This window comes from Polypterus senegalus, chromosome 11 (genome assembly GCF_016835505.1).
Source record: "Polypterus senegalus isolate Bchr_013 chromosome 11, ASM1683550v1, whole genome shotgun sequence".
In the NCBI taxonomy this organism is placed as follows: Eukaryota; Metazoa; Chordata; class Cladistia; order Polypteriformes; family Polypteridae; genus Polypterus; species Polypterus senegalus.
The window spans coordinates 67,691,393-67,819,217 of NC_053164.1; the positions used below are offsets into that span (position 1 = coordinate 67,691,393).

The 127,825-nt window shown below is 37.9% G+C and overlaps 2 protein-coding genes across 2 annotated transcripts in view; both read right to left on the minus strand.

Moving 5' to 3' along the window:
* Positions 1–1,049: 1,049 nt before the first annotated feature.
* LOC120538572 (zinc transporter Slc39a7-like) lies at positions 1,050–66,820 on the minus strand. The gene is made up of 9 exons (XM_039767967.1): positions 66,744–66,820; positions 66,541–66,604; positions 27,815–28,180; positions 25,898–26,066; positions 25,559–25,636; positions 23,055–23,183; positions 18,438–18,572; positions 9,753–9,949; positions 1,050–3,968 (listed from the first exon to the last, which is right to left on the minus strand). Exons 1-9 carry the CDS (start codon positions 66,818–66,820, stop codon positions 3,717–3,719), a joined length of 1,467 nt encoding a protein of 488 aa, XP_039623901.1. The 3' UTR covers positions 1,050–3,716.
* Positions 66,821–102,644: 35,824 nt separating this feature from the next.
* Positions 102,645–127,825, minus strand: part of LOC120538573 (major histocompatibility complex class I-related gene protein-like) — a 59,403-nt gene continuing 34,222 nt past the window's right edge. The window contains exons 4-5 of the mRNA XM_039767968.1: positions 108,186–108,262; positions 102,645–102,815 (exon numbers count right to left, since the gene is read on the minus strand). Coding sequence (XP_039623902.1) covers positions 102,645–102,815; positions 108,186–108,262 — 248 coding nt within the window. The remainder of the gene's footprint in view (positions 102,816–108,185; positions 108,263–127,825) is intronic.

A 127,825-nucleotide genomic window follows, 5' to 3' on the forward strand; every position in this document is an offset into this window, starting at 1 on the left:
TTCTCCTAAATAATAAAACCATCATTTAAAAACTGAATTTTGTGTTTACTTGTGTTATATTTGACTAATGGTTAAATGTGTTTGATGATCAGAAACATTTTGTGTGACAAACATGCAAAAGAATAAGAAATCAGGAAGGGGGAAAATAGTTTTTCACACCACTGTATGTGTATATATATATATATATATATATATATATATATATATATAAGCTGTAAACGATTACTACTTTCACAACTGCTGGGAAACTTCTTAGAGTTCCAGAAGTATAGCACTGGAGAATTGAAATTGTTTGATAGGCCACCATAGCACCTACAGAGATGCAACATTCCATATATAAAAAGAAAACATCAAGACAGGTTGATGACTCACAGAAGAGGTGATACATTCAAAACTTGCATAATATCTTTTACTGACTGCATTTTAATTTGAGCAGGCTAAACTGCAGCACTTTTGGACTACAGTCTAGTCACTTTCAGCATTGAGTCCTCTTTTTTAGTTTGGGTTTATTACCTACCAGCCTTTCACACTGAGATAGCCCAAACATGTTGCAATCTGAAGAACACACTCAAATGACAAATTGCTTGAACATAATTGATGATAATGATCATAATTTGGTTTGTACCTGTATATAGCCAATTTACCTCTGCTGCATGTTAGGAACAGTTAACATCAAGGGTGTATCAATGATAACAAAACACTAATCTGTAATATTAGAATAATGAGGGAGAAGGACGAATAGAAAACTCAAAAAAGCTCATCTTTTTTGTACTTAGTTATCCATAACATTCTATTCATCCATTTTCCAAACCTCCTTATCTAGAGCAGGTTCATGGGGAAGAAACAGGAGCCCATTACAGGAAGAACAAGGAGCAAAGCACAAACAATCCCAGTCTCCTTGTTTTGAGGCAGCAGTGCTACCACTATGACACCATAACACCCCTTATTTATTACATCCCGTTTGCAATTTTGAAAACTACAGACAGTGTGAAATTTCATAAGAGGTATCTGGAAATAAATGAAGCAGAGAAAAGAACACGTACAGAAAATACAGTACTAGTTTTATTTATAGTGCACCTTTCCAAAATCCACAAGAACTTATTAAATTGAATAATAAGATATACAGGAGATGACAAATTATTTTATCAGGGAATGTAATCTAAATATGGTAATAAATACAATTAAGGATTTTTGTTTTACTGAGGCTGCATTTAAAAGGATAATTACTTACTGAAGATATAAACAAGTGAGACAAGTGTAACAAGCTAACATATGCAAATTGTGATGTGCAACTTATAAAGAAGGTGGCAAACAGGTAGAGCATGTGAGTGAACAAATCTCTCTCTTTAATTTTAGAATGAAGGCAAGCTGGTTTGCAAGTGTTTAGATAATTATGCCTACCATTTCATCAATACACACTGTCCAATATATGCACTAAAAATCAGTGTTCAGGTTAATGCTTTTAAAATTTCAAATTCATGGTCAAGAATTATCACTCAGCATTGACACTGTCTGTTAAGCAGCTATTCTGTACTTTTGCAATATTTTTAATTTTAGCACAATTACTATTTAAACTATTCTATTGATGTGGTTGATTACCTAAATTATTTTAAATCAGCAGTGAAAAACAAACTAGCCTGAGATCAATAATCATGTTCAACACATTACATTTAAATGTTTTTTGTATTTATATTTGGTCACTTTAAGGATTCACTTAAAGCAAAACAGGGATGCTCTTAGTGCATTTTATAAATCTTTCTAAGAGAAGTGAATTTGAATAATAATGCATCAAATTAGAGGACTCTCCTCTTGGTTTTTCCTATAAACGACGGATGACATTTGTACAGAATGTCTATGCACAATTCCTCAGTGTGCCTATCATTCTTTTTAAAGGCTACCCACCTACTTTTTTTTTTTTTTGTATTTAGCAGATGTCTTTATGCATAATATTCTTTATCCTAAAACAAAAAGAATGTTTCACCATTCATGGTAAACCAAAAAACAAATTTGCTGAATTAGCTTGATCATTACTTTTAATATTTTGGTTAATTATGTACATTGGGAAGTATTAGATTTGCTATTATAATTTAGTTTTTTGATTTCGATTTTAATCCAATGATATGAAAAATATTGTAAAAATATTCATAGGTGACCCTTTCTTGTGTGAATGTGTTGTGTTGTTTAGAACACTGAACAAAAATCCAATTAAGATGAACAACCGAACATGTACCTTTATCAAAAAAAACATGTATTCAATGAACAAATCAGAAAAGCATGTGTCCTTTGCAAGAGATCAAATTACTATGTTACTACTGTAACTCCTTAAGCAGAAACAGAATCAATCAACTATTTTAACCACAAACTATCTTGAATTGCATCTACATAAAGTATCAAAAAGTAGTTCTGAATTTTAACCTTCATGAATTTGTTTATAAAAGTAGAAAGATGCACAACATATGCAAGTTTATATATAATATAAAATCATATAGTACTTTCCATTTATTCCTAATCTGAAATAAGTTACAACCACAACTGAAAAGGCTAACAACTAAAGGATGCAGACACTTTTCCAAAAAAATGTTTTAATTAAAATGTTACATGGGATTGCAGTATTGATGTAAACAATCACAGTTGCCACAAAGCAATGCAAAAAACCCAGCCACATGATATACTGCGAGGTTAAATTGCAACTCATCTTAATTCAGCTTCACCTTCTTTCTCTATTACTACTGAGTTATCATCTCATTCAATTAATTATATTTGCTGTGTTCTACTTATTTAAAAAAAAAACAAAAAAAAACAACAGGAAGCATATCCTTAGTCACCAGAGGCAGGCATCCAGCAAAGAGGAACAGTAAAAGTTTTGTAATATGTTAAAAGCAGTTCTTTTAACTATGCTTTACAGGAAGAAAAAAAAAATGAGAACCAATTTGACAACTCAGCCCTTTTAATGTCCCATTAAGCATGACATCAGTAAAAGTTAAAAAGAAAAAGACAGTAGTGTTTGGGTGTGCTTATCCGGCTGTTTTCATATTGCATTGGGTAGGAGATACAGTCAGGTCCTTAAGTATTTGGACAGTGACATAATTTTCATACTATTTGTTCTGCACACCACCAGAATGGATTTGAAATAAAGAAATCATTATGTGATTGAAGTGTAGACATTTACTTTTAATTCAAGGGTTTACCAAAAATATCATATGAGCCGTTTACGAATTAGTCATTTTTATACACGGTCCAAATACTTAGGGTTAAACTGTAGCTGCTGCAAGGTCTAAAAGATACTGCTTTACTAAAGGGAAAAACAGAAATGGCAACATATGTGTTTGCCCCTCTCTCTCATCCATTAACGTACATAGTTGTGTCCTTGTTACATTAAGCCATTGTGTGCTTATATAATCTGTCATCAGAAAAGATGTCAGTTGGTTAAAGAAAGAAGTCCCCTAAACAAGTCATTATAGTGCCTTAACCAAAAAAAAAAAAAATTTAAAACTTTTAGCTGTTCCATTATCACCTTTTAATGCAGAGGGCAAATAATTTTTTGTTCTTATCTTACGTGTAGAAGGATGATGAAGATTCCAAACTACACAGATTTTATTTCACAAAATGCAGTCAAGAATAACTAGAACAGGCTTCTTCACCCCCACCCCCTCCATTTTTGAAGCTGTACCACCACCAGTATGTTATGACAATGATCTGAGGTTCTCTTCAGAAATTCACTCATACTCTGCAATTAGAATCATCATGACTACTCCAAAGACCATGGCCAGAATTTCCAACAAAGATTGCACTGGTTTAGAGTCATGCAGCAACTCCGGGATGACAGATACTGTAGCAATATAGATAAAACCACCAGCGGTGAAGGGCAGGATCCAAGCAGTGGCAGCCTCACCAATTCCCTCAGCCAAAAGGGAGCAGCAGGTCCCTGCCATAGCACCCACAGCAGTTAAAAGCTGTAATGACATTGCCTATAGATGAAGAAAAAAATAAATTCAGAAACATTCACATCAATAAATCTGACGACGTAAACTGAAACCTAGTCAGTATCTCTGACATGCAGAATGTCATTTAGAAAAGTGACTGTAGAATTTAATTAGGTATACCAGAAATTAAAAAGCAAATTATTTTTATTTGAGTTTATCTAACAAGTTAATTGGCATGAATTATAGAATGATAATTACTAGCAATAAAACAGTTGCTTAAATATATTATAAAAATATCATGCTGTGCAGTAAAGGCATAGCAATTTTTTTCCTTCTGTACTATTTTTATAAATTCTGCAAGACTGTACTACCTTTTAATGAATTAGCATTAAATGTTATAATGTCCTCCTCTTACAAATGCAATGCGTTGCTAGGTGAGACTCATGTAGTATATTAAAAATCATTTTTGCTCAAGCTTTCTGTACTTACATATGCAACTTAGTTTTCTTGAAAGTGATTTATGATAAGTTTGTGGCTACACTAGAAACTAAAAGGTAACAGGTTTATTCACTACCACTGTCACACTATACTTTGAGACTTCGAAATAAAGCACACAGCAGTTAACATTACTGCCTCTTACCACTTTGGATCTCTGCTCCAATTGTGGCTTAAATATCTTCCATATTAAATTTTTGACCATTTTTGTTTCTTCGGGGTGCTCAGAATTCCCTCCACAGCTCAGAAAGTGGCTATCAAATTCAGTGGAGTTGTGACTGTGGGTATATGCAATAGTAAGTGGCCTCTCATCTAGGGCTGATCCTCCCAATTACCTTTAAGTTTCAAATAAGTTCCAACTACCTGCTATACTGTAATGGAAAAAAGGATTCATACAGGAAAAAACAGGAGGTGCTATATGAGAATTTTCATCAAATTTTATATTTAGCTACTATGAGGTAAATTGAATACTTTGTTTATATTAACAAAAAAACAACACACTATTTAGAATTTAAATGAATATTTCATTTATAGTAACAAAATACAAAGCGTATGTGTTAATTAAATTTTACTAAAGAGCTGTTACCATATGTGTTGATCAATCTCTCACAAATCTTCATTTATCGGACTGCGCTCAATGCAGTAAAAATGTGATTTAAAACTGTAGTGAAAAATGATATATAAATTGCATTTGCTTATACTACATGGCTGTGTTGGCTTTGTAATTTCAAGCCAAGACAGCAACAACAAGCTGCTGAATTATTTAAGTTACTTTTAGTTATTAAATTCATAATTATTAAATGCTGTTATTATTCCATTTCACCCCAAGTTAAAAAAAATATATACTGCACAGAGCACTATTATTTACTTACCTGTCTGCATTACTCTTCGCTAGTAAAGCCAGTTCATTTGGGTTAGTGCACAGTCTTTAATGGGGGAAAACTGGATCCAATTGGTCATTATCAGACCAAAAGCCAATTTTACTGGTCCACTGCAGGAGTTAAGACAAGCGATTTTAAACTTCTGAAGGAAGGTTGGGAACCAGCGTATGTTTCATGATTCTGCACAGCTGATGGAGTTATACCATGTAAGTGCTGTAACAATACAGGCTACATTCAAATGCAGGCTACCCTTTTACGCTTTCAAATGTTTTTTTTTTTTTTTTTTTATGGAGAATGCAACATTTCCGCCATAATGTCTACATTTTGAATTACCAAAGTTTAATAAAAGACAGTGTTGTAGTGCTATGGCTAAAATCACATTTGGTAAGAAATCCAGGGTACAACATGCATTCGTTTTTTCTTGCCATATATAGTGGGAAGACTGCTTTAAGGTTTGATCTTCTGCTAACCCAAATACAAACAATGTTGATTCCATTTCATATAACACCCTTCAAAGACTATACTATCACTAGGCTGTTTATCCTGCAGGATATCTCTCACTGTGATAAAGTCACTCAAACAAATTTCTATGTGGAAATATTTTTCACTGTTAACAGAAAAGACGACACCTATAATAAACTTTAGTTAGCTTTCTTAGCACTTCAACTTTTGAAATTAGAACTGGACCTATAAACAGGAGTACTTAAAATATTAGTTCTGTATTTTTCTGGTCAAAGTTACTCATCACAATAAAGGGATAGATCAGTTTGACACATGAAACTGCAATCTAAACTGAAACATAAATAACTAGCTGGCTCTTGCATTTTATAATGGAGTGTATGGGTATACCAGGGTCCCATTGTGAAACACAAAAGTCTTAACATACATATTGCAAAATAGCATATCCAATGTCATTTTAAGAAGGAAAAAGACAAAACATTGTTATGAGATTCAGGCATTTTAAAAGGAGAGAGACTGTGCACTTTACTTTGCCATTTGTCTTCCTCCATGGCACCCATCGGGGCTAGAGATGTGGATTTACCTCTAAAAGTCATTCGTAAACACCATTAATGACATTGAATATTGATGTCCAGATATGAATTGCTGTCCCTGTTCTGTAAACAACTAGGTAATAATAACTGAGGGAAAGAATCAGACTTTCTATTACTTATATTCTTTCATCATACTGAACATTATTTTGCAAAAATATTACCTACTGCTGCCGGATTGACAATGTGCACATGAGCTTCAGTGAGAAAGAATATTGAGCATGCATGTAGCATGCAATCAAGTGACAAGAACTGAATAGACATTACAGGTATCCATCTGCTCATCTTCCTAACCCACTTAAGCCCCTGGGGACACATAAAGTTCTATCTATCTATCAGGAGTGGTCCATGGAGCAGCTGGAGCCTATCCTAGCAAACACCAGTTGCAAGACAGGTTAAATCCCTGGATAGGATGGCAGTCTATCACAGGGTGAACAAACATGAACTCTAACGCAATAGCCAAATTAGCAACTCCAATTCACCCAAGAGTAATCAGGTTGAAGTTCTGTACAAATGTTTTAGCATAGGCAGAGTAGTACAGTAGTGATATCAGTGAAATTGTCTAAGAGTGACAAGCAAGAGTAACTCATCATGTATTATTAAAAAAAAATTGTTTTGCAGCATTTCAATGTGCGGTCTCACAATTTGCCTTTTTTGAATCATGCCACAGAAAGTGTGACATGTATGTGGCTTGGCTCTTTCAAAAATGATAAGGTCTCACTAAAAATTGAATGAAGTGTAATCAGTTAATTTCAGATATATTGCTATCTGTACTAAGTACAGTGATCCCCCTCCTATCATGGTAGTTATGTTCAGCAATAGGTGAATATCCCCGATATAGAAAGACCATATAAATAAACATTTTTACATAGTTTAAGACTTAAAATACCCCTCCCATATGTCTTAAACACATGTAAACTTATTAAAACACACTTTGTAAACACATATGATATATGGATGTTGGGCTAAGGATATGAGTAACATCTCTTTATTATAAAAGACAAATCTTGGCAGGGAGACCAAGCTTGATCTTCTCAAAAGACAATCTGACATCCCACGAGCGACATTTTAACGTCATGCAAGACAGACAAAGCAGTGAGACAGAAGGACAGCTGCTGTACAGGCTTTTAAATGATCGACGTGCAAAACAGGCATCCTGGCAGAAGCAGCACAAAGCCAGTAGTTGATCCATCCCCTTCCCCTTAGTATGCACTCAACACTCAACCCCCGGCCCACCTTCACAATGTGAGTGGGTGAGTTGCGAAGTGGCAGGAGCATAGCACGCCTCCAGGTGGGCTGAGCAAAGTGATCGAGAACAGATCATCTCAGAGAGACACTTTGACGACACGCAAGACTAAACATTACAACCTTATGACCCAAAACCCATGATCCAGTGACTTTTGCACGTCACGCCCTACTTACAATTTAAAACAAGTTCACTGACATCTAACCTAGCAGTTGTTGGCATGCTTTTGGCAGACAAAGTTCAGGTGCTCCCAGTTCTTAAAACAACGACAAGCAGAACACTACAGCAAGCCAACAGATGATCTGAACGCTTCTTCTTAGCGTGCGTTCAGCCCTCAAAAGGTTGCTAGCGGAAGAAGGACAGCTGCTGTACATGCTTTTAAGTGACTGACACAAAGCGTGACAAGTGGAACACACAGCTGGCCAGCAGCAGCAAAACAGCAGCTGAACCGGTCACGTCTCTTTAACGTGCGTTCAGCTACCCCCACCTTCACAACGTGAGAAGCATTATAAGTCCCGCAAGAAAGATTTAACCACACCCGGGGCAGGAAATAAAGGAAATATTTTTTTACAAAAGGTTTTAAAGTAAAAATGAAAATAATGCATATGTAACAATTCCAATGAAAATAAGAATCTCTTTAAATTGTTTATCTGATAAACCAAACCCGGAGGTGGGCAAGCAAAGTGAGGGGGGCCGGAGCCCCCTAGTAATAATAAATCCGTGATGTAGGGGGGGTGCGATAGCTGAACAGCGATATAGCAGGGGATCACTGTACAATAAAGCACATGTTTGCTCTTTTCATTAAAATGCTGCTCAGCATGATCTTGCTGTGTAGTCTATTTAAAATAATAGCACAGAACGTAATAGGCAAAGAAAATACCCCACATAGGGAAAAAAATCTTAAGATTTGTGTGCACATCTGTCCATTATTACAAGTCATGGCAGAACATAACTGCTGGAGAAACAGTAGTATAAGTAGGATACTAGTAGTATAAGTAGGATAAGCAGCAGAATATAGCTTGGCAAAAGGGGGATGTAGTTAGTCATAACTAAACCCATGGCACTCACTGCGAGCAGAGAAACAAGAAACATATCTGTACCTCAAGAAAATAGTAACTGGAATCTGTGATATTTTTTTCCAGTTCACTTTTGTTTTTTCTGAGGCATGCTTGTGACAACTAAAGCACATTTTCTTAAACTGTTCTTACTTTGAAGTGGATGTTTTCTGTATGTTAAGGCTTCTTTAATCACAACAGTGGCCATAAGCTCCATTATAAAACAGAAGAGCAGCCTAGTTATTTTTTAAAACTAGAAATTCTCTTCACCTGAGAATACAATTTCAGGTGGTAAATAAATATATACTGTAATAGATGAGAGCACGTTGCCACATTCACCACACAATGAACCACCTGGATTGGGACCCAAGTACAGCGGGTGACATCTCACTCAGCACCACACTGGAACAGTGCAAGCTTTTTTTTTTTTTACAGTGGCTAGAGTACCAATTCTGTCACCAACCCCCATGTTTTTCCTATAAGTTGAAGGACCTGCTTGCAGGGCTGGATGTAGATTAACGTCACACCCAGGACAAAGCAATTGCAGGTTAAGGGCCTTGCTCAAGGGCTCAACGGAGTAGAGTCACTTCTGGCATTTACGGGATTTGAACAATCTACCGTCCAATTGCTTGCTCAAATCCCAAGCCTCAGAGCCACCAACTCTTCCCCATGAATGTCTTAATATCATGACTTAAAAAATACCAAAACTTACACTTTAAATAACACATTAAATGTTTCTGTTTATTGGGATGGAAGGGCTAACTTAAACATATAAGGATTAAAAAGTAAGCAGGGCTTGTATGTGTGTGGACTGTCTTTTTAAAGAAATCTCTGCTTCTTTTGCAGGAAAATAGGAATGACTAAACTCCCAAGTTTGCAATTATGTCTCCCTTCTGCCAGGTGCTTCGAAAGAATTAGGAGGGTGACTGTGTTGTGTTTTTTTTTTTAGTGTGAAATTTATTACAAATAAAGTATTAAATAATAGGATTTCTCACATTTAAAAACACTCAACTTAAATTATCCAATTATTTTATTTTTTTACCAATACAAAAATAAGTATAATGGTATAGAGAAATAAATTGTAATTTACAGAATTGATTTACCTTCTTCTTGCTACATCCTGACTGCACCAAGATAGCAAAATCTCCGATTTCATGAGGAACTTCATGTAACAATATTGTCACTGTGGTTACTAGACCAACGCTGGGGCTCACTAAGAAAGAGGCTCCAATAGCTAACCCATCAGTAAAGTTGTGAGTGAAGTCAGCTGCCAGGTTCAAATAGCCAGATACTTTTATGTCTGAAACAAAGAGAAAAACCATACAAAATTGTATTTGATCTTTGATTTCTTCTTAGAACTTTTAAGGCAACATGAGTAAGATTACTATACGCATTTTATTTATAAACTTGCAATTCATATGAGCATTATAGTACATTAAGCAGGAAGGCACCCATATACAGTGTAAAACAAATAGCAGCCACTGCCACAATTTTTTTTGCAGGCTGGGCACTAAAAAGTTTCAATTTCACATATACAGTGGGTATGGAAAGTATTCAGACCCTCTTTAATTTTTCACTCTTTGTTATATTGCAGCCATTTGCTAAAATCATTTAAATTAATTTTTTTCCTCATTAATGTACACACAGCACCCCATATTGACAGACAAAAAAAGAATTTTTGAAATTGTTGCAGATTTATTAAAAAAGAAAAACTGAAATATCACATGGTCCTAAGTATTCAGACTCTTTGCTGTGACACTCATATATTTATATTTGTGTGGAGTTTACATGTTCATCCTTGAGATCACCTTCATTTGAGTCCAGCTGTGTTTGATTATATTGATTGGACTTGATTAGGAAAGCCACACACCTGTCTATATAAGACCTTACAGCTCACATTGCATGTCAGAGAATCATGAGGTCAAAGGAACTGCCTGAAGAGCTCAGAGACAAAATTGTGGCAAGGCACAGATCTGGCCAAAGTTACAAAAAATTTTCTGCTGCACTTAAGGTTCCCAAGAGCACAGTGGCCTCCATAATCCTTAAATGGAAGACATTTGGGACGACCAGAACCCTTCCTAGAGCTGGCCGTCCGGCCAAGCTGAGCTACCGGGGGAGAAGAGCCTTGGTGAGAGAGGTAAGGAAGAACCCAAAGATGACTTTGGCTGAGCTCCAGAGATGCAGTCAGGAGATGGGAGAAAGTTGTAGAAAGTCAACCATCACTGCAGGCCTCCACCAGTCAGGGCTTTATGGCAGAGTGGCCTGTCGGAAGCCTCTCCTCAGTGCAAGACACATGACAGCCCGCATGGAGTTTGCTAAAAGACACCTGAAGATTCTCTGGTCTGATAAGACCAAGATAGAACTTTTTGGCCTTAATTCTAAGCGGTATGTGCGGAGACAACCAGGCACTGCTCATCACTTGTCCAATACAGTGTTTTTCAGCTGCTGGGACAGGACAACTGGTTGCAATCGAGGGAAAGATGAATGCGGCCACGTACAGGGATATCCTGGACAAAAACCTTCTCATGAGTGCTAAGGACCTCAGACTGGGCCGAAGGTTTACCTTCCAACAAGACAATGACCCTAAGCACACAGCTAAAATAACGAAGGAGTGGCTTCACAACAACTCTGTGACTGTTCTTGAATGGCCCAGCCAGAGCCCTGACTTAAACCCAATTGAGCATCTCTGGAGAGACCTAAAAATGGCTGTCCACCAACGTTTACCATCCAACCTGACAGAACTGGAGACGACCTGCAAGGTGGAATGGCAGAGGATCCCCAAATCCAGATGTGAAAAACTTGTTGCATCTTTCCCAAGAAGACTCATGGCTGTATTAGCTCAAAATGGTGCTTATACTAAATACTGAGCTAAAGGTCTGAATACTTAGGACCATGTGATATTTCAGTTTTTCTTTTTTAATAGATCTACAACAATTTCAAAAATTCTTTTTTGTCTGTCAATATGGGGTGCTGTGTGTACATTAATGAGGAAAAAAATTAATTTAAATGATTTTAGCAAATGGCTGCAATATAACAAAAAGTGAAAAATTGAAGGGGGTCTGAATACTTTCCGTACCCACTGTACTAATTCAAAGAAACTAATTCTTCTTCTAGCCTTTTAAAAAAATAAACTCCATTTTAATTTTGTAAGTTTTATCTTTTATTTAATGTTACGCAATGTTTGGAACTTCTTTAATAAGTAATATAAAAAGGCCACAATGCTAAAATGTATCCTGATCATTCACATTACCAGTGATAAAATGGTCTACATCTTGTACGCTGCGTACTTTGAGTCATCATAGTAAATATCCTACCATTTGAAATTCTGTGGTCATCCAAAAAAAATCATGTTTTTGAGAGAAATTAATGCCATTTTAACTAGATACCATTAAATTGATTTAGAAATATAGACATTACTAAATTCTATAAATGCAATTACTGCTTGAAATTACTGATTTTTAATTTATTCTTTATATATGACTGCAAAGCCCCATTTTCAGCAGGAATTCCTTCAGTGTCCTAATGGAAAAACCCTTGTAGCTTATCCTTAATTAGTGATATCTGCATACAGCAGAATCACAGAAACCTTTTTAAATGCATTATCACTGTTGAAACTTATTATATTTAGTTGTACTATAAGATACCAGCATTCCTATAGTTTAGTTCTGTCCTTCAGTCCGTCCATCCATCCATCCATCCATCCATCCATCCTCTTCCGCTTATCTGAGGTCGGGGGGGCAGCAGCTTGAGCAGAGATACCCAGACTTCCCTCTCCCCGGCCACTTCTTCTAGCTCTTCCAGGGGAATCCCGAAGCATTCCCAGGCCAGCTGAGAGACATAATCCCTCCAGCGTGTCCTGGGTCTTTCCCGGGGCCTCCTCCCGGTTAGACATGGCCGGAACACCTCACCAGGGAGGCGTCCAGGAAGCATCCTCATCAGATGCCCGAGCCATCTCATCTGACTCCTCTCAATGCAGAGGAGCAGTGGCTCTACTCTGAGCCCCTCACCTTATCTTTAAGGGAAAGCTCAGACACCCTGCGGAGAAAACTCATTTCGGCTGCTTGTATTCATGATCTCGTTCTTTCGGTCACTACCCATAGCTCATGACCATAGGTGAGGGTAGGAACATAGATCGACTAGTAAATTGAGAGCTTTGCCTTACGACTCAGCTCCTTTTTCACCACGACAGGCCAATGCAGAGCCCGCATCACTGCAGACTCTGAACTGATCTGCCTGTCGATCTCACACTCCATTCTTCCCTCACTCGTGAACAAGACCCAGATACTTGAAGTCCTCCACTTGGGGCAGGATCTCGCTCCCAACCCTGAGAGGGCACTCCACCTTTTTCAGGTTGAGCACCATGGTCTCGGATTTGGAGGTGCCGATTCCCATCCCAGCCGCTTCACACTCAGCTGCGAACCGATCCAGAGAGAGTTGAAGATCACGGCATGATGAAACAAACAGGACAACATCATCTGCAAAAAGCAGTGACCCAATCCCGAGTCCACCAAATCGTACCCCCTCAACGCCCTGGCTGCGCCTATAAATTCTGTCCATAAAAGTTATGAACAGAATCAGTGACAAAGGGCAGCCCTGACGGAGTCCAACTCTCACTGGAAACGAGTTTGACTTACTGCTGGCAATGTGGACCAAGCTCCGACACCGATCATACAGGGACAGAACAGCCCTTATCAGGGAGTCCGGTACCCCACACTCTTGGAGTACCTCCCACAGGATTCCCCGAGGGACACGGTCGAACTCCTTTTCCAAGTCCACAAAACACATGTAGACTGGTTGGGCAAACTCCCATGCATCCTCTATGACCCTGCTAAGGATGTAGAGCTGGTCCACTGTTCCATGATTAGGAAGAAAAGCACACTGTTCCTCCTGAATCCGAGGTTCGACTATCTGATGGACCCTCCTCCCCAGGACTCCCGAATAGACTTTTCCAGGGAGGCTGACGAGTGTGATCCCTCTGTAGTTGGAACACACTCTCTGGTCCCCCTTCTTAAAGAGGGGGACCACCACCCCGGTCTGCCAATCCAGAGGCACTGTCCCTGATGTTCATGCGATGTTGCGGAGGTGTGTCAACCAAGACAGTCCTACAACATCCAGAGCCTTGAGGAACTCCGGGCGTATCTCATCCACCCCCAGGGCGCTTCCACCAAGGACTTTTTTGACCACCTCAGTGACCTCAGTCACCAGGCTCTGCTTCCTCATTGGAAGGCATGTTAGTGGGATTGAGGAGGTCTTCAAAGTACTACCCACCGACCCACAACGTCCCGAGTCGAGGTCAGCAGCGCACCATCCCCACTATATACAGTGTTGACACTGCATTGCTTCCCCCTCCTGAGACGCCGGATGGTGGACCAGCATCTCCTCGAAGCCGTCCGAAAGTCGTTCTCCATGACCTCCCCAAACTCCTCCCATGCCCTAGTTTCTGCCTCGGCAACCACCGAAGCAGCATTCCGCTTGGCCTGCTGGTACCTATCAGCTGCCTCCAGAGTCCCACAGGACAAAAAGGTCCTGTAGGACTCCTTCTTCAGCTTGACAGCATCCCTCACCGCTGGTGTCCACCAACGGGTTCAGGGATTGCCGCGACGACAGGTACCGACCAACTTACGGCCACAGCTCTGGTCAGCCGCCTCAACAATAGAGGCACAGAACATGGCCCATTCAGACTCAGTGTCCCCCACCTCCCTCAGGATATGATCGAAGTTCTGACCGGAGGTGGGAGTTTAAGCTACTTCTGACAGGGGACTCTGCCAGATGTTCCCAGCAGACCCTCATAACACATTTGGGCCTACCAGGCCTGACCGGCATCCTCCCCCACCATCAGGTGGTGATCAGTTGACAGTTCCGCCCCTCTCTTCATCGGAGTGTCCAAGACATATGGCCGGAGGTCCGACAACACGAGCACAAATCGATCATCAAACTGAGGCCTAGGGTGTCCTGGTGCCAAGTGCACATATGAACACCCCTATGCTTGAACATGGTGTTCATTATGGACAATCCATGACGAGCACAGAAGACCAATAACAAAACACCACTCGGGTTCAGATTGGGGGGGCCATTCCTCCCAATCACGCCCTTCCAGGTCTCACTGTCACTGCCCAAGTTAGCACTGAAGTCTCCCAGTAGAACAAGGGAGTCCCCAGAATGTATGCCCTCAAGCACCTCCTCCAGGGACTCCAAAAAGGGTGGGTACGCTAAAACTGCTGTTCGGCGCATACGTGCAAACAACAGTTAGGACCCATCCCCCCACCTGAAGGCAGAGGGAGGCTACCCTTTCGTCCACTGGGGTAAACCCCAATGAACAGGTTCCAAGTCAGGGGGCAATAAGTATGCCAACACCCGCTTGGCGCCTCTCAACGGGGGCAACTCCAGAGTGGTACAGAGTCCAGCCCCTCTCAAGGAGATTGGTTCCAGAGTCCAAGCTGTGTGTCAAGGTGAGCCCGACTATACCTAGCCAGAACCTCTCAACCTATTGCACTAGCTCAGGCTAATTCCTCTACAGAGAGGTGACATTCCAAGTCCCAAAAGCCAGCTTCTGTAGCCGAGGATCGGACTGCCAAGGTCCCCGCCTTCGGCCACCACCCAACTCACACTTCACCCGACCTCCTTGGCCCCTCGCATAGGTGGTGAGCCCATGGGAAGGGGGACCCATATTGCCTCTTCGGGCTGTGCCCAGGCTCCAGAGGTGGGCCTCGGTGACCCACGTCCGGGCGAGGGAAAACGTCATCCAAAGTTTTCATTCATCATGGAAGGTTTGCTGAACTGCTCTTTGTCTCATCCCTCACCTAGGACCAGTTCTCCTTGGGTGACCATACCAGGGGCATAAAGCCCCAGACAACAGAGCACTTAGTATCATTGGGACACGCAAACCCATCCACGACGGAATCAGCTTTATCATTAAATCGGTCAGTCTATTGTTTTTTTGCCAAATGTAGGATGGCTATTCCATGTGACAGATCAAAAACTGAAGATTTCACTCAAAGGTGCCCAAATACTGAATTTTGAAAAGAGGATGAGCTGGATCTAGCCTGTATAGAAAAGGAAGGGGAAGGCCAAGATGGACAACTGCAGAAGAGTATAAGGACATTAGAACATGCAGTTTGAGAATTCACCTTACTGGTCATCAGTTGCCTTCTTAGAATTCATGGCAAATACTAGTGTCATCTGAAGCAGTGAAAATACAATTCTGTGAGGCTTCCTTTTGAGGCAGTTTCAAAGAAAATGCTATATGTGAAACTGGCAAATACAAACAAAAAGTTAAAATGGGCCAAAGAACAAAAATTACTGGAAAAGTGAATTATGTTCAGCATCGTGGAGTTGCCTAATCCAGCATGTCATCTAATTCAGTAATCCAACTCCATCATGGTGGCGTGCCTGTGTTACTAACAGATGGAACGGTAGGGCAGAGAGGAAAAAAGTGGAAGGAGTACGATTCCATGCTCATTTGGTGGAAAGTGTCGGAAAGCTATTGACAGAGAGAAAAAGAATTTGCAGGACTACAATACTGACACAGCAGGAGCAAAACAGTGCGGTGTGCAAGAGTAGCTTGTGTGACAGAGCACGATGGAGTGGTGTACTTTAGGGCCATGAAACTGAAACAGGAGACAGACTCTTTGTCTGGTCATGAAGCAACTAAAAAGCAAAACGTGTCCCTCCCGGCCTTACTTTAGGGAGTTTGGACATCAAGCGATAGTAATGGGATTGGTGGGTTGGTACCTCTCAGTGCTCCGTAAGGCATCTCACCATGTCTCACCAGTGATTTCAAGCCCCATCACGTGTACCTGTGCTGCTCTTCTCTATCTGGTTGTTACATATTTAAAATATATTAAATCCACTGCTATTCTGTTACTACAGTCAGAGTTCAGTTTTGCCAGTTTGGATAGGGGGTGATAGATTAGCATTCTAATTTGTAAAAAAATTGTTTTGGTACCATACTGGGGTGCAAAAGCTGGTAATCAATACAGAGTCAAAATTTTATTATCAATCCAACATTACTCCAGACCCATGTAGAATTACCGGTACTTGTTTGTGACAGATTGTGATTGGGTACATGTTAACTTTGTTTTCTTTCACTGGTTCAACCGCTTGTTTACAAATAAAAGTGATGGGCATCATTCTCAAATATGTCAAATTTGACTTCAGCCTATTGGCTTTCAAAACAAGCCAAATGAATGTACTGTGCAAATATGACATTTTCTCTCTAACTGGAAATCTGGGATGTAAGTAGATCAGGGGGTTCCCGCATTACTAAGCAGATACGCTGAATTTTTACATTCAGCTGTAATGGAAAAAAAGTAATAATTTTTTTTAGTTACAAACACATCTACACACCTTCTCCACTTTATAAATGTACCCCCAGCATGTGTTTAGTGCTGTGAAAAATCTGGTCAGACACAGTTTAAGCCATCAGTTGACGTTTCTTTAGGTTAAAGAAGTCATACAATATTTAGAGGTTGGGGAAGCAGTTAAGCTCCGTTTACATGTTATGGGAAATTTCAGAGTTCTTTTGTAAATATTTGAAAGGTAACAGCACACAACCTGGAAAAAGCCTGAACTTCCATTTGGATTTTTTAAAGAAAGCTCAAACATTTAAGAATCATCAAAAGGCTGTTTTTCCATGTAAATTGTCCTAATATATGTATATGCTTGTTATAGCATTTAAACTGGAAGAATGAAACAAATGGAAGGAAATATCTAGACTCAACAGATATCCACAAACTAAATTACAGCATTGTCAGCGTATTTACAATATTATAACAACACACAGCATGCAGTTAGCAATAGCTCATGTTATGTTTTTCAATACTGCATTGTGTTGTGATGGTACCCTAATTTGGTGTTAAAAAAGTCAATGGATTTTTGTATAAAGTCAAATTCTCCTAAACCACTGACACTTTCTGTTGGGACCCTTTTCCATATTTTTTTTGTGATTACTCATAAAGAAGAAAATTTTAACAGAGTTAATCAAGTTACCAGATTACCCTTATGTCACCAATAATTTGAATAAGTAGTTAGGCTGCCTTCGGGTATCTCCCACAGGAGGTGTTACCAGGCAGAGCCCAACTGGAGAAGACCTGGGACAGAACTAGCATAAAGTAAAATATGTTTCTATCCGTTTCTATTCTCTGTCTCTTGGCTGCTTTAGAAATCCTTGAGAGCTACTGAGAGGTAGCTGGAAATGAAGCTCCCTAGTCTATTTTGCCTCTACAATTTTCTCCAGTAAAAACAGATGTAACCCAAGCTTTTACGGTCAGTTATAAACATATATACTTGTCATTCAAATATCATTACTATTATAGAGATGTCTTATAATATTTAGGAAATTACCGAAAAATGCTCATTTATGCTTTTGTACATTAAAAAATGCAATGTTGCTTATTTACAGGAACTTACAGGTTTTTACTTTTCATGTATTTTTTAAAAATATTTTTCCTTTCATATTATTCACCATAACCAATGCACTGAGTACTACCGAGTAATAGTTTTACCAACATTACTCTCATACAAATCATGTTCAGTGTTCACAAGTCCAAAATACCTCCATACATGTTTTGTGTCTGATCACGTCATTTTTCTCAGCTTTTTATTCTTAGCATTTACAGTAAGAATTTTGCAACTAATTTCCACATTGCACATCCACACATCCTAAGTGTATATTATGGTGGCAGTGCAACTCCTTACAATATTTATACAATTTTGAGTTACAGGGACATTCTGATGGTTATTTATCAGTACAACTGAATGTATTGTCAACAAAAATATTACTCTCTCACCATTAGTTTTTTCATCTTTTTTCTGGCATGGTGTGCTCTCTTTCTTCTTTATATTTTTATCAGTTTTGGATTGAATACCACTCTCTTTTTTTTCTTCTTCTTCTTCTGAGCTGTCTTTTGCTTTGTTACCTTTACCTAAGCACAACAAAAACATATAATGTGAAACATGTTTAAAAATAATAAAGTGCTGTTAAGAGCTAAATACTATTTTCTTAATGCAGTGACCTATATTAATTACAGTGCATCCGGAAAGTATTCACAGCGCATCACTTTTTCCACATTTTGTTATGTTATAGCCTTATTCTAAAATGGATTAAATTCATTTTTTCCTCAGAATTCTACACACAACACCCCATAATGACAAAGTGAAAAAAGTATACTTTTTACAAATTTATTAAAAATGAAATTGAGAAAGCACTTGTACATAAGTATTCACAGCCTTTTCCATGAAGCTCAAAATTGAGCTCAGGTGCATCCTGTTTCCCATGATCATCCTTGAGATGTTTCTGCAGCTTAATTGGAGTCCATCTGTGGTAAGTTCACTTGATTGGACATGATTTGGAAAGGCACACACCTGTCTATATAAGGTCCCACAGTTGACATTTCATGTCAGAGCACAACCAAGCATGAAGTCAAAGGAATTGTCTGTAGACCTCCGAGACAGGATTGTCTCGAGGCACAAATCTGGGGAAGGTTACAGAAAAATTTCTGCTGCTTTGAAGGTCATAATGAGCACAGTGGCCTCCATCATTCGTAAGTGGAAGAAGTTCGAAACCACCACGACTGTTCTTAGAGCTAGCCGGCCATCTAAACTGAGCGATCGGGGGAGAAGGGCCTTAGTCAGGGAGGTGACCAAGAACCCGATGGTCCTCTGTGGAGAAAGGAGAACCTTCCAGAAGGACAACCATCTCTGCACCGATCAGGCCTGTATGGAAGAGTGGCCAGACGGAAGCCACTCCTTAGTAAAAGGCACATGGCAGCCCGCCTGGAGTTTGCCAAAAGACACCTGAAGGACTCTCAGTCCATGAGAAACAAAATTCTCTGGTCTGATGAGACAAAGATTTAATTCTTTGGTGTGAATGCCAGGCATCACGTTTGGAGGAAACCAGGCACCGCTCGTCACTAGGCCAATACCATCCCTACAGTGAAGCATGGTGGTGGTGGCAGCATCATGCTGTAGGGATGTTATTCAGCGGCAGGTACTGGGAGACTAGTCAGGATAAAGGGAAAGATGACTGCAGCAATGTACAGAGACATCCTGGATGAAAACCTGCTCCAGAGCACTCTTGACCTCAGACTGGGGCGACGGTTCATCTTTCAGCAGGACAACGACCCTAAGCACACAGCCAAGATATCAAAGGAGTGGCTTCAGGACAACTCTGGGAATGCGCTGTGAATACTTTCCGGATGCACTGTAGATATAAACATTCTTGAAAAATATGCAAAGCTCACTAACTAAATGCAAAGTTCACTCATTCATCAAGAAAAACACTATTTTCATTTCAGGTAAAAAGATTAAATTTGTCAGGGTGGTTGGTATCAGAAACACTCAGAATATGATTGACATTTGATGACATTATAGAAAAAAGGAAAATAGCCTAATCATTTTTTTTCTCAATATTTGCCAGTAATACACTTGTAGCTAGTGGATTACTCTTCGGCACTATGTCCTTTCTTTTTTGCTAAAATACATGTAATATTGCAGAGAACTAAGGAGTCCCCTTGAAGGTCAGACCGTAATGTGCTGCTACAATCCAATTCACAGTGTACCCCATGTAAACCACTTGCCAGGAGCAATGGCATACCCTGGTCAGTTTAAAATTCTAACACAGCTCACTAAAGGGGCTCCCTGCAGACAGAATATAGAGTCGGGATGGACATTGTACATAGTTCACATTATCATCTCTTTTCACCTGTTCTAATCTGTAAAGTGCGTAAAACATTGAGTTCATTACATGAGACACGTTAATGTGCAGCCTGTAAATATCAATTCTGTATGTAATAAGCTAAAAGAAACCACAATTCAGTGTATATTGCTTTTCATCCAAACCTTTGTAATGCTATTGCACTGAAATTTGTCTGAAGCTACCATTTTTACATTTTACAGTTATTTACTGACTGATGGGATCTGAACCCAATCTGTACTGCTTTGAAAGGTCTGTATTTAAAGCAAATATAAAATACTTAGAGGTGAGTTTAGTAAAGTTTAGACACTGCTAAAGGTACTTTTGTTTGTTTAAGCTCAAAGGGGTATGAGCTTACTTGAATTGTATTTCATGTAAGGTGGTTCATTTGGTGGTTGGGGGAGATCAACAAGCTTTTCCAGTGCATGCTCCCAACCCCTCTCAAAAAAAAAAACCTCTTAATGATGTGACTTATATTTGGGGAATTTGGTCAGTAGTTGTGGTTACTCAGGTTACAGACTTGGCTCATGGAGCCAGGTCTGTGAATGTATGAGTGTGTGTGTGTAAACGTATAAAATTATATTAAAACCCAACTATTGGATTGTGCAGCACCTTTGCTTTCCTTCATATTATATTCTCTAGCACACCTATACCCACTTATATAAAGCAAATTTAAAGTAACCTATTACTTAACACATACATATTTGGCATGAGGAAATCATGCATATGTGGATAGAATGTGCAAACTCTGCCTTGGCAGTGTTTAGTTCAGGTTTGAACACAATTTCCAGAAAGTATTTGTCAGCAGTGGAAACCATTGTAATATGGCATCACCAGAAATTGGGGGAAATTTTCACCACAAACAGCAAAAGCAGTTCAGTGATGAACATTTACTCTTTAAATACAAACAACTGCATCCTGTGTCTCTAATACAAAATAACTAATGGTAACATGCCCAGAACTAACTAAGGAAATTTCATGAGCTCTCCACAGGCCCCAGAATTATTTATAAATAATTCTTCTATAAAGTAGAAATAACTTAATAAATTGTTTTTATTAGAAATTAATCATCAGTGGACTATGCATATTAAATTATTTCAGTTCATTTATTAAACAGTTGTGTAACAGAAAACCCACAATGACCACAGAATAGAACCCCCCAGAGGTTGCTTTAATATTTGGCAAAACCAATACAAATGGCTTGGACTGCTAGGTTGCAGCCTAGCAAAAGCACTAACAATTACATAAACAAATAAATATTAAAAGGTAGAAACATAAAATAATTGGTTCAGCTTTTGTGCACAATCAGCACGGTTATGGTTCAGATTTTGCTTAACTGAGTGATACACATGAGTCTACTCTACAGCTGTTACCTAGAGGAGGAGTCATTAATTACATTGAAAATGTGTACAGATTAGGGTTTTAAATAGCAAAAGATAGACTGAAAATAACTTCTAAATACGTATCTGATGGGGTTATTTATTTAGATGTTTCAAATTGCACATTAATTCTTAACATTTATATAGTGCGTTTCTCACTTTCCTAGAGAATGTATCATTTATTAATTATAAAATAAATCTAACTATCTCCACTTTCAGACCAAATGGATGGAAATGTTAGCATGATTATTTTGCACTGATTATTGCCTAGTTGTATTGGCTCCAGTATAGTATAAGCTAATGTAGGTTAATAGCTCTGTGTCATCTGCTCTTCAGCTGCTTAGACATTGGTAGCACCTGCACTATACTGTTTCAGGTCAGACATCCCACTCCATGGCAAACATATTCGTGAACTAAGACAGGGCTGACAAACTGACTTTCTGTTTTGCATACCTCAACAGCTTATCATGTCTGATGGGTAGACTTGCATTAGCAGATATCACTGTGTATAGCATCTTGTTCTGGATGATCCACTATACTGCAATTAAATGCCAAGGACAGCTCCTACATGCGATCTCATTCAGCACACATGATTGTTCATTGACAACAATTAGCAAAAAGTGAATGAGTTTATGTTCCAAAATGGGGCAATCAAGTATTACAAGTTAGAAGTCGTGGCTCTCTTGGTTTGTGTGTGAATGAAGACCACAATCAAGAAACAACACTGGAAATGATCAAGTGCTATTAATTAACTTGGATTAATTTGGTGCCATTTCATTAAGTGTGAAGCGCAGATAAATCGAGTGAATTAAATTAATGACGATTAATCAGCAGTTCTAATGGTTACCAGTTCACAAACAGCTCCATGAATGCACTCAGGAATGCTTTATAGCACTTCAAGCTGGTACCAGAAGGTGACTTTGTTCCACAGATCAAAGTTAATCCCCTGATTCGATAAATCTGAGCTAGACAATTACCCGATTCTTGATTATATCATCACCATCTATCATATAACTGGTTATAAACCAATCTGAATATTTTTCAAATGAATCCTTTATTCCTAAAGAAATTAGCACTTCTGGAAATTTTCTGTTTATTCTTACAGATATTTATAAACACTATATTAAAAGTTTTCTTGATACATGCAAATGAACACATCCAATGTTAAAAGCTGGTATAATCTTAAAATTCAGTCTTTTCCTTATTTCAGTCATACAATGCTTAGCTCATACAGCACTTTTCATTATGGTGTGACACAAATGGATCTTTAACAGGTTATAACTTGCTATCCTTACTCCCATTAATATACACTGTTTTTTGACCAAAATACTTACCATGTGAATGTCCATGACCATGTGAATGACCACCCTTTATATGACGAACAAACTTCTCTACTACCAGAAAAACCATGATTCCAGCAAGTACCCATAGCCCCACTGACATGAGGTGGCTGTGATCTCCACCTGAGATTGGGAAAGGAAATAGCTTAAATATAACAAAAAATAACACTTAAAACTCATAATACTGACACATTTTAAGACATTCTTAAATTATCTACTGAATGTCATTTTTTTACAGATAGAAATACAGTAGTTCTTTCACAAAATTAGAATAATTCACAAATTTAAGTAAACTGAATACCAGATGAACTACTTTCACTGTGGGGAAAAAATACAGCTAAAGAAGAATGAGGACAGAATATGATAATAAAATTAGGGAGTTTTTTTTTTTTAACTGCGACATGTTCAAAAAAAAAAAAAAGGTGGGATTTACATTTCTGTGTTCTCTGACAAGTCAGAGAAACTGAACTGCTAGTTTATTCACTGTAAAACTGTAGGATTATAAAGTACATTTATATTTGTTAAAAGCTGCCCAGTGTTTGATAAAGACTTAATTGTATGACAAAACTATTTTATAATCTCTATTAATTACAAATACTTGAATTTTACTTTTACTTTAGCAACAGTGTTTATTTAAATGAGCAAGACGAATAAGAGTTGGAATTTACACTTCATTAATCATGAAAATAAATTAACAATATCACTATATTGAATTAAGATTAAATAAAATGTTGGAGGTATTTCTGCATCTTAAAGCTCTATTCACATTCAGGAGAACTTAATTCTAAGTGAATCTTAATTATTTGTGAATTGTATGGCAAATTAATTTCTATCAAAAACTGATTAATTCTGTAACAAAAACAATGCCATCATTCTCTGCCATTTTAACTGCTACATGGATGTGTTGTCCAGTATGTAGTAAGCTTTTTTTGGTAACAGTTACTAAAAATCAAATATTGAAAGTTTAAAAAATGTTGTTAAACACAAAAGCTGATCAATCCAAATCAAGTCTACATAAAATTCTGAAGACCCATAACTTTTTAAATTACTTCATTTGGAACATTTTCAAACCCAACTGGATAAAGTGACTTTTAAAATTATTTAACTTCATTTCCTTGAACAGTAATTGTTACTGAGGCTATTTTTCCATAGGAAAATTCACTATCAGTGTAATAGTTTCAGATAATAAACAGCACAATTGAAATTCCATTATCCAACCCGCTATATCCTAACTACAGGGTCACGGGGGTCTGCTGGAGCCAATCCCAGTTGAAATTAATTGTACCATTTAATGCTTATATAACGACATTGCCAAATGCTAAAGGGTGCAATAGGAGATACATTTAAGTGTATGTGAAATCTAGTATCGCACACTTGTTGCATGCATCTTTAACAATGTGCTGTCTGTATAGAATGTATTGTATTTTCTCAAGTGCTTCTAAGGCAACATGTTCAAGCTTGAAATGCATCTGAAATAACTGAGCCAGTTGCCTTTATATGCTTTGATGGTTCACTTAACAGAAAGACAAATCTCCAGGCTCTATGAAAATCTAATTTAAAATTTGTCTTCAGATTATGCTAATTAAATACAATATAAATAAAAGTAAAGATATATGAGCCTGAACTCTTATTGAATATACAGAAAATCCTACAAAAAAGACCTCTTGAACATTCAAAAGGTTATCAGAGCTCAGATTTTTAGTAAAAATAAAGTAGTTATTTATTTGTAAAGGTAAATTAATTATTTTCAATAAATAAGTTGTGATATCTTCTTTAGCAGCATTTACTTTGCTTGGTCACCACCTATAACCAATTATAAGCCTCTGACAAGAAGCTTTTTCCTGGCAACTCTTATATAAATGTAATTTCTGCTCAAGGTTCTTATCTGTTGATCTATACACCTCTACTCTAGAGGGAGCTTTGGGCATCTTAATTTCTGGACGTTATTTAAGAATTACCTCTTAATTTTTTTACTATTATCCTTGTAACCTCACCTGAGATTTTTGGAGGACATCCACTTCCTGGCAGGGTTTGCAGTTGTTTAAATGACCTCCAAAGAGCAGTTTTTGGAAATAGCTTTATAACATTGTGCTGGCTCATGAGCATTCACAATTTTTGTCTTGAGTCCTGATGAGTTTCTTTAGATGCTAGAATACTATGAAGAACAACTCATCTGCTTCCTTGCAATAATTTTATCTTATCTAATTCATCATTTCAAATGACCCCTTCATTGGTCAGCTCAGTTAAATGGTTAACCCTCTGTGACTGACCCATCTGACCCAGCTTTAACTTGGAGAAAATCAAAGAGCTAAGAGACCACTTGCATGAGCAACTAACAGTTTGTGTAATGTGTGAAGCTTTTCTGCTCGTACATTTTTTTTTCTTCAAAATAATGAACCTGTTAAATACTTTAATTCAAATTGGAAAAACCAGTTCAGTTTAAACTACTTAAGATTATACAATTGGTTCACAAACTTTCATGCACGTTTTACTCATACCTGAATGCGAGTGCCCATGTCCGTGAGATGCCTGATGCGAGTGCCCATGTCCTTCTTTGTCGTGATGACTATGTGGCTCTTAATACACAGTCAAGTACAGGAGGAAAGAAGAAGAAAATTGTCCATCAATTTATACTTAATAGGACTAGAACATCTTAGAGGAGGTTCAGGATATGCACTGCATCTGCATTTTTCATTTTAAATATTGATCATAGTGCTTACTTCACCACTGCATTATAAGTTAACATTTTGTGCACGAGCAGAGTAAATTGCTGATTTAAACGGAAGAAACTGATCACAAAATATGCCCTCCTAAGAACAGATACTGAAAATACTCACCCAGTGCATGGGGGATCAAATGCAAAAATGCATCCCCAAGTAGGCCGCCCGAGGCAAAACTCAGCAACACTTTCAGCAAGCTCTGGTGCTTAGAAGTATTAGACTCAACTGGGATGAGAAATAGGATGAGGAATGGTGCAGCACTTATTAAGAGGGTAGCACCAATGGCCTGTGGAAATAAATATCTATTAAATAATGCAATACTGTTATGTCTGGTGCACTATTCTTTCATGTTATGACTTAACTCCTCAGTGCTATTTGATAACTTCAAATTCAGAAAAAAAATATTTTAATATACAAAAAATGAAGTTTTACATCGATTATTGCATGTCTTGAGATTATGTAGCAGATATCTATTTTTTTCTTACCGATAAACAAATGGTGCTTCAAAAATATTAGCAGTGTCTCACAAATTTTTGTGTCAAATGCTTTGTCTACACTAAAGTCACTTGTTTCAATTTACTTTAGGCATTTACAAGGTTACAGAAAATGTGAGCTTAATAAGAAATTTGCAATCATTTTTTAAATAAAACCAAGTATGTCAGCATACTACACACCAAGACCAGCTCTTTATGGTTAATGAACATGAAGATTTTATCAGTATTTGACAACAGAATAATGTTAAAAATGTTTTACTTTTGTATGAAACTTTAATATCGGCGACATTTGTACATAAGGATATGACTTTAACTTTAACTACAGACAAATAAAAAAGGTACACAATACTAAATTGCAATATTTGATATTGAAAATATTTAATTTTGTAATATTATTGTATCATGACCCAAGTATTATTTTGCTGGACCCCTGGAAATTCCCACCTTAAGCTGTTAGCACTGCAGTCACCTAGATTCAAAGTCTTCAGATTGAATTCTATACATGGTCACTGTCTACATGGAGTTTTCATATTTCTCCAAGTGCTCTGGTTTTCCTTCCTTACTGTAAAAACGTACATGCTAAGATAACTGGGGGGTAACTCCTGTTTGACAGCAAAGGGTCAGAGAATGCCAAAAGTCTCTTTAAAGTCTTTCACAATATAAAACAATTTATATATTCCGTTTTTGACTTATGTTTAATTGCACGATTTACATATTTTTTTTAAATTTGATGGAGAAACTTTTTTTTTACCTTTGACAGTTTTATGAAATGTTTGAAAGCATCACACGTTATGAAAATCTTGTGCAGATATTTTTGCATGTTATACATTATTAAAATAACAGATACAGCATAAGACAATCTTGGCATTTTCTTCTCTTATTTACCACATACATCTCTAAACTAAATTCCTACCACTTCCCACTCAGCTCTGGAAAAGCTGCAAGCCTATACTGTATCTTGATTTTGCAGCAACACAAGTGATCTATGCTCTGGTTCAGAGGACAAAAACGGCATTTTCCAGGGTTGGCAGAAATGCAGATAACAACAAGAGACAAAAGATGTAGGAAGCCTAGAATTAAGTTAGTGAGTAGTTCGTACAACCATATTAATAAATTCTGAAAATTGTAAACTAAACTGCTCTGGAGTTCAGGTGCAGTGGTAGTGCTAGCAAACACTTGGATTCAAATCCTGGAATTGTGCAGCTTTCTGATTTCCGTCATGTTAAGAGTGTGTGTGTGTTCAAATTGTTAACAAACTTAAAATGTTACATGAACAAACTTGCACAGTTAAACTTTTTGCAAGCTCTCTTTGCACAAATAATATGCAATAGCTATGGTTAAAAGAAACAAGTCCATTGTTCCTATACAAACAATAATGGATGCACTTCTTTAAACAATACAAGAGTAGGAGAGTAATTAGTTGCACAGTATATTAATTATTTCCTTTTGGTAAATTAAAATACATTAATACAACTGATGTGCATTTCCCATATACAGTACAAAATAAATTTCAAAAATATATTATTTTAAAAATAAATACCTGAGTCCAGAGTTCTACAGGGTCAGTCTTCTCTCTTCCTTTAGGAGCATCAGCTTGTACTTTTTGTGCATTGCTGACATGTGAGTGGCCATGTTCTACAGCCTCATCTTGCAAATGCATATTAGCACTAGCATGCCATTTGCTGGCACCTTCATGGAGGGAATGACCATGTCCACCATGTGAGTGAGAGTGGCCGTGGTCGCCATGCGAGTGAGAGTGGCCGTGGTCGCCATGCGAGTGAGAGTGGCCGTGGTCGCCGTGAGAATGTGAGTGGCCGTGGTCACCGTGAGAGTGAGTGGCCGTGGTCACCGTGAGAATGAGAGTGGCCGTGGTCACCGTGAGAATGAGAGTGGCCGTGAGCAAACACTAGATGTATCAACATCACACAAACAAGAACTGTAGCGATGCCCCAGCTGGAAAAATTCCAGTTTCGATGTTTATATAAATTCATGATAGTTTTTCTTCCTAAAAGAAAAAGATGACAAAGTAAAATTTAATAATACAAAATTGAAGGCACTGTTTTTTTTTATTTTCAATATTTAGCTTTAAATATACTGTATATGCTAAAATATTCTAATGTAATAAAATATACCCAGCAGCTTCATTTTCACTTTTTAATAATGTTTTAGCATATTCTGGCAGTAATCCTCTCCAGAAAACCTACTATGGATTAATGCACAAGGTATAAAAATATATATTTATATACATGGTTAGATGTGTTATTTTAAATGTCATCTTCCATTACAAATAAATCATATCTGTAAATTAACATCCTAAAAAAAAATGTAATTTTTTAGTTAGTTTGAGGTAGATATTTGTATTGGATAATTATTACTTCAAAAGTCAACAAAATATGCCATTTAGCTATGCACATCTAAACGTTTGTATGGAAATGTAGGGGTTTTGTTTATGTATATCACATATTAGTCACACATGCACCAGAAGATCACCTTCCTGCATTACAACTGATAAGCAATACATCTCTAGGATGAGAGGGGGTGTTGTCACTAACAGTATAATCTCTTTCTGTCCACAGTAACAAGAAGACACCCAGTAAGGGCAAGTGACTTTGCCCCTTCTGGTCGGAGGTCTACAAATTTGAGGGTCTCCCTGAAGGTGGAGTATCCTTTGGACAAAAGTTCAGCCCTGAATGGCGCTTTACTCCAGACCTGACACACTGTTTGAGAAGGCACTGCAGCTCTTTGTTTGTGCCATTAAATGATATTTCTGTTGCACTCAATTCCTTTATTAAACAGGGAGACCCAGCTGATAGCCTAAGATTTATTTTGGATCCCATGTCATACCCTGTATGACCACAATATATTCAATATAAATTTAGCTTAAAAATAGTTTTGCTGTATGAGGTTGAGTACAGGTAAAGGTAAGAAGATATTAACATACGCTCAAGTTCTGTCATTTCTGGAAAAAAAATACAGTGAGATCCCCATGTGGAGTGGATTAACATATGAAAATAGTACCACAGGAGAGGGAACCTGTAAATATCATGGATATACAAGTTAAATAATTTTGCATTCCAGCATACTAAAATTATTTACAATGGATATCTAACCCTTTAGACAAAGCAAGAAACTTTATAAGGGAAGGAGGCTTTTAAATCTGAGTCGGGTTGGTAGATGCCACCATTCCCCAGTTTATCTGAGTATGAGGAGATAAAGATGTCCTGTTTTCTCAAAGTAAAGAATTCTATAGACATACAATCAATAGCAAATGTCCTTCTTCAGGGGAAGTTTAATTAAATGAATAATAAAGCAATCATTTAACATGTGGAAATGTTATATTTTTCAAATAGTGTAACCAAGTTAACGGGTGACTTTTTAATAATTTACTGAGCACTTTTCAATAATTAGTTTTAATATGACATGATGTTTCATAAAAGACTGAGACTTTTGAGATTTCTGGGTTGGAATGTATAGTGTGGGGTTAAAAAGATCTCAAATTTGCCAGATTTCCTCCAGCAGAGGTCTCCATCATTATTTTTGTTCCCTTGTGCACACTGAGAAACCAGCAGTCAGTCTAGAATGGCAGTGAGACTTCACCTTGTTTTAATAGCTGCTAAACTTGGCAGTTATTCAAAGAGCAGATAAACTCTTTACTTACAGATTTTGTTACTTTTTATAATTACTTCTGTTTACATATGACTGCAGAATTATTTTATATTTGATTTAGTTTGTGATATGTCGTAAGCATAAAAATCTGATGCATGGAATAGTACAAGTGTCTGTATTTTTAGTCCAGTTCAAAAAATAGGCAAAATTACACTTTGTGATGACTTTCAAATTATCAGCTTAATCTTGTATGCATCTAAAACACTGCCTAACCCAATGAATAACTGTATACAACAAAACAAAATCAGAGAATCAAGTTAGTTTTAAAAAGTAAAAAATGAACAACTGATGCAATTTTCCAATTAAGAATGTTCTGTGAAAGAGAATTAGAAAGAAGTGAAACCTTGTATTTCTGCAATATTGAATACAAAAAGCATCTGTTGTAATAAATAGGCCGGTATACCAAACAGGGACCAAGAAATAATCGAAGCCGTATATTGGAATGAGTAGAACTAGAAATTAAAACTCAAGATACTTTTCAATGAAAAGGATTAATGAAGGAGGATAAAGGAAGAAATATTTGGGGATCCATACTAAGCAATAAAGGATATGCATTATGCAGATGACAGAGTACTGATTAGAATGAATTAGACCTACAGAAACAAAAAAATGGTAATATAAATTAAGGGAATATGAAATGGAATTAAATGTAGACAAGACCTATGTAATGATAATCTCTAAAACTGTAGGGAAAAACATGCGAGATATGTCCAAAGGAATGTACTTGGGGCAGATAACAAGGATAATTGAAAATGGGACAGGTAAAAAAAAAAACCCAAGAATACAAATATGATTGGCCAAAAGCCATTTTTTTGAATCATAAACAATTAAAAAGGAGGTTTAAAACCTGATGAGAAACTAAAATTGCTAAAGTTGTATATTTTCTCAATTTTATGCAATGTGAAATATGGACTCTAAATAATTCTACGAGCAAGATGGATAAACAAAGTAACTAATTTAGAGCTGTTATACAAAATGAAAAGTAGATGCATGACAAAGAAAGATGACGTATGCTAGGCATATGATGAGGGGATCGCCTAGAAGTGTGGTCTTGCTTATCTTATTGGCAATGGTGGGCAATAAAACGACGAGGAGAACGAGACTAAATGAAATCAGTGAAAGACGAGGAGTAAAAAAAAAAAAAAAATCCCTATGGAGAAAATAAAGAAGCTAGCTGAAAACTAAATATGGAGAGGGGAACCATGCCAATCAAACCTCCCATTAAGGGAGATACCTGATGGTGACGACCCCAGTACTCTCAAGAATGGTTGTTTCGCGCAAACTGTCACCAAATAAGGAAAGAGTCTTCCACGTGAATAATACAGGCGAATGAAAGATTTCTAAATTTTACCATGTCTGAGATTTGAATGTGACGCATACAAAGCCTACGAGTAATTACAATTCTCGTCAACTCCCAACAAGTTTCAAAAGAACCAGAATACAAATTTTTGCTTTACCTCTGGATTTTTTTCGCATCACATAAATATCATGCAAGTTATTTTCTTAAACTAACCGATCGCTTCGTGTGTCCAGTTTATAACATCCTGGTGGAAACGCCAAAGCAAATACAAGTTCCTCTCTTTGTCAAACACGGGGGAAAAAGAACAAGCACAATCCAGCAAAGGAAGGGTTTCCTGTTGTGATCATATGAGCATGTGAGAGAGGCAACATTTAAAGCTGTGGGGGAAAAAACTGCGGCTGCATTTTACAGTATAATTTTATTACGTAAAACTCTAGTTTAGTGTTACGTTTTACAATATGCCGTAGAAATTCCAAAAAGTGCATACCTCTCCGAGACACTAACCAATATTCAAAATATCTGACACTTACCAGCCCCAAAAAATGAGAACATCATGTGTTAGTAATTTACATTGCTTCAATGGCCGGTCTATCATGCTTTTGGATTGCTGGGTATTTTAAAAATCTTAACCCTTCTCGGGTTATTTTTTACTGATGAATAATGACAATATTATTGCTCTATTACAAAACTAAGACATTTAACAGAACGAAGAGAAAAGCAAACACCGGTAAATTAAAAACATGCAATACAAAGCTGATAAAGCCAAATAATATTTAGCTTTCAGAACTGCTATTTATTCTTAAAGTCATTCATTCATTTAACTTTGCAGCATCAATAAGTACAAGCATCTTTAAAATCATCTAAAATAAAATAAAGTGCAGCTTCAACGAGAAGTAAACACCTCACCTACAGATGCAGACAATGGTTATGTATGTAGTTATTACCCTTTGGGGGGGGTTTGATTGATATCCTTATTGAATCGTTAAACGGCACTAACTGCAAAAGCCCACCACTAGAAACAAGACGTGGCACAATTACAAAGAAGCTCTTGCGAGATTTAGACAGGCCGGCAGAACTACTTTCCGCGAAAGAAGCAGATATCGCGAGAGCACGGGAACGTCGACAGAGGATAAAAAAATGCATATAATGAAAGATGGCGTTTTAGAAAAACTAGCAAATGTTAATGTAGCAATTGCACGATTTGTCCATTTGATGTCGCCAACTACCAGCTTCATTTTTCAAGAATTGTGTGAGCCAGTTTTCTGTGCGGTAGATTATTCTTGTCAAAATTAAATGCAATCCAAAATGTTAACTGAATTGCAATTCAATGTATATCTACCTGATGTAGTGAATTTTGGAATTGGTTTTATCCAGTGTTTGTAGTGCGGGGCACTGGGGTGCCAATCCCCAGCCCAATCCCCACCAATATTTTAAAAACTTTACTTAATTAGGTAATGTGAAATAATCATGAAATAAATTTGTTTATTTGCACAACATGCCTGGTGTTAGCACATGTCTTCCATTAAAATTGGTTCCAACTTGTATTTGTTTAATTTCTGTGTGGAAAAAGAAAATAAAATTCTGTGTGAATACCTATATTTCTGGAGTGAAGGACACCAGCCAAATGAGAGTCTATGTAAGTCTTTGATCTTTTGGTAAACAGGTAACATGAGGCTTCCGTTTAATTGCTTTTCCCCAGGACGCAGCTCACCATGCCCGTACATTCCCACATTCATTGGCAGCAAATTACTATTGTTTTAGGCTTTTTTAATCTAATGTACTTGGACAATCGTCAACATGGCATAGTGTTGGTTCACAGTTCACACCCACCTTTAACATTACGTAACTACTGATGAGCGAGCGTGACTTTAAGAAGATGGCAACTTCAAGAAGAACTTTAAGAATCAAATAAATCTGGTTATTTCTATAAAGAAATACCACTTCATGAATTGTTCATTTCAAGAAAAAATCAGGAGTGTTCTCCCCTAGATATTCTCGTACACTCAGATATGGGGATGGATATTTAAGGAGTAAACCGCAAGACAATGATTTTTTTATATTATGTACATTAAAGAACCATCAACAACAAATCAAATCAAATTAATAATATATTGAACAATTATTCAAAAAGTAAAGTTGAATAAATCGGAATCTGCAGCTCCATGAATAAGAGGTAAAGTATCACTTCAGGTTAACAGAAACAGCCCAAAAGTTGATAGAAAGCTACGTTTTTTTACCTAATACTTGTATGCAAAATTTTGTTGGCCTAAGTGAAAGCATACTCACATAATTCAAACAAAAATGGTATTTTCGGACTCAGGGAAGTCTAAAATGTCAAGATTCATCAAAATCTTGAAATATAATTTTTGGAAGATTCCAATACTTTCTCTATACCTCACATACGAGAAAGTCAGGGAGGTCTAAAATGATTCATCTAAACCCCATCATCGAATCTTTGGATGATTACCATACTTTCCCTATACTTTGTATATGAAAAAGTAAAAAAGAAGATAAAGGACTTTTGGCCAGACCGACTTGACTTAAGAATTCAGCAGAAAGCAAGTGATTGAGGACTAGCCTACACACTGACTTTTTCCAGCTCTTGTTAGGTCTTTGTGTGTGTATTATTTGCAAGGAGATCAGTTCCTGAGATTTTTAAGTTGAGTTTTTAATGCTGATTTTAGGGTTATTTTATGTAAGTGATCACTTCTCCAAACCATGCATTAAAAGGGTTGAGAACACTGTGGTGCCTAAACCTGTAATGTAACAACAGTTGCCTCAATAACAAAGGGCCTTCTTGTACTAGACATTCTACAGCTCCTGCAACTATAAGCATTCAAAATATCCATGATGAGAAATAACAAAAGCAATTCGATGTTGAGCTAAGTAATGTTATTTATTTCATAAAATAGAAACTAAATATAAATAAATACAAACAAGCAAAATTATTTGCATACAATCTGACAATAGAATTGGGTTAACTCAGGTTTTTTTTATTCTTATGAGCATTTCAAAACCACTTTTTGATGCTCTTCTTTCATGCTGCATTATGTAGCTGCCTTTAAAAAAAATTCATGTTGTATACAAAAAGAAATCTACACTGGCATCTGAAAATGTGAACAAACTTGTATGCCTTAGCAACTCGTGCTAGTTAATTTTTTTTTGCATCTTTGTAAAACATTACTTTTAGTTTTCTTCTTATAATAGCCAAGAAATATATATTTTTATTTTTAACAGCATGTATTACTGAGCAGAGTTTTATTAGAGGATCCCCCTCGTTCGGCTGCTGATGGTGAAATTCTATAAACCATCATATCTGGGTAATATTTTATTTCCAATCTAGTTTTATATATGCCCACTCACCAATACATTTCTGACTATGCTACTACAACTACTAATAATAATTCTTTACGTTTATATAGCGCTTTCCTCACTACTCAAAGTGCTCTATGTAGGCAACATTACAGTTTGTGCATGTGCTTTTTTTTTCTCCTGAACTAAGAAGAGCTGCTTCAGTTTGTCCCCTCAAAAAACTGCATCCGTGCCCAAATTTTTTTCACCAGCCGCCATTGGTTTTATTGCATCATAATTATAAACATATCAACCAAATGACTGATTGATTTCTACTGCAGTGCATAATTTTCATGTCAGTTTAAAATCCAATGCAAATGCATATTGACTATTAGTTCATATCTATAGATCGCATAACTAAAAGCAAAGCAAATGTTTTCTATTAAACTTAGTGGCTCCTCCGAGTGTATTGCACTTCAGTTCAAGATAATACTTACTGAATGTAATGACAAGACCAATCAGCATCAAAAAGTGAGGCAAGGGACGTCAACAGGTGGGGTACGAGGCGTTCCAATCAAAAGTGTGTTCACCCAATGCTAAGGATGGCTAAAGGGCACTTTATAAGGCAGGGGATGTGCCTTATTGGACAGGTGGAAGCTGATGATTTCATTCTCATTCTGTATCAAGAGATTGCACAAAAGGGCTGGCCTAATACAAGCAGCAACAAGAGAAAAAGTTCCAAATGCTACAGTAACATCCTTAGAACGAATTCGAAAGCTGATGTCATGAAGAGCTGCAGCATACTATTATACAGATCATCATGTGGACATGCAACAATATCCCCCTAAATATAGTTTGTAAATACGTGTAGATAGGAATAGCAGTACTGACTGTTGTTCATGTTCTTGACATATTGATCAAGACAATCAGAAGAACAGTGAAACAATCTATATATATAATTCACTAAGGCAAGACAACCATGGAAAGCACGCCGGAAGGGGCGTGGATTCACTAAGCCGCCGACAAGTGAGACACCTATGGCGCACGCCGGAAGGAGCCACACCCACCAACTCCAAGACCATTGGATACGATGACAACTCGCAGTGCCACGCCCACCAACACAGAAAAAATGGCGTAATTTATATTCGTCTGTCATAGAGGCCACATGCAGTGCAGGTTAGGTTAATGTTATGTGCTTGTCATGCACCTCCGAGCTACGTTGACTGTTCATAGAGACATGTTTCTCGCGGAGGTGAATTGCCATATGCAGCGTATGAAACGGTTTGCGAGGGGTATCTCTAAATGGGATTCTTAAAACAATCCTTTACAACTGAGGTTAAAGCACAATGAAGTAAGCAGTCTTTAAAAAACGACTTTTTGGTTACGACGCACGACCACGTGCACCATAGCAAACTGTTTTACACGCCACATACAGCTATTCACATCCACGACAAACATGCGTCTTCTTAGATGCTTCTGCAGGAACACGGAAGACGTTTTCCTGCCCACCGGCCGGCGTTTACCCTCGCTCTCTAGGCATTCACACTGCCTGCCCATTTGCCCGGACGCAAAAACTCACCGACCACCCAGTTAGTCCCTTTCGTCTGTGGTAAGATTCCACATGCACGTCTGGCGTTTGTTATGCCGCGGGTTCACTATTGTGTTGTATTTTGCTCTCTCCAGAGTTCCATCTTTTCATTCGCTTACTGTTGTATTCTCACACCAACCCCCTTTAGACAACCGTGTCTTTCCAGAAGTGTTTAGCATTCAACAAATAATTATCCATGAGATTAAGCGTGTGTCTACCCGGCGTGGGTAAGCCGTTGAACCCCATTCGGGCTGCAAACCATGGAATTCCCACTAAGTGCGATTCATACGCTCCCACTGGTTGCGTCCCAACCCTTTGTACACACCCCCCTCCCACCTCGCTACTACTGTGGTTGGGTGTCTTGGTGGATTATAGATAGAAAAGCAGCCAAAACCGCACAGAGCAATGAAAAGTCTACGTCAGTCACAGGTACATCTGGACTGTGTAAAGACGACGACTCAAGTGACGAGTTGGAGGTGGGCACATGAGCGGGCAGTGCATACTGAACGAGAAATCAGCAGACTCGCATGATGGAGGGAGCTGAATGGACGTCCTTCTCCTCTCCTCCCGTTCCACACTCCGCGCCGTGCACCCCCATCCCTCCGTCTGGCAGGTGAAGGCGAGATTGCGGTCCGCCAGTTTTCTGTCACGGACGATTGTGTGATGGTTCGTTCCGTGCATTGTTACAATGTTGCTTTTCTTGCGGATTTATTACATTACCGATTTTCCAATGTTAATTTTCTCCCTGTGCTTAAAAATCATTAAAAAAACGGCCTGATTTTGCAGCGTATGGTGTGCCGCGGGTTGGCTAGTATGAAATAAAGCAGCATTACACTTATTTAGACAACTTAACATAACAGTAAACATTTTTAGCAAGACATAAAAAATACTTTTCACCGTTTTGTTTAATCACCCCTAATTGACAAAATTTATCCTTGCCTCTAGAACATAACAGTGTTTAGAATTAGAATGCCTGTTGCCCCCTCCTTGGTAATTTAATTATATTCAGTTCTGGCTGATTTATGCATGGTCTTGAATTGAAATACAATATGCTCAGAGCAGCAGCTAAACGAAATGCAATCGGTTTACTTTGCTTATGTATCACATTTTAAACTGACATGAAAATTGCATACCATAGCAAAAAAGTAATGAATTATTTTTTTGATATGTTTTTATTTATGACACGATAAACCTGTGCCCAAATTAAATGACTATGTGCATTGGTATTGCATTGTGATGTGGTTAACATGTTGGATTGCATTTCATTTGGGATCAAATAGTCTTCCATACATTTCTTGGCGAGAAGATGAGCAAATGTAAAAATTGAATCCGGTGAAATGGAATGAATACTGAGGGAAATCAAGTGACTCTTCTGTGCTGATTGAGATGGATTATATACAGCGCCCTTAAATGATATTAATAGAAATTATAAAAAAGCCAAATCTGTATTATAACAAGCACCAAGATAATAATGATAAAATTTATCATTCTTTACAGTTATATAGCACTTTAATCACTACTCAAAGCACTTTACATGGAGAGTGGGCAGCCACTTCAGCCACCACCAATGTGCAGCATCCACCTGGAGGATGTGAAGGCAGCCATTTTGTGCCATTATGCTCACCACACTTCAGCTGTAATGTGGTGAAGGGATAAGAGAGCGACTGTTAGCCAATTAGAAACAAGGGATGGTTAGGGGGCCAGAATGTCTAGGCCATTAAGGGCAGTTTAGCTTGAACATCAGGATACATCCTGTTCTTTATGAGGGATGCCCAGGGATCCGAATTACTGCAGAGAGACAGGACCATGTTTTTATATTTCATCTGAAGGATGGCACCATTTTTACAGTACAGTGTCAACATCACTGCACTGGGGCATTGGGATTCACATACAGACCTTAGGGTAAGTATCCCTGCTGACCTCATCAACACCTCTTCCAGCAGCAACCAAAGCTTTTCCTAGATGGTCTGCCTTTAATGTACTGGTTGGCCCGAACAAAGCTTCAGATGGAGGACATGTTCTGAAGTGTATGTAGTATAGCTACTAGCTGTTGGAGATGGTTGATTATTATGACATTGTTTAGTTGTGGGAAATCTTTTAGTCAGAAACATGGAAACAAGTAAGAAGAAGTATGCCCCAAAACTGAAGGTTTGGTTGTTGAAGAAAGAGATTGTGAGAAGTAAATTTGCTGAAACATTGGTAGCTGGAGTGAATGAGGTCTCAGATTTCTCAGGTGTGACTGTCAAGTGGAAATCGATGAAGAATGTCTGATTGAAAACAATAGCAGAAGTCTGCAGTTGATCAGAAGCAAAGTCTACACAAGCAAATCTGATGACTGAATCTTGAGACAGAGATGGCAATTGAGGACAATACAAAATGTAATTTATAGTAAAGTAAAGTAATAGACAATGAGGATACTGAAGACAGGGTAAGTTAAAAGATTTCAGGTGAAGGAAGGGCTGAATCGTTGAATCTTTTGTATTCTGTTGCTATATGTGATAATCAGCACTTGAAGTGGGATGGTTTTGCTCTTTGGACTACCAGGAGTAGTTCTTGCATACCAGAAGTGTTTGAAGTCAGCTTGTACTTACCAGTATGCACTACCGGCACATCTAATTTTGCTGTACAGAGTATTGTCCCTTTTTTGTTTCATACCAGCACTTCAGACAACCCCTTAGTACTATCATACTCTTTCACTGTCTGTGAGGAATATGTGTTGGAAGTGTAGTCCTCGATAAACTTTGTTGTTATCCAGGATATACTAAGTTATGCTAGTGGGCTTTTGTTTCATTTTTGTGTTTTTCCTGTTACTCTGCTATCCGGCTGATGGCAAGGAGGTAAAAACATCTGTAATAATTTTCAGTCTTGTTACAAAAGGGCAACAAGAGAATAAAACATGAGACAGGAAAAAAATCAAAGTGACTCAAAACTCACTAAAACATATATTGGTAGTCCACGGCCTTAGCAGTCTCAGCAAGTGAGTACCTCTTCTATCAGCGCTATTAGCAAAGAGCCTGTTGATTTAGCTAATGATAACAGCACTGTCAGTGTTGATTAAAAGGCCAGACTGATGGTCAAAGGACCAAAAGCTGTATTCTTGCTCACAGAACCAATCGTTAATCATTAAAGAAAAAAAGCTGGGATGCAATCAGTTTTGATGCCATCATACACAAAGTAGCAGACTGATTTTAATTTTAATAATTGTGATTTGTGCACCTTCATTACAGAAAGATATGCTCTGAGCATTTGAAGTATCTCCTATTATAATTTATCCATAGTAAAAAATTCAAAAGGTGGAGGGGATGAGCCAAAAAAGTATAAATTTGATTTGATGTAGGCATGGTAGTGAAAGTCAGGATGAGACGTACATAGAAGAAATTCCTTGAGCTCTCCCCCATTCTGACTGTAAGGATTCTCTCTGGCATTGACTGCAAAGTTTATGAAAGTTGTGTAAGGAGTAGTGTGCTCTATGGGAGTGAAATATGGCTGACAAAAGTTGAAAATGAAGCAAAGCAGGAAAGACCAGAGGTGAAAATCATCATGTGGATATGCAAAGTGTCCTGGAGTAAGAGTATGACCATTATTCAGTTAAGAGAAAGAATTGGTGGGAAGGTGATATGTGTAGTATTGGGGAGAAGTAGACTAAGGTCATTTGGACATGTAAAGTGAAAAAGGGTGAGAACAATTGGGTTCAAAATTGCACCAAGATAAAGATGAAGAAGATGGGAGCCAAGAGGACGGCCAAAGCAGATGTAGTTTAAGGTGGTATCTATCAAATGACATAAAAAGAAAGGGCCTCATCCCAGAGGATATCCAGGACTTTGAAGAGTGATGAAAAAAGAAGTAGGGGTATCCGGCTAACCTTAGTAAACTCAGAAAATAGATAACTTAAGTTTCACTGAATCAATTATATTTCCTCTATAGGTAAATTGCAGTGTTTAGTATTTTTTGTTTCTATTATTTTAATCCTGTTTTGTTTTTTAAATAAAAACTGCTCAAATTGAACACTAACATCTGAAACTAGCGCAGTAGTAAATTGTGTGTTCAACTATGCATTATATTTTTTAATCATTTAGTGTCTCCTCCAAAAGTTAATAAACAGTGTCATTTATTCAAAAAAACTTTCTTAATAAGATAGACATTAGAATGAAAAATCTTAATTTTCATTTTATTCCAAAGTTAAATGTAATGTCAGATTTTTTCAGATATAAGACATTTTAAAGCTTGAAATTAATGCAGATTTAAGGCTTTTAAACATTGATGGTGTTCCTGTCAAGGTTATGAAATATATATTATAATGGTCCTTGTTATGTACTGCAGATTGATAACTGTTATTTCAGAGCCAAATGGTTTTATATTTCACTTGTGGGGCCTACAAAAACTGTTTTCATCTTCTTGCCGGCTTTCACATTTTATTATTCTACATTTAATAACGGTGAATTAATTTGTCTTTTTTGACACTGATCAATAGAAAAAGGCTCTAATGTCAAAGTGAAAATAAAACTCTCAAAGGTGGTCTAAATTAATTATAAATATAAAGGGCAAAATAATTTATTGCATAAGTATTCACTCCATTCAAGATAATGTTTAGTAGATGTGCTTTTGCCAGTCATGACAGCCTTAAGTCTGTCTGCACATGTCTCTATAAGTTTTGAACATCTTGGCATTGCAATTATTCACCATATTTCTTTGCAGAACTACTCAAGCTCTGTCAGGTTGCATGGGGCTTATGAGTGAGCAGCCTTTGTCAAGCCACAAATTCTCTCCCGGATTGTGATCCAGACTCTGACATAGTTACTTTAGGATATTAATAGTGTTATTTTTTAGGCCATTCTAGTGTAGGTTTGGTTTTCCACTTGGGGTTGTTGCCTTGCTGGAAACAAATCTGGGTGGGTTTCTTGACTGCATCAGGCGTTCCTCCAGGATTTCCCTGTAATTTTCTGAATTCATTTTAACCTCACAAGACTTCCAGAGCCTGCTTCGGTGAAGAATCTCCACAGCATGATGCTGTCATCCCCATGATGTGTGTAGGTTTGGCTTACACAAAACATGGCATTTTCTGCAATGATAAAAAGCTCAATTTTTGTCTCACCAGACTACAGAACCTTCTTTTAGTTGACTTTAGACTTACTCAACTGCCTTCTGACAAATTCTCCATGCATTTTTGAGAATGATTTTCTCTTTGCCACTATCTCATAAAGCTGCAAGTGGTAAAACACACAGGAAACACTTGTTGTCTGTACAACCTCTCCAGTCCCATCAACTGTAGCAGGTATCTCCTTTAGAGTTCTCACAAGTCACTTGGTGACCTTCCTCACTAGTCTTCTTCTTATGCAATCACTCAGTTTTTGTGGACTGTTCTGCCATACTCATTGCTTTTCTTAATGATCAATTTAACTGGACTCCAGGGGATATTCAGTGACTTCGATATTTTTTGTCTCCATCCCCTGACTTGTGCCTTTCAATCACCTTTTCACAGAGTTGCTTGGAGTGCTATTTTGTCTTGATTGTTTAGGTTAAGCCACAATACTGGTTCAACATAAATTGGACCTTCCTGATGCAGGTGTATTTATATCACAATAAACTGAACCCCTTTGATTACAGACCTGTGATCTCCATTAACTAATTATGTGACTTTAAATCCAAATGGCTGCACCAGTAATGATTTATGTGAGTCATAGTAAAGGGGGGAAGTACTTAGGTGATCAATTATTTAACTTTTTTAATTTATGATTAATTTAGAAAACTTTGCAAAGATCTGTTTTCACTTTGACATTAAAGTCATTTTCTATTGACCAGTGTCAACAAAACTAAATCAAATGGACTGCGATTCAATGTTTTATAACTGTAAAATGTAACAATATTTATTTGGAGAGGAAATTCCATGCTGTCTATGGTATAATTTCACTTAGATTTCAGTATAAAGAAACCTTACCTTCACTTTCTAGATGTAGATAAGGAATTGTCTGCTTAAGCAACACAGCTTTAGATAGCCTAGATATTTTTAGAAATATACATTGGATGTGTCGTCAGGATTGTCTCTGACAGCTGCAGACACATCCAGGTTGTATGATGATTTGTCACATCTACATTCTTTTTTGTTTTGCTTTTAGAACATTAAGAATATTAAAGACTATAATGACAATAAAAGCATATATTGACTCCCATTACTTCCTTTACTACTCAGTCTTGCCACCCGGAGAACAGAGAATAGGAAGAAATGTTCTCCAATAGGGAAATTCAAGCACAATAGTAGTCAGCTCTGGATAAATTCAGACTGTAGTCCCAGTTGCAAGTGTATTGCAGCTGTGGGCAATGTCTTCTTTTCAGGTAGGTTGAGTGCAAGAGCAAGAGAAGAAGAGCTGAGCAATAGAAACCAAGTTACCCAAACTATTCTATAACATTTCAGTAATTATTTACCACTCTGATGCTGATTTTTCTGATCCTAAAATAGGTCATTACGATAGCAACTGATGAGAAGAATTCATAATTAATTGCAGAATTAGGGTATTTGAGGGTTCCACTAGAGTGCCTCCTTCTCTTGTATGATTTGGCTCAAAAACTAATCAGCACAGTGTCATCTTTTAACAGGCTTAAGTTTCGAGTTTGGTATTTTTTCCGCCCAGCTGTTTTATCTGTAGACCAACCTCAAGAAACTGTGACACACAGCCACACACACAGACACACACACATCGATCATTGAGATATCGATATTTTCAGTATTAGGAGATCCTAAAACATCAAGATCGAAGTTTTTGATGAATCTAAAGCTTTTGCTTCTTCCCCATAGACAATAGGTTATGGTGGGGGAGGGCGCAAAGCAAAAAATGACTTGCTAAACATTTGAGTGACCTATGAATGACATGCTAAGATTTTTAAATATAAAGTCACATTAATTAATCATTATTACATACACATAATATACAACATTCAATTAAAAAACTTTTTAATAGTGGGTTTTGCCACTATTGTTATATGGATACGTTGCTCCATCTGTGTATGTACAACTATTTGTAAGAACCGCTCATTTACATTGATGAGGGTGAGTCTAATGCAAGCTACCTTACACCCTGCCATCTCTAAGCCACTAGCTAAACAAAAATGGTTGAAGGAGTACACATTCTTTATCTCATTTTGAATTGTCTTTTGCATTTTATTTTCTTCAAAACAAAACAAAAATGAAACATTCATGTTGAGCACAATAAAATACTAATTAATCCATCATATTACAACAGTAAAACAAGAAAAACTGTTTATATATCTAAAAATGAATATATACATATTGTTAGGTTACTGTTAATGAACATATATTGTTAGGTTCTATTTATGTTAATAAGTTTGAAACTGCTTTGTTTTACTGCATGCTTAAACAGATCTGTATTTTTGCATGTATTCATTATGTAATTAATAATTTGTAAAATGGTAATTGCATTTTACCTCTGAATTTGCCTGCACACAGTGAAGAGTGTAATACAAAATAAATTGAATAAGCGAAGCTGAATTATTTTCTGTACAAATATTCTGGTGTAGTATGGCAATAAATTGTTTTCTTTTAGCAGAATTTTTTCATAATTAATTGCACACCTATGAAGGTTCATATATAGGGTAAAACTGCTATACATAAATAAAAAGCTCCCTCTGGAAGTGTAAAGGCAAATGCAGGTTAAGATCAAAAACTGAGGAATGGAACATTGGGCATGATTTGAGTGAAACTCTCCAAGACTTGGAATAGCTTTTTATTACTTCATATACAAATGAAGATACCACACAACAACAACTTTGGATATCAGATTCCAGTATGAAATAATATAATGACAGTACACGCACTATTTTTAACAGAAACTTTATAATCTGACAGATAAAATATTTTATAGAGACCAGCTTAAAAGGTCATTACACATGAGACAAAACAGAAATGATTCTGTTTGCCAAAGGTATATCTTAAAATTGTTCTTTTTAAAATGTTTAATCAGATACTGCCAGATTTTAGTAATGATTTAGTAAATAGTAATAAGCACTCTCCATTTTGATCATACCTAGTAAAAGTCACACAGTTGCTCTCTTGTTCAGTGAATCTTCCTTAAGCTGCCCTTTCCAGCTAAGGTCATTCACTAAAGCTATCTTTTTTATTCTTTTATTTTTGAATTAACATTTTCTTTCTGTGAATTTGCAAAGGCTGTTTGTTAATCATCTACTGAAACATGTAAATAATAGCAATCTGTCTGACTCTTTGCAGTCTGATTTTTGACCACAACACAGCAAGGGGACCGTTCTAGTCTGGACTGTTAATGACCACCTACTGAGACATGACCTCTGTGTTTGTCTTTCTGACCTGGCTGCTGCTTTTCACTGATCATCAAATTCTCTACTTCTTTCCCTGGATGAGCTCCAACTTTTCTGAGCGCATGCAATATGTCCCGCAACCACCAAATATAGCATCAGAAGTCCTGGCCATTATTTTACATGGAATTCATCTGTTGTGAAAGACCCCCACCAACACTACCCTGGCTATGGTGAGTTTGATTAAGTTTAATCACAGTTGTTTCACTCTTTAGTATGATTTTTTCTTGACAAACATTTACACTTTGGAATTATATGGTAATATCCAGCTGAATATGTACCTTGTAAATATGCCTGCGGTATTTATAAAAACATGTAGAATTACCAAATTCCTGAAACATTACAATGATATTTTTGTTAGTAAATTATTTTTTTATTTTGATTGAATAACATTAATACTTCACCTTTTGGAATTTCATTACATGTCTTTGAGATATTTCAAATGTTGAAACCTCTACTGCCTGGAATTTTGATTTAAGGCATATAAAAATCTACAGTAACCCTCACTTGACATCTGATCTTATTCTAGGAGGACAGTCAGTCAGTCATTTGCCAACCTCCTATATCCAAACACAGGGTCACGGGGGTCTGCTGGAGCCAATCCCAGCCAACACAGGGCGCAAGGCAGGAACAAATCCCTGGGCAGTGCACACACACACACACACACACACCAAGCGCACACTAGGGACAATCGTCAATGAACCTAACCTGCATGTCTTTAGACTGTGGGAGGAAACCAGAGCACCCGGAGGAAACCCAGGCAGACACAGGGAGAACATGCAAACTCCACTCAAGGAGGACCTGGGAAGTGAACCCATGTCTCCTTACTTCGATGAAGCAGCGATACCATTGCGCCACTGCAGGAGGACAGTCCCCAATTTAAAGATTAGTAAACTGACTGGACACAACATATGCATTTAACTTGAGTTCAGTGTTTTGAATTATCATTCTTTACTGTTTCAATAGGGTAGTATGGAAGCACACTAATTACACTGCTGCATCAGAGATCCTGAGTTTGAATTCAATGCAGTTTGCACATTCTTCCTGTGTCTACTAACTTGTCCCTTGTGAGCATGAGAGTGTGCATGTGAAAGAACTCTGCAATAGAGTGCTGCCTGTTTAGGACTATTTCCTGTCCAATGCTTGATTCTGCCAAAACAGGCTCTGCCCTCCCTAAATTTGAATGAATAGGATTATATTATATTATTATTTCAGTAATCATAACAGTCACAGGCAGGATGATTTCTTTCTGACACAATAATTCAACAAATCTACCCATGTCTCAAATTTGTCAGTTTGTGGTTGTGGCCAAGATTTTGCTCTTTATACCACAAAGTAGCTTGTTCATTCCTACTTGTGACTCACTACATAACCTAAGTAAGTCACTCACACTAAATTTTCTGTGTTCCTAAAATATATATATCTCTCTATTATAATAAAAAAATCATGGGATGAGGCAAGACTTTTTTAGCCTGATATAAGACGTGACTTTTTCAGAGTGATACATTCATGTCCTGCGAGACAAGACTTTCTGCCAAGAGATTTAACCATGCCCAGGACCAGAAATAAAAGACAAAGAGTAGATGACAAAGTAGAACATCGTAAAGAATTCAAAAACGTTGGCGCAATACACATGCAGAGCAGGTTAGAGATAATGGAAGTACTAAAATTCGAAAATCTCAAAAAAATGATAGTAAAGATTGCATTAGCGCAAACAAATGAAAATTATTACTGGGTAAAATAAGGGAAGAGTGAAAAGAGATTAAATATATTGTTTAGATTTAAACGTTAAGTTGGAGACTTGTAGATCGTCTAATTCATGTTGCCATCAGGGGAAAAAAAGTAGTGTTTCTTCCCAATGAAGAGGCTTATCCACGAATTAAAAGATTTGTCGTTTGGTGAAAGTGAAATCCACATATGCAAGTGGAAGAGACACGAAGTTGCTGGTGTGTAGCGCTGGCCGGGGGGGTTGGCAAGCAAAGTGAGTACGGGACAAAGCCCCCTTGCATATATATATGACACTGGAAAAACTGCATAGCAAATGAAGATGACTATGTAGAAAAGTGATGTAATTTGTTTTTGAAATTTGTAATAAATAGAATTAAAAAAAAGTGTGGACACTTTTTCATTGTCCCTTGTATATATATAAGCAATACATATAAACAATTGTAATGAATACCAATCTTGTAAGTCTTGTTGGTTAAAGATTTATGTCAAATATATTATAATACATTTACCATTATTGCATTCTAAACACCACATATTGTAAAATGATTCTGTATGACTAGGTAGTGCCATAGTTTGCTCCTTCTCTTTTCCGCTGTGATGTCTTAGTCTGGAACACAGGAAACACTGTAGGGAAACAGAGCATGTTTTTGTCTCTTTTCAGGGGAAGCACAGAAGCAGACCAATAGGGACATGTGTAGTGAGGAAGCCACAAGTACCACAAGTTAAGGATATACACCTATGACATCAGCTTTCAACAGTGTAGTCCTGCACTTTCTGGGGCTAAGTGTTTTGTATAAAAAAAAGCAACAGGACGGAGAGACAAGACAGTTTACTTCCAGAATCTTATGTTGAAACACCTGTGCCATTCAGCAAGCACAAATATGTAAAGAGGACCAGCTCTGATTACTTGAGATATGTTCTGCATTGAAAGAAGGGGGATGAATCAGAGACTCCATGTAAGCCAAATGGGTTGCAAAACTCTATTGAACCTTGGACTGGGTGGCTGGAAAAGACATTCAGACTCAGTAAACCACAGGTGAACTGTAATTGCTAATTTTGTTTGGGGGTTGTTATATTTCTGTTATTTAATAATAAAAAAGCAGCTTATACTTCAGGATTTAAAAAATTATCAAGATTTTTGTGGGTTACTTGTCTTAGCACCCGTCGTATTCAGGCGAGTTGTATGTGAACATAACAGCAAGGCCAGATAACTTCCAAAAAAAGTTAACTATCCATCCATCTAGAGAACCTGTTCAATTCAGCTTAAAAGATGGGTGGGTAGATTATGGAGATCCAGGCAGCGCCCAACTCTGGACATGGCACCAAACCATCACAGGGCACACTCACACATAAATCCATGCATACTACCACAGGGCCAATTTGGAGAAATCAAATAATATAATACAAGTATAATTTACTGCATCAGTGAAATAGTACTCATGGTAGGCTGTGTTATTCTGGTAATAACCAACAATGTGACTTATTTTAAATAAACAAAAATATATGCAATTCTTTATTACAATCTGTACAAATTCATCCTATTTTGACACTTGGGAAGTGAATTGTTTTACTGATAGTTTTAATCATTTAATTGTTCTTTTGAAGCAGTGAATATGTCTTGAAAATGTTGACAACACGGCTATTTTGATATTTTTTCTAGATGACCAGGCAGACAGCAGAGATATGTGGGGTAGTTTCCCATATAATAGGGATTAAGAGATACATTAGCTACAGTGGATCCACTAATTTTTCCCAAGTATTCTTTGAAGCATGGCAAAGTGAAAAAAATAATACTATGGTACAGCCACTCCACATTTTTCTTTATCTTTTTTAAGCAATTATTTTTTAGAGAAGTACACTTAAAGGATAAGAAAGGAATACGCCAAACAAAAATGATCATTTTTTATCTTATTTATTTACCCCACATTTTTGTAGGGATGGCCGAGATAATTTTTTATGGAGAAGGAAGATACCAATCAATCAAAATCAAAATTAATTATATAGCACATTTAAAAACAGCAATAGCTGACCAAAGTGCCGTACAACCAAGAATAATACAATATAAAAGACAATAAACAATAAGACAATAAAATAGACAAACACAGCTCTTATACTTAATTAAAAGCCAAGGAAAAGAAATGTGCCTTAAGAAGTGATTTAGAGAATAGGCAATGTAGGGGCCAGCCTAACGTGAAGTGGCAGCCTGTTCCAGAGTCTGGGGGCTACAACTGCAAAGGTTTGATTACTCCTACACTTTAATCTTGATTTAGGCACCACCAGAGGCAACAGAGGCTGCAGTATTTTGGACAAACTATAAATGTTAGATAGAAGACTGATTGACACCAACATAAAACACATTACAGTAGGCAAGTCAGGAAGAAATAAAACCACGTGTAACCCTTTCTCAATTGTGAAACAATAAGAAGGGCCTCACTTCAGATAAACGATAACTTCCTGATACATTGAGCTTCAATAGGGACAATCAGAAGCCACCGTTGACAGGGAGAAGATGGGACTTCAATTTAAAATTCCTGAATTCACTTGAACCCACTTCACTTTCTTGCCCTACTATCGTTTTCCAGAAGTATTTATTAAACAATATTTTAGCAAAATACATGTGTTTCGGACATTGTGAGTAAACAACTGGGTAATTTGCAGGGATTATGTCCAGTGTTGTCTTGTGAAAAAAATTTGGGTGGGGGCACAGTTTTTGGGGGTACAAAATGACACAGCACTTTGAAGCTTGGGAGAAAAGAAAAGAAATAACACACACATAGACTGAAATGTTGCCTACACAGAGTACTTTGAGTAGTGAGAAAAGCACTATATAAATGGAAAGAATAATTATTATTAGTAGTAGTAGTAGTATTATAGTCAGAAATGTCGGTGGGTGAATAAAATTTCACCCAGGTAAGCTGGTGTATATACTGTAACTTGACCATTAGTAAACAAATGAGGGGGATCCTGTAATAAAACCCTGCACAGCAATTTGCACAATGTTGGAAGATGCATGTACACAAATTCAAGCCCCAAGCAAACAAAAAAAAATGTAACTGGCTTAATAGCACCCCAACTATAGACACCAATAACAGCCTACAGTGAACAACACTGTCAAGTGAATGTTTTTCTCTCTCTTGAGATCTTACTCAGTTCAACCTTTTAACCTGTATGACCTTAACAAACAGCAACAAAAAATATTTTGGGGGTGTCCCAGTGCATTACAAACTGCCACTTGTGGATGCTAGAGGCGCTGTTGTCCCGTTGAACACACCAGACACATGTCCTAGACACACTTGTAAAAGCACAAGAAGATTCTTTAATGATAATTCTTGAAATAAAGTGCACAAAGCACTGCACTCTCCATAATTCTTCAATAAATACAATAATAATAATAATAATAATAAACACAATCCACCACTCCCAGCAGCTCCGTCCTCTACCACCCAACTCTGGCTCCATCTGCTGGGGTTTCCCATAGTCCTTTTAAAGTCTCTGACCCAGAAGTATTCCGTCTCCGAGTCAAACAACAACAACAACAACAACATTTATTTATATAGCACATTTTCATACAAAAAAATGTAGCTCAAAGTGCTTTACATAATGAAGAATAGAAAAATAAGAGACACAGTAAGAAAATAAAATAAGTCAACATTAATTAACATAGAATAAGAGTAAGGTCCAATGGCCAGGGGGGACAGAAAAAACAAAAAATGCCTTTGCCAGTTGTCCCGGAAGTACTGCGGGTTTCCGTCCACCTGACTCCTAACCACTTCCGTGTTAACATAACCGTAATATCCCCCTGGTTCTTGGTGAGATCCCCCTGGCGGCACCCACGGCATCCAACAGGGCTGAAGAACCGGACTCCATGTCCCATGATGCCCTACGGGAGGCCAGGGAATTTTTTCCATCCAGAGCAGCTGCCATCTAGCGTCCCGGGGAATGTATTGTCCTGTAAAAGCTGCTGCCTTCATTTGAGAGACGTCCCGACTGGACTGAAATGCCGGCCGTCCATCACACACTGTAATAGAAAATTACATTAGTTTGCCTACTACTCACAGCTACTAGCTTATTCACATAAGAAAGGAATTCATATTCCACTATTTGATTGCATATGAATTCTGTGCCGTCCAAAGTGGGTACACTAATTTAACTCTCTCGTAAACATGGCACTCTCACTTATTTACACCAATGAACTAAAGACTTAAATCCAATCAGGCCACTTTAACTGTCATGGTTTTCTGACAAGAGATATGCTGTTTTTAAAATAAGTTGATTTTTGCCTGGTCAAACTTGAATGTCCAAGCCAAATCCACTGGCATAACTGGCACACTGGGTCATCAGTTGCACATTGAAAAATGAACTACGATATTTCAAGGACACAGCAGACAGCAAATCACATTGTGGATGTTTTTCTTATGATGTTTGTGATAATGGAGATAAATTGCAGGTATTATTTGAGTGTTTATTTATTTTTGTGTTATTAATAATTTTATTGTTACTTTTATGACATCATCTTTAAACTATTCTGTTAGTCATTTTTTGGCAGCTGTCACTGTTTTGTGCATTATTTCTCATGGTCACTGCCATGTTGTTTATGTCAATGACATTTGTGGACAGTCATGTCATCATGTCGCCACATTGTCACTTACTCTGTAAAGAGACTTAGCATTGAGAAATCTTAGGAAAGACCCACAATACATTTGTTCTTGAGCACTTAAAAGCTTTTGTAATACAGAACTTCTACATAATTTTGATTTCATTTTATTTTTAACTATAGCTTTTGGTTTACACCTTGGTTTTGATTATTAGTAATTCAAGATGCCCCATTTATCAGCCTCTGTTTTTTCCCTTAACATATGTATCTGAATTATTTTAAAAATACAAGTTAAATCTTTGCTGCTCAACACATCTTCTAGTCAGTTTGGAATGGCATTTATCCAGTAAAAATGAATTAAAGGTTCATAAATAGGAGCAAGTGAGTAACAAATGTGATCTTATACTTCCAGTTCTTTAATTCCTCTATTGTCTCTCAGTTAACTTTACAACTGATTTTAATATTTTCATTTTTCCACATGAAGTCACAGATTTCATTGCTTCACTTTAATTCACCCCATGCATATACATTTTTTCCCCCTTCTTCCATGAGTCATGATCAGCCAAAGCCTGCCCCAGTAGCATTAGGCACAGAAGAAGAATCGAATGTAATCTTGATGCCAGTCCATCAGTAGGCACGCTTGCAAACTTGCCCACAGACACTCAGTTGAAGCCAGTTTTGACCCTTTACCTTAATGACTTTATTAATCCATATTGTCCTGCCTGTTTACTGTAAAAATAAATTTAGGGCTTCTTATAATTTCAGAGGTAAACAAAAATACTTTAGTTGTGCATTCTCCAAACTCTGTAATTTTCTGCTTGTCAAAATGAGAGAAACCTTATTAGTTTCAACTTACAAAACATGAAAGCAGAGGTGTCCGGTTGAAAATAATACTTACATTTCTTTTTAGCATTGCAGTTTCATTTCTATTTCCTTTTGGCTTATTTTCCTTTTTTAGTCCTTTTAGATATATAACTAATATTATAGGAAAAACTATTGCGTTGAGAATACCTGGTTCAACCGTTGTTTTATTCTTTTGTGATGTTATAATATTTGGTAGTTCACTTTAGCTTTTCTCTTTATTAATAAAGTTAATTCCACGTATTTAATATTTTAGTACACAGGGGACTATATTTCTGTTATTATTTTTCATCTTTGATTATTTTTGATAATGTTATAACTATTTCTTATATTTTCAAACCTCCATTTTTGTTTTAATGAGCCCAGCCATTTTTTTTTACTCTTGCTATGGTAATTCCAATTGCAGGATAACTGGAAGTGAACAAAACATCATATCTTAGTTGCAATGGTACAAAGGCTGGTGTCATGCACTTACACATTGTCCAAAATTGTGGATACTCTTCTAAAAGAATCTTTTATAATGCCACTAGGGGATTCGCCCCCTGCTTGCAACGATCAGCAATCCCCCTGGCCTGTGCTACATGCCAGCCACTTCGCGTCTCTGCCGCTCACGTTTTGAAGAGGGCTGCTGAACATACCACAAGGATATGCGGTCGCTTAAAGGTGATACAATAGGAAACAAATACAGTTTTTTTTTTACCTCCTCTTTGCTCGATCAGCTGCTGGAATGCTGCTGCTGCTGTGCCGTGTGATCTGCATCCTGTCCTACTCTTTGTCTTTTATTTCCGGCCCCGGCCATGCACAAAGTCTCATTTCGCGGAATGTGAGTTCTTGATATTTTTTAGTTTATAATTTAAAAATGGAATAAGAATCTGAAAATTTAACAATATCATATTAATGTTCGATTAATTCTGAAAAGAATGATACCAAACATATATACTGTATGTAGGTTTTAATATAAGCCCGATTTAAAGCGTGACAAAAAAGTGACATAAAAACGTCACATAAAATTGTTGAACAAAACCGTTGCACTTTTAGGCTTAGGATTTTATATGTAGAGAGTAGATTCATTTTTTCTTTCTGATTTCTAATCTCTGGATATGGTATTTCAACTCTACTTAATACTTAATGCTTGATACATATCCTCTTGTTTTGTCCCTCAGTCCCTTGAGCAAGGCGCTTAACCTGCAATCGCTCCGTCCTTGGTATGACGTTAATCTGCATCCAGAAGTGCATGTAGGCCCTCCAACCTGCAGAGAAAAACCTGGGGGTTGGTGGCAGAATTTGGCACTCCAGTCACCATAAGAAAATTCGGGTCCTAATCTGAGATACTGAGTTGGTTTGTCATGTGGTGGGCGCGGCAATGCGCTCTATCAGCGTGTGCTCCTAACCTCTCTCACTCTCTCTCTTTCTGTTTCTGATGATGTTTCAACTTCCTGGTTCACTCATTTTCCAGTCTAAGGCAAAACACCTGAAGTGCCTTCTGCATGGAGTTGAAATGTTACTCCCATACTTGCATGACGTTTGTCCTAGAAATATGATTTCCTGATAGGTTGTTTGTTGAACTCAACTTTCCTTAAACTGTGTGTTTTTCTGCACTTCACCTATTTCATTTTGGGAATATTCTGCAGCTTCCTGACACTATTTACTAGTAAAAGGTACCTTTAGAAAATAGGTGGTTAGACAAAGATGATAACTAATTGACCATGGAGTATATTGTATTGACATTTTAGCTTTACTTTTTTGTTTCATTTTAATTGTGTTTGGTTTTCTTCTCTTAATTTTATCAAAGGAGATGGGAGGTACGATATTCAGGTAAGCTTTTGTTTTGCATATTCATTGTGCCTCTCTCCAGTGATGCAATAAAAAGGATTATGTTCATTCTGCTGTGTGAATTTTCCACCAGACACTTTGAATTGGTTTAAGAATAAGGACACTAATAATGATGATGTTCCTTCTAAACTCATGCCTTCAAACAATTGAATGAGCTTTTGCTCAATGCTAGAAAAACTCCTGTTGTTTCTTAATGACCTGTATTCTCACAAGACACCTTAGAACTTCCAAACCCTTCTAACAATCATCTCTTCTCTAGATTTTAACACTATTTTTGACTCTAGCTGCCCTGTAATTAGTGTTTTTGAGTACATGGTGCAAGATCGCCCAGCCTGGTGGTAACTGCAACTCCATACTTCTCACATGTTGTCAAATGATTGTTAAATTTGTACTTTCTTGCCACATGGAGAAACGAGTTGCATGCACTCATCACATTGGGTAAGGTATGATCCAAATTAATGGTAATACTATTCGTATGACCCAAATTAATGATAATATTACTCATACTTTTAACACTTTTATCTGAATACACTTTGCAAAATATTTGATGAAAAAGTAAAGTACGGCATCAGTTATGCCGCATGACATAGTAAGATTATAATATACTTAAATACTTTCATTATTTTTCTGATAATACTTATCCTACTAGTCTGAAATATAGTCAGCATGGAACCCATATGAAGCTGAGATAAATGGAGTAGCACCGGAGAGATTTCAAATAACAGCAGACATCTTGGAAAATGGATGAATTGCTTCTATCTAGAAGTCTTTGTCAAACTGGTCTGTAATTTGTTTTCATTTAATATTATGTTATGTAGAAACACAGAGTGAGACTCAGTGGTAAATAACCCAATAATATGCCTGCAGAAGTTGCTAGAGAAAAGAATGACTGACTGCTAAAAGTAGCATGATTCATTTTGTACATGCTATATTACTTAAAATCTATTCATAGATAGGAGCAATAAAAAGATAAGTTGACACGTCCCGCTTCATAACCCACAGTTGAGTTTCTCTCTCTGGGTATGTTCCCTGGGAAACTGAATAAAGCAGAATAATTCAATTGGACATACTTGTACTATACTAAGGAATCAAGCATTCCAGAAAAAATCATGTAGATTGCTGTTATTGTAGTGAAGTGAGCTCTTTCTACTCCTAACACATAATGTACACCGAGATTTTTTTAAAACAATTTTCATTTCAATAGAGTTTAATCCTCTACCATAAAGGTGTCTGATCTTGACCCAGAAAGGCTACAGTGGTCACAGATTTTTGCTCCAACTAATTTCTTAATAAGAAGAAAATTCTTTGTTTAATGAAACTTGCAGTTTTATTAGAATCTGCAGCTGTCTCATTTGGGCAGTTTTTCCTCACTAAATTACTCTGTTTGATAACACAGGTTTCACAGTTCAGGTCTAGGAATTTTCGTCCAGGCAAATGGTTATCGGCATGAAGTTCTTTTATTCCTCTCATATCTGAATGTTTATTGTTTCGTTTGGGATCTCTTGCTTCATGTTGGTTTAATTGTTGAATCTTAACTGCCTCCATATGAGTGTGTGCAAGTGTGAGTGTATAGGTGTGCTGGTGTGAATATGTCTGTAATGGACTGGTACCCCATCCAGGGTCTCATACCCAGTGCTGCCAGAATGTGCTCTGAACTCTTGTAACCGTGAAGTGAATTAAGTAGGTCTGAGAATGTTACGTTAAGTGACTTTTATTGCAATGTCAGATACAATTTTGCTAAATGACAGTCACAAGTATGTAATGCAAATACATGTGGTGCTCTAATATAATGTAAATTCTTCAAGAATGTATAGCACAGATTGGCAATGGTTATCTGCAGAACTGATGAGGCCTGAAAACAAGCCATCTTTCAAAAGCAACAAAAAGATACCTATAATACATTTTATTTATATAGTGCCTTTCCCATGCTCAAGGCACTTCACAGAATTTAAGATAGAACCTCAGGGTATACAATATATACTGTAGCATTGTACTAAACCAGATAAATAAATAAAGAAGAGTAAGATAGTAAATTCAGAGAAAAGGCCTAACAGACAACATGATTGATGGTCTAGCACACACAGATACAGGTTACATGAGCATCTTAACATAGAGGTAAACTGAAATAAGTCAGGTAGAACTAAAAGCCTTCCTGAACAGATGAGAATATAAGGCAATACAACATAAATTCACCATAAATACATCATAAATAAACCATAGCACTTTTCTTTCATTATCTGCAGTTTTTTTTAATCCATTCCAAGTTTTTTTCAGAATTACAAGTAAACATCTGAATAGATAGTTACATAAAGTGAACAGTACAAATCTTTTCATAGAAAAAAAACCAAAATAAGATAAAATTAGTTTCACTGACCTTTTATTTGAAAGCAATAATGCAATCTAATGCATTAGCATTTTTCTAGTTCTACTGAAAAGCACCAATGAGAACAAATACCTTGAAAGGTAAGAAGAAATAATAACAGGAATATTAATTTTGGCATGACTATTATGCCACATTTTCACTCAGATTTTATCTTTTTTACAGGAGCAATTATACCCTAAAATGAATGGACACACAAACCAAAATGCATTAGCATTCCTCAGTCCCTCTTGAAATGTGCAACAAACACAGAAAACCGAATTATAAGCCAAAAACAAATTTAATTCCTTTGTACAACACAACCAAATATAAGACTATTCTACATACATATGCCTATCAAAACATACATTGTCTCCGTCATGCACACATAATCAAAGACAAGAACAATGTTTTCAAAACAGTTTTTAATCATTGTTTACATGCAAAAATTGATAATGTGCTTTATGTTTAAATTGTATAATGTAATTATTTTAAATTTGCTATAATCATTTAGCTTTACAATGATTCATATATTTCCAACATTTATATAATTTGTGTCAAAATATTGATTAAGCCCAAAACATCCTGTTGCACTATTTCAAAAACAGAAGTTTGCAGAATTTGTAACTTTCAAACCACGTGCAACAGTGCACAATGACCCTATACTCAAAATTAACAGACTGCAAAGCAGTACATATTCTTATTTAGCTAAGTCAGTAACATCGCCGGTGTAAAGTTCAATATAGTGCGAACTGTGGCTGGCTGTAAGGGTAAGCATGATTTCAGGGTGTATGTTTGTGTTGTATGTGTTTGACTTTTCTTCATTCTTTTATTCCCTGTCACATTACAAAGATGTGCATGTTAGGTTAAATTGCTGTGCCAGTGTGGCAGTGTACGTGAATGTACTCCGAAGTGGACTGGTGTTCCAGCTAAGGTTCCATCATCTTGCCTTATGCTAGATGATGTTATTCCAGTTCCACATAACCTTGTAATAGGGAAAAAAACACAGTTTCAGTAGCTGGATGGATTGATTAAATTAAGCCAACACGAACACATTGTGCAGTGACAAGAAACCAGAGTTCTTTGTGAAAGGTCACACCACTGGAAAAAAGAATGTGCAAAGATGGTGACTGAGCCAGAAATCAGAGTTCGAATGTATTATACAGCACATGACAGCAATTCAGATGTTATGGGGTCTGACGGTAATTCGACACAGGAGAATAATGATGTGAAAAAAAATCACAACTTGTTTGCCGTATTCTGTTCTAGCTAGGTAACACAAGGACGCAACAAAGAGACAGTAAGCCTATCACAAACCGCCCTCTTAAACCAACCACTTCCTCCTCACAGACTTCATAACAAAAAAAGAAATAAAGCAACATTGTTATTAAGACCAGAAGACATAAAGAAGGTGCACCAGTGTGGCCAGAAGCATCAATGTTTCTTATCATTTCTTCTGAAACACCATCTGCTGCCATCTGTCTATAAATGGTGAGTCCCTCTCTATCCACAGCCTTTCTTTGATGTTTCTATTTTTCATTTTTATACTTTGTTATATAGTTCTATGATGTAGTATCTCCTCCATCCTCCCACAATCTGATTGCCTACATTATTGACTTTTTGCAAAGTGAATTTTGTTTCTTTTTTTGTTTGTGATTGTAATTTATAGAGGACAGGGTGAGACAAAATGACTCCAAAGTTTGGTGCTTTTTCATTAGGTTGGTGTGAAAATACTAGGGCCTCCAATTGAAATTAGCCTAACTCGTAAGAAAATTAAGATCAGTTCTTCTGTAAACAATTAAGGAGTGATATACACCAGTTCTGCCAACCGTAAGTCTGACTATCAATGATCCTTAACGTAACAGTATGGCTGTTAACATACAGATTTGAGAGCCACAACATCCCATGATCATAAAACATTTTTGAAACCTTCTGGTGAATTGCTGCTGATACAGTACAGTATATGTCAGTCAGTAATTAGTTACAAAATCACTTTTAATTCTTTGGGGCTCTACTCAGCATGTGTCTAAACCATAGTGTCCACATTGGCACCGATCTGTCTTCCCAGGACTGAAAGCTCTGGCAAGTCTCAGCAAAAGTAAGGCATAAATCCACAGTGAACCACTAAACAACTGTGGGCACCTCTCGAAGTATTGTGATTTTTACTTACTCATTATCTATAGGCTGATCTGATAGCAGCCACTTTGTGAAATACACAGCATGGAAATGATTTTTCACAATAAGATTAGCTAACACTTTCTTTCAGAAATGCAATACAGCCATTTTACATACAACCCAGATAACTGGCATAATAAACACAACATTTGATCAAAAAAGAAATACAAATTTTATTAAAAGCAAATAGATATGCCTCCCATTAAGCGAAGAATAAAAATATTGGGTGTGCCCATTTGCCTACAACACCTCAAGGAAGAGATCTTAATGGCTTTTGACTAATGGATGAGGGTTTCAGTGCCCTTGAAAGAAACTGCATTGATTATGACTGCTCAGTTTATTGATCTTTTACAAAAAACAGCAGTTGTGGTGAAGCTGACTTGAAAATCTGAAAGAGACACACCACTAGCTAGAGGCACCTGTGGACAAAAGCACAAATTTCTTAACATGATGTTTGTGTATTGACATGAGAAGAGAAGGAAAAACAGACAAGCAACTCTGAATTGTAGGAGTTCAAAGGTCTTTCTGAAAAGAAGAAAACAAGTTTCATCAGGAACAGTCTTTCACAGACTTTGTAGAAAAGGAGGCTATCGTCAGGCTGTGGTATATACACTTTTTATTACAACAAGAAATACATTTTGGACAAAAGTAATATAAATATATGTAGTGGCATGCTAAGCAATATAATAAATTTATATGTTTAGAGGGGGAAACAATTGATTTGTTCTCTACATGTCAAGTCTTATAATAATAACACAGATATCATACAAATCTGTTTAGTACTCATTGATTCAACAGACTTCTACAGAGAAGACATCTACAAATTTCTGTTATTGTGTCTATTTTCCTGTCAACTTTTAGGTCCACCAATACCCTTCCAGGCTACGGTACATTACAATAAGCTTAAAAGAAATTTAAGCAATTATGTTCATCAGGTTGTGAAACATTTCGGATATAATGGCAGTGGAATCTTCTAGAATGATGATTCCCATCCTTTTGCCATGAGTCATAGATGAATGGGTAGTTTATATATTATGCACATCCCAGCTGCAATTCAATTGAGTTTTATGAGAAATGGAAATGGTTCTGTGACAGCATATTTCATGACTATCTTCAAAACACTAAGTAATGGAATTTCTCATTCAAGAATGGCTTCACATTTCTCCAGTATGGTGCTGGACATTTATAGAATCAATGCAAAAGCAAAGGAGACTGACCTAGGTTGACCCAACACTCTATTAGGTCAATTTGTTTTTGTGTTTCCTTTATTTTCTCTCTTACTTATATATTCGTGTGTAAACATAATAAAGTATAGTGAAAATGTTCCCTGACATAGCTCAGAAATACTTAGTCTAGTAAAAGATTAATAATTTGTCAAAAGTGAGTGAGTGAAAAGATGGGAGTTTAATTTTGCTGAAGAGGACAATTGAGAAAGAACAAGCTAATTACTGAATGTGATAAAAGAATGATTTTAAACACATAATACTGAGGGGATCTGATGAATAAGGCATTTATTTTGTTTCATTTTGTTTTACTTTGCATTTACTTTATGTGTCAATATACTGTATACAGTGATAGAGTTACCAGTATACAGAGTGAAATAGTACCACACCTCACCTTAAAGCCAGTTCTTCTGCCATACTTGAAAATGCTTGAAGAAACATACTTGTTCTGTCATGCTTGAAGAAAATTCATAATAATCCAATCCCACCACACCACCCATCCTCCCAACCTCCCTCTTCTTTCCTGGTAGGGTCTGCAACTTTGGAGTTACATGAAGTCATTAGTGTATGGATTTATACAACGTGCTGGAACTGCAGACTGACTTTGGTCAAACAACATGGAGCCTCCAGATGGCATTTCAAGAGCCTACGTGTCATTATATTTAATTTTAAAGTTCTAAGTGAATGTTTTAACTTTTTTGACAGCTATTTTAAGGACAGTAAGAAGAAGAAGTAAAAGATAGTGAATAATTAGTTTAAAAAGGGAAGAAAAGCAAAACAGGACTAATTAGTTCAAGCATAACCCTCTATTAAATATATTATTTAAATTAAGGTACTAATTTATTTTAAATTACTACTTATAGTTTAAGGTGAACTTACCTGTAACATATGAATAATTAAAATATGTATATTGTAATAGAAATGTTTAAATACTTTGTATTTTCATATTCAAGAAAAAAACTACCCAATTTCACATACTAAAAAATAATAATGTTCAGCGATGAAATGGGGCCATGCAAATACTTTAATATCTTCATAAATCTAATCTTGTAACAATCAAATGTAACCTCACTCATAATGGTCCCTGGTTCCCAGCTAAAAGCTTACCTCCATTGTCACAGTCTTTTCCTCACCCCAGCTGCCCTATCAAAGCACAGAGGAAAATGTTATGATTCCTTTAGCTGGTTTTCCAGGGTTAATTAAGCAGTAGATCGAGGAACTGTGTATTATCATACACAAGCTAGCGGTTCATTACAATCAGTCCCAGCCCTGACATAAACTGACCTTTTCTTGTAGGTCTTATTTGCAAGCAGAGAAAAGCACATTCAGTTATCTTATTAATTCCTCCATAATTAACTACTTAATAATAGAAAGCACCAGAGTCTCTTCAGGGGATCTGTTACAGATTAAAGGAGGTTTGAAATGAATGCGTGTTTGTGTTCTGAATTTTGATCAATACCCCCAATAATTATGGTTTCTTCCCCACATCTGACTTGGGGGTTTTGGAGTAAAAAAGATGAAAGTGGAGAAATCCAGCCGTAATCATAGGCAGCAAGAATCTAAGGGGCATACACAGAGATTAGAAGGGAGAGGTCTTTTTAAATTGAGTCCAGTAATAGAGCTTCAATACTCGTGTGTGTGTGTGTTCTGTGACTTTCAGTCTGATTGAATTCAATTTGTGATCTATTTATCCAAAACTAGACAGGCAAAAAGAGGCTTTAATTTTCAAAAGAGAACTATATTAATAAATAGTTATGACTTATTTTCATCTCCTTATATTTTTGCTGGTTTACAAAAAATGATACAGTATGTACTAGACAAACAGACATAAATAATTGGAATAGCTACATAGCAGAGACTGTTCATGAATAATTAACACTGCAAAGATCGTCTGAAACTTACAAAAGTTTAGCTTGCTCTGTTATTTTTACTCCTAACATTTTATACCCAGTTATGATTTACATCTATCTATTTATATTTATGCTGGTTTACAAATAAATTACATGTACTATACAAATAGCCATAAATAACTGAAATAGCTGTATAATAGAGACAATATCATGAATAATTAACATTACATACTGTAGATTATCTGAAATTTAACAAACCTTTAGCCTGATCTTTTATTTTTACTCCTGACATTCATTTCATGCCCAATGCCAACAATGCATAAAATAAATAATTACTCTTCAGATTTATGTTAGCTTCTGTCAATGTTTAACATTATGTTATTAACAAGCAGTGTTATTTCATTGAACTAGGCAGAAGACAACCACAAAGATGAAGCCTTAAAATCCATTCTTTCCAGATTGTGTTGTAAAAATTCAGGATCTATGTTCAATGTGTTGGGTGACGGAATTAAATTTTGTTCACCAGAAAAGGAACCATAAATGGTGAATACAAATTACATGGAAAAATAGTTTGCATCGTGTAAGACAGGAGGAACTGAAATAAAAATGCATTCATTATTACAGTAAAAACGAGGACTATGGTTGTTTCTATTAAATTTTAAGTTATCATTTTACAAGACATCTTAATTTAGAGCAATGCTCTGAATCACGCTGTTGAAGTGAAAGCTTTGACAACTTTTAAAAATTATTTGGATGAGGTATTGAAACAAATTAGGTATTCACTAATCAAATATCCCTGATTGACAGAATGGCCTCAACCTAGATGATAAACTTTTAACATTTGTATTATAATGTATTATACTCACCAGTCTGAATAACGTGTAGTTTCAAAAAATGAACGAATTAATCAATTCAACAATCAATCAAAAACTACACAGCAGTTAATAAATAAGCTAAGTATGCTGTCATTGTGAATTCATTTTAAGACAAAATTAGAGGTAATGTGAAAGATTAAATAATAATTTATTTTTTACGCTGTATGATAGGCTAAAAAAAACACGTTAGTTTTTATTGGATTCCCAAGCTTTTCTTTTTATTTTTAGACACCTAATTCCATGAAAATGAACTTCTGTTCAGTTACTCCCAATTCACATCCATGGATTTCTAATGCTTGGCTTCCTTGGCAACTACACAGTGCCATCTCAGACATTTTCTGTTTCTGGTCATAAGACACCCACAATAATTTAACTGCTATTGGTTTATTTTGTTCTAAAGAAAAACACATGTAAGTTAATATACAAATTCACTCTATCTATGGTACATAAATCACAGAGAAAACAATGCATCTAAACTTAGCACATTGTATGAGAAGAAGCCATTAAAATTATTAGCCATTTCATAGATAAATGTGACAAATAAAAATACTGTACTGTAAATATTGACTATGAATGTTATATGATAGAAATTCTCCATTACAGGTTAAATTAATAGAATAAAGCAACATTTTAAGTGGTCTTGTCCACCTTTATTCCTCTAACCAGAAAAAACAAACAATCAAACCAAAAAGAAACGCATCAATCAATCAATCATTCAGTCTTTATTTTATGTAGTACTGTCCATAAAACACATCATCATACATGCTTTATACAGCAAGCCAGAATTCATGTGTATAGAGAAAAACAGTCACTTAGTATCCTAAAATCTCTAATACAGAAATACCTTCTCTCACTATATCACTAGCAATACCTTTAATTTTGACATTTTCAATACCGAGAGGGGGTAAGACTTCAGACTTCAGTGTGTTTGTTGTGAATAGACCAAGTATGGACTAGCCTGCCTCTGACTTTTTTCACCTGGCCTGAAAAAGAAAATAAACCAGAAATACTCAATACTTCACAGAGCGAAAAAAAGAATCCATAGACCTCTTCTTGGTAAATATGTCATCCAGTAGACCTTAGCAATATTACTGATAGTTCCTTACTCCGAAAATTATATATTATTTTAGTGTTTTACAATTTAATTATGCAAATTTCTTCCTCTCTAAAGATGTATTAACTGTGTCTTTTGTTATGATCACCTCATGTAAAAGTGTAAATTGTAGGCTTTGTAATACTTGTCAGGATTGCCCCTTGATGAATGCAATTAGCATCTGCTCAGCCTGTGTGCTTGTTTTTATTCCACTTTCAGTTTATCAATAGTCAAAGCAAGTCTCACCGGTGTACTGTAATTGCCCTGTCAACCTTAATTCCTTTCATATGCATGCCATCATTCTAATGCTAATTTTTAAATTTTCCTTTTCTGCCATTGAGAATTTCATTATTAAATATTTTACAACTGATAGATAACTGCCATTCAATACCAGAAAATGTCTTCACTTTGAATCTATGAAGAAAGAAATGTCTCCATCAAGTCACCAGCTTTATAGAGTTAAATATAATAGAGCAAGACTATATGGAGACATTTTAAGAATTCACCAACAACTTTTTTGAGCATGATGTGCATTTTGGCTTTTTCAAGGTCTGGAATGTCACACCTTATAAGGTCTCTTTGGGACAATAATTCTTGATACTGAAGGTTTTCTGTCTACTGATACTGTAGTATTTGCAATTCATAATCAATTTTTTCCTGTGCTAATATTTGCATGCAGATGTTTCTGCTCATGTTGGTATTTGTATACTCCACTTCTTACCATGTATGTGATGCTGTTAATGCATTATCAATTCATTTTTTTATTTACTACAATACTTTTCAAACTGAGAGAGATCTAAAAGCTCTTTAGAAGTCAATCACAGACACTACTCAATAAAAGAAATATTAAAACACAGTAATTGAAAATGAGCAGAGGTTTATTGGAAGAATAAGGCAAATGCAGAAACTAAACCATCACTGCTTATAGTGTAGAATGCAGTATTTGACATGTGCATGGCAGTGCGGGTCAGTGCTCCTACATCAATATTAGCATGTGCACTGTGTGCACTATGTGTGCCAGTCCTTGTGAAGATCAGTGTTTATGTTTGACAGTGCTTGTGTGTGCCAGTGCTTGTGGGTTTGTGTGTTTCAGGCACAGTGCAGAGGAGGTTGCACAGATTAGCTCAGCTCAGAATGGCTGTGTTAAGTTTGGTCACTGATTCTGTTATCTGTGCAGCTTACACATTACCATTTCAATAGAAGCTCTCTCTCCCTTTCTCTGTCTCCTTCCATCTCCCTCCCTCTAGAAATAATCTGTGTGAATTAATTAGGCAAACAGAGCGGACACACGCATGCATGCACTTGCTATTTCTGCTCCATTTTGGGCACACTTTGTTTTCACGATGCGCAACTTTCCTCTAAGTTGTTGCATATCATCTCCCTTTCTCCATTTTGCCCTTTCAGTAACTTTGTTTTTAAAATGGCCTTCTGTGTACCGGGAAGATACACAGCAGATTAAAAAAGCTAAAAATAGACAAACTTGAGAGTAGTATGGTGCAAGTGAACTACACATCAGCAACCCAAAGCTTAACTCACCTGTTTTTAATCACCCAGCCTGACCAAGTCCTTCACCGCAGGGTTTTTTTTTAACATAAGCTGGGACTTATGCTAATTTGAAAAGTAAGGAGTTAGTGTCATTCTAGAGAGCTGCAGGGGGCTTTGTGGTACTAAATGGGGGGTAGGAGGTAGGTTTGCAGTTGGTTGTTCTGGACTGTCATGGAATTCTCTGCCTCTCTTCAAGCTGAGAGCTGAAATGCTTACTGCTTCTACATCCTCGATGTTCTTAAATTCCAGCTCAAGATGTCCATCCACAATTCTTGGCTTTAGTTCAATAAAATTCACAAGAATTGCGTTTGGACAATCAGGAGCAAGAGTTCAAAAAAGACAGGTTTTCCTGCAGATGTTCACAGCACAGATTTGATTCTTCTCTTCTTTTACAATGCCAGAGTGCAATCACACCCAACAGAGTGATTCTCATTAGTGGCTAACCACTCTCTGCTCGGCTTACTTATAATGAAGCCACAAAGCTACTAGCTTTGCTACTAATGCGCACCGCTTCTCTGTTGATGTCTTGACATTACAAAATATGATGTTTTGTAATTGTCCTCAGTTGCAGTGCATAAATACAAACATAGTATTTAGGTTTATATGTAGTATACAGTATAATACACCTTTTCATTCTGAAGCTTCTGACTTTTCTCAGTTTTGCGCTCTTAATTTCATCTATGATCCATAACACATGGAAGAATAAGTTAAAAGAACGTTTTAAAAATTCAAGCAAATGCAAACTATAAAAAGAAAACCATTTGATTCATATCCACACAGCCAAGAGGTTTGCATAAAAAAAATGTCTAATTCAGGGCAAAAAATGCATGTGCATGTGAAATAGGCCCACGTTCCAGCCACAGTTACTGTCTCCAGCTCGCAAAGGCCCACTCAGAACTTCAGACTGAAAACCTTTAGGTCTTGTACAAATGTAACCTATTTAACTGTAATTGGCAGGATTTTTATAAATATCCAAAAATATTCAAATATATCATCCTCCTTGTAATATTGTAGACAATAATAGTGAAAGAGGAATGAAAGTCATCTCTGTAACAGGTGCAGCCTAAGTTAGTCAGGCCCACTAGATTATGTTCAAATTTAGAATTTGCTTCACTTTATACAGAATTGCTCATCACATAATAATTTTTGTCACTTTATGATTCTTCTTTAAGGTTCAACATATTCAATCTACTATCAAGAATGCATAATTTAATTTTGCACAAAGTAATAAGACATTTTTAAGTAATGTTCATATTATAGAAATATTATCCTGTGCAACAGTAATGAACTGTCTGATGCTTTATTCATTAAAGCAACACCATCTAATTTTGCAATGAAAAAGACACTTAAAATGCAAAAAATGTCATTCTGCAAATTTCTAGGAAGAGATAGATAGATAGATAGATAGATAGATAGATAGATAGATAGATAGATAGATAGATTATGTTACTAGCAAATTTAAAGGAACCCATAAAATAAAAAAAAACAATAAACATATTACTAAATTGACCGTACAAATATTTCTTAGTGAATAATTATTTCATAGAAGAAATTAGATGGCCAGTTGTTCATTTTGGAATGAACTGCCAACAAGCTAAACTGTTTAATTTAATCAAATTAAAACATATCCACTGTTTGTCTTGAACTCAATATAAAAACAATGGCCAAAAATGCTAAAGTTGTTTGGATATGCCATTCCTGCTTACTATATAATTTATCTTTAAGTCGAAAAGCAGAATTTCTTTCTGGTACACTTTGTCCACTTTAAGGCCTCGAGTTGGCTGGCTATGGCTCATTGCAGGTATTCACGACTTGTAATAATTTAAAGTACTTAAGAATTACAACAACATGAGAAGTTGGCATTTACTTCTGTCATTTTTAACTAGCAACCCATTCACAACCATTTGAAAAAACCTCATCTTTAGCCACTATATATTCAGATTACATCAACGTTGCACTTAAACTCAATCTCTTCAACAGTTTTAGGTCGGAAGATGCCATTTATCCACCTACAAAAAAACCAACATTGAAAATTTCTGATGAAAGAAAGGCTGGTGGAAGTCACTGAGAACCAAACCCAAGAGCTCCCTTTAGGTCCGAGAAGCAACAGGTCGAAAACGGGAATATAGCGCCTTTTGCTGAGCTCACCAAACCCGGTGGATCCTGTCAGACTCTTGGAGTTTTGGATTCAACAGGCTTCTCCTCTTCTTCTGAGCTGTAAACATAGTTTAATGCTGTTAAAATAAAGTTTTAAGTAAACAAGTACTAGAGAGAAACCAAAGGAGCCCCTGATAAGCAGCGCCATGTATCGCACTCGTCCAAGGCGTATCCTATCCACGTAGTTGTCCATGCGGGAATGCAGAAGGAGCCGGCTTAGCGTTACTATAAATCGGGTTTCTTAAAATCTACTTAATGATATTCAGCAGCTCGTCTCTTTATTTGTGGGTCTGCCCACCCACCACTCTGCTTAACCCTCCCTCCATCATCCCCCCTTATCCCCCCACACTCTATAGCTCTCGCTTTTCAAACTAAGACTCCAATACACCCGCTATCCGGCACCCATGAAATGACACAAAATGACAAGAAACGGATAAATATTATGCGCAGCGTCTCCGAGGCACAAACGTGTCGACGATCCTCTCGGCGCTCCCGATTTATTCCCCATTATATTTTCCGTCCTAATCAACCCAGTTTCTACGGACTCCCCCTCCTGTTTCTTCTCTTTCTCTGTAAACTGGCACCCCGTCATTTTCTTTCATCTATTATTCCCCAACCCCTCGCCTCCAAGCCCCCCTCCCCACTCCCATACACACTTTTATTCTCATGTCGCGACCTCGATTGCTGCGTTACTGTGATCTTAAACCAAAGTGACAAAATTTGAAACCATTATTTGTATCTTTAGGAAGAGTGGGGCCTGGTTGAAAGAAAGAAAGAAAGAAAGAAAGACTTTTAAAGTTCAATTTTAGCAGCCCAACTTTTATTGAAGTATTAAGTATGTGCGTGAAGTGAGAATGCAAGACTGAGGAGACGGTAAAACAATTCTATCAAAGCAAACGTAGATGCTGAGGTAAATATACGCATAAGTTCTGCATCGACTATGTAATTTCTCTGGTATATATAAAAATAATTTAGCATCTCGCACGATGTACTCAGAATTACCTAATAATAAAATAAAAACGAGTTTTGTGAAATATGGAAGTAAATATTCTTGATTTGCATTTCTGGTTTTTGCCATGGTTTCACAGAACTGTCGAGGTAGGAATATCATTTTGGTCTCTTTCTCGTTTTTACAACTGCCCTGTCATCTATTTTTGCTAGCATTTTTAACCTCAAAGCAGCTCTCACTTCAAGTTAAATGTATAATTTATTAGCGCTTTAGTACCCTACTCTCCCCTTCATTCCTCCCATCCACGCACTCGCACGATCTCTCTCTCTCTCTCTCTTTTACTCTTCCAATTTCTCTCTCTCTCTCTCTCTTCCTCTCATTCTGCGTGCTGCCATGGGGTTTCCAGAGAGACCTGGACTGAAAGAGAAAAATCCATCTCCAGGACAATGAGCTGAGAGTGAGGGAGAGAGAAGGAGAGAGCAAGCAGGATGAAACTGGGGGGGTGATGGGGAAACATAGCCTGACCAGAGGAGGGAGGGAAAGGGACTAAGAATCCAGGAGAGTGGAGGAAAGAAAGGGAGAGGAGAGGATTAAAGAGCTCCAGAGTTGATTGTGTTAAGGGATTTAAAACACGGCAGCAACAAAATCTTTATTAAATAGAAAAAAAAAAACGAAAAGTGTAGAGAGAAATTTAAACTCTTTGGGACTGAAGGGCCCATGAGAAGATTACAGAAAAACTCTTTTTTTTTTTAGAAAATCAAAGATAAAAGACAGGCAGAGTAAAACCTGAAAAGAATGATATAACATGTGACTGTATTTCCCTTATATTTTTATATTTAAATAAACATCTACTTAATTGCAAATATACAGCTTCACAACTCAACCAGAGCAGTTGAGTCTTTCTTTCTTTTTCTTTCTTTCTTTCTTTCTCTTTCTTTCTTTCTTTCTTTCTTTCTTTCTTTCTTTCTTTTCTGTAGTAGACTTTGCCCTCTTTTAAATGTGTTCTTAACTTACCTTTTAATGATCATGTATATATTTATGGTATTACTGGAAAAAAGAATATTCAGGAGAACTGTCAAATTGGGAATTTCCTCATTGGACAGGCCAAGTTGGCTGTTTATATGTTGAAAAAAGAGAAAGCCAAATCAAATAGTCAATGCGACATGATAAGAATATTTCAGGGACTTGTGAAAGCCTGAGTGTACTTAGAATATACATTCCACAAAATGACTACACATGTAAATTCATATGTGGAAAGATAGTGTGTTCATGAGGCAATCTGTAGAGTTGTGGATAAAACTTGATTTTCTTATTTGAAATACTAATTAGATATTGGTTTCTTTTTGGAGTTGGTGGGGTTTTTCTTTGTTTTACTTATGATAATGTAAATGATATATTGATTATTGATTAATAAAGTTCAAAACTTTCTTTCTTTCTTTCTTTCTTTCTTTCTTTCTTTCTTTCTTTCTTTCTTTCTTTCTTAGTAATTAAGCTGACAGAGAGATTTCATTTGCAAAGCAAGCCTTTTTTTTCATTGCCAGTGTTTGACAGTGCAGTGCTGTGCTATCTCCTTTGACATCTGGCACAATGAGATGGCTCACATAGTCCTCAGCCTGTGCTCTGTCGGTAGCTGTTACAGCCTGGAGCTGGCCATGCTGTGGGTCTGAGCAGCTCTGCTCCGATATATCTCCACCAACTATATTCAAAATGCTGACTTTCATTCCACTATGAGTCAATAAGAATATGAGTCAAGTGTATGTACCGCAGTACCAAGCTCCTTATTTTCCAGCTTGCAGTTTAACTATAATTAGTCTATCAGTGTCATGTTCCTGACAAACAGACCAGCTATGCTACACTGATTGTGAGCCAAAACAGTGAATATAATGCAAACAGTACAGATAGAACAATAAGAATTTTACTATTTGTAAATTTATTCAGTCAGCAGCCACACCACTTGCTCCTGTACACATAATCCACTTAAAGATACTCATGTTTGGGCCTGGCCAATACTCGGATGGGAGACCATCTAGGAAAAACTTGGGTTGCTGCTGGAAAATGTGTTGGTGATGCTATCAGGGGACACTTACGCCATGGTCTGGGTGTGGATCCCAATGCCCCAGTGCAGTGAGAGGGATACTGTGCTATAAAAATTGAAACCATCTTTTCGATGAGATTTTAAAACTGTGGCTCTGACTCTTTGTGGTCATAAAAGATCCCTAGCTATCTTTCAAAAAAAAAAAATGCCCACCACAGCCTGGACAATCTGGCCTTCTAATCATCCCATATAATGTCTTTCTAACCCCTTTACTACCTAATAGCTAAAATGTGATAAGTGTACCGGCACACAAATGGCTGCCAGGTGGATGCTACACATTGCTGGTGATTGAATTGACTCCCCACTGTCTATGCAAAGTCTTTGAGCAGGTTAGAAAAGTTCTACACAAATATAATTAATTCATTAATTTATTATTATTATTTTAACATAAATGTTTAGGCATTTATTATATAGTGCATTAAAAGAGTTGTACTATAAATGTCAGAATGTTTTTAACATACTGTGCAGGGTCTGGGATCAGCTCTGACAGCTCTGGAGATCAAATTCAAAAATTCTTTTTCTCTATTAGTCTCAGAGCAAAAAAAAAATGCATAAGCCCTACCTGAAAAACAGAGTAGATGCTGATTTGGCAGTAGATTCAGCCCTTTGCCATTGCAGAAATGCCTGCACAGGAGCTGGCACATGGCGCATCTGCCAGATGTGTAAGTATAATCACAATCCTTGTTCTCGCTCCTAAATGTCTGCTTTTCATCATTAGACATTCATTTATTTTTCAGTCTCCTCTATAATTTTTAATTGTATGCTATTCAAAATATTCTTAAAAGATTAAAAATATGTTTTAAAGTAACATCAGCTTTTAATACACCTCCATTTTCACGTCATTCTTAAAATTAATTGGCCACTGAAATACCCATTGCACATTTTATGTGCATTCAGCATTATTCATAGTACTCTTCAAACTGAAAGCAGTGCTTTAAAGCTTACAAAAATTAATATAATAAAAGAATAATGGAAGATGACTCTTACATAATGTCGAGGTCAGGCATGATTTCAGTCATGGAGGGTCAAAGTGACTATGGCTTTTGTTGTAGTCAATTTGTTTTTTGGCAGCTTCTGTAAACCTGTGTGATGGACTTTCTTATGCAATACAGTCCTTGTTTGGTTATTTATTTTTTGAAACAATTCAGGAGGTTACATTTTGGCTTTTAGTAAAATATCAGCATGGATGTATTTGGATAATAAGTTAATTCTAATGAGTGGACACCATTGTAAATGACAGGTACTTTATATCATCTTTATTAAGTTAAAGTGGTCTTGATCAAAAAGAAGAAATTACAGATAAGCCAGACTCCTTAATACTAACAATAATAATAATAATAACTCTATATAGGGAGCTAAGTTATGTTCATTGGCATGTTTAATATAACAGCCATTGTTAGCTGAACCCAAGACCCCCCACATCCACCTCCACCAACTCACCCTTTGACTGCACCACATTTTGCTCTTTCAGCTAATGAAAGCAGAGCTGTCCGTGGAAATACGTGAAATTCAAAGGTGCATCATAGATTGCTTATCTATCTATCTATCTATCTATCTATCTATCTATCTATCTATCTATCTATCTATCTATCTATCTATCTATCTATCTATCTATCTATCTATCTATCTATCTATCTATCAACCATTTCTACCATGCCTTGTTAAAAATCTTTCCACATTGCTTATCACTGCTTCCTCACAGCCCAATAGCCCTGGGTTCAAATCCTCAGCCTGGAGAGTACCTTGGGGCCTTGGGTTCTGTACATTATCCCCATGTCTGCATGATTGTTGTCAAACATTTCACAGATGTGCAGGTTAGGTTAATTGTTAACTCTAAATTGACCCAGTGAGGGTATGTGGGAGCATGTGCTATGATGGACAGGAGTTTCACTCAGAGATGGATCATATCTTTTACATAGTTGTGCTGGTATAAGCATTATCTACTTGCAACCCTAAACTGGATAAGTAGGTGGAACATGCAAGGTTGGAAGTATATATTATTATCAGCCATGTAGGCAGGACATATTTAGATAGATAGATAAAGCTGTAAAGCAAAAACATTAACTGCTGTACCACTTTGCTACCTGTTTACATCGGTATTCTTTACAATTACATCAACGACAGATTAATCGATATGTCTGAGTCGCAGAGTAGGTCAACATCAATGACAGAACCAAAAACATTGCTGCTTATAGTCTAGTGATTTTTCCAGTAAGTTAGACTGTAGCATTCTGTGGCAGTACAAAGCATTTATGCTGCACATCATCAGATTTTGTAGTGGTTACTGCTCCTGGTTCACACTTCTAGAGTTCAGGGTTCAAATCTTATTCTGAGGACTTTCTGTATGGAGCTTTCACATTCTCCTATTATCTGAAAAAATGTATCAAAATAACTCCATAGACATAGGCATACCAAAGACATGTAAGTTAGGCTCACAGGCGACTGCAAATTGGCACTGTATGAGTTAGTGAGGGCATGTGTGTGAGTGTGCCCTGTGAAGAAGTAACACTCTGTCAACTGTTGATTCAGACATTGTGCACGATGGTGCCAAGATAGGCTTCCCAGAATCCTGAATTTGATTAAACATGCTTGATAATGGACAATGCCTGTTTGTGGAATGCTGCTCTGCAGAGAAAAAGAAAAGGCTGATGGCTATTCTTCTGCATTTCATACTGAGCACTTGAGTTCAGTTTTCTTATCTTTTGTAGCTTATTATTTTAAAACACAAATTTCCTAATATGGTGAATTTTTTTCTTTGGCATTTAACAATTTTTCCATAATTACTCCTTCAAGAACTAAAACTGGTGGTCATCAGGCTGAATACTTGTAAACTGAACATTATAATGAACCATTTTAAGATTTGCACATTTACTGATTCACATTTGTGGCTGAATCAGAACAAAATAATGCACCACCAGACCTCTTATTCATGTACTGGGGCGGATGTGCACCTCTTTTCACATCTATAGGAGTCTACGTAAGAGTACCTATTTATAGGATGTTTCTATAAACAGAAGGCTGCTCAAGTGAGCCCTACAAGTACAATATGTATGAATATGCTCAGCAGGACAAGATGCTGAAGGTCAGGGAATAAAGTGCCATGGAGAATGACATTAAAGACATTAAAAATTTATCAAAGGGTGGCTGAAACACAACACAGCAGTTCTGAATGAGCCAAGCCAAAGAGGAAGAATGATGGAATGATGGAACCTCAGTAACTGCTCTTAACACAGGCTTTGTTTCAGATTATAGTGCTTTATTTTTATGGACTGTTCAAAGTGCTTTGTGCTGAAGATAGGACTCTCTTAATAGTGATGTGCTATCTGGGCACCTGGGGAGAGCTTCTTTAAGGCGACAAAGGGGCGCCTGAATGAGTTGATGCCTGACTGTGTATAGATGTGAAAAATGTGGTAAAGTGAAATGATGGAAATAGGTTGAATGCATTCAGAGAAAAACATGCATATTTTCTTATTTTTTACATATATACATAATGTACATATATGCTGTATATATTATATATACTGTATGTATATGTGTAAACATACATATTTATTCAATTTAAAAAATCTTATTAAATAAATGTAGGTATGAAAAATGCGATATGTTTTACAGAGCAAACTATCACTTTCTCTAGCTCTTTGGGAGATGCCATGACATTCACTCGCTAGCAGTAGAATGTATCTACTTTCTCCAAAGTCATCTGTGCCTGGCCCATTTTTTTTCGATGCATCATTTCTAGTATAACTTGACATCCTTATGAATCATCCACAGAAAGTGGCCCAACTCAGTCCAAACAAGCAGCAACCATATTCCATATTCCAGGTCTCTACCAAAGTGTGGAGCAGTTTACATTATCTTAAAGAGCACATACGCTGTTTTTTAATGGATTTTCATCTTTGGTTTAATTTACAGTCATGTGAAAAAATATGTACACCTTTTTTCAATTTTATGGTTTTACATATAAGAATATACTGTAGCTAATATCAATGTAGTCCAAATTCTCAAATAATTATAAGTTACAAACAGCACATTGTATATTTTACTTTTTCATCAATTATTGAACCAATAGTGGTGCAGTGGTAGCGCTGCTGCCTCACAGTAAGGAGACCTGGATTCGCTTCCCGGGTCTTCCTTATGTGGAGTTTGCATGTTCTCCGTGGGTTTCCTCCGGGTGCTCCGGTTTCCTCCCACAGTCCAAAGACAAACAGGTTAGGTGCATTGGCAACCCTAATTTGTCCCTGGTGTGTGGGTGGGTGTGTATTTGCTCTGCGGTGGGCTGGTTTGTTCCTGCCTTGCACCCTGTGCTTGCTGGGATTGGCTCCATCAGAACCCCGTGACTCTGTGTTAGAATATATTGGGTTGGACAATGAATGGATTGAACCAATAAATTAGCCAGTACACAGAATCCACATGTGAAAAAGCAAGTTCAGTCCATGAGTTAGTAGCTTGTACCTTTGAAGTAATGATTATCTAGATAGGTTTATCAGTCTTTACCTTATACTGTATTAAAGAGCATTTGTCACTCTCCTCTTTACAACACTGTTTAATTTTATTGATGTTTTTAATTTTTTTTTGTTAAATATCATAATATATTATGTTTTACATTTATAACAGAAGGGTGGCAGGTACTGGTGGGGGTTCACATTCCAGTAAGGGTTCACATTCTCCTCATGTCCACATTTGTTTCCTCCAGGCCTGTCAGTTTCCTCTCGCAGTCCAAATACATGCAGGTTAACACTGTTAAGATGAATATTCTTCCTAAGCTCCTTTTTTATTTCAAAACATTCCAATATACATCAATAAATCATTTTTAAAGCAATTGGATTCAACAATAACCTCATTTATTTGGAACTCAAAACATCCACGTATCCAAAGAGCGACCCTACAAAGACAAAAGGCAGAAAGTGGCATGGCTCTACCTAACTTCCAGTTTTATTACTGGGCAGCAAACATACAAGCTATAAAAACCTGGACACAAATAGATAGACATACACAGGCCTAGTCCGCAATAGAAATAAAATCCTGCAGTACTTCTTTATATTCCCTGCTCTGTGCCCCAATAAATGCAAGTTATCGGCAATATACTGATAGCCCAATTGTGCTTCACTCAGTTAGAATATGGAACCAATGTAGAAAGCATTTTAATATGGAGAAGCTTTTATCTGTGGCACCTCTGCAAGAGAACCACCTTTTTCAACCTTCGCAAACATAAGCAGATTTTAATATCTGCAAAAAATTTGGGATTAACTTGCTTAGAGATTTTTATATAGACAACATCTTTGCATCCTATAAACAATTACATTACAAATTTAACATTCCAGCAACACATTTCTTTCACTATCTTCAAATTAGGAACTTTGAAACAGAACCTGCACCATTTTCCTCATCTTGCACCCTCGTCCATGCTGGAAAAAATATTGCTCAATTTCAAGGACTCAGACACCATCTCTGCAATATAAAAAAATATTTTACAGTCCCTCCCTTTCAAAGATCCAAGAGGACACTGGGAAAAAGATCTCTCAATTAATATATCAGAAAAGGAGTGGAAAATAGCAATGCAGAGAATTCACTCGAGCTCCATATGCGCAAAGCATACAATTATTCAAGTCAAAATTATATATCAAGCACATCTGTCTCGCCTAAAACTCCCCAAAATGTTTCCAGGGCAAGATCCAACCTCTGAACGCAGCAATCAAGTCCCAGCCTAACTGGGTCACATGTGTTGGGCCTGCACCGAATTAACATCATTCTGGACAAAAATTTTTAATTACCTTTCAGCCTTGGTCTCACAATCCCTCCTAACCAATTAGCAGCTGTGTTTGGTGTTCTTCCAGATGGGTTTAAAGTGGAGAAGGACAAACAAATTGTGATTGCATTCACTACACTTTTGGCACGCAGACCTATTTTGCTAAACTGGAAGAATCCTAACTCTCCTCTTTTAAGTCAGATGTTTTATACTATTTGAAAATGGAAAAAATCAAATACTCATTTAGAGGATCTGTACAGATTTTTTTCAAAACATGGCAGGATCTAATCAGTAATATTTTAGAATAAGCTCTTAAAGCACAAATGAATCAATTATTTCTGTATTTCATTTCCTTCTCCATTCATCTCTATTGGCTTATCAAACTCATCAATTTAGGTATGTTTACAAGCCTTAAGTTTTACTCCGTTTGCCTTGCTCTCTCTCTCAGGGGTGGGGGTCGACTTGTTTTTAATCCTACTTTTTGTAAAAATTGATTGATTTTGTATGGAATGATTGCAATAAAATTAATAAAATTAACAAAAAAAAACAAAACAAATACATGCAGGTTAAGTGAACTGGTAAAATGGATCTAAATTGTTCTGTCTGTGTGTGTGTGTGCCCTGCAATGAACTATCGTCCTGTATAGGTGTTGTTCTTGCCTTGCACCTCATGATTGCTGGGATGGGCTTCAGCTTCCCTATGACCTGGCTTTGTGGGTTAAGAAAATGAATGGATTGTTGGATTTTTAGCAAAATATGAATAAAATAAAAACAGAAAAAATAAAAAAAAAGAGTGAAAACAGGTATAGTCACAGCTATATAAAAATCCAACATAAAAAGGCAAAGTTGAATGTATAATTATAATATACTGAGGTCCTCCTTTAAACTTAACGTTCTTAAAGGTTTATCCCACAGTTCTTTAAAGTATTCCAGGTACCTTTCAATGAGAAGAGATGAAGTTTTTTATTAGTTTATTGATTTTTGAGGCCATCTTTTTATGCGACATCTCTTATCATCCTTCTATGGTATTTCACTAAGGTTGAGGTGCATGATTTGATTTGTTCAAAATAATATTTAGTTATAGTGTAGAACCTGTAACATTAGAATGCAATGGTGTTGGGAGCCAAAAGTGTGACAACCACACAGTGGTCTGAAATTTGGATCTTTATTGGCTTCTGCAGGGCTTTGGTAATAAGACATAGAGGTTCTAGAGAAGCGGTAATACACTCAGGGAAAGGCTTTGCATCCCATGGATGACCTGTTCTGTTACTTTAATAAACAGATAGGAAAATACACAGTAAGCTACTTCAAGCTAATTCCCCTTATTTCTCCTGTTGAAATGCTAATGAATTCTTGATCTTTTATATAAACAATAGTGTATTTTTAACAGTTTTTTAATGAATTTTCCAGCTTGCTGCAGATTTCTTGGTGTTCTAGGTATCATTGTTCTGTTTCACAATCAGGTTTTGCCAAGATTTAGTTATTAAACAGTATTGTATTGTTTTTTTTATACATCAGTGATACTGAGCACTGATCATAAAGTGTAAAGGCATACACATAATGTAAAATAAAAAGGAACTGGTCAAACTCTAAAATGAAACAGTCAGATTGTATATAGACTAAATACAATTTTGGTCCTGCAGCTACCAAAAATAGATAGCTAGAACAACAAGCAGGTCTGACACCAAAGAATTAATAAAATGCAATCATGTTAGGCTTGGGAAGACCATATTTTACAATGTCCTATCACAGGTATTAAAATCTAAGTTTCACTCGTAAAACCTGGCCTATACTAAGAAGAAAGTGTATTTAACTAAAAAAACTGGAGACACTTGTTACGCAGGGTTAGAAGGGGTCTTAGCAACCTGCCATGTCATTGTTGAAGTAAACACCCCTGTTGAGAAATGACTGGATGATTTACTTGAGTTCATTAGCTACTTAGTAAATGAATGAGTTAGATGGACTAATGGTCTCCTTTTGATTTTATAAACCTTCCAATGCCCTGGAAGAACACAGTGTCTATTGCAGCTTTCACTAAAGCTAATTACTAAAGAACATGATTAATTAAAATCGTAAATAGCTTTACTAGGATTTTTTAAATGATTGGACATGCTCATATGGGGGATGAAAGAGGGATTTTATCAATTTAATACCAATTAAGGAAAGACGAACCACATAAAACAATGCATTTTCCCTCTTAAATCTTCAAACTCGTGGTAAACTCGAGTTAAACCTGCTTCTCCTTTCCATTTTTGTTTCAAGCCAGCCTGTGTCAGACATAACCTTTCAGACTATCCGTAAGGTCAAGTGGAATTCTCAGGTGGATTCCACTTACCAGCTGCATTGTTGTATTTAAAAATGTGAGCAGCTGAATTTTATCTTCACTTTATTTTTACTGCCTGGTTAAGAGATCATCATATCTTATTACTGTGACTATGGAATGGCCATTTAACACACCACAAAGAGCTGGGACAGTGAGTGACATTAGTATGCCATCAACAAAAGGATTCTAATTTTTTCCCTTCTTCTCTTTCCAGGTAATACAGCCACAAGTCACAGTTTAGAACTTCCTCTTCCCCTTACAGTAGCACAAGTTGGCCTCAAAATCTTTAAAAATATAACAAACTTGGGACCTTGTAGAAGAATTAATGAAATAAGCAGTCACAGGTAGAATTATTTTCTTTAAGTTTAAGGATTATTCTATCAAAAAGTAGTAAACCTTTTCACTCAAATGCTTATTTTTATACAACCTTTTATATTTTGCACACAGTTAAAGTATTTTCCTAAAGTATTTGACAATAAAGTAAAGCATCATAATAGAAAGAAACAAAGCAAAAGTAAAGGATATTGGAGATTCCAGACAAATAAAAGGCATTACAGTTTTCAAAATTGGAGTTACAAAGTGCTATGAAATCAGGACTAGGCTAGGAGGTGATACAAATATGTGAAAGAGAATAGAGAAATAAGTTATTAGATATGCAAGAAGAGAACTTTCAAAGCAGTGACGGTTTATTATTAGGTGCTTCCATCAATAGTTACTTTGTCTTGCTGTCCAAGATAATGAATTAGTAGGCAATAGTCATTATTTAAGTTCAATTTAATTTCTATTAAACTTGCAGGTTAAAGACTCTCCCATGCACTGAGGCAGTAAACAGAACAATATAAAACTATTATAAATACAATTTATTGTGTTAGTTATTAAGATAATCACAATCCAACTCCCTCTTATTCCAGTATGCTGGATGCAAAGATGCTTTGACAGTGAGCTCTTACATTACTCACCTCCCAATTCTAAGTTCAATGAGCTGCTTCAGGTGGTAGTCATTTAACCTTTACCAAGTATTCCCCTTCATATTCATCCCAAAGTCACTTCTAGGGTCAGGTTAGGTGTCACAAGGTCCTGTAACTGATCTTGGCTCAACTGTACCTTGGATCTCTTGTCTATGCCTAAAAGTTAATTCATGCTGTATGGCATTTATTAAAGTCACCTAAATCTCTGTCAAACATTCCGAAGTTCCCATTGAACACAGATGGGACACCACCTTCTGTCAATTCACGCAGGACAGGTAACTAGGAATGCATTTTTCCCCCCTTTTTTGCAAGTTACAATTATTGGTAATTATTGGTAATAATAATCAGGAAATTAATATTATCTTTAAGAGGACCTCAAGGTTGCTAGATATCATGGCCAACCTATACACTGGTACTGTGAGTGCTGTGCAGAGTGGAGGCAGAACCTCTGTGTTTTTCCCAGTTGATTCTGGGGTTCGTCAGGGGTGTGTTCTTGCTCCTACTCTGTTCAATGCTTGTATGGACTGGGTGTTGGGCAAGGTCGTGGGGTCCAGCGGCTGTGGGGCATCTGTTGGTGAAGAGAGATTCACGGATCTTGACTTTGCTGACGATACTGTGATCTTCACGGAGTCAATGGAGGCTCTGATCGGGCCACTTGAGAGACTGAGCGAGGAGTCTGAGTGTCTGGGCTTGCGAGTATCCTGAATAAAAAACAAGATCCAGGCCTTTAATGACATCTTGGGCACAGCCATCAGCGGTGTGACTGCTTGCGGAGAGAGTGTCGACCTTGTTGAGAGGTTTACTTACCTTGGCAGTGACATTCATGTCTCTGGTGACTCTTCCTATGAAGTCAGTAGACGGATTGGGAGAGCATGGGGGGTCATGAGGTCATTAGAAAGGAGTGTGTGGCGCTCCCAATATCTATGCAAAAGGACGAAGGTCCAAGTCTGGTGCTTCCTGTCTTGCTATATGGTTGTGAGACATGGACACTATCCAGTGACCAGAGACAAAGACTGGACCCCTTTGGTACTGTGTCTCTCCGGAAAATCCTTGGGTACCATTGGTTTGACTTTGTGTCGAACTAGCAGTTGCTCATGGAGTCCCGAATGAGGCACATTACCTGCATTTTGAGGGAGCGTCAGTTACAGCACTGCAGCCATGTGGCGTGTTTCCCCTAGGGTGATCCAGTTCGTCATTGTTGAGGACCCGAGTGGCTGGACCAGGCCAAGGGTTTGCCCACGTAACACCTGGCTGTGGCAGATAGAGAGTCACTTTCGGAGGGCGGGACTGGACCACGTGTCTGCCCTGGGGGGTCAACCAGGCTCCCCAGTTGTTTCATCATGTAGTGGGTGTGGCAACACACTATACCAGTGAATGCTCCCCAACTTGACTTGACATTAAGAGGACACAATGGTTAGAATTTCTTCATCACAGCTCCAGAGGGCAGTGTAGCAGGCACAATCTGTTTAAAGTTTAGATTTTCTTCTCCTGCCCATTTGTGTTTTTTCCAAGTTATTACAGTTTTATGTTCACATGCTAAGGGTCTGCATATTAAGTTGGTTGGTGGACATTATGAGTAAGTTAGGGTGACCTGCAATGGTTTAACATCTCATTCAGACCTTGTGTTAGACTAAATAATTTTAGAACCCGAATGGATAAGAGCAGAAAATGAAACAATTTGTATTATTAGTGAAATCTAATAATACAATAACACTTAACCTATTAAAAGTATTTGAGTGTTCTTTTAGCCTCTGTATACAATTGGAACATATAACTGTATATAATTTTCTTTGAAAATACTCCTCTTCTGCATTGATTAACAGATGAAAAGATAGACAAAAAGTAAAATTTAAAGTGTCTATGCTTTAAACTATATTTTTCTCTGATCATGAAATTATACATTTTAGTTTTGTTTACATCTTAAATACAGTTCTGTAATTACACTACATGTTAATTTTGATTGTAATCCTTTAATTTGCTGACATTTCTGTGTTTCTGCTTTGCTATATGGATTTAACAGTGATCTTTTTTTACTCTGTGACAGCTAGAAGTTGCATAAAATTTTATGCACCAATATGTAAACTGCTTACATGTTGAGATCCACATCCATGTTTGCGGATACTCAAAACAAAAACTTTGCAAATAGTAGTGTTTAACTTTTATTGATCAATGAATCTTTTGTGTTTTCTTCATCTCTGTTTTGGTTTATGTTTTGGTTCTGTTTCTCCAATTTCTGTTCCTGGTTTTGGTATTCTGTCTTTAATGGACTTGTTATTTTATACCATGTGGCCTTCCACTTTCTTCATTTTGATAGAACAAATATTCTGGAGGTCATGGAGCTCATGGTGGTCCAGTGGGTAGTGCTGCCACTTCCCATATAAACCATCCTAGGTAAAGATTTAATGCCTGCTCATTGTCCGTATGGATTCTGCATATCTATATATATATTTCCAAGTGGTCTTTTATGTGAATTTAATTGTGAGTGTGTGTATGAGTGGGGCTCGTGATAGACTGATGCCCTGTCCAGCGCTTTTTCTAACTTCAGCCCCTGCAGCCTAAAAATGGATTAAGTGGTTTTGAGAATGTTATGTTTCAGTACTCTGGATTTTTGTATTTTGAACACAATCAAAACATTCATTTAGTGGGTATGCCAATAATTCATAATGGGCTTTTAAAGTCTATAGGAATTATGAGTGCTTGCATTCTTCTTTCTTGAAATTATTTATGCCCTCATATGTGAAGCAGCATGGAGAGTCCAACATGTAATTTATTTATGTATACTGAGACTTGAAAAACACTTTTTGCATTCATTGATGCATATTTATGATGATAGAAAACAGAAATAATTTTTCCATAATATCAGGTGAAATCAAAAGCCTAATTGAATTTAATTGAGGACGAGGAAAGAATGAAATACAATTGCATTACAATTACATTGGAAAAAAAATAAGAATTCATCCTATATTAAGTCCACATACATACCCAGCATATGTCTATTAATTTAAATACCCTTTCTGGTGAAGGTTTCAATTGAAACAAGCACAGCAGTGCAGACTAGACTTACCTTTTTCTCGTAAAATGTTCCAGTTCCTCCTGTTGGATGACCGAGTGCTTCCACACCAGTTAAGCAAAATACTACAATCTGTCTAGCATGCCTTTGGCCTGACTCCATTAGGATGTACCTTTTATAGCTCAAGCGGCAGCCAGCCATAGGTGCCACCTTTTGAGATCCCAGGAGCAGCTCAGCTTACTTGTCTGGACCCATAAGATAAGTGGCAATATTTATGGACAGCAATCCTTACTAAATAACCAGATGTCTTCTGCTTATGTTCTGGGTCTCAAAGTGTTCAGTTATTAACTCACATTTGATAACTGTAAGAAACGATTGGGACATAACTGTAAGTCTTTTTATATTTCACCAACACAGATATATTCAAAAGAAAGCAGGTAAAGTAGCACAAATCTATTTTATTTATTTCACATTTCACTACATTTCCCCATTAACAGCAGTTAAATTTTGGTTGAACACATCTGCATGCCTGATGTAACATTTATGGCTATGCTTGGTCGAAGGAATTATAGAAAACAGTGCCTTCTTTCTCATTTGAACTGTTTATCCAAGAGCCCCAAAAATGGGAGGAACATTATCTTGTAACTTAGAAGGGCCCATTCTCAAACTTCTTCTGTTGCAAGGCACTGGAGAGAAACTGAGGAAAATGGGATGCCCAAGGTCCCCTGAGATACTTGAACTTTTGTACCCTGGACAGCTGCCATTCCATCATCTGAAGGAAACAGATCCTACAATCTTTTCAAGATAAGAATGGCACTTTCATATCTGGAAATGGTGATTCTCATTCCAACTCCATTCCAGTCAATAACAAATTATTTAAATAAGCAGCAGAGATTACTTTTGGAGACAGCCAGCTGTTGAGACACCCGTCCAACATTGTTTGCACTTTTATATCCTGTACGTGCAAATATTGAAAACATCTTCGCTGGGTTGAATGTCCTCATTGAATCCATGCTGGAATACTTCTCTCTGAAAATTAAGGGGGAGCCAAATGGAGCAAAGAAGCTGCTTTGGCATCTCATACTCCAATATGACCATTTATATTGTAGATATCAAATATAACGTATAAGGAGTTAACACTGAATACACTTCAAGTTTTGCTTATAAGCAAACAAAGAGAATAGATAAGCAGACATAATGGTTTTAATTTACATTTCTTTAATTTACAAATTAACATTTTAAAATAGAGTAGCATATTGGGAACGATGGCATAACAGCTGTGAGCTGACCATAAATATGCAAGCTGCTCTTCAAGTGTTTAAATGACTTAAGAAGATGACCTTCACACCCCACACATATTGATGTACTTATAAAGTAAACCTGGAGCAGCATCAAGCTCACAAAACTTGGGACCCTCTGACACCCAGCTGTACTAACTGTCTACCTAAAACAGTGGTAATATGGGGGGACCAAGAACTGGGAGGATGGTCTTGTGTTATCTTCTAAGATAACAACTTAGCCCTCTTTTAATTAGTCTGAAAAAAATTTGTTAAGATAATATATTAATAAGTTAATGTAAGTTAATAAGTTAATATTTTGCCTTATTTTGAAGTCTCATGTTTTAAACAAGAATTAATAATTGAATAAACGTATTTCTTATAGTGTCTTTCAGAACTCACATAAGCTCTCATTATTGCCATGCATTCAAAAACAAATCTTTAAACTTAGTCTTCCTAGTTTCTTAAACTCTCTTGGGGCTCGAGAAACTCACGATGCATAAATTACAGCTGTAAGTAGCCTCTCTTTAAGTTCCTGTGGTCATGGGCAAGACTAAAGTGGAGTGAGAGGTGCTTTTCTTCCTGCTCAGCCTCAGAGTCTTGCAGCTTTCTAAATGAAAGGAGTTAAAAGCCAATGTTTGTCTTTAGAGGGTCTGCAAGAGAGCGGTCCATTGTCCCAGCTTGGAGCAGCCAGTCATGCGACTGGACATTTAGTAACCTTTCTGGACCCCTGACTCATTTATCACCGTAACACTGGGACTGTCTGCCTGACTGCCCACAACCCCTGACCCCCAACCTTTCAACCCACTTCTGCCCACTTTCCCACGCTGCCCCTTTGTGATGTCATTGCCATGGAAACTGCAGTGGTCAACTGTGGCAGATGGCCACTTGGGACAAAGGTGGGAAAAAGTCAGGAGGTGTCAATACAAGCCAATTTTGGGGCCCCTCCTTTCCCGCCTATCTCCCCCCACATTGTTGATTAGTATGGCAAATTTTCAGACATGTGAAATTAGCTGGCTAAACTCAATATTAATCTGTGCTAGCACTGGCCTGGGTAAGATTCACACAAATGACCCTCAACAAAGCTTCTGCATGCATTCCAAACTTCTTGAAGATGCTGCTGGTATACTCCTGTAATCCAAGCAGAGTGGCTTGTTGTAATAATATTGATTTGGATGAAAAAATATGCAATTTCACTATTAAATCCAGAGGGTTGCCTAAATATGGGAAGGGCCCGAGTCTCTAATGATTTACTCTGTCTTTCCTGAGATGGCGGTAAATTAGTGCTCGGCGTGTAAACGACGCCTATTGATCTGCTAATTCAATTGTATTGGCCCCTTCTGAAAAAAGCATATAAAAGCTCCTTTGCTGACTTTTCAAGCGTTTCTTGCTCCTTAGCACACTGCTGATTCTTGTTTTTTAATGACACAGCAACAGATCTGCAAAAGCTGGCTCTTGATGATTTCTGGTAAACAATACAGTTCCCATGTCAAAGCCATTAAAATCCCAAGTTTTAGGTTTTCAAGACAACCCCAGTTTACATAAACAGGAGGAAAACATTTTTATCAAAATTTTACTCCAATATTTTTTCTTTATTCTGGAACTTTTCCATTTTTCCATTGTTGTAACTGTATATTTTATTATTAAAATAGCACAATATAATATTAGAACAACTGCTTAAACCAATTCATAGGACACCATTCCATCAAGGACCCATTCACACACACATTTACACATAATTGGTTCAGATATGCCAACTAATCTAACATGCTAACTTTTCATGCATCTACAGCTATTGGGGCTAATAGATGATTATATTGAAAATAATGGAAATTGTCTTAATTGATGACACACAACCATTACACAAAGAGCTTAAGGAAATCAATTATATAGTCAGATTTAATTGAAAACCTTTCCATCCAGCCATGTTAACTCATTTATTTTGTGACTCCAGAATCAACAATATCACATAAGGCAGGAGCCAACCTCGGGTGGATTGTCAGTCTATAGTAGGGCATACAAATGGACACAACTAGGGAGGACTAGATGATGACTAGAAATGTAAATCGATATGTATCAGCCAGTCCACACCAAGAAGTATCTATTAACATTTTAATTAATTGCATAGCATTAAATGTCAAGGCAGATAAGCAAGGAGAAATGAAGTATCTATGAAAAAATTGAAAACATTAAAGGTTTTAAAAAGCAAATGATACAGTGCCATATCATTTTTTATGCGTGCTTAATCCTGTGGGGGATTTCCTGTGGCTGGAGCCCATCCTAGCAAGGAGAAGGAGCAAAGCAGGATCAGTCCTTCTCAGGAAGGACACAAACACACAAGCGTATACTACACACTTACACTAGAACCAATTTAATCTCGCAGATCCATCTAACAGCAAATCATATACGATAAAATGATTGAACATTTAAAAATGTATACGTCGACAATGTCAGATAATTTGTTTCTTCGTCACAATGGAGGCATGTATTATATCTGACATAGGCAGCCAAAAGTTGATCTACTGACAACAAAGAGCTTGTGCCAACAATGGGACATAGAAAGGTAAAAGTTAGCTCGGGTTTGGAAACATGGTGGACCTCTAAAGCTAATAACTCCATATGACCGGGGCTCACAGTACCAGTTATGCCCCAAACCAGACACAAAAATGACACATATTGAGTCGCTAAAGTGTAAGACATGTTGTCAGTGAAATACAAGAACAAGAACTAAAGTCTATTTAATAACTAGTTTAATTCTTCCTAACTATTGCTAAGAAAAATGCAGATTTCTTTCTATAAACTTGGCTAGTGTGTGCTGTTCATTGCCTCTTAAATTGTGTGTGCACAATGACATTATTGTTCTACCTACGTGATGTCACAAGTTATGCCCACATGACTGGCAACATGCATCATAATTCCATAAAATACAGTATGTCACTGCTTGTATCACAATACTTTAAAAGAGTCTTGCCTATGAAAACGACAGCATGAAAAAAAATAAAACAATAATATTTGAAAAATATTCTTAAGGAAATAAAGAACCAAAATTATAATCCTAAACTCTGGCACACCTCTATGCCAATATATTTGGGTATTGGTAGCATAATTCAACATCATTTTTATGAAAGATGCTGATATTTAAAGAAATAAAAATCTATTTAAATTAAATTTGTGTCATACATGTGTGCTTGGGAGGCTCAGTGTGATGGTAGTAAATATATACATAAATATATATATATTTTTTAACTAGGTGGTTCTGCCCCCTGCTCACTTCGCTTGCCAACCCCCATGCGGGCCCTATGCGCTATTTCCCGGATCTGCCACTTGTGAGAAATCATGCTGTGCTTTTGGATAAACACGAATATCAACTCTGTCTTTGATATTTCCGTCTTTCGAAACTATTATCGCTGACAGTTCACAACATGTTGGTTTATTATATATGCGGACGTGATCTTTCGGATTCATATAGAAATTCAAGAAAACTTCTTTGTCCATGTTTTTCAGATAAATTTCATGTAAAGTGCGATACTTTTGGACGTATGGATTTGTATCCATTATTGGCTGTAGAATTTCTAATACGTCCGATCGTTTAACTCTTTTGATTCTACGTTGCATCGCTTCCCCATGATCATAAATATAAACCTGACCAAATTGTGATTTCTTTGAAATTAAACTTGTAGTAGCTCTGTCATATCACCTATATCCATATATTTGATCTCTTTTTGCTGTTCCGTTATTGTACCAAGTAATAATTTTCATTTGTTAACACTAATGCGATCTTTACTATCAGTTTTTTGTAACTTTCGGATTTTAGTACTTTCATAATCCCTAACCTGCTCTGCATGGGTATCATGCCAATGTTTTTGAACCTCTTTACAATGTTCTACATTCTCTTCTACTCTTTATCTTTTCTTCTACTGTTTGTCTTTTATTTCCGCCCCCACTTGAACCTGTTAGGTTTTCAATTCATCTCTTGGCACAAAGTCTCATCTCGCGAGAAGTGAAATTATCTCTCTTAAAATGACTTGTCTCATCTCTCTGAAAAAGTCTTGTCTCATCCCAAGATTTATTTATACAGTAGAGAGATATACAAGTTGAAGTAACTACTTTCAAGGTAAAGTGATTCATAATCACACTGAATGTTTCACTTTTTTGAGATAGATGAGTGTGTGAATGCTTTTCAATGGGAAATTTTTTAAATTTCAAAAAATGTGTATAGCACGCTGCAGTCAAGATATGTGGACAAAGATTCAACTGTCCTGACAAATTACCTTAGAGAATAAATGTGCCAAAGTGCAACAAAATTGGACAATTTTGAGCAGTATAATGTCATGTAGACAGGCGGATGGACAGACAGATAGACAGGCATGACTATAACAGAAGGTGCTTTAGATAAAGAAAAACATAGTATCTTACTGCAAAAAAAAAGAGTTAATGATAGCACATGGGTTACAGGTTTTGTGGTAATATTATGGTATGTTATTCTTATGTGTATTAATTGCACCAGTCTACTAGTGTTTAATGAGCTATGAAGTCATCCAATCATCTAGCCATCATATAGCCTGGCTAATCAGTTCATTTGAGTATGCAATCAATACATCTTTAATAATACTTTGCAGCAGTGTATAAAGTTTCAGAATTCTTTTTTTTTTTGGTGTAAGAGCTAACTGTACAGTAAAAAGCCTATGTTAAGCATTAAACATCACATATCTGTTTAATAACCCATTTTCTAAACAGTTTTAGCAGTCTTGTCAATGACTTGACAAATTATTTCATCACATATACAAAATGTTTTGGTCACAATGATCTGCTATACTTGGTATTCTATTACCTAACTGTAATTACTGAAGAATTATTGAATCCTGTGATTACATAATTACTCATGTACCTGTGTTGATTATCAAAAGGCTTATTAACAGGGAGGCTAGAAGTGGGGGTAGATCATATGAGAAGAATAAGTCTAACTGTTGTAGTTGAGGGAAAACCATCAAGTCTCATGAAGAAATGTTGGGGCACCAACCCAATAATCCCTACAAAACAATACACAAGAGTCCAAAAAACACATTTGTAGTGTATTTTGTTCATCATTGTGAAGGAGTTAAAGAGAGGAATTTGGGAGCTCTCTGGGAAAACACAAGTTTAGATAATAGTTATAACAATTTGCGTATGATTGTGTATGTGTGTGCATCTGTGTAAGTCAACACTAATTTCATATTACAACTATAAAGTGTGGATATGACCAAATTCCAAGTTGCATTTAAAATTATGTCCAGCAGAAGATAAATTGCTTTCAGTTAAATCATTAAGGTGTTAATCTAGCACATCATCCCGATAACATGTGACATGAACCTGATATGTTTTAAGATGTTCCAATGTCTATTTGTTTTTGATTAGCATTTATTGACTATATTATCCTCATGCTTTTCCCATTGTTTTTGCCTTTCCAACTCCCATTATTTTTTGGGGTTGCAGGACCCAATTCTAATGTTAGTTTTTGTTTTGGAAATTGTCATAATGGCATTTTGGTTTCTTTACAGGTGCCGCCATTTTGTGGTCCTGTTGCTGCAATGTTGTGCATGGTTGCTGGGGGTGTAGTTTACAGGAGTTTTGTCAGGTGACATCATTGACACTTGATTTATAATCCAGCAGCACCTTGTGAAGTTTATCTGAGTTTATTTACTTCTTCTAAAAGAATGTAATTATCTAGTTTATTTTGTGACTAGAAGTGGTATTAAGATAGCTATTAAATTAATATATCTTTTTAGACACCATTATGGAAGTTGACATGATATGAGATTGGGTTGTTAGATGGAAGTCATGCTGTACTGCATCATTAATGTGGTGATATTTAAACTTGCATCAAAAGACCTTACCTAACTTAATTTGTAGATATTTGAAATTCCTGGTGAATGATTCTCTGAGCTTTTGTTAGCTTTTTATTAGGTTTTTCTGACAAAAATTTTGATTTGGTGACAGATAGAATAAATTCCTGGTTTCAACATCAGCTTTATTTGCCTCCTGTTATTTGCTCCCAGTTTTTCTTGAGGCACAACAGTGATTGTCCTCCAATCTTTTTGAATCTTTGCTATTTTTTTTTAGTGTTTCAGGTTTTAACTGCTGTATTTTCTGCTAACTATTTTTGGTTAACATTCTGTAACTGACGAAAAATAAGATTGATTAACTAGTTTTGACCTACCGTGACACTGATTATTTCATATTCCATCTTCTGACAAATCTTTTCTGCCTTTAATTCCTGCCATTTTTCTACATTTTGGCAGTACATTTCTAAGTCAGTTTTCATCTTGGTTTTCAGAGATTCTTCCCACAATCAAAATACATGTGGCCTAAATTAACTGGCAAATCTGAGTTGGTCCACAGTGAGTCTATGCTGGTATGTTCATGAGTGTGCTCTGTGATGGACTAGCAGTCTTGGGGTGTATTCTGACTGGTTCCTATAGCTTCTGGGATAGCCTTTGGTCTTCCACCACCAGGATTGTAAATCAATGAATGGATCAAGCCCTATTTCTTAAATATTTTGCAGTGTACATTATATTTTATACAACAGAAGTAGAACACTTCATGTGAAAAGTGCATTGAAAGTAAAGATATACATTAATGATGTATGGTAAATTGTAATTCTGGTACTGCACTGCTATTAAAAACCTATATACAGGACTTGATATATCATTACAAAGATAAAGCCTTACGACTCACATTATTACCTCCACACTTTTATGTATTTCAGGTGTTTTGCACTATTTGTCGTTTTTTCTTTTTTTATTGGTAGTGATCACTAAGTGTTTCTAGGAATTCAAGTTGGCCTTGTGATATAACAAGTTAATGGCTATGGTTTGCTTGTCATGGCCTTGGTGGGGCTTCCTCCCTTGCTACACTTTATCCATTGTCAGTCAGTCAGTCAGTTATTTTTAAACGAGCTTTGTCCTGATCAGTGTCATGGTGGTCTGCTGGAGACAACCCCAGCTAGCGTAGGGCACAAGGTAGGGAACAAACACTGGACAGGACTCCAGTCCATCGCAGGGGACACACACAATCACGCACACACTAGGATCACCAGTTCACTTAACCTCCATGTCTATGGACTGTGGGAGGAAACCCACGCAGACACGGGGAGAACATGTAAACTCCATGCAGGGAGGACACAAGATGCAAACCCAGGTCTCGTTACTGCGAGGCAGCAGAACTACTACTGTGCCAAAGTGCCACTCTTTATCCTTTGTCATTAGTTTATTTTTTTTCTTTAGAAATTACTGTATTATGATTTTCTAAATAAACTTTAAGATAAACTCTTTCTTTTTGTGTTTAATTACTTTTCATTAAGTTCTTTCTTTTTTGTTGAGCAGACCCTTTTGAGTGTTGTGTTAATGTAATTTGTTATTGTACTGTCTTTCTTCATCTTGAGCCTAGGGTTGGAGGGCCTCCCAGCTTTATATATGAGCAACTAACAAGGCTGTTGTCTGAGAATCTATATAAGGGGCTTAGCAGATCTCAGGCCAATTGCTGGGCCATGTATTGTATGTTTGCTTTTCTTTCATCAGGTAGCTTTGCCTTTGTGAATTTAGATGTTGGTGATTTTGGTTTCTAGATATTTTGACGTTTTCATTTAAGCCTTTTGGCGTTTTAGCCTGTTTCAATGTTAGACTTTTTTGCTATTTTTGTATTTATTATTTGGTACTATTTTCTTGTTTATTACTTTTTATGGTGTAGCCAGGGTTTTATCCCTAGATCAAGCATCTGGTCTTTTTATTACTTTTGTTTATTGTCCATGGTGTATAATGCTGTTGAATATGTGTTTGTTTTCTTTCTTGTATATTTTACTGTAGTTCAATTATTATTATTTTGTTACATTATGTTAATTATGCATTTCTGAGTATTTTCCTATATCCTCCCTGTGTTTTGTACATTGATCCTGAACTGAATTTTTACTAATAGAATTTTTACTAATTTTTGTTAGGTGTTTCAGGTTTTGATTTAAGACCTGTGTTTTCATTCTGTTATTGCCGAAAGATAGGATGGATTTGTATTTGGCACTCTTATTTCATATTCCATCTTCTGACCCTTCTTTTCGAAAGGTTTGGGATCCCTCCATTCTGAAACTGGGGTACTGTCCAAGGACTACTGAAATTGTCAGCAGAAGTTAAGATGGCTGCCGATGCATGTTTAGTCATAGTTTCATTTTTTCCTGGAATGCAATATTATAAACATCCATATATCCATGTGATCATTTTGAAAATGCTTGAAAACAATGAAAAGACCAACAAAACATTTTTTGGCTTCCATTTTATCACAGAAGTTAAGAATGGAGGTTCCAAACCAAATTTACCAGGGGGGCCAGGGTGGGGCCAGTGTTTTTTCATGGAGGCACAGAACAAAAAAAAAAAAAAGGCAGTATTTAATTGTTTAATATATTAAGTGAATTTATTTGGAGCACAAACAAAATGAATTGAACATTTAATAATAAAACATACAAATGAATTTCAAACAAAAGATTTTACATATTGTTCATATGCACAATAAACCTTTAAACAAATTTTAGTTTTTGTACAGTAACATTTCTCTTTTTTGTATGCAAGATATTTTTCTTTTTATGTAGGTATGTATTTATTTTGTTATAAAGTGACTTTTTACAGCAAGAAACTTAAATGTACACTCACATTTTCTGTTCATTAATCTCTCATTCTCTAGCACTGGTAACACAGTAGCCTGTAAGATTAATATAACAGTATTCTGCGTTTGTGATTTCTTGCAAAATGATCCACAAATGCATCAAGGTTCAAAGCCTTGGCTCTTCTGGATTCAATGCTTAGCACCCCTAGATTGCTAAGACGCTCATCAGTAATGGTGGACCGGAGGTAAGTTTTTACTAATTTTAATGTGGACAAACTCCGGCATGTTAATTCCGGTTTCCGTGCCAGCGCATAGCACCGTAAGTAATTAATTAAAATTTTATCTCTTTAGCACAGGGGCCAGGGCCAGTTCTACAGGGGCACTGGCCCCTGATGACCCCCGTCTAAAACCACCTATGGGAGTTAAAATACTTTTTACCACATACTCTTCTAACATACTGAATTATTTGTAATTTTCAGATCTGTAGTCCTTTCTGCTTGTTGCCTTTTCTAAAAAAATTTTTAACCTAAAACACAGCCTTAAAAACATTTTAAATAATTTTTCACAAAGTTTATACCTTGGTATTGGATAACTTTGCTAAACGTTTATTAAGCACTTCAATATCTTTGACAACCTTAAGGAATTTGCATATTGTTCATCAGATGCCAATAGCTTTATTATTTTTCTACTGCATTTTCTGCTTTTAGCTTGTCTGTTTTTTTTTAAATTTCTTTATGACAGCTTAAACACTACATCTTGAAAATATTGTCTGGTGTGCTGTTTCTCACTGTTTATAGCCTTGTTGATAAAAAAAAAAAACAACATGATTTTATGTCTATCAAATTGTGTTAATTCAGGCATCTCCAAACCTCTATTTAAGGAAGTACAATATTTACGGTTACTGTTCAATGCTCCCATTTATTTGTTAAATTGCCCCTATAGCTAACTTGGTTTCAGCTAATAACTACCTCAATAATTTGAGTTGTGCTGTTAGTGAAATTGAATAAATAGATGAAATAGCTTGGACACCAAGCCTGTGCTGTTCTATCTGTCTCACAATTCTTATTGTGACATTTTATGGTTTCATGGTTTGTTTTTATTCTAATGGTATATAGTGTTTTAATGGGCAAAGAAACATTTAATACTCAGATGCCTAGCAAAAAAATAATTTAATTGACCTATGACTTTTTGCTGTAAATATTTGCTATCCGGTTTTTGAAAACAATGCTGTGGTATTATTTATTTTTACTGTTGTTTAAGTGACACCATTTTACTATTGTTTTGTGTATTGTATAACTCTGAATGAGGGATGCCATTTTGTGTTTCAGGTTTGATGGTGTGTGATTTATAGGAATTAGAGATGAGCCAGCATTCATTCAAAAGTGGATTTGAAGGAAAACGTAGATTTCCATTACACAAAATAGTTTTTGCGTTTACCTTTCAAATACAGTTTAAATAATATTGAAAAAAAAATATCACCTGAATCATTTCCTTCGTGATCTGTAGAGTTGTGTATTGTACTTGTTCTGGAAGTGTGATACCTGCATTTCCACTTATGGTAACAGTTTTAGCAATTTCATCCCCTAAAGATGCATCAGACACAGAAATGACATTTAGTATGTTGTATCACTGTGCAAGGAGCATTTATATTTTCATCAATACCTACAGGAATGAAGAAACATTAAAGAGGGGTTTCTAAGTAACAGTAGGGGCAAATTTCCTGTATACTAGAACTACAGAATTGTTTTCTTTTTGGGTGTGCTGCAAATTAACTGCAATGTGCCACTAATAGGGCCAAAGAGACCAATATGTCTTGCTTTCCACAATTACATTTAAAAATCCTCAAAAATTCCTTTTAGTGAGTTTCACGTTTCACGATTGCAAAATCACACATAAAGCAAATTTTACTGTCAATTTCTTTTTTTTTATTCCTTTTTTTTATTAATTTTATTACAATCCATACAAAGCAATCAAGTTTTTACAAAAAAAAAAATTGAGTTAAGAACAGATCGATCCCCACCCTGAGAGAGAGAGCAAGCCAAAGCGTGAAATTTAAGGCTTGTAAAAATACCTAAATTAATAAATTCTCTGTGCTTCAAGAACTTATTTTAAAATATTACTGATTAGATCTTGCCATGTTTTGAAAAAAGTCTGTACGGATCCTCTAACTGAGTATTTGATTTTTTCCAATTTCAAATAATTTAACACATCAGTTTCCCACTGACTTAAAAAGGAGAGTTTGGGGTCTTCCAGTTTACCAGAATAAGTCTGCGTGCCAAAAGTGTAGTGAATGCAATTAACAATTTGTTTGTCTTTCTCCACTTTAAGCCCCTCTGGAAGAACCCCAAACACAGCTGTTAATGGGTTAGGAGGGATTGTGAGTCCAAGGCTGAAAGGTAATTAAAATTTTGGTCCAGAATAATGTTAATTTGGTGCAGGCCCAGAACATGTGACCCAGTGAGGCTGGGACTTGGTTGCAGCGTTCGCAGGTTGGATCCTGCCCTGGAAACATTTTGGAGAGTTTTAGTCGAGACAGATGTGCTCGATATATAATTTTGAGTTGTATAATTGTATGCTTTGCGATATGGAGCTCGAGTGAATTCTCTGCATTACTACTTTCCACTCCTTTTCTGATTATTAATCTGATTATATTAATTGAGAGTTCTTTTTCCAGTGTCCTCTTGGATCTTTGAAAGCGAGGGATTGTAAAATGATTTTATATATTGTAAAGATGGAGTCTGTTTTCATTTTACTGTTTAAGAATTTAGCAAGTTTTTAAATTTCATACAATACATTTTTATATTCAATCAAACATGTTACCACATCTTTGAATACATTGACTTAAATTTTTCAGCAATTTTATTCAAGGTGCTATCCCTTACAAAAATGACATGCATTTAATATATATATACTGCTCAAAAGAATTAAAGGAACACTTTTTAATCAGAGTATAGCATAAAGTCAATGAAACTTATGGGATATTAATCTGGTCAGTTAAGTAGCAGAGGGGGTTGTTAATCAGTTTCAGCTGCTGTGGTGTTAATGAAATTAACAACAGATGCACTAGAGGGGCAACAATGAGATGACCCCCAAAACAGGAATGGTTTAACAGGTGGAGGCCACTGACATTTTTCCCCCCTCATCTTTTCTGACTGTTTCTTCACTAGTTTTGCATTTGGCTACAGTCAGTGTCACTACTAGCATGAGGCGATACCTGGACCCTACAGAGGTTGCACAGGTAGTCCAATTTCTCCAGGATGGCACATCAATACGTGTCATTGCCAGAAGGTTTGCTGTGTCTCCCTGCACAGTCTCAAGGGCATGGAGGAGATTCTAGGAGACAAGCAGTTACTCTAGGAGAGCTGGAGAGGGCCATAGAAGGTCCATAACCCATCAGCAGGATCAGTATCTGCTCCTTTGGGCAAGGAGGAACAGGATGAGCACTGCCAGAGCCCTACAAAATGACCTCCAGCAGGCCACTGGTGTGAATGTCTCTGACCAAACAACCAGAAAGACTTCATGAGGGTGACCCAAGGGCCCCATGTCCTCTAATGGGCCCTGAGCTCACTGCCCAGCAGCATGCAGCTCGATTGGCATTCGCCATAGAATACCAGAATTGGCAGATGCACCACTGGTGCCCTGTGCTTTTCACAGATGAGAGCAGGTTCACCCTGAGCACATGACAGAAGTGAAAGGGTCTGGAGAAGCCATGGAGAACATTATGCTGCCTGTAACATCATTCAGCATGAGCAGTTTGGTGGTGGGTTAATGATTGTCTGGGGAGGCATATCCATGGAGGGTCACACAGACCGCTACAGGCTTGACAAAGGCACCTTGGCTGCCATTAGGTATCAGGATGAAATCCTTGGACCCATTGTCAAACCCTGTGCTGGTACAATGGCTCCTGGTGCACAACAATTCCTGGCCTCATGTGGCGAGAGTATGCAGGCAGTTCCTGGAGGATGAAGGAATTGATACCATTGACTGGCCACCACACTTTCCTGACCTAAATCCAATAGAACACCTCTGGGACATTATGTTTTGGTCCATCCAATGCCACCAGGTTGCACCTCAGACTGTCCAGGAGCTCAGTGATGCCCTGGTCCAGATCTGGGAGGAGATCCCTCACAACACCATCTGTCATCTCATTAGAAGCATGCACCGATGTTGTCAGGCATGTATACAAGAACACAGGGGCCATACAAAGTGCTGCGTACAATTTTGAGTTGCTGCAATTCAATTTTGGCAAAATGGACTAGCCTGCCACATAATTTTTCACTCTGATTTTGGGCGTCTTTGAATTCAGGGCTCTGTAGGTTGATCATTTTCATTTCCATCAAACGATGTGGCATCCTTTCGTTCCTAACACATTACCCAGTCTATATCAGTATAGATATCCAGGAGGATTTCTTTTTCCCATTGAGATCTGATGTGTTTTCAAAGTGTTCCTTTAATTTTTTTGAGCAGTTTAGTTTAAAATGTGTTACTATCTATATGAAAATATTTTTAACTATGTTATATAATATGAGGGTGAGTCAAAACTTATCCGCACTCTTGTTATATTAAAAATTCTGTTAGTAGTATTGTCTTATCAGTGCTTTCTGTGCGAGGTCCCTGTCTCCCCAGTCACTGCTGGGCAGGCATGAACGTGTTAAGTCAGATCATTTGTAATTGTGATGAGTCAAAAATGGCTGCCCCATTTGTGATTTGCATGAAAAAAGAGCAACGTGCAGTGATTTGTTTTTTGTGGTCTGAGGGTGTGCCTGGTGCTGATATTTATCGAAGACTTTGCGCACAATATGGAGAAAGTGTTTTGTCACGAAGAAGTGTTTATAAATGGAGAAGTTCAAGGAAGGTCGCACAAATGTCAGCCATGAAGAAGGAGCTGAACGCCTGTCCACATCCTCAAATGATGACAGCATGAGGGTGCACATGAAATGATTCTGTTAAACAAATGAGTGACAGTAGATGATGTGGCAAATCATTTGCAAATCAGCCATGGCTCTGCCTAGGCAATTATCCACGACAGACTTCAAGAGTAGCTTTCAAGGATGAAGATTCACCTGATGAACAGGTGAAGACAGTGATGCATTCATGGCTCACAGCTTAGCCTAAAACATTTTTAATGAAGGAATACAAAAGCTTGTATTATGAAATACTAGGCATTTTATAATTTAAGATACAAGTTAGAAAAACTCTTGAAATATATTTTTAAATATAATGTAATGCTAGTTGTAATATACTGTATGATATATTTTAAGAAATTTGTTATTTTTTTATATTGCAGTATAATTTAAAAATATATAAATCTGGTACTGAACATATCCTTGTATCCAGCAGGGGGTGTTAGCTACCTTGTTGGAATGAGTTCTTTTATAATTGTGGCATTTTACATAACCTGAATCTATATAGATATAATATAAAAAGGCGATACCCCTCCCTGGAAGCCATGGCAAGAACCCAGTTCGGGAGTGGGGGCCTGATGTGTAGAGTCTGCCATTTTCGTAGCTGCTTTGGATGAATGTTCAGGATCATATGACGTTACCTCCCATCTGTCCGTCGGCTTCCTTCGTCTGTTATACAGCGTAAGCCATCATTAAAGAAAGCCAAGTTATTTCTCCTATGTGATTTCTTACCACTGTATCACTAAAGGAGGGGCATCACCTTTTCATATTATATCCACAGTATATAGTTTCGGGTGATGTAACATACCGCAATTACAAAAGAATTTATACTAACAAGAGAGCTAACACCACTTGCTGGATACAATCTTAGAGATATCTTAGAGGTGTTTCTGATATTAAAACATGTCTTGGATCAAATTGCACTCTGAAACAAAACAAATTATAATTTCAAGTAATAAGATTGTAAATTGAAACCTATGTACTGTGTGCTGACAGAGTGGCTTGCTTGAACTACTTTTAGGGATTTACAGGAAGTTCAAAATAAATTAGAATCATTAGCGGATTGTGTTTAGCTTTTTCTACAGTATGTAAAAATATAAGGCATTTGAAAATATGTTACAGTATATTAAGAAGAGTATATGTTTCCCCCATATTTCAAATATAATCTTAAAATATGTATTTGAATTAAACATATGTTACATTATATTGAAAGATATGTCCACAAATTTTTGTAATATATTGTAATATATTTATAATACATTGTAATATATTTCATTTTTGCAAGGGATAAGCTGAAAATGTTCAAGTTGGATACAGTGACTAACAGAAGGGTGAGTCTTCAGCCAAATAATGCTTATAGCTATTAGCCTACACACAGTGTATGTTATAGCAATACTAATAATAATAGTAATACATTTTATTTATATAGCACCTTTCCCATGCTGGGGCGGAGTGGTGGCTCTGAGGCTAGGGATCGGATGGTTGCCGGTTCGAATTCCTTAAATGCCAGAAGTGGCTCTGTTCTGTTGGGCTCTTTAGCAAGGCCCTTAACCTGCAATTGCTCCATCCTGGGTATGATGTTAATCTGCATCCAGCCCTGCAAGCAGGTCCTCCATCTTACAGAGAACAAATGGAGGTTGGTGGCAGGATTGGCACTCCAGCAACAATAAAAAAACTCACACTGTGCCAGTGAAGTGATGAGATGTCACCTGCTGTACTCAGGTCCCAATTCAAGTGGTTGGGGATTGTTTTCATCCTGAGCAGTTAAAGGTTAGGCAGAATATGTACTGTATATCAATTGAATGGGTAGAGAATGGTGTGGACTATGGCCGGCCAGTCATCCCGGCCAATACCCCCAGGCCGCCAGGTGGAGCTCGACCTGCAGCATGGAGGTGCCCCGAATACCAGCAGGGAATCATGGACAGTGGAGTTTTCCTTTACATCCGGATATCTGGATACCACAGGGGCCAACAGAGGACGCTGCAGGGAGGCCCAGAGAATCGTATGTGCCCTATAACCTGGAAGTACGTCTTAGTCACAGTGACAGGAGGAATGACGTACTTCTGGGATGAAGAAGAGGACTTTTGATCCAGGTCTGGGAATATAAAAGGACTATGGGAAATCCCAGACGTCGAGATGAGCTGGGTGGAAGGGTGGCAGCGTGTCTGGGAGTGGTTGATTATTGGTATTGTATTGGATGAGTATTGTGGAGTGGAGGGTGCTTTGTGCACTGAATAATTATAATAAAGTCAATTATTGGACTTTTACCTCATGTCTGGCGTATAGTCTGAATGTTCAAGAGGACGATAGCACCCTCTATCTGTCACAATGGCAATAAGTAATTAAAAAGCTTCTATGAAATGGAATCTCTATATATAATCTTCATTTGGATCTTGATCTTTGTTTGTCCGCGAATGAATTAGAAGAAGAAGCACTAGATGGCAGTAGAGAGACAGCTAAAACATAGGCATTGCATTAAGAATCTCCTCCAGGCTTATACTACTGAAGACTGTAGTACTCCAGTCACACCTCAAAACACAGACATTCAAACTAAACAAATTGTTGTGCTTTAAACTAACTAAAGAGATCTTCATTTAGATCTTGATCTTTGTTTGTCCGCGAATTCCACGCATGCGTAGACCACCTTCCAGTTTAGTACGTTGTTGTTACTCACGGATGTCAATAATGTGCTGAAATAACGAAAGAGGTGGTGGACATTGTTACGCTGGTTTGCTCCTGAGGCCTGGTTAGAGAATGAGATTGCTGAAGATTAAAGGTACGTGCCTACGTAACATATGAATGAAAGAAAGACAGTGGGTAAAATGAATGACAACGTAACAGCACATTCCGGAAATTATTATTGTTACGTTGTAGCGAGCGAGTGCTGCTCGTCTCACAGTTGTACCGTGGCTTGCTCACATGTCAGTGAAGTGATCTCTATTTATGCTTTAAAGAGCCTGGATACCTATGTGTCCCCCTTTTATAACCATTGGTCCGTGTATATTGCCTTACTCTTTGGTGAAAGATTGGAGAAAGGTTGAGAAGAGATCGTGAGAGGAAACAATAGCATCGTGAAAACGAGATGGACTGTGAGCGGACAGAAGCAAAAATGGTCCTGCACCACCACATAATTACTATTCGGACAGTGATTCCGAGTAGGCCGTTCCTATCGAATCAATATCCAAGGGTTTTCTTTTGTAATTTTATTTCCCTTATAAAAAATCATAATGCTGTGCAACGAAGGGCCCAGTTCACCACTGGCAGCCGCGTTTAAACAGGGAGCCCTTCACAGACAACTTTAACACGCGCAACGTAGTTGGGCGCACATGGCTAGTGTTGTATATTTTGTGTTTCACATTCACTTTGCCTTTAAAAAAGAGAAGTAACATGTATATCCATTACTACTACTGCCTAACAATTTCTTTGAAAAGTCACAAAAATAAATTTTCAGTTATCGCCTTTTGTAAGAAACTAATTTTTATTACAGGTTGCTTTTCAAATATAATTCTGAACTATTTTTGTTTTACTTCAGATCCCTTCCAAATCCATTTCAAGAAATATGTTGAACTGTCTTACTCAGCAATACGCTTTTTCATCATTGTATACTCTGTCTTTAAACATCTGCATTGCTGCAAACCTCTGTGGAGATATTGGTAATTACTTGGAATTTTCTACTTTTAATTGTACAAAATGTATAAGTCCATGGCAGCCCACAAAGAAGAGCTCAACGAAAGAAATGACTCAACAAGCTTCAATATGACTCTAACTTGAGCCTGTGTTTGCAGAGCAGAGAAGAAATAATGCCCACAGTGAGAAGCTTATTGAATGTCACTCACATTCAGAGGCCCGGTCTTTTTTTTTTTTTCGTTTTTCACACAGATAAATAGTGTTTTCACTAGTTTAGCAGGTGCACCCATGCCAGCTGAATGACTGTAGTCATTTAGGCCATATACTGCTACATGTCTAACTGCAAACTAAATGTTAGTCAGAAGTGAGGACTGATATCAGGGAATAAAGCAGCAGTCATATTAGAAAAATTGAGCTTGACTATGCACAGAAGCAAAACGGGTTTGTTGATGGCAATGAAAAGCAGCTAAGTGCAGTTCATTGTGCATTTACCCTACTTCTCAACTGTTTGTTTCTAAATGTGACTGCACAATTCTAGCAACTAAGTACCAGCAGCATGTTAAAATATCTGCAGAGAACAGCTCTTGTAAACTGCTTTTGTGCATTTTCAGTTGCCTGGCAATTTTGTTTGTGGTTGTTTTGTTCATTCAACATACATTTTTCAGAATATTATTTATAAGTATAGATGTGGGTCTACAATATCATCTTCATTTTTGCTTGAACTTGGTTTAAATTTGCTATAAGACACTGTTTCTCTTAACCAAGTCATCTGAGAAAAAGTCCAAGAGGCCAATCACTTGCTGACCTCACCGCCCAAACCAAGCTCTGCCCTCTTGCTGAATCTTGCCTGAATGGAGCAGCTGCCGGCCAGATCCCACTACTGAGGGCGGCATTTTATTCTGTGGAGGTAATCAATCAGCATTGATCAATACTGCTCCCGCTGGGTTGAGCCGCCAAGCCCGTGGCCCCTTTTCACCGCAGAAGAAAGGGGAGATAGCTCAGTGTATGTGTGTGGGGAGGGGGTCTAACAAGGCAGGCCCTGGGAAAATGAACTTTTTATTCTCACTCTCGCAGATGACAAATCGAATTCACGCTTGATATCATAATTTCACAAAAAGGAGAAAATATACTATCCAGTCCCATGGACAGGCAATGTCGAGGTCATTGTGGAAGTCTGATCTTTGACCTTTATCACAGTAAATTTTAAAGCAGGGAGCTACTGAAGTATCGAAATGTGGGAGCACAGTTTAAAAACACCTCGACCTTCTGAAAATTAACTGTGTCCTTCTGCTTGAACTGCCATGTACCTTCAGTGTAGTCTCTGTGGGCTGGACAGCTTGTTCACTAAAATGTATGTGAATGTTTTCTGAAGTGTTTCACATTTCATATCTCAAGTGGAGAAAAATGCAGCTGTGCTCTGGAGGAAGTCTCCAGAATGTGAAATACAATCCTACTGAACTTGAAGTATTCTACCACTGGATTTAAGCTAAAGCTATCATTCTTATTATTGTTTATATTGGTTAGAAGATGTGGCACAGTGGTCAGGGTTTCACATCCTGGATGTGGTGATTTTCTTTTTGGAATTTGCATGTTCTCCCTGCATGCACAAAGGTGTTTCTCTGGGCACTTTTGCCTTTATCCCTAACATATATATCAGGTTATTTGAGTGATATATCAGTTATATCAGTGAGTATGGACATGTGTTTCTGAGATAGGGTCCAGCCCTTTGACCATTAACTGGATTAAAATGGTTGCATAATAGTTGGATATGATGATGATGATGATGATGATTATTCTTATTATTATGGTGTTTTACTATTACGTCTAAATGGAAAACATGGGGAACACTGTGTACTGTATATTAAGTTAATTGGTTACTTCAAATTGAAACATTATTATGTAAGTGTAGATGTGTCCATGAGAGTGGACTGCAATAATTCAATTCAGGTTATTTTTGTAAAATGTTCCTCAGATTGCTGGCACAGATCGATGTTAACGGGTAAAATGCAAATATAAACTTTACAAATTACTAATTACATAATGAGTACATATAAATATACAGATTTATTTAAATAGCAAGGAAAACAAAGCAGTTTTAAACTAATCAACATAAATGGAGCCCAACAGTATTTGTCCGTTAATTAGTTATTGAACTATGACCAATAGTGAAGAGGAAAACAAAACCTCCAGTCAGCCCTAGATAAAGTAAACCTCTGGGGGGTCCACAGTCAATTGTAAGAGAGAATGTCAAAGACCAAGTCAGACACAGACACAGACCTGAAGACCTAGGCCAAATGACCACCCACTAACTCCAGATCATTCTACTGTAGGGTCTGTGCTGGGTCATCTAATCTGACAGCAGACTCTTTTCATCTGTTGATTCCTAGGTTCACAGAATCTGGAATTTCTTTTTCATGGACTGGGAAACTGTCTAGAAGGAGAGCAGTTTCACCATAGACTGGAGTTCTATTCATAATTGATTTGTGCTTTGCATCAAATGGTGCTGGGATTAATTCTGGCTCCCGGTTATCTTCAGACAGCTGTTTCAAAAATGGGTGGATAAACAGTTGGAAATTTTGAGATTATCGTCTGCCCTGGCACAGTCAGTGAAGACAGTAGTTAGTTGGCTCACCTCTGCAAGTTATTGATTCATGGTCTGAGATCTTACTAATTAGAACCTATGAAGATCTTACTTAAGGTCCTAGTTAATAGTAAGCATTGAGGTAAGTTTTGTGAGCACCTGTCACTTCACCTGCCACTTCTCCACTGGTGATGCATTTGTGACTCTTCCATATTGTTTCTGATTGACATGAGTGTCAGCCTGCTACTATCTTCAACACAATTCTACTGTCGCATCTTTAAAGTAAATGGTGTTGTGTTTTGGCAAGTTAACCTTTCAACTTCATAAAACCATGAATTCATCTTCTAAAAGCTTGTTTTAAGACTGATGATTTTGCTACCGAGGTACAATTATCCTACAATCACCATGGTGTATACTTTGCTTGTTCTGATCTTGTTATGTCAAGACTGATAATTGACCCTCTGGTGTCAGGGTTAAGGTAAAAGACAAGCAAATCAGGTCATGCTGGTTCTCTGAATCTGAGTATATTATTTTTCATCACAAGGAGTATATTAATTAACATTTAATCCCCATGGGATTAATAAAGTTTATCTAATCTAATCTAGTCAAAAACAGAAACATCAGTTATCATTAAAAGCAAGCATTTACCTTGTCCTTAAAAGTGCATCTTTTAATTCTTAAAATTTTAAGGTTGTTACTGCTTAGTGAGTATGGGACATTATGTCTTCATCTTATACCAACTGCGAATGAAATACTCTTTCGCTTAAATATAATAATACACTTTAAAAAAGTAAAAGTACTGCTTATCTATTATTTTAAATTGCTTCTAATTTGATGCCTACTCCAGCACTAATGGGTCCAATACAGAAATCAGCCCTGGACTCAGGTACAGCACACCTACTAATGTAGGCACATCTATCCATATAACATATACAAAATTGATTACTAACATAACCACAGTACTCTAGACTACCTGATGTATACAGAAAAGAGCAAGAATAGCACATGGAGAACATATAAATGGCACCCCAACCAAACTAGTGTCTACAAACTGTGAGAACAATCACTAAACATTGTGTCTTTTTGGGATTTTGATCTATTTTATCTGTTACTATTACAATTAAGACTGAACATTTATCAAACAAAGAAAAAACATATGCATGTATTTTCTCAAATAAAGTTAATTTAATGGTGTGTTAATCAAAGTTTATCTTGAAAGTACTGTGTACAGAATTGGGAAAAACCCAGGACAGGGCACCAGTCCATCAAAGGAACATGCACCCACCACAGGAGCCAATTTAGTCATTAATTAATCTAACTTTCATGTCATTGGGAACGTGTGGAGAAAACCAGAGTAGCCCAAGGAATCTCCACACGAACACAGGGAGAACAAAGAAATTCAACACAGACAATTACCGGTTGCAAGAATGCTTAAAACATTAGGCAGAAGTGCCAAAAACTGTATCACTATGTCTAACTATAATAAAAACAGTTTTACTTTAACATATTTCATCACATGTCTCAAAATTCTGGAAAAATCATTGAACACTAAAAGATATTCATATGTATAAAGAACCAAACTTCATACAGATATACAACACATGAATAACAGTTACAAATGAAAGTGCATTTATTGGCAATACAGAAATAAAGACGACATTAGTAGTAAAGAATTTGGGAGAAAAACAAAACCTTATAGACCCACATCTTAAACTGAGAGAAATTTTTGGACACAAGCTCCGTTTGCACTGTAACAATACAAAAATATGTTCTCAGAACTCCTATTGATGTAGAAAATGGCAAAACAGATTCAACTGTAGATTCAGACTATATTAATTTTTCCCATCTACAGTGATTCCACGAACCATACTTAAGAGAAGCAATTTGTTTCAGGTGTGAAATGCCTGTTTTGGAGAACAATGGGAGAGTAAAATCAAAAAAAGTATTCTTTTTTTCATCTCTTCAACTCTGCTCATCCTAATCGGGGTGGCAGTAGAAACACACTGAGCTGGGTTGATTGGGCCATCTTATCCTTAGTTACGTCTGCCAACACCTCTGCAGCAACTCACAGGTCAACTGAGAGATACAGTATAATCTTTCCAGTGTTTCTTAGATCTACCCTTGGATCTTCTTTCAGTGGACATACATTTAATATCCTCCATGGGAGGTCCCAACAGGCCATTCTAACTACAGTCTTCTTCTTCTTTTGGCTGCTCCCATGAGGGGGTCACCACAGCAGATCACCTTCTTCAATATCTTTCTGTCCTCTGTATGATGTTCTGTTAAACCCATCACCTGCAAGTCCTCTCTCGCCACATCCATAAACCTTCTCTTAGGCCTTCCTCTTTTTCTCTTGCCTGGCAGCTCTATCCATAGCATCCTTCTCCCAATATACTCAGCATCTCCTCTGCACATGTCCAAACCAGCGCAATCTCGCCTCTCTAACTTTGTCTACCAACAGTCCAACATGAGCTGACCCTCTAATGTACTAATGTTTCTAATCCTGTCCATCCTCGTCACACCAAATGCAAATCTTAGCATCTTTAACTCTGCTACCTCCAGCTTTGTCTCCTGCTTTCTGGTCAGTGCCACTGTCTCCAACCCATATAACATAGCTGGTCTTACCACCATCCTGTAGACCTTCCCTTTCACTCTTGCTGATATCCGTCTATCACAAATCACTCCTGACACTCTTCTCCACCCATTTCACCCTACCTGCACTTTTTCTCCTCTCTTCCACAATCCCCATTACTCTGTAATGTTGATCCCGAGTGTTTAAACTCATCCACCTTCACCAACTCTACTCCTTGCATCCTCACCATTCCACTGACCTCCCTCTCTTTTACACATGTCTTGTCCCTACTGACCTTCCTCTCCTCTCTAAAGCATGTTTCCACCTCTCCAGGGTCTCCTCAACCTGCTCCCTACTATCGCTATAGATCACAATGTCATCAGCAAACATCATAGTCCACGTGTACTCCTGTCTAATTTCGTCTGTCAACCTGTCCATCACCATTGCAAATAAGAAAGTGCTCAGAGCCAATCCCTGATGTAATCCAACCTCCAACTTGAATGCATCCGTCACTCCACCACAGACCCCACCATGACCACACTTCCCTCGTACATATCCTGTACAACTCTTACATACATCTCTGCCACTCCTGACTTCCTTATACAATACTTCAACTCCCCTCGAGGCACCCTGTCATATGCTTTCTCCAGGTCCACAAAGACGCAATGCAACTCCTTCTGGCCTTCTCTATACTTCTCCATCAACACCCTCAGAGCAAACATTGCATCTGTGGTGCTCTTTCTTGGCATGAAACCATACTGCTGCTCACTAATCATCACCTCACTTCTTAACCTAGCTTCCACTACTTTTTCCCATAACTTCATACTGTGGCTCATCAATTTTATCCCCTTGTAGTTACTACAGTACTGCACATCCCCCTTATTCTTAAATATTGGCACCAGTACACTTCTTCTCCACTCCTCAGGCATCCTCTCACTTTCCAAGATTCCATTAAACAATCTGGTTAAAAACTCCACTGCCATCTCTCCTAAACACCTCCATGCTTCCACAGGTATGTCATCTGGACCAACGGCTTTTCCATTCTTCATCCTCTTCATAGCTGTCCTTACTTCCTCCTTGCTAATCCATTGCACTTCCTGATTCACTATCTCCACATCATCCAACCTCTTCTCTCTCTCGTTCTCTTCATTCATCAGCCTCTCAAAGTACTTTTTCCATCTGCTCAACACACTCTCCTCGCTTGAGTACATTTCCATCTTTATCCTTTATCAACCTAACCTGCTGCACTCTTTCCCAGCTCTGTCCCTCTGTCTAGCCAATCAGTTCAGGTCCTTTTCTACCTCCTTAGGGTCCAACCTCTCATACAACTCATCATACGCCTTTTCTTTAGCTTTGCCACTTCTTTCTTCACCTTGTACCTTACCTCCTTGTACTCTTGTCTACTTTCTGCATCTCTCTGACTATCCCACTTCTTCTTTGCCATCCTCTTCCTCTGTATACTCTCCTGTACTTACCCATTCCACCACCAGGTTTCCTTTTCCTCCTTCCTCTGTCCAGATGTCACGCCAAGCACCCTTCTTGCTGTCACCCTTACTACATCTGCTGTAGTTTCCCAACTGTCTGGTAATTCTTCACTACCACTCAGTGCCTGTCTCACCTTCTCCCTAAATTCAGCCTTGCAGTCTTCCTTTTTCAACTTCCACTCTCTTCTTTTTCTTGATCTCCAACATCATCCTACAGACCACCATCCTATGCTGCTTAACTACACTCTTCCCTGACACCACTTTGCAGTCTTCAGTCTCCTGCAGATTAACTCGTCTGTATAGGATGTAATCTGCCTGTGTGCATCTTCCTCCACTCTTAACGTAACCCTATGTTCCTCCCTCTTCTTAAAATACGTATTCACCAGAGCCATGTCCATCCTTTTGGCAAAATCCACTATCTTCTGACCTTCTTCATTCCTCTCCTTGACACCATACCTACCCATCACCTCCTCGTCTCCTCTGTTCCCTTCACCAACATGTACATTGAAATCTGCTCCAATCACCACTTTCTGTCCCTTGGGTACACTGTTCATCACTTCATCGAACTCACTCCAAAAGTCTTCTTTCTCATCCATTGCACACCCAACTTGCGGAGCATATGCACTAACAACATTGATCATCACACCTCCAATATCCAGCTTCATAATCATTACTCTGTCTGACACTCTTTTCACCTTCAAAACACTCTTGACATACTGTTCCTTCAGAATAACCCCTACTCCATTTCTCCTCCCATCCACACCATGACAGAACAATTTGAATCCACCTCCGATCCACCTGGCCTTACTCCCCTTCCATTTAGTCTGTTGCACGCACAATATATCAACCTTCCTTCTCTCCATCATATTGGCTAACTCTCTTCCCTTACCAGTCATACTGCCAGCATTCAAAGTTCCTACCCTCAGTTCCACTCTCTTTACCTTCCTCCTCTCCTCCTGCCTCCGGACACATTTCCCCCCCTCTTCTTCTCCTTCTTCTTCTTCAGCCAAACAATAGCCCAATTTCTGCCAGCACCCTGTTGACTAACAGTACTGGTGGCGGTCGTTGTTAACCCAGGGCTTGACCGATTCAGTACGGAAATTTGTATTGTTGTCCGCATATTGATTTGGCAAAATTTTACACCAGATGCCCCTCCTGACGTAACCCTCCCCATTTATCCGGGTTTGTGACCGACACAAAGAAACACACTGGTTTCTGCCTCCCCTTTGGCTGGGTTGCCATTCTAACTACAGTACAAGACCAAAATACCTACTCTGTCTCCTCTTGATCTGGAGAAACAACAGTTCAGTTCCAAGGTTTTTCTGTTTTTCTGATCTCTTCGCCCTAAAACTGATAATACAATAGAAAAAAAAAATAAAAAAACAAATCCCTCGAATGTATGTCAGAGATTATAGTTCTGTGAGGCCAACAGGATAACAGCAATTACAAATGTTGAGGTACGATCCTTAGTTTCCCAAAATGGCTAATCTACAATCTTGATCTGTACTTTGGTATCATGATCAAGAAATTCATGAACAGGAAAGGAGAATGCAATGCCCTGGGTGCCTGCAGACTTGGTATGATCCTTTTCCTGGGATGTCAATAATCATAACTGACCATGGTCCAGGGGCCTCATGTATAACGCCGTGCGTAGAACTCGCACTATAACATGGCGTAAGCACAAAAGCCGAAATGTGCTTATGCACAGAAAAATCCAGATACAGGAATCCGTGCGTACTCCAACTTCCACGTTCTTCCGCTACATAAATCCCGACCAGCGTGAAAACTAACGCTTGTGCACGTGCATTATGTAACGCCCCAAATCCTCCCAGAATTACGCCTCTTTGAATATGCAAATCAATATAAATCGCCCTTAAGCGCAGCCTTCTGTGAAAAGACAATGGGAAAAGCACGGGGAAAATATAAGAATTTCAGCGAATACCAAGTGGAAGCAAAGGAAAAACATACTATTTGTTCAAATAAACCGTGGTATAATCAACAAAATGAAGTTGATCGAGTGACATAGCGTGTTGGAGAAACTTGAAAGCTCACATTCACAAAATCGCACAGTGCCGGAAATAAAAAGAAGTCACATATCAAAGTTGCCGTGAAAAGAAGAGTTGTAAGTCCACTGTCTGAGTGTCATATGAAAGTTTATTAGGGTACAGAGAAAAAGGCACACGGTGGGGAAAAAGCACGAAATGTCAACTTTAATCTCGAATTTTCCACTTTAATCACGTAGTTTATTTTGTCATTTAGTAGAACATCATAAACTTCATCTTAAAATCGTTTAATTAACCAGTTTCTCAAATCACATCATAATTAAAGTAGCACGTTAAATGCTTTGTTTTGTATTTGATCTTCTATGTGCTCTATGTGTGTGAATTTCTACTTGCTTCTTAAACCGGCTCTCTTCCTCCAACTGGACACAGAATCCATGACATTCGTGATATTACAGCTCTCTGAATAACTAAAATACTGAGATGTATACGTGATGTCATTTTCATGATGATAGGAGCTAAAGCACGTTATTAAACATGTGTTTCATGAGCCTCGTGCTCATGACAAGCATTTATCTTTTGTTGAAATTTGTCGCTGCGCTTTTAGCTGTGTTGTTATTTTCTCTTTCTGTTTTATATTCAATATATATTGGCGTGCGCCCAAGAGTCCTTGCTTTTCTTTCCCCAAGTAACCGATCGCCATACAATCAGCTCTGTAATAGACGTTAAGCCATCTGTAAGCTTAGCGCCGATTCTTCAAAACGTTTAAAGAACATTGAAATATCTTCGTAGTACATGTTTAATTATTCTATCAATCACGACACTCCCAGTGAAGAATATAGATTATTTAAATGAAGTTAAAGTTTTACCTGTATAATGTAATAAACATATTTTGCTGCATTTCACCTTAAAAATGATATTGTCATCATATGTAAATCGCGCTTTATAAAGTGGCCCAGGTTGTGAGATATTATAACTGTAGTGCAAGTTTACAGTGGGGTGATTGTACTTATAAGTGCTAACCGTTCTACAAGGAGCAATTGATTGAGTGCATTTAAAGTTCTTGGGATTAAACTGTTTCTGAACGCGAGGTCCGTACAGGAAAGGCTTTAAAACATTTTGCAGTGGCTGAGACAGCGTGTCCTTAATGCCGTATACCGATAATTCTCTTTCCGATCAGCTGCTGCTGTGATTCACACTCAGATACAGTGATATAAATACTCCGAGTGGTGCAGTGAGAGAAATATGGAAAAAGATGATCCGCTGTGGCAACTCCTAATGGGAGGAGCTGAAAGAAGAAGAAGAAATAGAAGTGAGAGTAACAACGCTAAAGCAGTTATGGTATTTGGAATACTATGGCTGTTCCCTGAACCATTATATTGTTACGAGTTAATTACAATCAGATGCATTACACTAATAAACAATATGCGGTTAGTTTCTGTGTATTTATAAAGCCGCGTCATGAAAATAATGAGTAATCACACAAGAACAGTACCATTGCTTTGACGCTGGGTGCCGCCAGTTTGCAAAACCGAGCGGAGAACTTGCGTACGACAAGGCATGAGGTACCGTGGAAAAGTGCGTGGCTTTACGCCAAGTGTAGGTTTTATACATCGCGATTTGAACGTGGAAAAGTTCTTACGCAACATTTCTGTGCGTACGCACCGTTTATACATGAGGCCCCAGGACACTAAGGACACAAAATTCTTGGTGCAAAAGTGTTTTATGCACAAACAATCACAATTCCAATGGAGTTCAAAAAAAGTGCAGTTAAAATCCTTTAACAGAGAAGTACATTAAAGCAGTGCATTTATGGAGGTTAAATTAATCAATCAATCCATAAACAATCCAATGGATATATTAAAATCAAGGCAAAATTAGAATCAACTTAATGTCCTTATCTTGCCTCTTGGACCCTCTTTTTCTCCTATCTTCACCAACTTGGAATGTTCTGCAGAGCTGAGATGCCAGCAAGCACAATCGACTGTCTTTGGCTCTTGTCCCTACCACCATCATTTGGCATACTTAGGGACCTAGCGAGCTCAAGATCCCTTGTCTCACCACCAACTTTTGGCATAGGTAGGGCAATTATTAGAGCAATATTCCACTCCTGCTCTTCATAATGCTCAAAAGAAGGGACTCCACCCCTGGAGCACCATTTCCCTTGTTCCCCATGAGGTATATTGATTGCCTCACCTCCTTTCCTTTGCACCTACTCAAACACTAATTCAAACACTCTTTATCTCACTTCATTTCTCTCTTAATTTGTTTCCTCCACTCATTCTCGATCTTTGCTTTCTTTCTCTTTTTCTCCCTTCCAATTTCACCCCTTTCTGTCCTACTCTGACCCCTTTAATCCTTGCACGGGACAGATGCGTTCACTAATAACCTATGGAGCATTAATAGGTAATAGGTAATAGGTATTAATAGGTACCCCTCCTTGAGCCGTCACCTTATCGTGCTGGAGGGGTTTGCGTGTCCCAATGATCCTAGGAGCTATGTTGTCCGGGGCTTTATGCCCCTGGTAGGGCCACCCAAGGCAAACTGGTCCTAGGTGAGGGATGAGACAAAGAACAGTTCCAAACCTCCAATGAAGAATAAAAACTGTGGACGACGTTTTCCCTTGCCCGGACGCGGGTCACCGGGGCCCCCCTCTGGAGCCAGGCCTGGGGTGGGGCTCGATGGCGAGCGCCTGGTGGCGGTTCTGCACCCATGGGGCTCGGCGGGCACAGCCCGAAGAGGTAACGTGGGTCCTCCTTCCCATGGGCTCACCACCTATGGGAGGGGCCAAGGAGGTCGGGTGCAGTGTGAGTTGGGTGGTGGCCGGAGGCGGAGACCTTGGCGGTCTGATCCTCTTGGAACGTGGAATGTCACCTCTCTGAAGGGGAAGGAGCCTGAGCTAGTTCGCGAGGTTGAGAGGTTCCGGCTAGATATAGTCGGACTCACCTCGCACATCTTGGACTCTGGAACCAATCTCCTTGAGAGGGGCTGGACTCTCTACCACTCTGGAGTTGCCCCCGGTGAGAGGCGCCGAGCAGGTGTGGGCATACTTATTGCCCCCGACTTGGAGCCTGTGCGTTGGGGTTTACCCGGTGGACGAGGGTGGCTTCCTCCGCCGGGTGGGGGAAGGGTCCTGACTGTTGTTTGTGCGTATGCCAACAGCAGTTTGGAGTATCCACCCTTTTGGAGTCTCTGGAGGGTGCTAGAGGGCATACCTTCTGGGATTCCCTCGTTTTCTGGGAGACTTCAATGCCCACGGGCAATGACAGTGAGACCTGGAAGGCGTGATTGGGAGGAATGCCCCCGATCTGAACCCGGCGGTGTTTTGTTATTGGACTTCTGTGCTCGCCACGGATTGTCCATAACGAACACCATGTTCAAGCATAAGGGTGTTCATATGTGCACTTGGCACCAGGACACCCTAGGCCTCAGTTCGATGATCGACTTTGTGGTTGTGTCGTCGGACTTGCGGCCATATGTCTTGGACACTCGGGTGAAGAGAGGGGCGGAGCTGTCAACTGATCACCACCTGCGGAATGCGGCTTCGGTTGTTGCTGAGGCAAAAACTCAGGCATGGGAGGAGTTTGGAGAGGCCATGGAGAACGACTTTCGGACGGCTTTGAGGAGATTCTGGTCCACCGTCCGGCATCTCAGGAAGGGGAAGAAGTGCAGTGTCAACACTGTATATGGTGGGGATGGTGTGCTGCTGACCTCGACTCGGGAGGTTGTGGGTCGGTGGGGAGTACTTCGAAGACCTCCTCAATCCCACTAACATGCCTTCCAATGAGGAAGCAGAGCCTGGGGACTCTGAGGTGGGCTCTCCCATCTCTGGGACTTAAGTCACCGAGGTGGTCAAAAAACTCCTTGGTGGCAGGGCCCCGGGGGTGGATGAGATATGCCCGGAGTTCCTTAAGGCTCTGGATGTTGTAGGACTGTCTTGGTTGACACGTCTCTGCAACATCGCATGGACATCGGGGACAGTGCCTCTGGATTGGCAGACCGGGGTGGTGATCCCCCTCTTTAAAAAGGGGGACCGGAGGGTGTGTTCCAACTATAGAGGGATCACACTCCTCAGCCTCCCTGGAAAAGTCTGTTTGGGGGTCATGGAGAGGAGGGTCCGTCGGATAGTCGAACCTCGGATTCAGGAGGAACAGTGTGGTTTTCGTCCGTGTCGCAGAACAGTGGACCAGCTCTACACCCTTAGCAGGATCCTGGAGGGTGCATGGGAGTTTGCCCAACCAGTCTACATGTGCTTTGTGGACTTGGAAAAGGCGTTCGACCGTGTCCCTCGGGGAATCCTGTGGTGCTCGGGAGTATGGGGTACGGACCCCCTGATAAGAGCTGTTCGGTCCCTGTACAACCAGTGTCAGAGCTTGGTCCGCATTGCCGGCAGTAAGTCGAGCCCGTTTCCAGTGAGAGTTGGACTCCGCCAGGGCTGCCCTTTGTCACCGATTCTGTTCATAACTTTTATGGACAGAATTTCTAGGCGCAGCCAGGGTGTTGAAGGGGTCCGGTTTGGTGGACTCAGGATTGGGTCACTGATTTTTGCAGATGATGTTGTCCTGTCGGTCTGTCGTGGTGAAAAAAAGAGCTGAGCCGTAAGGCAAAGCTCTCAATTTACCAGTCGATCTACGTTCCTACCCTCACCTATGGTCATGAGCTATGGGTAGTGACCGAAAGAACGAGATCGCAAATACAAGTGGCTGAAATGAGTTTCCTTCGCAGGGTGTCTGGGCTTTCCCTTAAGGATAGGGTGAGGAGCTCAGTCATCCGGGAGGGGCTCAGAGTAGAGCCGCTGCTCCTACGCATCAAGAGGAGTCAGATGAGGTGGCTCGGGCATCTGATCAGGATGCCTCTTGGACGCCTCCCTGGTGAGGTGTTCCGGGCACCGGGGAACACCCAGGACACGCTGGAGGGACTATGTCTCCCGGCTGGCCTGGGAACGCCTTGGGATTCTCCCAGAAGAGCTGGAAGAAGTGGCCGGGGAGAGGGAAGTCTGGGCTTCTCTGCTGCTACCCCCGCGACCCGACCTTGGATAAGCGGAAGAGGATGGCATTAATAGGTAATGTCTGCACTGATTGCACCCACAATGAGCAATCAGCCAATTTCCACATTAAACATCCTGTGGCCACAAGGCTTTATGCCAGCATGCACCACAGATTCCTGATGTGCTTCACCGCAGAGGTAGACCTGAATTAACCCCAAGTATGCAAATACAACTATCTCTCTCTTTACAAATACAGGAACTGAATGGCAAACAGCTGCAGCACATTTTACTAATGTGCTCCTAACAAGATTCTAAAGAAAGCCATATTGCTCCTCCTGAATCTGAGGTTCAACTATTGGACAAAGTCTATATTTCAGTCCCTCAGCAAGCTATCCAAAAGAGTGATGTAAAAGTCAAAGACTCCATATATTAGGTATTTGAACTTACCTGGCCAGTGTCCTAGATGCCTATAGTGAACATGCTGTGCTTTTCTAAGCGTTGCTTGAGAGTCCCTATGCTGAGCTCTGCAACCTGGAGTGCCTCTGCAACATCAGTATAGAGAGGGAGACAACTTAGAAACTGCTATGTCTGCATCTTCACCACCGCTTCTCCATATGCTAAGTCTCGTTGACCTGGGTGTGCAGACAGTGGTTGTGCTTTATTCTCTTGTAGCTGGGAAAAGCATGGCAGATTGAGTTGATATTGACCCCAGGTGATCAGTGCAGAAAAAGGATGATGCTGATCATAGAGGTGATGCAGATTAGCTGTGGAGGGTGAGTCTCAAAGATAAGATCCTGACCTGGAATGCTGTTTGTGGAATCGGTTCATTAAAGGAAGACAGCCAAGAGACCATTAAATCTGTAGCTCCACACAAGAAGGTTTGCCTACCCAAATATAATAAACAGAGCACCCACCACTGAAAGTTCAGCATTTAAAACCTCAGCTGTGCAGCATAACAGCACAGCATTCAACATCCCTGCTGATAATATAGGTTTTGGACTTTGGCTCTGTTTTGATTTCCGGATTTTGGATTGATTTTGTTTGCCTTTACTGTTCTCCTTTACACATTCCAGTTTTTAGATTTTTTTATTTATAAATTGTTAGAAATATTAAGGAACTTTGTTTTCATTATTGTGAAGCAGTGGTTTCATGGTTTCATATCCCTTTTTTTGACTTTGGTTCATTTTGGCACGTGTAGGCCATAAAGTCTCAGTGTTAAATTTGGGACCCAGCTGATTTTGTTGCTAGGCATCATAAGAACATTGAGGCCTGGTTTCATACTCAAGTCCATTTTTGAGCTTCAGAGCCTGACAATTGCAACACAAATAGGATTTCTCACTTTAAGAAATTGCATCCTTTGGTATTTGAAATACATGTTTTTCCAGACCCCCTTTTTCCAAAATGTGGTCCATGTCTCTTAACTGTCAGTCGCAAGGTAATGTTCCCACTTTGCATGCAACACTGAAGAGGAACATTGAACACCCCCAGAATATTCATTTTTTTACCAGTTCTGGTAAGATCTCAACCACCCATCTGGTATTGCCACTCCTGTACTGTTTTACCTAATGCAGAGACATCAACCACTGAGATGGACCCAACTCCAACCAATATCTCTGCCACCACTTCTTCCAAGAAGCTGAATTTGCTGGGTTTATTTGCTCCTTTTATTTATTAATAATAATCCAAGTTGAGGTCACCATTATTATATGCTTGCTGAGAACAGTCTAAGCAATGTTCCACCTGCCCTTTCTGGATTGTCAATTTTTTTGCCAGAACCTCTTCAATATCATCAAAATGTCATTCTCTGTGGCCACACCAAACTCCATCCACTTATGATCTTTTGCTTTCTTCAAATTGATTACTTCCCCTACCAATGGTGTTAAGGTGACCAAAATGACAGAAACCAAAATCTTACTGGCCACATTTTTTGAAGGTACCTCCACTACTGAGGTCTTATTGCTCAGACTCTATATCTCTGACCTCTATCAGAATACTGGAGAAGTACTTTCAAAGGTGAAAGTTACAGTAAATTACTCTCAAACAAAGGAATGTACTACTCATTCTTAAAAAACCTTCACTGTCCATCTCAATTTTTGAGGTATCTCCATTGAGCACTCCACTTATTTCAGCACCAAGTGGTGGTTAATTGACAGTCAGGATCTTCATTTACCTGACTGTCCTGGAGGACACTTCTTGCCATCCTCTCTGACACTGGCATCACTGGGACTGCTCTTAGATAGTTTGAACCTTACATCTAGAGCAGATAATACAGTGTGTTTTGGCAAGGGGAGTTGTCAAAGGCACACCAGACAGGCACTGGTGTAGCCCAAGGATTGATTATGGGTTCTCTACTTTTCTCTCTATACACCACCTCGCTGGGCTCCATCATCTAATTCCATGGGTTCTTTTATCAGTGCTATACCAATGACACAGAGCTGTACCTGTCCTTTCCCCTGGAGGACAATATGGTATCAACTGGAATCTCTGCATGTTTACTGATATCTGGATGAAGGACCACTACATACAGCTCAACCCTTTCAAAAACAGACCTTCTTCGGTTCCCGGCCAGCCAGTTTTTTCATCTCCCCATCCCTGTACAACCTGGCTCACTGTTGCTAACACCCTCCAAGTCAGTTCGCAACTCTGGTGTTGTAACTGATGAGCAGCTTTTCCTGACCACATTTCTACTGTTTCTTGTTCATGCAGGTTCATGCTGTACAAAATCTGCAAGATCAGACCTTATCAGACAGAGCATGCAGCAAAACTTCAGGACCAGGCTCTGGTCTTATCGCATCTGGACTACTTCAACTCACGTCTGGAGTACCCACATGTGCTACCAAGCCGCTGCAGGTGTTCCAGAATGCAGCAGCCCATCTTGTATTTAACCAGTCGAGGAGGGTACATGTCACTCCTCTCTTCAGGTTGCTACATTGACTCCCTGTAGCAGCACACAAAAGTTCAAATCCCAGATGCTTGCCTACAGAGTAGACAATGGGCCAGCACATGAGTATATGGAAATATTGGTGAAGTGCTATCCTTGTCACCCACTCAGGTATGCTAGGGAACAGCATCTGGTGAAGCCACCTCTGTGGCAATACTCAAGTCTTAAACTAGACTCTTTTCCTGTGTAGTTCTGAGTTTGTGGAACGAGCTGCCCACTTCCATCCATACTGTTGACTCCCTCAATGTATTTAAGAAGCGATTGAAGACCCATTTGTTCTGTGAATATTTGTCAAATTGATGAAGAAAAGAAAAGAAAAAACTTTGCTCTGCGATATTTTAAATTCTTGGTTAATTTATTTAAATGTAATTGCTTCATTGTAATCTATGATTGTAAATGTATTATTTATTAACTCTTTTCACTTGTGGCAATCAACTTTTGTTACCAATCCTATTACACTTGCTGAACAAACTGGCCCTAGCCTAATATTACTTGATTGTTGACCTCTTTTGTAAGATGCTTTGGAGAAAAGTGTCTACCAAGCAAATAAATGTAAGTGTAAATGTACATAATCAGAATAAGTGGCCACCCATTTGTGGTTGATTAATGCTTGTGTTTTAGAGAGACTTACCAATCTTCATAACTTTAAGATGTGTTGAAAAACAGGGAGGAAGAACCCAGACAGGCAGATACAGAGTCTGCCAACTCCACCCAGATATAAAATATACACAGTGCTTAAAGTGGAATGGAATATTTGTGCTGGCGCTTCTAAGATTTTAATGAAGTTGAAAATTAAGTGAACACTTAACTTTAATTAAGTGTTCACTTAACTTCTCATGTCGTCCATTTATTTTCTGTCCCTTGATGATATGCAGAGTGCCGGTTATGCACCTTGCTGTTTTAAGCAATAATAAAGAGAATAGTGTGTATAAGTAAGGAGACTGTGTGGAAAGTTACACAAAGAGGCAAGCTAATTATTTCAAAAATGTTTCAACTGTCTACTAGTTCATAACGATAAATTGGGATATGGCATATGTAAGTCACTGAATTGTCAAATGAAATGTCCTGTATTGACAAGACTTATGGTCTTTATGTACATTTGACATTACCTACATGACAGGTTTAGATGTTTATTTTGGAGCATTCAGTTTCTAAAAAACAGAGTAGGAGCTAAATACATTGCAGCATTCCATGACTTCTATTTGTCCATTCCAAACACTGAAAAAATAGTACTGTAATTATTACTGTCACATTAAGAGGGGTTTTCTGCCCTATAGTTGCTTGTACAAGGATGTAGTATATTTCCTTATAATACTAATAAAAATATGTCATTTGGAAAATTCAGGTCTTGATATAACAGTGATTGTATAACAAAATGGAAGCACACGGCTTTTAAAAACTATGCAAGACACAAGACGTGTTTCTCACACACACTCAATAGGAGTATGTATTCAACGCACAAATATACAAAGCCTGTTTTTCTCTACCTACGCTAATTAAATGACTGATTTAACTGTTTCTGACTTACTTGAGTGTACAGCAAGTGTATATTCTGTCTCCTTTTCTGTCTACTTGACTTTCTCTAAGATGGCTTTCTAGCTGTCTGCTTCTGACAGCTTATAAAGAACTAAATAGACTAAGGCCCAGATATCACTTTTATCTATTGGTGGATGACTTTATGTAAGTAGTAAGTGTCCATGTGTTACATCATTTAGAAATGGTGAGCAAGCCCAGATGTTCTTCCCCAGAGCTGCCCTCTTGTGGCTTTAGGCTGCACTCCAATTCTGAAACTTTTTTTTCAGCATGTCACAGAATGTGTTTCAGATTTGCAGTTCACCAGTGAATAATTAGCACCATTATGCAAGACATAGAATTTCCATATCTGTAAATAGACTTTTTTCCATTACTGGTAAATCACCTGGTGTTATTGTACAAGATTTTACAGTAAGTAACCAATTTATTTCTATGATAAATTGCATTTTTGTATCCAATTTACAGTGCTTCTTTTATTTTATCCTGAATTTAAATCAAAGTAAACACTTTCTTTTTATCAAAGATACACTGAAAGTTTATATTAATTAATGTTGTAAAATAGGATTTTGAACTTTCTGATGTCCTTTTTTCCATACAAAGACAGCATATTCCAGAAATGCATCAATAATGTTGAGCATCAGCTTTATGTGCAGTCCCTGCTGCTTTAAAATGGTGAGCATCTCATAGATACAGCTCATGTGCTGTATGTTGGTTCTATGTGCAAGTAAGAATTTCACTCTACTCTGCATATGTAACAATACTACTCCTGCTACTATCACTAAGTTTCAAATATATCTTTCTGCAAATTTGATCAAACTTTCACCAAATTCTTTGCCTCATAGTATAGTAAAAAAGTATTATGCGTTTTAAGTGAAATCTGATATCATATAGTTGTGCACTGAGCAAAGAACATTCCCCAAACTATTGGGTAAAATGTTCTAGACATTGGCACAGTTTGATTCACCTGCTGAGCAGAGACCTGCAGTGAAAATAGATCCTGTTCATCTCTCTTTAGAAAGGCACTGGAAATTCACCACAAAAGACAGATCCCAAAAATGAGGCCAGATATCTGAGTCAGCTCTGATCATGAAGACAGAAATGGATGTAAGAAGACTCCCATTCTGATCAAACCAACCTCAGGAAGAAAATTAGAAGAGGCAAGCTAATGGAAATAGCAGCCTCCAATTCTTTTACAAGCAAAAAAAAAACTCTATCAAGGAGTTCCAGGCCTCCTAGCAGGACTTTAAACTGCATGAAATAACAATTATTAAAGTATCTGGACTTTACATGCACATCGGGAAAGTTGATTTTTGTTTTCTATTCAGTAAAATGCAGTTATTCACTATAGAAAATTCTGGTTTACCTTGATGGTAAAATATGCAAATAAGAATTCCACTATAATATAAATGCAACTACAACTACTAATCTGAAAAATAAGCATGTCAGAATTTATTGGTTTAAACTCATTATTTTTATTGTAAGGCAAGTAAATGTTTTAGTTACAGTAGCAGGGATAGACAAATGTACTCAAAGAAAGCTAGAGTAGATTAGTTAATTCAAAGGCTAGTGCTATGCAACCTGTTTCATGGACATTAACCCAATGAAAACTTTTCATTTATAGTTGTGTTAATCTAACTTGAAATTCAATTAGTCCATTTCAAGCTGAAAGAAATCAAAAGAAAATTATGAATACTACACATCATGATCTGCTTTACCAAGTAAGGATCCCAATGGTAACATGCCAAGCAGGACATACAATTTGCCCTGTTACATCAGACAGGTATTCTCTGTATCTGTATATCTAACAGAATATTTTCCATTATAGATGAAATCACCTGGCAATACTGTACAAGGGTTTACAATAAAGTAATTTTATTTCTGATAAATGAGAGCACCGTGTGCAACTTTCAGTAGTATTTTTAACTTATTTTTAATTTAAATCAAAGTGTGATGAGAAACACCATGTCCTTAATAGAGATGAGTGGACCTCACTGAATTCACTTAACCTTGAGTTTGACAAAAACATGGAAGTGTTTGGGAATTTCATCAAAGTTGGCAAAATACATTGAAGTCAATGGGGAAGAAACTAAACTAGTTTTCAGTGGATTACAATGGTACAGTGTTCTTTAAAGCATCCCTGAGGGGTAGAGAAGCATCTGCCAACTATGCTGGACCAATTATTGTGGTCAGAAATGTGACTTTTATCTTCCTCCTATCACTACAACTAATAGCCACAGAGCATGTAGGGGTGGGGGGAGCTATGCCTATCACTACTTCATCTGCAGTACATAGTGAGGAGCATAACATGCTTAATCCAGCAGTTAAGACACAACATACAATGAATTTATGAAAAACAACAAAGTATTTTCATGATTTTCTCATTAGGGTCAGGTATTGTATCCCTCAAATGAAAATAGTGCAATTTGTTTTTAACACCTACTGTAAGGGGAGTAAATCAATTGGAGTACCGATCTAGTAGTGACTTCCCACATTTGTGTATATGGCATACATCATTCATACATGCATGAAGCAGATCGGGCAGGGCCATAAAATGTGAGGTGGTACAGGTTTATAAGGTATAGGTTTTTGCCTGAAATTGTGCATGCACAATTCAAACAGTGCAGGTAGTGCAGATCGAATAGTGATATCTCCATTCAACATGGCAGCTAAAGTCTGTGATGTCATACTGGCCTCACAAAACATCACTGGGTGCTGGGAAAAAAAATATTCGTTCCTCACACGGGAACCTCATTTTGGTTGCTTATACTTCCAATCTCATTATTTTAGTCACTACCCATAGGTGTGACTCTAAGTAAAGACAAGGATGTAAACCAGTAAACTGAAAGTTTATTTGAAAGACTTTGTTTTCACTTCACCATGATGTTCTGGTACATCCACAAAGCTGCCATAGCTACACCAAAATACCATTCAATCTCTTAGTTAGCTCAAGTCTCATGAATAAGGCCTATTGGTACGTGAACTCCTCCATTCACTACAGCCTGCTGACACTTACCTATAAGAGAATAAGCCATTCTTTTTTTGGAGAGGACCACAACCTCATATATGGTAGTGTTAATTCTTATTCCAATTACATCAATCTAATCTAAACACAATCAAAAATGAGCACTGAAGATAACACTCTGAGGACCCCAAAAAGACAACATCCTTTATAAATTGCACAGATTCAGCTCTTAGGTTCTGAAACTGGATACTCGCAAAGCCTCATCTGTGCCTAAATATCCTCTCCTCAAAAATCACAAACAGGACTGATGCCAAAACACACTCTTGGCAGAATCTAGCACTCACATTGAAAACACTTTACTTAATATAAAATATGTTCATACAACTCCTACTTCACAAATACATGGGCCAAAGGGTGTACAGCAGTGCACCTGGACCCCTGAACTCTTAAATCAATTTCCACCAGGTAATATTTTGTTTTTCAAGTCCATAAAGCACATATTGACAGGATTTGGCAAACTCATATGAGCTGGGGCTGAGGTCGCCAAGGTAGTTAAAAAGCTCCGAGGTGACGGGGCCCCTGGAGTGGAAAAGGTTCACCCTGGGTTCCTCAAGGCTCTGGATGTTGTGGGGCTGTCCTGGTTGACACGTCTCTGCAACATCGCATGGACATGGTGGTGGTTCCCCTTTTTAAGAAGGGTGACCGGAGGATGTGCTCAAACTATAGGGGGATCACACTCCTCAGCCTCCCTGGTAAGGTCTGTTCAGGAGTGCTGGAGAAGAGAGTTCGGTCAATGGTCAAATGTCGGATTCAAGAGGAACAATGCGTATTCCGTCCTGGCCGTGGAACACTGGACCAGCTCTACACCCTGGCCAGGATCCTGGAGGGGGCATGGGAGTTTGCCTAACCAGTCCACATGTGTTTTGTGGATTTGGAGAAGGCATTTGACTGTGTCCCTTGAAGCATCCTATGCGGTGTGCTCCAAGAGTATGGGGTACAAGGCTTGTTGTTATGAGCCATCCAGGCCCTGTACAGGAGGAGCAGGAGATTGGTCCGCATTGCCGGTAATAAGTCGGACTCGTTTCCTGTTGAGGTTGGACTCCACCAGGGCTGTCCTTTGTCACCAATTCTGTTCATAAGTTATATGGACAGAATTTCTAGGCGCAGCCAAGGAGGGGAGGGGGTCTTGTTCAGTGACCTCAGAATCTCGTCTCTGCTATTTGCGGATGACGTGGTTCTGTTGGCTTCATCGGACAGTGACCTCCAGCTCTCACTGGAGCGGTTTGCAGCCGAGTGCGAAGCAGCGGGGATGAGAGTCAGCACCTCTAAATCCGAGGCTATGGTTCTCAGCCGGAAAAGGGTGGAATGCTCTCTCTGGGTTGGGAGCACAGTACTGTCTCAAGTGGAGGAGTTCAAGTATCTCGGGGTCTTGTTCACGAGTGAGGGAAGAATGGAGCGGGAGGTTGACAGACGGATCGGTGCGGCATCCGCAGTAATGCGGGCTCTGCAACAGTCTGTAGTGGTGAAGAGAGAGCTGAGCCAAAAGGCGAGGCTGTCGATTTACCAGTTGATCTACGTTCCTACCCTCACCTATGGCCACGAACTTTGGGTAGTGACCAAAAGAGCAAGATCGCGGATACAAGCGGCTGAAATGAGTTTTCTCCGCAGGGTGGCTGGAATTTCCCTTAGAGATAGGGTGAGAAGTTCAGTTATCCGGGAGAGACTCGGAGTAGAGTCGCTGCTCCTCCGCATTGAGAGGAGACAGTTGAGGTGGTTCAGGCATTTGGTTAGGATGCCCTCTGGACGCCTCCCCGGGGGGGTGTTCCGGGCATGCCCCACTGGGAGAAAGCCACGGGGCAGACCCAGGACACACTGAAGGGATTATATCTCACGGCTGGCCCTAAAACGCCTCGGAGCTGGAGGAAGTGGCCGGGAGAGGGATGTCTGGGCTTCCCTGCTTAGGCTGCTGCCCCCGCGACCCAACCTCGGATAAGCGGTGGATAATGGATGGATGGATGGATGGTATGATATCTGAAAATGGACAAAAAGCCACCCACTGTTGTATTACCAAGACAGAATACATTTTTCTCCAGGATCTGCAGTTCAACTATCACAGTCTTTCCCAGGGTGCTGAGGTATATAATCCCTCAATAAATGGAATAAATTATCCTATCTCCCCTTTCAAAATGAAGACCACCACTCCAGCCTGCCGTTCTCAAGGCACTGTGCCCATGTTCCACATAACACTGAAGAGACAGGTTAGCTAAAACACTTCAGCTGTTGCTTTCAGCATTTCTGGTCAGATATCACTAAACTCTGCAGCCTCAGACTTGTGCCACATTTTAATCACTGCAGAAACATAAGCCACTGAAATGGTCCCAATACCAACAAAAGTGAAAACTGAGAATCTATAAAAAATACACTAACTTATATAGCTTGTATTTGGATGGTGAAGACAACCTAAAGCACCCAAGATAAACCAAGGCACCCATCATTGAGATACAACTGTGGGGCAGTTATCAAAACATTAAAAATGGAACACAACTAACTAACATCCACACTTACTGGCTTGCTTTCACTTATTGATACTGAGTACTCCCAAGTGTCAATGATCAAGTTCTAAAAGACATATACATATATTGATATTTTTTACCACTTGCCAATAAATTAATGCAGCAACACTATCCAGTTTAATAAAATATGATGAAAGGCTACAAAGCATTTTGTTCAGACAGGACAAGCAGCTGCTACTGCTACAATACAGCAAAATTAAAATGTCCACCCTACCCCACAACATCAGGTCTGGTCATATACCTTGGGTAAATTATTATTTGCAGTCTGTGGTATTACCTGAGCAGATTTGTTTCTAACAAATAATGTACAGGATATTTCCTAAAAGAAAAGCAAAACATTTACACTAAGAACCGGGTTCATTGGTTGATAATTTGAAAACATATTGTTATATTCAACTTAGAAAGGTACTTGAAATCTGAGCAGCTGTATCTAAGAAAAATGTCTGTTATAGCTACTGGTACTTGCTACATGTGTATGGCACCCTTAGCAAATGGACACAATGCACTGTAAAGCAGAAAACAAAATAATTCTGCTTATGGATAACACAAGAGAGACAATATTTTTTTGCTTTTATTTAGAAATGTATGTGGTTTGGAACTATTTACAAAATAATGTCTCAAAGATTTTTAATACAATTTCCACCAATTAATAGTTAACCGTTCAAAGATACATAGCATAAAACGCAATGGATTGATGGTTTATTTTTTATTTTAAAGATGCAAAGAAACAGAAACATAAAAAAATTATTTTGAACAAATAAACCTTTTTGACTCCCTGGTCTACTAATTTGTTTTTCCTCAAACCAATATCAGTGTTATCAAGGCATGCTGCTTCTGGTGGATCCAGTATCCTGTGTTCAAATACCACACTGTTGACTCAGTGTGGAGATATATTGTTCTTCCTTTGTATATGTGTGGGAGTATAGCATCCACCAAGTCAGAGGTTTTATTTTCTTTCTCCTTTTTAGTCATTATGTTGTGTATTCTTTTTTTATTATACTTTATTAAGGAAATTACTTTCACATACCCTTTGGGGTCAGGGCATAGGTTCAGCCATTGTACGGCACCACTGGAGCAATTTACGGTTAAGGGCCTTGCTCAAGGGCCCAGCTGAGTAGCACCTCTTTTGGCAGTGAAGGGGATTCGAACGGGCAACTTTCGGGATACCGGCACAGATCCTTAGCCTCAGAGCCACCATTGTGTGTATATATAGTTATTTATGTATGTATTTATCTAAAGACCACCTGTAAAAAGCCAAATTTTCCCCTGGGGACAAATAAAGTTCATCCATCTATCTATCTATCTATCTATCTATCTATCTATCTATCTATCTATCTATCTATCTATCTATCTATCTATCTATCTATCTATCTATCTATCTATCTATCCCAGTTTTCCTCCACATAACCCATCTATCTATCTATCCAATGTAAAGGTTGGGTTAACTCATGACACTAAATTGACTTTGTGTTGGTTGGTTTGTAAATGGGCTAATTCAGGGCTGATTCATGCCTTAAGCCTGATGCTGCTGGGATACATTCTAAACTCCAGGTCCTTGAATGGGATTAAGTGGGTTTGATAATGTTAAACTACACAAAGCAAGTATGGTTACTTCCTCCTTTCTAATCAATTGCACTTCCTGATTCACTATTTCCACATCATACAGCCTCTTCTCTCCCTTGTTCTCTTCATTCATCAGCCTCTCAAAGTACTCTTTCCATCTGCTCAACACACTCCCCTCGCTTGTGAGTACATTTCCATCTTTATCCTTTATCAACCTAACCTGCTGCACTCTTTCCCAGCTTGGTCCCTCTGTCTAGCCAATCAGTACAAGTCCTTTTCTCCCTCTTTAGTGTCCAACATTTCATACAACTCATCATACACCTTTTCTTTAGCCTTTGCCACCTCTCCCTTCACCTTGTGCCTTAACCTCCTTGTATTCTTGTCTACTTTCTGCATCTCTCCGACTATCCCACTTCTTCTTTGCCATCCTCTTCCTCTGTATACTCTCCTGTATTTCCTCATTCCATCACCAGGTTTCCTTTTCCTCCTTCCTCTGTACAGATGTCACGCCAAGCACCTTTCTTGCTGTCACCCTTACTACATCTGCTGTAGTTTCCCAGCTGTCTGGTAACTCTTCACTGCCACCCAGTGCCTGTCTTGATCTCCAACGTCATCCTACAGACCACCATCCTATGCTGCTTAACTACACTTTCCCCTGCCACCACTTTGCAGTCTTCAATCTCCTGCAGATTGACTCTTCTGCATAGGATGTAATCTGCCTGTGTGCATCTTCCTCCACTCTTGTACGTCACCTTATGTTCCTCCCTCTTCTTAAAATACGTATTCACCAGAGCCATGTCCATCCTACTGGCAAAATCCACTATCCTCTGACCTTCTTCATTCCTCTCCTTGACACCATACCTACCCATCACCTCCTCGTCTCCTCCATTCCCTTCACCAACATGTCCATTGAAATCTGCTCCAATCACCATTTTCTGTCCCTTGGGTACATTGTTCATCACTTCATCCAACTCACTCCAAAAATCTTCTTTCTCACCCACTGCACACCCAACTTGCGGGGCATATGCATTAACAACATTCATCATCACACCTCCAATTTCCAGCTTCATAATCATTACTCTGTCTGACACTCTTTTCACCTCCAAAACACTCTTGACATACTGTTCCTTCAGAATAACCCCTACTCCATTTCTCCTCCCATACCATGATAGAACAATTTGAATCCACCTCCGATCCACCTGGCCTTACTCCCCTTACATTTAGTCTCTTGTACACACAATATATCAACCTTCCTTCTCTTTGTCATATCAGATAACTCTCTCCCCTTACCAGTCATACTGCCCACAATCAAAGTTCCCACCCTCAGTTCCACTCTCTTTACTTTCCTCCTCTCCTCCTGTCGGTAGCCCAATTTCCGCCAGCACCCTATTGACTAACAGTACTGGTGGCGGTCGTTGTTTCGATCCGATCCGGTATGGAAATTTGTATTGTTGTACGGATATTGATTTGGCAACATTTTACACCGGATGCCATTCCTGAACTAACCCTGCCCATTTATCCGGGCTTGGGACCGGCACAAAGAAGCACACTGGTTTGTGCATCACCTGTGGCTGGGTTATCATGTAAACTTATTAATAATAATAACCACAATAAGGAAATGATTTAATTGATAGACATAGTCGATATCGGATTTTCACCTGTTTATTGTAATGATTTAGACCTTGATTATGCATTATATCCAGCAAGTTTATTGTTGCTTTCAATTAAATTAAATAGCGTAATTGATTTTAATACATTCTTGTTTAATAAGATGGCTGACAGAGGTGACTTCTTTCAAGCCTGATATACACGCAAGTATAAATTTTTACTGTATTCTGTAAACATGACAATACTGCCACTCTAATCAAATAACAAATATTTTTTCACTTAAACATATAGAGTTTTCAATACATATATGCACCACTACACACATATAAATATACATGCACAACATTTTTCCTTGTTATTACTTAAACGTTTTATGAAATTGATTTTTTGTATTTCGCTAACATAATCAGGTTGTTTGCTTCATTCTTACCTTATCAGCAAAATAAATCTATGTATATTTTCTATTTTAACAAATACACTAAAGTTATCAACCTATCTCAAGCTCAGTGCTCTCGAGATTACCAGATCAGCAAAATGTGTTTTCACTTATCATCCATTTAAGAGACGCTCTTACTCCAGTTTAGGATCACATAGGGATCATTAATACTATATGCACTTCCGGACATTTAAATGAATTATCACTTTAATAATTTTCTGTTATGATTAAAAAGCATCTGTAGCTCGTTCTTCCTATTTATGTTTTAAATTATCATCCTTATTTCAAAAAGCATGTTTCTGTTAATCAA

Coding starts and splice junctions, on each gene's coding strand:
- LOC120538572 (XM_039767967.1), bottom strand. CDS start 66,820: ATGTTTACAGCTCAGAAGAAGAGGAGAAGCCTGTTGAATCCAAAACTC. Junction 9,950..18,437: donor AAAAGATGAAAAAACTAATG/GTGAGAGAGTAA, acceptor TCTTTGTTTCAG/ACATAAAAGTATCTGGCTAT. Junction 3,969..9,752: donor CAGGATGTAGCAAGAAGAAG/GTAAATCAATTC, acceptor CTTCATCTATAG/GCAATGTCATTACAGCTTTT.